The 140,289-nt window shown below is 39.3% G+C and overlaps 14 protein-coding genes across 22 annotated transcripts in view; 7 read left to right on the forward strand and 7 right to left on the reverse strand.

Moving 5' to 3' along the window:
- chrna11 (cholinergic receptor, nicotinic, alpha 11) overlaps window positions 1–680 on the reverse strand; it is a gene marked incomplete at both ends in the record, with an annotated part of 18,410 nt that extends 17,730 nt beyond the window's left edge. Inside the window, one exon of the mRNA XM_079484989.1 lies at window positions 629–680. Coding sequence (XP_079341115.1) covers window positions 629–680 — 52 coding nt within the window. The remainder of the gene's footprint in view (window positions 1–628) is intronic.
- Window positions 681–5,606: 4,926 nt separating this feature from the next.
- Window positions 5,607–7,939, reverse strand: rps27.1 (ribosomal protein S27 isoform 1). The gene is made up of 4 exons (XM_079484119.1): window positions 7,906–7,939; window positions 7,141–7,249; window positions 6,942–7,052; window positions 5,607–5,848 (listed from the first exon to the last, which is right to left on the reverse strand). Exons 1-4 carry the CDS (start codon window positions 7,909–7,911, stop codon window positions 5,820–5,822), a joined length of 255 nt encoding a protein of 84 aa, XP_079340245.1. The 5' UTR covers window positions 7,912–7,939; the 3' UTR covers window positions 5,607–5,819.
- A 4,348-nt stretch (window positions 7,940–12,287) lies between these two features.
- cers2a (ceramide synthase 2a) lies at window positions 12,288–22,111 on the reverse strand. The gene is made up of 11 exons (XM_079484766.1): window positions 21,661–22,111; window positions 19,001–19,174; window positions 18,550–18,667; window positions 17,932–18,050; window positions 17,360–17,417; window positions 17,121–17,171; window positions 16,790–16,882; window positions 16,206–16,334; window positions 15,566–15,672; window positions 15,248–15,401; window positions 12,288–14,820 (listed from the first exon to the last, which is right to left on the reverse strand). The coding sequence occupies exons 2-11, from the start codon at window positions 19,171–19,173 to the stop codon at window positions 14,662–14,664; spliced, it is 1,161 nt and encodes a 386-aa protein (XP_079340892.1). The 5' UTR covers window position 19,174; window positions 21,661–22,111; the 3' UTR covers window positions 12,288–14,661.
- A 1,770-nt stretch (window positions 22,112–23,881) lies between these two features.
- Window positions 23,882–46,825, reverse strand: celf3a (cugbp, Elav-like family member 3a). Of its 3 annotated transcripts, none has more exons than XM_079484209.1 (15): window positions 46,687–46,825; window positions 42,800–42,895; window positions 39,433–39,681; window positions 38,885–38,967; window positions 30,257–30,305; window positions 29,490–29,615; window positions 28,744–28,823; window positions 28,401–28,544; window positions 27,484–27,628; window positions 27,251–27,400; window positions 27,062–27,121; window positions 26,359–26,463; window positions 26,059–26,202; window positions 25,824–25,960; window positions 23,882–24,017 (listed from the first exon to the last, which is right to left on the reverse strand). In XM_079484209.1, exons 1-14 carry the CDS (start codon window positions 46,781–46,783, stop codon window positions 25,833–25,835), a joined length of 1,656 nt encoding a protein of 551 aa, XP_079340335.1. In that variant the 5' UTR covers window positions 46,784–46,825; the 3' UTR covers window positions 23,882–24,017; window positions 25,824–25,832. The 3 variants fall into 3 exon arrangements, with proteins under 3 accessions (XP_079340335.1, XP_079340337.1, XP_079340336.1); XM_079484210.1 differs by lacking the exon at window positions 23,882–24,017 and adding an exon at window positions 25,409–25,516; XM_079484211.1 differs by lacking the exons at window positions 42,800–42,895; window positions 46,687–46,825 and adding an exon at window positions 40,890–41,043.
- Window positions 46,194–61,767, reverse strand: rprd2a (regulation of nuclear pre-mRNA domain containing 2a). Of its 2 annotated transcripts, none has more exons than XM_079484208.1 (10): window positions 61,533–61,767; window positions 54,839–54,968; window positions 51,412–51,545; window positions 51,108–51,166; window positions 50,861–50,987; window positions 50,586–50,761; window positions 49,484–49,838; window positions 49,145–49,372; window positions 48,744–48,932; window positions 46,194–48,672 (listed from the first exon to the last, which is right to left on the reverse strand). In XM_079484208.1, exons 1-10 carry the CDS (start codon window positions 61,723–61,725, stop codon window positions 47,006–47,008), a joined length of 3,258 nt encoding a protein of 1,085 aa, XP_079340334.1. In that variant the 5' UTR covers window positions 61,726–61,767; the 3' UTR covers window positions 46,194–47,005. The 2 variants fall into 2 exon arrangements, with proteins under 2 accessions (XP_079340334.1, XP_079340333.1); XM_079484207.1 differs by having other exon boundaries at window positions 51,352–51,545; window positions 61,533–61,753.
- A 469-nt stretch (window positions 61,768–62,236) lies between these two features.
- On the reverse strand, window positions 62,237–67,092 carry ciarta (circadian associated repressor of transcription a). The gene is made up of 6 exons (XM_079484852.1): window positions 66,779–67,092; window positions 65,428–65,735; window positions 64,818–64,893; window positions 64,660–64,738; window positions 64,395–64,554; window positions 62,237–64,245 (listed from the first exon to the last, which is right to left on the reverse strand). Exons 2-6 carry the CDS (start codon window positions 65,731–65,733, stop codon window positions 63,808–63,810), a joined length of 1,059 nt encoding a protein of 352 aa, XP_079340978.1. The 5' UTR covers window positions 65,734–65,735; window positions 66,779–67,092; the 3' UTR covers window positions 62,237–63,807.
- Window positions 67,093–70,479: 3,387 nt separating this feature from the next.
- Window positions 70,480–71,742, reverse strand: mrps21 (mitochondrial ribosomal protein S21). Its single transcript, XM_079484023.1, has 2 exons — window positions 71,642–71,742; window positions 70,480–70,875 (listed from the first exon to the last, which is right to left on the reverse strand). Exons 1-2 carry the CDS (start codon window positions 71,722–71,724, stop codon window positions 70,695–70,697), a joined length of 264 nt encoding a protein of 87 aa, XP_079340149.1. The 5' UTR covers window positions 71,725–71,742; the 3' UTR covers window positions 70,480–70,694.
- Window positions 71,743–73,802: 2,060 nt separating this feature from the next.
- crabp2b (cellular retinoic acid binding protein 2, b) lies at window positions 73,803–77,071 on the forward strand. The gene is made up of 4 exons (XM_079485452.1): window positions 73,803–74,066; window positions 74,771–74,949; window positions 75,180–75,296; window positions 76,402–77,071. Exons 1-4 carry the CDS (start codon window positions 73,985–73,987, stop codon window positions 76,450–76,452), a joined length of 429 nt encoding a protein of 142 aa, XP_079341578.1. The 5' UTR covers window positions 73,803–73,984; the 3' UTR covers window positions 76,453–77,071.
- A 2,956-nt stretch (window positions 77,072–80,027) lies between these two features.
- On the forward strand, window positions 80,028–85,441 carry scamp3 (secretory carrier membrane protein 3). The gene is made up of 9 exons (XM_079484575.1): window positions 80,028–80,489; window positions 81,744–81,827; window positions 82,064–82,174; window positions 82,296–82,416; window positions 82,743–82,871; window positions 83,324–83,483; window positions 83,607–83,708; window positions 83,833–83,950; window positions 84,121–85,441. The coding sequence occupies exons 1-9, from the start codon at window positions 80,436–80,438 to the stop codon at window positions 84,268–84,270; spliced, it is 1,029 nt and encodes a 342-aa protein (XP_079340701.1). The 5' UTR covers window positions 80,028–80,435; the 3' UTR covers window positions 84,271–85,441.
- Window positions 85,442–85,614: 173 nt separating this feature from the next.
- On the forward strand, window positions 85,615–91,319 carry rnf115b (ring finger protein 115b). Of its 2 annotated transcripts, XM_079484130.1 has the most exons (9): window positions 85,615–85,931; window positions 86,498–86,556; window positions 86,700–86,757; window positions 86,950–87,182; window positions 87,411–87,479; window positions 87,562–87,634; window positions 87,873–87,966; window positions 89,774–89,889; window positions 90,018–91,319. In XM_079484130.1, exons 1-9 carry the CDS (start codon window positions 85,854–85,856, stop codon window positions 90,129–90,131), a joined length of 894 nt encoding a protein of 297 aa, XP_079340256.1. In that variant the 5' UTR covers window positions 85,615–85,853; the 3' UTR covers window positions 90,132–91,319. The 2 variants fall into 2 exon arrangements, with proteins under 2 accessions (XP_079340256.1, XP_079340257.1); XM_079484131.1 differs by lacking the exon at window positions 87,873–87,966 and having other exon boundaries at window positions 85,823–85,931; window positions 90,018–91,027.
- A 677-nt stretch (window positions 91,320–91,996) lies between these two features.
- ash1l (ash1 (absent, small, or homeotic)-like) lies at window positions 91,997–117,873 on the forward strand. Of its 2 annotated transcripts, none has more exons than XM_079484552.1 (27): window positions 91,997–92,151; window positions 93,006–93,102; window positions 97,159–97,941; window positions 98,408–102,731; window positions 104,308–105,046; window positions 105,181–105,354; window positions 106,457–106,551; window positions 106,983–107,056; window positions 107,215–107,260; window positions 107,673–107,781; window positions 107,869–108,075; window positions 108,964–109,110; window positions 110,460–110,568; window positions 110,899–111,060; window positions 111,155–111,225; window positions 111,315–111,481; window positions 111,568–111,720; window positions 112,047–112,101; window positions 112,280–112,412; window positions 112,526–112,792; window positions 112,991–113,077; window positions 113,157–113,247; window positions 113,360–113,498; window positions 113,679–113,851; window positions 113,927–114,093; window positions 114,255–114,729; window positions 115,431–117,873. In XM_079484552.1, exons 3-27 carry the CDS (start codon window positions 97,369–97,371, stop codon window positions 115,520–115,522), a joined length of 8,829 nt encoding a protein of 2,942 aa, XP_079340678.1. In that variant the 5' UTR covers window positions 91,997–92,151; window positions 93,006–93,102; window positions 97,159–97,368; the 3' UTR covers window positions 115,523–117,873. The 2 variants fall into 2 exon arrangements, with proteins under 2 accessions (XP_079340678.1, XP_079340677.1); XM_079484551.1 differs by having other exon boundaries at window positions 92,000–92,151; window positions 93,003–93,102.
- A 433-nt stretch (window positions 117,874–118,306) lies between these two features.
- On the forward strand, window positions 118,307–121,388 carry lrrc71 (leucine rich repeat containing 71; the record flags this gene model as incomplete). The annotated part of the gene is made up of 14 exons (XM_079485036.1): window positions 118,307–118,391; window positions 118,501–118,638; window positions 118,759–118,878; window positions 118,985–119,060; window positions 119,161–119,235; window positions 119,647–119,715; window positions 119,807–119,966; window positions 120,043–120,126; window positions 120,217–120,399; window positions 120,503–120,578; window positions 120,684–120,757; window positions 120,853–120,964; window positions 121,070–121,158; window positions 121,248–121,388. 14 exons carry the CDS (start codon window positions 118,307–118,309, stop codon window positions 121,386–121,388), a joined length of 1,482 nt encoding a protein of 493 aa, XP_079341162.1.
- Window positions 121,389–123,999: 2,611 nt separating this feature from the next.
- On the forward strand, window positions 124,000–133,567 carry setdb1a (SET domain bifurcated histone lysine methyltransferase 1a). 2 transcript variants are annotated; one of them, XM_079484985.1, is made up of 21 exons: window positions 124,000–124,281; window positions 124,713–124,913; window positions 125,612–125,817; window positions 125,900–125,925; window positions 126,004–127,345; window positions 127,458–127,589; window positions 127,798–127,999; window positions 128,116–128,189; window positions 128,353–128,543; window positions 128,723–128,831; window positions 128,910–129,441; window positions 129,543–129,756; window positions 130,217–130,581; window positions 130,980–131,096; window positions 131,323–131,492; window positions 131,574–131,801; window positions 132,136–132,183; window positions 132,593–132,652; window positions 132,737–132,939; window positions 133,034–133,122; window positions 133,220–133,567. In XM_079484985.1, the coding sequence occupies exons 2-21, from the start codon at window positions 124,732–124,734 to the stop codon at window positions 133,335–133,337; spliced, it is 4,608 nt and encodes a 1,535-aa protein (XP_079341111.1). In that variant the 5' UTR covers window positions 124,000–124,281; window positions 124,713–124,731; the 3' UTR covers window positions 133,338–133,567. The 2 variants fall into 2 exon arrangements, with proteins under 2 accessions (XP_079341111.1, XP_079341110.1); XM_079484984.1 differs by having other exon boundaries at window positions 124,031–124,377.
- Window positions 133,568–133,914: 347 nt separating this feature from the next.
- clk2a (CDC-like kinase 2a) overlaps window positions 133,915–140,289 on the forward strand; it is a 7,879-nt gene continuing 1,504 nt past the window's right edge. Inside the window, exons 1-10 of one of the 3 annotated variants that reach the window (XM_079485192.1) lie at window positions 133,918–134,027; window positions 135,156–135,349; window positions 135,528–135,783; window positions 136,619–136,712; window positions 137,485–137,551; window positions 137,759–137,875; window positions 138,509–138,675; window positions 138,766–138,860; window positions 139,002–139,131; window positions 139,889–139,971. In XM_079485192.1, coding sequence (XP_079341318.1) covers window positions 135,156–135,349; window positions 135,528–135,783; window positions 136,619–136,712; window positions 137,485–137,551; window positions 137,759–137,875; window positions 138,509–138,675; window positions 138,766–138,860; window positions 139,002–139,131; window positions 139,889–139,971 — 1,203 coding nt within the window. In that variant the 5' untranslated portion in view covers window positions 133,918–134,027. Of the gene's footprint in view, window positions 134,028–135,155; window positions 135,350–135,527; window positions 135,784–136,618; window positions 136,713–137,484; window positions 137,552–137,758; window positions 137,876–138,508; window positions 138,676–138,765; window positions 138,861–139,001; window positions 139,132–139,888; window positions 139,972–140,289 lie in introns of all 3 variants that reach the window. The other 2 variants (XM_079485193.1, XM_079485194.1) reach the window with 2 other exon arrangements.

Raw genomic sequence — 140,289 nt, forward strand, 5'->3', positions numbered from 1 at the left:
GTGTGAAAATTGGCCATATTTTACTTGAAACTACCAAGCATTATTTAGCAACCAAGCATATTTTACAACTGATCATTTAAAAATGATCAAAAAGGAAACCTGAATTTTTTTGGTTGATTTTAATAATTATAGTTCTAAAACTAAACTCAGACTGCACCGAATGTGATTTGACTTAATGTGATTATTATGTGAATATTAAAATACTCAATATTCCCGAAAGATACTAATCTTGAAAATAGAAAGACAAACAATTTTCCAGGAGATTTTGGGATGTCACAATTGAAAGCATGTTGACGAGATTTAGCAGAGAGAGAGAGAGAGAGAGAGAGAGAGAGAGAGAGATGGGGTGCAATTTATGATTGCAGCTTCTAATTCTTCGTGGCAAAGCAATTTAATCTTATTCTAATTCTTGTTACTTCTGATTTTCCTTTCCTACCTTCCTGACTGCAAACTGTAGTAACACCAAGCTTATGAAACATCTGGAGGCACGAGGTTCCCACAGGCAAAAAGATTTACAGACTAGACAAATATCTCTCAAATGTTCAATTACATGGAATCTCTGTTTCATAAACACACATTCGTATCTACATACTCGCACATACAGATAAACACATGGTGAGAAACCTACCCTGGATCAGAGATGAGATCCAACACAGAGTGAAAACCAAAGAGTGCCACATTCCAGGAGATACGAAGAGAAGCCGGGTCGAAAAAACAGAAATGTCCTCAGAAAGTGGAGAAGGAAATATCCCTGTGGAGAGCAGGAGAGGACAGCAAACCAAGAGCTGTCTTGATGCAAGCAGTGGACGGAATAACTGTGGATGTGAGAGATAGAAAGAGAGAGAGAGAGAGAGAGAGAGGGAGAGGGAGAGAGAGAGAGAGAGAGAGAGAGAGAGAGAGAGAGAGAGAGAGAGAGAGAGAGACTCTCAGCAAGTAAGAGCAGAGAAAACAGGACCTGATTGATCTGAGACCTACAAGTCCGTTCTCTCTCTCTCTCTTCCCCCTGCCCCCCAAATGTCTGAGATTCTCAGAGCAGTACGGAGAATAAATGGACAGGCGTATTGAAAAGACAAAGGGGGCGGATCAAGGGACAAAAGGGTCTTCCTGAATGCCTTAAATAACCTCATTTGTATTAATCTTGTTTTCGTTCTCTGTTAATCTTGGTTTTGTGTTATGCTAGTGTTGTCAAAATGACACTACGATGTTTGATGTGAAATTCAGGGGCGCATGTTTAAAAGAGATTGAAAGGTGCAACATCTTTAGCGAGGCAGTGAAGAAACATCTGTGTGGGCAGCATCCATATGAGCATTTACTATGCATTTTCATTATATGCTGGGGTTGAAATCTAGAAAAAATTGCTCACCTGTAGAACAAAAAAGAGAACATTAGTACATTCCAAGTTTGTTTTTCTATAGGCCTACAATGAAACTAAATGTGGGCCAGAGGCAATTTTGGTTTTATTTGAGGTTGAACTACACCTTTAAATAAATGCATAATGTCCACCTCAGCTTGTATCATTTTTATTAAGGTAAAACAGGGATCTTCTTAACACGCCAATTACAACATTTGAAAATCATAAATGTCCTTAGGAAACCTTTGTATGTTTCGCCATTAAAGAACCCTGTAAAAAAGATGTGCTCAGAAAGAAATGACAACATGTGAAGAGTTTGGTTCCAAAATGAGTTAACTCTGTTTTTATTATTTTATCATGATTTTATTGAGTTAGTTCGCTGTGTTTTTGAGTTATTATGGATTAAATCAAAACAAACCAGCTGCAGTTTGAGTAATATTCATTGGACTGCACAATAAAAAACATGATTTTTGAACCAAACCCTTCATATGTTTTTGCATTAACATTACATAACGTTGTTTTTATGTTTTAGCAACTCATTGCTAGCCAAAATTTATAAAGAAATAACATGTATTTATGTGAAATTGTACAATTTAAGGCAGCAAAAAAATACAGTCTATATACAATACAATCTATTCATGCTCATTGATATAAACTTGTTTGTTCAGCTTTTTCCAAGTATAATTGTCAATTTGTTGGTTTATACTCTTAATAATAAAGGTGCTTCACAATGCCATAGAAGAACCTTTTTTGTCTTAATGGATCTTTAAAGAACCTTTAACATCTGAAGAATTCTTGTGGTGAAAAAAGGTTCTTCAGATTATAAAAAGGTTAGTACTTTAAAGATCCTTTGACTGAATGTTTCTTTGTGGAACCAAAACTGGTTCTTCTATGCATCGCTGTGAAGAACCTTTTAAGCACCTTTATTTTTTAGACTGTAACTTAAAAAGATTATTCACACTTCTGGCACCCTAACCCCAATTTCACACAATATCTCACCAGCACAGTCAGGAATGTTCTGACACGCTTCTGTATGTGTGTGTGTGTGTGTTTTAATGGGATAAAGGATATTGTGGTGGAGGGCTTTAATTGAAGAAGTGCTGCGACATGCATGTGGTCCACTGTAATGTGCTTAGTTAAACTCCTCCTCTCATTTGTCCTGCTGAAGTGCTGACAGAGGACGGGGAATGGGAAAACAGAGCACCACAGAGCCCTGTTATAGATTACCCTATTACATCAGATGCTCTTCGGTAGCCTCTTCACACAGGGATGGAGACGAGGTGTGTGGAGCTCGCAGTCAGGCATCCGGAGAGACTTTCACACCCCACTGCCCTCTGAGAGAAAGTGCAACATTGGTGTATAACATATAGATATGTCACAGAATACGAGCATTACATATTTCACCTGGAGGACAGCGCCATTAAGTATTGAGATGCCCAGATGTTTAGAACCGTACTCTACATCACATAACCATTTTGTAGTATTCCGGGGACTAGATAAGAGTAATTATTTAAACAATTTAGCTTTTTCGGTCCATAGGAGACCATGATATTTCCCCCAAAAAACTCATCGTTTTAAATCCCTTCAAATGTGTGGACAGATCAGTTCATTACACCAGCACCATTTTGTCTTCATGATGTATCTCGATACTGCACATGTCCTGGGTGACAGACACATCATTAAATAGTTTCAGGGCAAAACAATTACAAGCAAGTTACCCCTTTATATAGAACAAGTAAATCTTCTTTGTTTATACTGCACAGCATATTCCTTAATATCCGAATCTGCCACAGATTTGAAGGCCTTGGTTTCCTGACACCATGTGGTCAGTTCTGGTACCGCATTAGTACGAGATGGTAAAAGCTGAGGGGCTGCAAATTTGGTATAGAACATTAAAGAAAGACTCAGAGGTTAATATGCATTCAAAGGATCCATGAGGAAAAGGTAAATAAATTATTACACATATGCTGTATATGTAAAATACCAATTTTGCAGTATATTTGGCAGGTTTTCCCGGACAGGGCTTAAGCCTAGTCCTAGACTAACTCAAATGTTAGAGGTTTCTTGATCATAAAGAACTTACACTGACATATCTTAAAACATAAAAGGTTTTTTTTGTATACGTTTTTAGAAACTAGAAGGCCTAGTCCTGCTTTAAAATAATCCCTGTCTGGGAAACCGCCACATACTCTTGCAGTTCACCTCTTAATATACTGTAATACAGGAAGCCTACATCTAAAAAAAATAGAATATTGTGACAAAAAAATGACCTTTTTCACGATATAATTTTTTTTAGATGTACCTGTATAAATAACACATGTACATCATTCTCACGTACCTTCTCTGGATCTGTTCCATATTGTGGAATGATCTGCCTGCTGCTACAAGATCAGCAGATTCTGTTGCCATCTTCAAGAACCGGCTGAAAACACATCTCTTCCGTCAGCACCTGACCTCTAAGTTCTGACTTCTATCTCTTTTCTTCTCTTTAAAAAAAGACATTAGCTTTGTACACTGTGGTAGGCTATATGAGACCAGTTTTACTGCACTTATGCACTTCCATTGTTAACCTCATTTGTACGTCGCTTTGGATATATCTCTATGATGGCTACAGAATCTGCTGATCTTGCAGCAGTGGGCAGATCATTCCACAAATATGGAACAGATCCAGAGAAGGTACGTGAGAATGATGTACATGTGTTATTTATACAGATACATCTAAAAAAATGAATATCGTGAAAAGGATCAATATTTTTTGTCACTCATTTCAAAAAGTGAAACCCATATATTATATAGATTCGTTACACAAATAATAAATATTGAAATATTTCAAGACTTTATTTCTTAACATTTTGATGATTATGGCTTACAGATAATGACAGCACCACAGTCCACAGTCAACACAGCCATCTACTAGGAAATTGAGCACTTCATGCTTCTTTCTGCTGACAAGCTTTATGGAGATGCTGATTTCATTTTCCAGCAGGACTTGGCACCTGCCAAAGGTACCAAAAGCTGGCTCAATGACCATGGTGTTACTGTGCTTGATTGGCCAGCAAACTCGGCTGAACTAAACCCCACAGAAAATCTATGAGATATTGTCAAGAGGAAGATGAGAGACACCATACCAGACAATGCAGATGACCTGAAGGCCGCTATCAAAGCAACCTGGGCATCTGTTACACCTGAGCAGTGCCACAGACTGATTGCATCCATGCCAAGCCGCATTGATGCAGTAATTCATGCAAAAGGAGGCTTAAATATTGTCTTTAAGAACCGGCTGAAAACACATCTCTTCAGTCAGCACCTGACCTTTTAGTTCTGACTTCTATCTCTTTTCTACTCTTTAAAAGAAAAGACATTATCTTTGTACACTGTGTTAGGCTATGAGACCAGTTTTACTGCACTTATGCACTTACATTGTTTACCTCATTTGTTCGTCACTTTGGATATAGCGTCTGCTAAATGACTAAATTTAAATGTACAATATTAACGGTTTGGACACACTAAGCATGTTTCCTATGAAACTTACGACATTTCTGGTTAAAAGGTTTATTTGACACAAGGTGTATGCAAAACTCAGCTTCTTTAAAGACTCTATAACAGTATAACAGTTTATACTTTATACTAGTCTAGGGTGAGATACTTTTTAAAAAGGTTGATTCACTGAGATTTTGCTTATTTTAATGCATTTACAAGTTCTAATTCAGCTTGAACATCCAAAAGGGCCTATAGTTTCCACTTTTATGCAGAAGATATGATGTTTTAGTGGATTAAGTTTATGGTGCGCTCTTAGGTATAAAACTGAAATGTCACTAATGTAAGTATAACATCTGGCTGTACCATTATAGACACACTACATTGATTTTTTATGAAAATGAATTTACTTATTTCTTAAGATACATCTTGCCCATTTAACAGTTTATATATAGGACTAATAGGAAGCCATTCACTGTCCTCAAGTCCCCCAGACTTGATATAGAATGGTTAAATAGTACAAATTAAAAAGATTACAGAAAAGATTTCTACAGAAATGTGTCTCTTTGGAAAACTATTTTAAGATCCAAGTCTTGTCCTGACCGGTCACAATCAGTTATATAAAATTCAATTTAAATTCAATAGTAGATGTTCATTGTACTTGGATTGGAATTTTGACAGTGACTGATGTCTAACGAGTTAAAAAAACAGCCTCCGAGCCTGTAATAAAAGCCAGTCAGATAATCAAACTATCAGTTGGAAAAACATCATCACAACCTTATTGTAGCCCAAACATTTTATTGAAACAGAGAGTGAAAGAGAGACAGTTTAGTGAATGTTCCTGCATGTCCGTGAGGCATCTAATGAGGGTGTTTGGTAATATTTCTTTATCCCTTCGGTGAAATAACCAGGCTGCAGTCACGGAGGCCAGATCATCATCTTCTCTCCCTCTTTCTCCCTCTCTCTCATGAGCAAGCATCTAGAGAACATATTAATGCTGCTTCCTTCTGAATGAACACCCTGTAGGGATGAGAAGAAAAACCGGTCAATAACAAAAAATCCCTGCTAGTCCGAAAACCAAAAGCAGAAATGACATCACAGAAAAGATCTAAACATAAGAAGCCCTTGCGTTTTTTTATTGTAGTATTTAACAGTGAGTTCTGCAATGCATTTCTTCTCTTTCAGGCATATTATTGCACCGGGATCAAAAGGACACCCAACCAAATAAATAAAAATACTCTGCATGACGATGAGCTCTACCCGAGATTAATTCTGACCCACAATTATATAAAACATACTCGGCAAAAGTCCACAACAAAGTCAGTGAATTACTGTAATAAACAAAAAAATTATGGCTGAAAGGTATAAAACCGCATTAGCTTCAGGACACATCTACAAAGGACTCCAAATGATGTCAGCCTCAAATGAAAAATCACTTCAATTTGTCACTTTTTGATGCCATCAATAGCCATTGCCAAAATAATGTTCAGGGCGGCGTTTCCTGAAACCTTCTTAGCGCTACGTCATTCTTGAGTTATACCTTAAGAGTAGCAGCACTATATTCTTAGGAATGACGTAGCCACACCAAGGTTTCAGGAAACGCAAGCCAGATCAGTCAGAAACAGCTGGGACTGAATTCAGCTGATAATACAAAATGTTTGTTATTCAATAATGTATATACACATTTCATAGGCACTAAGTGCCAATGGTAAACTAGATAGCAACAGCACCACAGTTTCCACAGAGACAAATGTACATCAATGTAAGCAAAGCTAGTTATTTCCATTTAAATGGCTCTGCTAAAATGTGACTTGAATCAGCATTGGCTTCACGAACAAGAATGAATTAGGAGCGACCTAAAAAATCCTTACTCCACATCTGACACCTCACTTTATCACAGTGCACACAGTAAAATGTCTTTTACTGTACTCATTCAACAAATTGACAAAGCCTCAGCATTCTGCACTACAACGAGCAATACTGACTAGTACATTTATTTATTTCCAGAAAAAAAAAACATGTTTTCTCATTTCTGCAGTAACAATACCTTCAAAAACAGACTCAACACATTTCTTCTTTATCCCCGGAACGTTTCAGTAAGACATAAACTAACCTTCTGTGAGTCGAGCTTTGCCTCCGGTGGGCTGACACAGCACTGTCGAGCAGCCCACACAAAGCACTACTGTCTGTGCATGGCTGAACACAGTCGTGATCTTATAACATCCTGAAAAACAAGACAAGAGCTATCACACAAAACACCAACAAGTGTGTCACATGATGAATATTAGTGATGTAATGAAAATGACATATACCTGGACATTTGACATCCATGAAATAAGAATTGGGGCACTGAACGAGACGCTTCTTCTTGTGCCTCCTCCTCTCCTCCTCAGGGGTCGGGTGCAACAAGTCTTTTGCGAGCTGTTAACATAACACATTAGATGTTATACAACAGTGTACATGCCTTATTCCAGTAGGATTTAACGGCGGTCTACTGGTTCCCATCCACCGGATAACATCCCAGCAGCACCGCCCAACATTTTACCAGACCCACATAGATCATTCTAACAACCATTGAAACCAACACAATTCCCGTTATAAACATTCAACCCATGATAACTCAGTAGTGGCTTCTATTGTGTTCCTAAGCAAAGTGGTTTAATTTTCTTGCACCCAGTTCAGTTCTGGGCCATTCCGACTGCTTTGTTGGAATCGTTTCACAGCCATAAATCCATAAGCAAACTCGTTCACGTGTGACAATTCTCAAACACCGCTGTTATTAAGTATTTGTTTAATAATGTCAGATGGCACAAATACGCCGTTTTATCAACCATGCGCCATATCGGTGTTAAACCTCCATGTTTTGTTCTATGCGCGCCGCCATCTTGATCCAGGGCGAACGCACGCTGCCGAGCCATTCAAGACTAAACGTTTATTTTTACGTTTCATCTTCTCATAAATGTCATACCGCGCGTATAAACGTGCTCGCCGTGTATGTTCGTAAACGCGCTTCGATATTTAGGTCTTAATGTATTCTGCGTGCTGCATATAGACGTGTTTTTCGCTCTTGTACTTACTGGCATGTTGGCGAAGATTAAGCCGCTGCCAGAAAGGAAGTTCAAGGCGGAAGCAGCGCGATATCATTAGCGCAGGGCGGACGTGGAGCGGAAGTACGACATTGGCGGTAAAAGGCAGACATGTTGGTAGAGTCAAATGTGGTCGATATGCTTACGTGGTTATACCGTCATTCGTTCATTTCTTCATTCATTAAATATATTAATATTAATTCAAGAAAGAAATTGAGCTTTATATTGATTCAATCCAATTTTCCAAGAAGCAAAAAGCAATTAAAACATTGAAAATGTGTAAATGCTTTAATATTTTCATTTAAATTAACAATAGCCCCCTACTGTGCAAATTTTTGTTATATTTATGTTGTATTTCATTGTATACACGAATGTTTGTAAATAAATTTGTTGTTAATAAAAGAAAATATATATATATATCAATATATAATGTCATCATAGAGAAGCAGTTTATGCATCCACTTGATGAGTCATATTTATTATTTATATAGTGTCCTTATGTAGGCTATGCGGCTGCGTTTTCACATTTTATTTGATTCTTTGATTAAAGATGATCTATAAGCAGTGCTTCTCAAACTGGAGGCCGAAAGATCAATCAGGCGGCCACAGATTTTATGACATTTTATGAAATATAGAAATGTATCACAAATTGTTCAGAGAAATAAGACCTCAAACCAAAATATATGATGTTTTAGCATTGTATAACTGGATATGTTGTTGGTTCCATTCAAATGATAAGTTTAAGATTATAAGTCTTTACTTGGGGGCCTGCAAAGGGATGCACGCTACACAGCCTTACAACAACAAAGTTTGAGATCTGATCTAAAAAGCTTAAAAACTCCAAATACTGACAAAGATGACTGAACAAAATACCCCAAGTCTTAAAACACGTACAATTTTCTGTATTAAGAAACATCCATTCACATGGTTCCAAAAAGTACCTTTAACACACAGAATCTTTAGACTAAAGATTCATTGTCATAGAAAAGGTTATTCAGACTATAAAAAGGCCAGAAAGAAATGGTTCTTCAATGGCATCGCTGTGATTTATTATGTTAATGGTAACCTCTTTTATTATTTTCTGGCACGCCAGTTCTCATTTCATGTTATTAATGTCAATAATGTCTTCTGATGCTTGACACTCAAATACTCATGGGTTACATTCAGAATAGCACACTACGTCCTTTGCTATTTCTGCAGCATATAACATGAATATTCTGCATGGCATTCAAAATGATCTCCAGCACTTTCACAAGAAGTGCAGAATACCACTTCACCTCCCATTTCTAGTTCAGCAAATGAACCAGCTGTAATTTTCCCTCTTGACTCTTTATGTCATCAGACGCCAACATTTTTGCATTGCATTAAAGATGTGAAATTACTTTTTATTTGGAATATTATACATCCAGAATCAAACATGCATGAAAATAGCACTGTTAAGTGACTCATATTGATAGTAATAATTCCAGATTTTCAAAAACATTTTAGGTGTCCATACCAAAGGTATATATCAGTTATTGATCTGTTCCTCCTGATAAGTGGAGGTAGAGATTGCTCCATATGGATCCACAACTGTCTGAGCACAACGCACAATAGTGATGAACAAGAAGAGGCAAAGGAGAAAGAGGAAGAAGAGAGCGAAGCCTAAATCCACATCGATCTCCTGTCGGGAAACCGGTGGCACTGGTTGGTCCATCTGTGAAGAGCTTTATTTTACAGGTGATTGTGTGAGGTTTAAGAACACCAGGGGCTGCGTTCTTTACCACTGTTGTCCTCCCCTAAGAATCTGAAATGTGATCTACCCCATCCGTAGGACAGTGTACAACGGAAATCCCTCTGGTCCAGGGAATATCTACTTTCAGGATTGTGTGAATGTAACTTCAGTGTATTCTTCAATTCTTGAGTGTCGGATTCCAGACCTCAAGAGTTGCTTATGGGGTATAAACCCACATCACCCCTGAATGAAAAGGAATACCATTATCAAAAAGGAGCAGTAACATCATATATGGGTAACTAAATATTTGCCACCCTTATTTAATCGAAATAGTGAAATCATGACTCAACCCTATGAATTATAAATTTAAGAAAGGTTCTTTCCTTACCATGTTTTTCGATCTCTTATGTCATATTTACAGATCAACTCTTGTACCTCTCCCAGACCTCAGGCTCCATATTGTCCCTCATTCCACCCCAACTTCTCCATTTCCATCTCTTCCTTTGAGAAAGTTAACATCTTTCATTTATCCACTCTTCAAGTGAACATGTCCGACTCAACCGCACCGTGGCGGGTTTTGAATATTGCGAGCTCCGCCTGGCACCTTAATCTTTATGAATAGTTTAACAGGAGTTGAGTGACGTTGGGTTTAGCCTGGCCGTGGTTCAAGCTTTGCCCGTCATCGAGGGCTGTGGTCCAGACACCCTCTTAGTTCAAGCGCGTGCGTAACTCAAGCAGGCCCCAGACCATACGGTATGGCTTGGACGCGTCACAGCCGGGGAAAGGAGAAGGCTGGACAAAAGGGTCCGTGACGGAGTAATAGATGAGTACGGAAAGACAATATGCAATGTCAATTAAGTTCACCACCAGGGGCAGCGTGAAGCGAAATCGAGTCTGGCGATGCAGAGATGGGATAACATTTGTTTGGTCGGCTGCCAAGGTTAACCGACGGATGAAGGGAGAACGAAGGGAGAGGATGGTGATGTAGAGATGTTACACTCTCAAATTAGTTGTCATGGATTCTTTGAACACATGAGAATGGGATAGCGGGAAAGGAGGGGCGAAGCAGGATTGGATATTTGGGTAAAGTAAAGAGATGGGCTTCCAAAAACCTCTCAGGAATAATTAATAACTTTAAGATTATTAAACCACTAATGACTAATCTGATGCCATGTGGATTTATACAGCCGCAGAAAAAAAGTATTAGTATTTTGAGTTAACTATTTATGGGTATGTGACACGTTTAGGTAAAATTATCCTTTTTGTTTCATTCTGTGAACTACTAAGAACATTTCTCCCAAATTTGAAATGAAAATATTGTTACTATTTGAAGAAAACAATAACTGGAAAAAGGTCAAAACAACAGAAGACATTCTGTATTTCTTTCACCTCAACTACTGCAACGACAACAAGTTCATATTCACTTTCATGCAATACAACAGTAATATTTGTACATGCATTTAGAAAAAAAAGTTATAATGTGATACCTGGATTTTATCCCAGTTTTACTGCATCTTGTCAAGCTGTCAGTCTTTCACATCGCTGTTGCATGACTTTGTTAAGGTTTGATTATGTTGAAATTCAAGAGACTGGCCACAATACATCTAGAAAAGTTTTTTTCACAGCTGTATTTCGACATAGAAAAGTTTGGTAACCTAAAAAACTATTCCACAGCTGATGGAAATGCATGAATGTGGTTTTAGAAATTAGAAAATGTAAACGAAGATATGTATTAAAACAGATAATCTTTAAATCCATATCCACATCTAAATTAGACAGATTAGATCTAAATCTGGGGAAATGGGTGTTAGTCCATTCACAAAGAGGGACATCAAAGCATCTTTGAAAAAGATTTTCAGTCAAGAAAATTAATTCACATTGCATGCTGTTGAAAAATTTTAGATTCAAATAATATGAAATTCAACAAAATAATATAAAATATCATTGTCAAAGGTGATCTAAGACTTTTGGACCCTATATTGTTAACTTTTCAAAATGCTCCCTCATTTGTAAGTTAAATTTACAATAACCAATCTGTATTCCATACGGACAACATCATTTGGCTCTCACCTGTGTTTGTTGTTGTCCTAGTCAGCTACATAAACCATTTTTAAGAGGAAATTTAAAACTACTACATGATTAAAATGACTCAGAAGATAAGAGATCTAGAGATGCAGACAGTGACGTGAGGCATGGATCACTCTCTTACCTTCTCTCAGCACTGAACTCCAGGCGTCTGGCCAGTTATGTTCGGAGGCAGAAAAGCCACACGGCCCCATTAACATAGAGAAACAGGGCCGTATGTGATCACGCTAATTGCTGATTTCAGATCAGATTTCAGCCCATAAGCTAAGAGTCATAGCGTGGGCCGTAACCGATCTGATATCTTGAAGTAGCAGTTAACCACAATGTGCAGAGAATCAGGTAGCAAACATCAGGGGAATACAAGGTTCAATTGAATTACACCACTGATAATTATTTATTCACCCTCATGTTGTTGAAAACCTGTATGCGAGGTTTCTTCGGTCAAACACAAAAGCTATTTTGAGAAATGTGTCAGTGGTTTTGCGTTCATGCAGTGGATGTGAATGTTGTGCGACTACCCACATTCTTCAAAATATCTTATTTTGCGTTCTGCAGAAATAAATCACACAGGCTTGAAATGACATGATGGTGAAAATAATGAAAAGGGGGTTGTTATCGTTTAATAATAAATGCGAGAAGGTTTTAAACACAGAGGATATGTTCATATATATTTATTTGATTGGCAGATTCTCTTACCAAAGCAAAAATATGTGACAGTTGGTTGCATTTGTGCCACGACTACATCCAAAAAGACTAAACGTTAAGACCTCCGACACAGTCAGAACCAATGTGAACATTTTGCTTATTGTGACAAAACATGAACATATGTAGAATTTACATATCACAAGTTTCAGGCATTCATTTCAAGTAAGTGATTAGTTTTTTTTTGTTTCTACCAAATAAATGTATTGGAACATTTCTGAATAGGAAGTAAACATTTCTCAGTAGTAAGTAATTTGTAAGTCTTTTTTACAATAGTCAAAAGTATTTTAGACTGAACACCAACAATCGGTTTAAATTAAAGCTGTGAAATTAAACGATACAACTGTGGTCTAAATTGCAATATCAGATATTGGGACTGCATCACATCTAAGGCTCGTGATGTTTTTGGGGGGATCCTTTTGGCATTAGTGTCTAAGTGCATTCACATTAGTTGAAAAGCACATAATGCAATACTTAACTTTTTGGAATAATCTAGTATGCGATATTGCATCATCTTAAACTTTAACAGACTTATTTGAGTGTTCTGTTGCTTTTTGAAAGTTACATCCAGGAAAATGTTTACAAAGTGTTTCTCCACACATACAATGCAATGGCAAGGCTTGTCATTCACAAGAATCTTTATCTTACATTGCTGAATAATGACAATACAAAAATAAAACATAAAAAACACTGGCAGTTGGGACACAGATCAATTTGTTGTTGCGTTTGCGTGGTGGACCCTTTAACAGCAAACTTGGGGGGGGTGCACTGGGCCATAAAAGAGAGATAATTATAAATGGATGTAAACAAAAACCAAAAAAGAGAATGGTTTGAAAAAAATAGAAAGGTGGAAAGATGATAGCGTGAAACACATAGAAGCAGCAACACAAAAGTTTTACAAATAAGGCACTTGAGGAAGCATTTGGAAATGTAAAAGATCTTTGCAAGGCTAATTCAGATGTCCCGTTCCACTTGCATATAATGCACTTCTTGCGTGCTGAACACCCGTATCGACATTCTTTGATTTCGGAGCAGAATTTGAAAACCTGTAATAATAAGAGACAGTGGGTGTACAGATTGGGACACCTTTAAAAGGGAACAATTTTACCTATTTCTCGTAAATATTACAACTGCAAGCCAAAATTATAATTACATAAAACATTTGGTCGATCATTACTATAATGCATTTACAGTTTTTACAAATAATGGAGCGTCACAGGGTGCATCCAGCACCTAAGACTGACCCTTAATATATTCATTCTTTTTATAAATGGAAGAGACAAAGAACTGGCTAAAGGTTCTCCTGCAAAGAACTCAGTCTTACTGCATAAATGATCAGCTTGCAGAATACAAAACCTGCTGAAAATCTGGATCTTAAATAAAATTAATTTAAACGAAAATCAACTTAAGACAAAAATCTTAATGAAAAGTTAAAATAATTTGTAAGAATAAATCTTAAACAGAAATGTATTACAAGACCCAACACGGAAATATTAGATTCTCTGACACAACAGCAACGCTGTCATTGAACAAACATTATACACAACAGGCAGCATATCGATTCTGCACCTCGGGATAGATCACGGCAGCACGAAACCAAGCGGGCGAGCTTTACAGAGTTTGAGTCTCTAAATGTGGTAGTGTATTGCAAATTGATAATGTTTAATAGTGCAACTGCATTGGGAAGAGATTGGTGAAGAATGCCCTTGGCAGCGTACACACAACGGAGACAAAAGACGTGTGTGTGTGTGGAAGGCAGGTGCTTAAAGGTCACTTTGTGTTATTGTAAAGGAACAGGCAAACTGAACAACTTGAAAAATTCCAGTTTGAGAATCTGAAGAAAAACGGAGCGAATCTAAATATGGGATCAGAAAAAACTGGCAAAACTATCTGATGACTACAGAGGCAGTATGCGCCGTGTGCGATAATCAAAATTAAAACATAAAAAGTGACTTCAAAACTAGGCACTAAATCAATTATACACGGAGTAGAAATTGAACGTTAGGCAACCAATAACAGACCCTTAATAATTTGGACGATTTTGTTAATAGTGTTTTGAATACTTCACGCTTGGGGTTATTTTAATCTCTTGGTTTTCAAAGTAGGACTGCTTCACAAAACGTAGCCTCCCATAAATCTGTCTAAGTGTGTGTTCCTGGCAATCCAAACAACACTTCTCGCTGCAGTATTTCGGTCTGGTCCGCGTGTACTTGTTGCTGATGGGAAGGTTCTGTACTTCCTCGTGTTCATTGTGTCTTGCGGTGATGGTTGTTGTTAAGGGGGGAGTGGCCGTTCTGCACTGGTCCATTTTTCACTGGTGCCCTCATTTCTTTCTCGTCCTCCTCTTCCTCCTCATCCTCAGAATCGGTTTCCTCTCTGTCACTCCTCTCGTCCTCCACGATATTCTGCAGTGTCACATTTAAACCAATCTTTTAGTTTTAATGCATTATTAAAGTGCTCGAAAGTTGGGTACTCCATTAAACATGCGAAGTAGATGAGTCCAAATCTACAAATCTGGACATTTCATTGACGTTTTTTTCAACATTATTGAAATAAAATTGATATATTGGCACAGTTATATTTGTATTTTTTTATATTTATACACAATTTACTTATTTAAAAGATTTCAACATATCGTCGTTATCCTTCCAGAACCTTGGATGTCCAAATTAGCTGTTTTTCTTTTAAATGATTAAATACTGTGTTGTCAAGCATGTTTTAATACTTTTTATTGGTCGGATATTTGCAAAACCCAGTGACAAACAAGGAGATACAAGGTTCGCCAGGATTTTAACTAAACTAATAAACAGAAGTGTATTGTTTTAAACTCACATTGGCCGGCAGGAATTTGATGGCCATACGGAGAATGAGTACAGCCCAGAAGATGTGCAGACACTGCAGTATAAACAGCAGCCCGTTGAAGAAGTAATACCCAAAGAACGGGCGATATACAGTCACTGGATACACCCAGGTACAATGCAAGATCCTGAGAAAGAGAGGGAAAAAAAGAAAACTTAACTAAAACCTTTAGCTACTAATAAAGAAGAAACGTGTTCAGGTGTGTGAAATATGGAAGATATTTAATTTGATTTCAAGACAATAACAAACAATATTAAGAACAATTTACAGTAATAAACTTATTCAACTCACCAGAATGGAAAGATTACGAGTCTGGTGATCATGAAGATGATGGCAAAGACAATGAAAATGTAGTTGCATGTTTTTCTCCAGCCGGCATAGTTAAACATCTTAGCTGACTGTGATAAGAAACAGAAGTGATGTATTTTGCACTTACACAGAAACACCACCAGGTGGAAATGCACCGACAACACTGAAACAGATTTACAGACACAGAGCTCTTCGCTTTGCAGTTCCCGCAGGAATTTCTAATGGGTTTTCTAGAAAAGCCATTTTCAGTGCAAGGATCAGATAAGGTCTGTGGTTACCATTGCTTGAAATAGATTTAGCTTTTTGGTTCTACAACAATTGACGAAAAATCACAACTTCAATTGAAATCCTGAAAACAAACTGTGCATGTGGTCAGGGGTCGCGTTACATGCATTTACAAGATTAACATCGCGATAACAAAAGACCAAATTGAATTATCTGCCATTCGACTTTGGGATCCACTTAACAAACAAAAGGTTTGCTTTTATATGATGTACATTTAGTCTAATGCGATGTGAATAACATATTGACAGAGTATTGTCCATTTAAAATGAAGTGAAGCTTTACGCTTAAGCTCCAGAGACAAAGTGCCTGCACTAATGTTCTTCAGATATTCTGTTACCTCCAGCAGAGAGTCTGCGGTGTCGTGCACCAGCATAATGAGGGTCCCGGCTCGAATGTAGTTCACACACCATGAGAAACTTATCAGCAGGATGGTGGCGACATGGTGAAGTATTTGCTCATTAAAGTCCTAAAGCGGGGAAGCAGACACAAACATTTGTGTATAACTAATATACAAAGTAACATAAACGTAAACATAACGGAACATAAATATGATTAGCATTCAATATCAATGCTGTAACACACCCGCATAGTACCCAAGATTAGGTAAAGGCACATTTTAAATAACTGCATTCATCACAAACTAATGCATTAAACCCCGGACACAGCGTTTCATTGTTAGATTAATATGATTATTGAGAGATAATATTTTAGCAACATTTCACATGCTCACATTCTAGCACAAGAGTGTGATTTTGATATCTAAGATTTCAAGTCAAAGTTCATGATGAGCACGCTATACTAGGTGACTGATTCAGCGAATTATCACGACAGATAGATGATCTATTAAAAACCGGTTCGAGATGATGTCGCATTCAATTTTGTCTAACCATCTCAACAGGAGAGACTTATTTTTGCACTCACTTTTCGCTTGACATCAAATGCTACGCTGAACAGAAGTGATATGTAAAATCCCAGTTCGATCATGTAGTACCAGTACTGAGACGGCAACAGCGTCTGGTGAAAAAAACAGAAACAGAATAAATTATTACATCTTGTGTTTAATAGAAATAGTGATCAAACTAGCTACAACAATAAATGTTTCTACACATTGTTTATACTCCAGTACATGTGACATGAACATTTTTCTCAAGGCAAATTCAAATAGCATTTTCGAAGTGATTTACATAAGAAATGCCTTAAAAGACCAATTCAGATTATTGAGGGGAAGGAACACACTTGATAGTGAACATACCAGCATTGGAAAGCCGTTCCACATTTCTTTCATTTCGTAGAACCACGGTTTCTATAAAAAAAACAGTGTTTAAACACTACAATTCATTTGTGTGAATCTGAAAGCTTAAGCTGATATCTTTGACTAAATGAAACCGTAATTTCACGCAATTCTTATCTTACAATTCGTAGACAACGCAAAGAAACAATTTTGTTTATATCAGTAACGGAGAGGAAAACGTGATTAGTAGAGATACTCACATCAATGAGTGCAGCCAGGCCAGCAAAGAATGCAAGAAGGTAAAAGGTAAATCTCCAGCTGTAGGAAAAAATACAGCAATCTCAGCCACACATCCACAATAGCAACTTACAAAGCAGGGCTTGTTTCGTACCAACAAATTATGATATACACTTTTAATGCAAAACATTATTTGATCGCCCGTCGCTCAGTTTGAGGGCATATGTTTGCATATGAAGTCATTACACACATAAGCAATGCAATAAACTGACATTGTACACCACGATACAAACTTCACCAAGGACCCACAATGTGAAATGAAAACACTGTTTAAAACAAACAGACACAATATACAGCCACATATCAACACGCTGCTGTGACTGGAGGTTTTCCAACAAATTATTTTAATTACAGGGATGTGTTTCTGATGACAAAGACAAACAGATGTTGGACAAGCTTGGACGAGATATTAAGATCGACCTATAAATAAAAACTTGACTCAAATATAACCGCTTTTCTAAAAGTACACACAGTATTAACATTTACAGTATTTTCAGTCTCCCTTTAAGTCGATTTAAGAAAGATGTGCGTGTACCTGGCCTCTCTGAACTTCTTGAGTTGGTTTGGTCGATCTTGATTCCGTCGCCTTCGGAACCATATGTGGATTTGTCGCTCTGTACACCCCGTCTTTTTAGCTAAACTCTCGATTTGGCTCTGAAGAGACAAAAATGTAAGCATTGTTGTTATGAGGAAAACAGCAGCGTCGATATTTAAGCGGTTTTTAAAAACATACTTTGCCAAAGGAGATAACATTTACGAAACGCGCTCTGTAGAACACTTTGTCCCTTTAGGGCTACTGAAGAACAACATGGTGAATTTCGTGTGCATGTCGATAGAAATGGCTCATTCTAAGGTCATAAAAACATAACGCTTCATTATGTAAGGTCTTTTTACACCTCTGAAGACATTGTTATGCATATTGAATTGCATTTCTGTCAAAAGATTCTCCAGAAAAATTCTATGATTTCATACATTTCCATATATTGGTTGAACAAACACATTTGCATTGATGCATTTGGCATTCCAGTGGTTTTTATTTACGCAGTTTGTGTGAGTTCAAACTGAACACAAACGGTCAATAATAAATACAAACAGCCCTTAAGTAGTTGACTGAGGTTAAACGGGGTTGTGCTGGATAATTAATGAATTGTACCTGTGTGGGACTTTTTGACGTCTTGCTGAAGTACGACTCCAGCGTGGGGTTGTGTGCCACTCGTACCCTCACTTTCTCCGTTACACCCAAAGCTGCAGCCAGTGGAGTGGCTACTGTCCTAATGCCAGAACAAAAACAACTCAGTAGGGTCCGAATAATTGTAAGATATTTAAAGCGTTGATCATATGAAGGCTGTACTTCTCGTTTGGTAAATGCTGAGAGCATTTGTGGCGCAGTGTCATTGCCTGTTTAATGCAATCCAGATGGATTATTGACCAATTCCAAAGCATATGATGAAGTAAAGATATCAAGTACTCGAAGTTTTATTCTTTGAAAATGATATACAAATGTTTACAAAAACAGCCCGTGGATGAGTCACATTTTCCACTGACTTTCATCTAAAAGTGAAATTCATACCAAAACATGTTGTGTATATAAAACATCATCTGACCTCTCAAAGATCTGTCGTATGATGAGAAAGGCGAGGGCGATGGGCAGGGTCACCCAGAGGTCAGCTGGCTTGGCGTATGTGAGACCATCCCGATCCTCCAGATCAGCCCAGCCGAGCCCTTCTGGAAACCAAAGTCTCTCGTTCCAAAAAAAGTCTCTCAACGTGGACAACATCCTAATACAGAAAGAGACGATATATTTTCAATGACCTTCCAATTGAGAATAAAAAACACTGGTTCCAATTCCACTTATTCGTTTAACATGCTTTTAGTGACTTACAAATGAAAAAACAGCACAAGATAAAGAGCCACCGATCCCTTAGTAAACACTTCTTACACCTACTGTCAACATAGCCCGCATTATACAGAAATGTTACATGAGCCTAAGAACAATGATAAGGTATCACATACAGCACATTTGAAAGTACACTTTATAGAAATGTAAACGTGTCCCTCTCGTAGATCGAGGAGTCTTGAAAGAAAGCCCCCCCTTATCCTCAAGTTGTCAGTGACACGGATTGAGCAGATGGGCCGCCGGCCGTACTAAAGGCTGCTCTCTCTCAATGGCAGCATTCTGCGAGGTAAGCATGACATCACGGCCACTGTCATTGGCTGGCACGCTCTGAAAGGCTGTACTGTCACCTGGTAATAAGTACTGCTCGGAGCCAGCCAGCCAGGCCGGAATGAGACAAGATTCTCGTCCTTGATGTCCCATTCCATTCGCTTGGAGAGCTAAAAGCACACAGATTGTACCATCTCAAGAATGTTAACTTCTGCTGGATCGTATCAGCAATGCGAACGTGGAACAAATTCTGATAAAGACCTGACGCATTTGAAGATAGCCAAACTAAGATTAGAGTTTACTCAAATGATATAGGACATTATGAGCAAACGCATGAATCACGTATGAGTAATATACGGTAGTTTCATGAGAGGCCTTTTATAGAAATGCATTAATGTCATACGGCTCGCATTCCATTACTGAACTTTCTTTCAACATTCAAGATCAACTAGGTGCTATCCACAAAGAAGGTTTTATTGAGCGATTCAATGGAGATTTAAATAGTTCTTCAATCGTTTGACACACTGACCATGTCAAGTCAGCTTTATTTATATAGCGCTTTTTACAATTTTCATTGTTACAAAGCAGCTGTACAAGAAAACATTGACTATAAGCAAACATGTAAGGTTATGGAAGTCAAAACACAGGTCAAATATCAGACAGACTATAAATTCCTATATGCAGTGTTAATTAAATAAGGCTATAAATTAATAAAATAAACGAAATTATTTTGTGAATGAAACTGTGCTGTGTGTTCTTTTTCAATTTCAATTCAATTTTATTTATATAGCGCTTTTCACAATGTGCATTGTTCCAGCAGAAAAAACATTTCCTTTATTTTATTAACACGAACACGAAGATTTTTTTAAGAGAATGAGAGATTTCTCAAAATATTGAGTCATATACACTTTTATTACATCCCTTTCACAATGGCTTTATTATAATAAACTTGTAGCGACCTACATTTGGGCAGATTAGTTACTATTTGTTAAACAATAAACATCTTGTTGAAACTATGGTTAGTATAGTAAAACTGGTAAATTTGCGTTTTTTACTACAAACTAAAGTAAAACTTTGGTAAAGCTATAAATCATAAAGATTAAAGGTTGACCGCGGTGTCCCTTCATTGGACACTTTCTAAACACGAGACAATCCTCAAGGACTTTGAACGTTGCAACTAAACTGTCTAGTCGTCAGATCAGTGTCGTGTACACGCTTAACTCGTTAGCAAACGGCCAAACTAGCAAAAGCTGATGATGGCTCAGAAATTGTATACAGCGGTTAAAAACGGGATTTACCAGTTTAAAATTTTGCATAAACCGTGAGAGAATATATAAGAAAGAAGAAAAACACACCCATCGAGGGACAGATATTACACAGCGACACAATAACGTGTTGCAACTTCACTCGCCGGACATTTTCGCAACCGCTTTTGTCGTTTCTGAACTCCCTGCCGCGAGCGCCCGTGTGATAAATAGTGACGTCACAGAGAGGCATACGAGCCGACGACTGCGTGTCGCGACCATCAGAAGTGAATGGGGAAGGCCCATTGCGTTCATTCAAATACATCGACATTCACACCAGCTACGTGTCCGACTTTAAAAGGCAATAAGTGACGTGGGTGCTTTAAACGTAAAGACACCCGGAAAAAAACACTTCCTGACGATGATACACGGGAACGTCGAGTCTACAAAAGATTAAAAGACACGCGTTTCAAACTTGGGAGTACTCCGCACCTAAAAACACCGAAGTGAACACATTAATTGTTTTAATAAAATACCGACAAGAATCCAATTCATTTGAGAGAGAAAAAAAACTAGACCTGGTAAAAGGTCGACGCACACTCACTCACATCCGCAACTTTGCGTACTCAAACAACGCGCTACAAAAATAAAGTATGCACTTCCATCGCGTTTTTAGTGTAGGCCGTGAGCGCGAGCCTGTAAACATCAAAACCCGGACTTTGAGAGGTGCTAACGGCAAAACAACAGTACGGTCGTGATATCCAGTAAAACGAACGAACGTTAAAGAAATGAAAGTACATTTCGTCAGAAAGATGCGTAAACACACACAAATCCGTATAACGGTAACGTTACTTACTTAAAGCAGCGGCGTGAAACGCTAGGGTGTGAGCGCTCGAGCAGATGAGACGAGGTTTAGCAAAGGTGCATGAAAGTGAATATAATCTCGTTGGTTTTCAGGGCAAAGTGCACAGCGTTGAACTCTCTTCGTAATCCATAATCCAGGCACGGTTTTCTTAAATCATGTAGCCCGATGAAGCAAGGATACGGGACGGGTTACGTTACAGTAACTCTTTCGACTTTTTGAGTTTTTCCTCCGCCCGGTTCGTTCCCAGTTTGGCTGCACTCGTCCACTTCCGCGATGCTCCTCGTGTATACTTTGCAACACCTTAAACGTCACATGTCGTAGTTGAAAGAGTTCAGGCGTAGTTCTGCCGGTGTAGTTTGGAGCCGAACCAGGCGAATGAAAGAGAGAAGAGGAGGGTGGAAGAGACATGGAGGGCGGGGCGGGGCGTGGGGCCATTTACAGTGACGTTGCACGGCATGTGAGTTATGACGTTTTGAGTCGATGACGACACACTCGCGAAAGATCCTTTAACTGTAAATGACGGATGTGATCTGAGAAGGCAGTGGATCGAAATGTGTGACTTCATTTGACACCCGCATTCACGATTTCAAGCCGAATATTTGGGGTACATGTTTTAAAGCTTGGCTATTCAGATGGATGTCGTTGACTAGATAGTTGGAAATCATGTTTTTAAGTTGTTTTAGCTTATTTTATTTTAAATAAACGATCAAATCAAGCCCCTGCCTAGTTGAATAGGGATTATCGCTAAATTCCAGTACCTGAAGTAGCATCATTTATAATGAAAGCATTTTATGAAAAATGACATGCATGCATTCAAAATCTATATTTCAGTTATGACGTAGCACATACTTCTATTGCACAAGCCCTTTATCACTGGATATCACTGGAAAGTCCCTGAGGGAAAATATGCACCTCTCTTATGACGCATCTCTCTTCTGACGCATCTCTTCCGTCACTATTCTTAGCTTTGTATACTGTGCTAGGCTTAAATGGACTAGTTTTGATGCACTTATGCATTTTGTTGCCTGTTTTGTTAAAATTGCTTCCAATGTGTCCTCATCTGTAAATCGCTTTGGATAAAAGCGACTGCTAAATGACAAATACTCATTTTATTCCGAACATTGTCAGACAGAATTCAATTAAATCATTATCTAATAATCTCACAAAGACACAAAGTATTGTTTAAAATTTTATTCAAATTTTTTTTGTAATTGACAGGTTGTGAAACAACGATTGAAGAAAATAAATAGAATAATGATTGTTCATTAATGGTAATTCTGTAAATAAAATGTCTAAAAATACATGGATTAGTCGGCACATGAGCCAACGATCCTCTATCTTCATAAATAATTTAAAAAAATGCCCTCCATCAAGAAATTGATAAATAAATAAACAAAAATAGAAATTAATTTCCCTAAATAATAATAATAATAATTAATAATAATATCCCAAATGTTTAAATCTTGACCTTCATTTTAAAAGCATGATATTTACAATGAAATACATTTTTTATGTTTTAACTTTAACTGTATCCACAATTAAAAAAGAAAAGAAAGAAAAACTAAAAAACCTAAAAATAAAAAAGTCTAACTACATCCTTTCTGTGATAAACTATATTCACTTATTTTAGGGAGATTTGCAATATAGGCCCATCATCCTGTATCCTCAATCTTTCATTTCCATACGTATTAAAGATCGACTATGTATAACTGGACTCACATTGGAGACCAAGAGCAGTTCTTCACAATTCCCACAGGACAATTTGTCTCTACCTAACATACCCATGATTCTTTGCTCCGATTACATTGACCCAATCCCACCCACCCAACTGTTTCGATATGTCTACACATGGTCCCCTTGAAATTCTATGTACACATTTTAGATTGCTGCAAAAGAGACTTTAATAGTCTATAGTTAGCGCTCATCGTTTTTTTTTACCCAGAAACAAAAGTTGTGTAGTGCTGACATATTTGTGATGGTTGGTCCCCTTTGTGTGTGCAGGGCGTTGATGTGTGGGCTCCGGGCAGAAAGGTCACGACCCACAAGCACACGGCACAATAGTGTGTGAAGCAGTAGAGCATTGCATCACTAGCGCTTTAACTAGCGTTTACCGGCTGGCTGTGCAGAACATCCAACTTGCGCGAGGAAATTATTGGTCCTATATCGTATACTGTTAAGGTAGTAACTTCATATATTTAACCTGCACCTTGTGCGATAAGTCTGTCTCTGTTAAATGTATATTTTTTATTTAAATATTCTTGGAAGGTTTTTTTATACTGCAGTTTTGCGAAAGTTGTTGGTCCCATAATTTGCAGTGAAGTGACTCAATTTCACATCTCCTTTCATGCCTGTGAGAGAGAAAGAAAATGAAATGACAGTTAAGACAACGTTACATAGATCAAAAGACATTCCTACTTATATCACAAAGTTAACGGTGAACTATTTTGTGCTTAGGATGGTTAACATTGTCATTTTTATAAGGATAGTTTACCCCAAAATGAAAATTCTGTCATCATTTACTACTCACCCTCTTGTCACTTCAAACCTGCATGACCTACTTTCTCCTGCAGAACACGAAAGAAGATATTCGAAAACCGTTGGTCCTCTTTAACTTGCATTGGTTTTGTGTCCATACAATAGAGGTCAACGGGGACCGACGGTTTTCGGTTACCGGCATTCTTCAGAATACCTTCTTTTGTGTTTTGCATAAGAGAGTCATGAAAGAGGTTTCAAAATGTCAAGAGGATGAGTAAATGATGAAGAACTTTTGTTTTTGGGTGAATTACCCCTTTAATGTTTTCCATTCTATACTTCCATGCACCCTATATTGTGAGTCAGTGATAAGGTTTTTATGCAAGTGTGTGTTTGTGTGTTAGTGACTGTATGAAGTAGGGAAACATTTCTGGCAGGCAAACAAATTTCCAACATGCGCTGTAGGAATTCTGGGCTATATTGAAATATTCGTTTTGGAGAAATAACCCGACTGTGTCTTGTTTAAACCATAGATACGTATTAGCGTGAAAAGTCTAACTGTAGGATTTCCTAAAAGCAAAACCCAGAATTCCTACAGAGGAATGCTGTTCATTGATCGGCACAATGCTTCACTTATATCACCATAACAATCACAAACTGTAACCTCAAACCCCGGCAAAGAGGTTTGAGAGATAAAATGAATGAAAATTCCCTACTCGTCTCTCTCTCGCGAGCGCACGTTCTCAGACATTCGGGCCATTCACGCAAGCACGTACACAAGCCCACTCGTATGCACGAAACAGCATACCCACTAAAACAAACTCGCTTGGTATCAAATACATCCACACTGAACCCCCCCACCACCCCACATACACAATATCTAGAACGCCACCAGACTACATATGGGAGTGTTTCGGTAAGAAATAGAGATCATGATCAAACAAAACACACAGGAGACTGATCAAAAACAAAATCCACCCAAAAGTAGCACATTTAACTTGTGAATTGCAGTTCAATAGGTTTGATTTAGTAATAGGTGCATTACAGTGAATTACAGTGAGTTATTGATCAGTATTTATAAATAAGAAAACAAAAAGAGTCACAACGCACCAAACACAGTCCATAGTCACCACGGTAACCCGCCATGCACTCTCAGCATGGAGGATACATGACAAAGGGCCAAAAAACAAAACTGCTAATGGCAACCATCACAGGCAGGAATATCGCCACAGCAACCAACACAGGCCAATCAACTTACAAACCAACGCTGTGGGAGGAATGGGGAGCTTTATTGGTTGCTAGGCCACCGTAGCCATAGCGACGCGGTCTCCACACCAGTTATGATTGGACGGGGCAGCCTTGGGGTGTGGATGAGCTTGTGTTTGTTTGTTTGATTGTTTGGGGTTTCAGGAGAGTGGAACAATGACACAGCACAAAAACAATAAGCGAAAGTAAAAATTAATGAGTGTTGCTTACACTACGTTTATTTTTTAAGATCTCATGCTCACGAGGTTAACATCAATTCTTTCATTATAAGGTCAGCGGTAACATTTTAAATGGACTAGTTAAAACAGGAAACATTAGATCTGACCACAGGTTAGCATTTCAGTATTAAGAGATTGTACAAAGAGGTACTTGTTTTGTTCCCTTTCGTATCACAGACACCCGCTGGTTTCGCTCACCTGTTCTTCTCAATATGGACGGTTGGCGTCTTTAGGCCTCTTCAACTGAACTTTAAGCCTCTTCATGCCGATCTGAAAGCCGTTCATGGCCTGGATGGCCGCCTGGGCGCTCGCCGGGTTGTCAAAGCTCACGAAACCTGCAAAGCAGAGGTGAACCAGAAGATTTGTTTATCACGTATGATGGGCGATAAGCAGTCGACGTCATTTAGAGTCCAATTCTCTTTCCTACACCTACCAAAGCATTTGCTCTGGTTCGTGGCACGGTCGACAAACACCTTTGCTGAGATGACATTACCGAAGGGCAAAAACATCTGGAGCATCTCGGAGTCTGTGAACTCTTGAGGCAGATGATAAATAAAGATATTGCAGCCTTCGGGACCTGGAGGAGAGAAATCACAGGAACACGAGTGAGATATTCAAAGGGCGAGGCGAACGGCGCAGCGTGTGATCTGCAGAACAATGAATATGAAGAAATCCAATAATAGGCGAGGAACCCAAAACGTGTTGACACGGGGACAGGAAATGACCTCATTACCTTCTCGTTGTTGCAACTGCTGCGGCTGCTGGGGTTGCTGGGCAACCAAGGTGGGCTGATGAGGAAACGGCTGACCGATCAATCCGTAAGCAGCGGGATATGTAGCTGTGGGCAGAGTTATGAAGTTGAACATGAGATTATTACATTAACAGTATTACTTTTTTTCAACAAATCTTTATAAATTACAAACTGCGTTGTGGCCTCTGTTAAAAACACAGTTGATTATTTTATCATTTATTCACCCTTATGTCGTTCCATCACATTCCTTATTCAGCATAAAAAACATAAGTAACCAAACAGCACCGACCCCATTGACTTCCATTTACAAAACCATTTCTCAAAATATCTTTGTGTTCCACAGAAAGATGAAGAGTCGTACACACGTTTAAACATGTAGGTGAATTAATGATGAAAGAAGTTTTACTTTTGTGTCAACTATCCCTTTAAATAAGATTTTTCGTAACCAGCATAAACGGCATGAAGTGGATTTCGGGCACATTTGGGGTGATTTTGGCAGGTCAACCTGTGTGGTTACACTGGTCACGCTGATCTCGCTGCAACAACAACTTGCCTGTGCCAATAAAACATCTAATCTAAAACCAATGAAAACCATCTCAGAATTTACATTGTACCAAACTCTTTCAAGGAACAGGGTGTAATGTGCTTTCGGTTCACACATTTCAAATGTTGCAGGAGTTCTCACCCGTGTAGTGTTGCATTCCTGTATACGCCTGCTGAAGAGGATCCAACGCAGGGCTCTGAGCTAAAAAACATACATAACAAATATAATGATGAAAACTGAAAACCCAGAACGGAGATGATACAAGCACTCGTGGCAGACAGTGGAGAATGCGCCGAAACCATTTTGATCGCTAAAAAAAAGGTTTCTCACCCTGATATGAATGGATACCATTGGTGTAGATGGTTTCAGTGGCAGAGTGGCCATTGGGCGGTGCGGGGACCGGGGTGTAACTGTTGATCGTGATTGGTGGAGGAAGACCAGACACAGAGGTGGCAGTGAGAGCTGGCGGAGTGCTTGTACCTACAGCCCAAATAAAAACCGTGAACGAATAGAAAGAAATGAAAAATTCGAAATAGACTCGTATATGGCAGACTTTTGTTCACCTGAGGAGGGTGTGATTGAGGCGATGGGCGTGGCTATGATGCTGCTGGGATTGAGAGCAGCCAATTGTTGCATCTGCACCGCCGCAACCGTCGCCACAGGAGACAGATATGCCGACTGAGCCACCAATGCCTGCTGCTGGACAAGCTAAAAAAAAAAGTAAAATGAGTTCCTTTGAGTTTTGTACAACCATCAGATAAACTGTTAAAGGGATTGAATTCTTTCATCATTTATTCAGCCGTCGTGTCATTCAAACGTGACCACCAAAGAAGATCTTTTGAAAAACGTTGATGACCAAATAACATTGGACCCTATTGAATTCCATTGAGACAATGATATTTTGTTCTTGTTCCACAGGAGGAGTCATATACATGTTTTGAATGACATGAGGGTAAATAAACGAAAACAAAATTTTAGTTTTTGGCTGAACTATCCCTTTAGCACAGCTGAACTACATTTATTCTGTGCTGCTGAGGTTGTACCTATCAGGTCGAAGATATTTCAGTTTGACCTTCCTTTGTGTTGTATCGAGAGTAATTCTGCAATTACATCTGGCACCAGATTTAACACGATCTCCTGTTGTAGTGTCAATCCAAATTCAGACCTTTTAACTCAAGCTATACCCCATGAGTCAAACCCATGACCCCAATCAGGGTTGTACCACCAAATGTTGTGCCCCGGTCACAAAACCAAGGGGTGGGCCCCTTACAACACCACACCTCTGAAGACTGCTTTTGTTTGCTACTGGTACCTTTTTAAATGTTGACTCTTGCCAATTTTTGTAACAGTGTAATGTTGTTATGTTAATGTCATGGATTATCAATATATCATTCTGGGCCCCCCACTTCACCATCTAAGCTACATAAACACTATTACTAAGTTGTGCGTCTGTGTATGTTTTGTGTGGTGTTTTGCTCACTGCCTGTGTGTAAGCGTTGTAGGCACCCAGGTGTAGACTCATGGGACTGATGACACCCAGCTGGGAGGCCACCTGCTGCATACGCCTGATTCCTCTCTCCTTCTCTGTATCGGCAAATTTGACCACCAGACTAGAAGAAGCACCCTGGAGGAATCAAGACCATCCTCAAATTATTATAAAGAAAACATCTGGTTTGAATCACAGGGGCTGTAAAATATGTTGTGGGTAAAACAAAGCACAAAGACGCTGCATTCTTTCAGTAAGTATCAACATAATGAACAATGCTGTATTGTTATGTTATTATACGTGTGTAGGTGGGAGGAATCTTGAAAAAGAAACGAACCGGAAGAGTGCGGCTGCCGTGCAGAGCGCTAATAGCCGCCTGGGCCTCGGAGTTACTCTGATATTTTACAAACGCACAACCTGCAACACACAACTCGGGGTTAGACAAAGCCTGTGCGTCGGATAATTCTTCTTCCTGCCTTAGGATCTTTATATGGATAGGACAGTGGAGAGTGAGACAGGAAATTATGGGATGAGAGAGAGAGGGGAACAGAAGCGGGGAAAGGACCACGATCTGGGACTTGAACTCGGTTGGCCCGAAGCGCTGCTGCGCAACATGTCGCATGCCATAAATGGTACAGTATTTAAACATCCGATCAAATTGGTGTAATTGGGCACCCTAGTTCCCATGACCTACAAGCGTGGGTACATATGGGAGGGTAAAGAGAAGCTGTTAATGATTCACTACAGCAGGTGCATCTGTTCCATTCACGCTCATACATAATTGCCCTGAGCACACACATCCATCACTTCACAAATCACAGCCTGTGCCGAACGGACCATCATTTATTAGCCACATACACATGCATGAATGAACGGCAAGTGTGCCAAAAGACTGAACTGGTATAACGCTTGGCCATTATTTTCGTTAATGTTAGTAAATGTTGTTGCTTTTCTCAGCTCCCAAAACCTTGCAAAATGATTTACTTGTAATGTATTTGTAAGTTATTGCATAATGAACAGTGCACCGCAAATCTCATTCGCACCAAACGTTTGCCAAAACGTATTTCAATGCACCCCGCGCACCTTTGCTTGCTCCGTCAGGGCCTCTGAGCACCGTGCACTCCTCTATACTCCCGAAAGGTTCGAACATCTTTCTGACGTCAGTGTCTGACAGCTGCTTCCCCAGCATTCCCACAAACAGCTTCCTGTCTACATACAAAGAGATGGAACACACAAATAGCAATGTGGGTGTGAGATTATATATCTAAAATGGGATCTTTTCATTCAATGCAGACAATATCTGTCACTTCCTGATTGTATGTTAGAAGGGAGGCATTTTATTGCAATTACATTTCTAGTCACTAGAGGGCCCCAGAGGACTGTCACTAGCTGACCAAAACAATAGGTCTAGTTCTATGTTTGAGTGTGTATTGAAGAAGGATTAAGATCAAATAACTATTTGCCACATATGTAACACCATGCAGGCCTATCTTCTCCTTCTTCATAGTTTTCTGATTATTTGCAGTTCAAATTTGTATCAAAATGAGATATAAACTCAGATCAAATAATAGCGAACATTAAAGTTGCTGGAAAGACAAAAGTCTACGACTATCTGCAGTTATATTAAATTCTTATAGTGTTGTGAGACATCGATCTTGTCATTTCTCAACAAAAGTGAGGAGATCCAGTACATTTTCTTCATAATGTAAATATGTTCACATTTGAAAAACACAATGAAAGAATTATGTTTATAGCATGATCTTACTGTAATTTATAACTAAGTATATATAAAATCAATAGAAGTCTTTGATATGTTTTGGTTTGTGTGTCTAGCGGTTCACGTGTAGTACCTCCTCGGCCCTCACTGTCCGCTGGCTTCACTTGAATGGGGCGGTTCATCTGAAACACAGAGCACATCACATGATCAAACACACTTCATAATCCAGATCTCTCATTTCCTGTGTGTTCGAATGTATGTGCGTGATGTACATCTCATGACCTGCCCATCTGCCTCAATATTTCTAGCATTTTCCATGAATACTTTAAACTTTTGTGCCCCATGTTTTGTGGGCAATTTTTACAGATGGTTGCACTTTTACAAAAAAGGTTATTACTTAAAAAAAAACATTTCGTCCTAAGCTAGTCATAACATAATTCTAAATGTATCATCTTGTTATGGAAAACGCATGTCTTGTAAATCTTCCCTTTAATGTGATTATTGCTAGAAAATTCCACAAAGTTTACTAAACCAAATGAAGGTTGCAGAAATGTAAATACCCTTGAAGAAATTAAATTAAGGAAATATTTTCATATAATATCCGATCTGTCTGTAGTTGAGGTTTCTGCTCAACAAGGTGAAAGACCTCTTTTCATTTGTTGACAAAGGAAGAATCTTTCAGACCTCTATTGTGAAAATTGCCTCGTGTTTTTAATAGAAAAACGTGCACACTGACCCTACTTCTGTTCCATTTACCTCCCTTTATCTGCTCGCTCTGTTCTCTCCATGTAGCCTTTGTACCTCCCTTTCAGGCCTTATCGCCATCTCTCACTTTCCCTCCCTTGCCCACTTTTATCTCTCATCAAGAATCAGTTTTGTGCTTTATCTATCTCTCTCTCTCTCTCTCTCTCTCTCTCTCTCTCTCTCTCGCACTTAATCCCGCCTCGCTCTCTCATTCTCTCGGATTCCAGGAAAAGCACACGCCCACACGGGATTGGTGAAGTGATGGGATTAAACGAGCTCGCCGGCTAATCTGGATTACAGATGCACGGCAGATTAAAACGGTGAGATTCAGTGAAACAGAAAGGAAATAAAAAGGCGCTGGGGGGAAGGCTGATGATACAACAGAGTAAAGAAGACTAAAATAGAAACAAACCAAATAAAGTTCCAAATATAACTGAGGAAAGGAAAAATGTTAATGTTTCGGTAGTTTTTTATATACGCTACAAAAAATCTTTTCTTAGCACAAACATTCTTGAACCGGACATAAATTAACCTTCTTTTTTTAAATAAAACAAAAAAACAGTGTTAGTATTGTAACTCATAAGCAATAGTAAAAGGAGTGGATGAGACGCATGGAGAGAAGCCGTGAGCTAAATTGGCAAAATCAACATAAAGGCGTTAATTATGCAGCAGGTGACATTTCGGCCCAATCCAGATCGCTTGGTTTCAACCAACCAGGCACGATCGCGATGGTCCGTATTGATCCCACACTCACACAGAGCCATATAAACCATACATAATGACTTTTCACTCTTTCATCGCACGCCAAAAATATATGACATGATTGACGGAGGATGAAAACACGAGGGCATTTATCAGGATGACTAATGAAGCAGGTGTCATTGATTGTTTTGGTAATGCAAAGATCTACTACACCCACTATTACGTCTGTTCTGCATCGGTTCCTCTGCTTTCCTGGTTTCAGTCCCTCTGGTCACGACTAATCTCGTCTCAGCTGTGCATGAGCGTGTTTTGCAGCGTTTAAATCAGATTTTCTCAAACTGCTTTGTTTGTCTTGAGGAAAACACTGAGGAGGAGGGTAAACAATCTTTTTTGACACTGTGGTCTAATGGCATTGAGGGCAGGTCCTGCCGATGGAAGTTTAAGGGTCTGAATGACACCAAGATAAGTAAACAACATAATAATTCGATTTTGAAATAATCACAGAACATGGGAAGGTTCTCCTGTTGCAAAACAACATTTGCTTTTAACAACAGTGCCATTACACACTACCCAAAAATACTCACATCTTCATGAAACCTAAAAAACACATTTCGGTTTTATTAAACTGGGCAGCACATGCTACAAATCCACTATACTCTAAGGTGTGACAAACTATGCCTGGGAGCATCTTTATTCACATCTTTCCTGCGCTGTGATGAGTCACGGAGCTTCAAGGATTACAGAAAGGAGGAATAGAGACACCGGCAGAGAACAAAAAAGAGAGGGTAAGGGACGAGAAAGAGTAAGAGAGAGAGCGAGTCGTGGCACTTCCACTTTAGATCGGCACGGCAACCAACCCTCGTCACCATGACAACGGTGAGACGAGCTACCCAGCAGGTAAACAAGGTTGCCCTGGACTACGATGGGAGGGGAAGGTGGTGATGGGAGAAGGAAATGAGAGATGGAGGCAGGGGGAAATCAAAGAAGAAACATATAGAATATGAAAAGTGAGGAGAGAGAGAGAAAGAAAGAAAGAAAGAAAGAGAGCAAGAAAGAGAGCAAGAGCGAGAGAGATGGACAGATACTGTGGTTAGTAAGAGGATGGTGTAGCTGCTATGGTTGCCAAAGCAACAGGCAGCGAAGATTCATCCTCAGTCTAGGCGAAAGAAACCTGTTGGCTTCCACAAATACAGCCCGTCAATGAAAATCGAACGGTCAGACTATCCCAGACTCCTTAGAAACCACATAAAACACACAGATCTTTCTACAGCGGTGCTTTTTTTCTTCTTCTAAAACCTCAACAGCCATTCGTTAAAGCTACTATGAAACATTACATTAAAACATTTATTCATCTAGTTTTTACTTGTTTCAATAGTAGAATGCCTCACACATTCAGAAACACACGGAAACCAGAATGTGTTGGTGGAACAGGTATTGAAAAACCAAATGTATTTATAAAAATAAAATATGAAAAACAAACGTATACACAAAAAACAGATTTAATCAACTTTAATTCGACCTATCTTTCAGCAAGCAAAAACATCAGAAAATCTACCATCAAACACAAGAAAAATGATTTCAGTTAATACTACATCTTTCCACTCTCCATCATATAAACACATCTGACTACCGCCCGCTCGAAATCACAACAGCACATCTACTTCCACGATTAGCACACACACTTAATCTCTCCCTTGATCTGAGGCCAGGGATTTCATTGGGATTATGGGATATTAAATCCATAGATTATTGCATCAGCTGACATTTACTCTGCTTCAACCCCTTCATAAAGTGCCTTGAACATATACAAACAAATCACAATGTTTCCATTGACACCCAGATAACATGTCACATGTCAATAGTTTGCAATCACATCACAGTATTAATAAAGGCTATGACTGATAAAGACTCAAATTTCAGATCACAATTCACGTCGATGTGATGTGCTGTTTTGTTTTTGCTGTGAATGGAAAGAATGACTGTGCGTGTGATTTGTGCTCAAGCAGATCTCTTGTGACTTGTCAACGTGCGTGCGGCGGCAGATGTTAAAGTAGGTGTGTATCCACACAAAGACTATTCTCAATCTTGCCTCTGTACCCATCATGCAACGCCGGCCGTTGCATTGAGCCGGTTTCCTAGCAACCCAGCATCCCTCGTCCCAGCCGTCTCCTGGCAACAGGACCTGCGACCGTAATCAACCTGCGCGCCACCCCACCCCCAATATATTCCACTCTCTTTCTTTCCAATCTCGCTTTTTCCCTTCAGTCTATCATTCTGCCATTTTGTAACAAGCACAGAGTTAAAACTGAACAGCACTCCAAAATCGACATGAAAAAACAATTTCCAGAGGTGCGGCCAAACGCAAACACATTTAGTTGGATAAGAAGGGTAGTTGGCAAACAACATGGGTATTAAAGCGATGGTTCACCCACAAATTGCCATCAAAACCTGTATGACTTTCTGTCTTCTGCAGAGCACAAAACAAGATATTTTGAGAAACGTCTCATTCCATGAAAGTGTGTCCATACAATGAAAGTCAATTGTTGTTTATTATTATTTAAGTCAAACTGGTTTGCAATGACACAAGGGCGAGTAAATGACTAAAGCATTTTAATTTTGGGGTGAACTCTCTCTTTGACTTTAAAATTTTGGCAAAGATTTTTCTCTACATTGATATAGAAGTATGAATATTTTTCAATATTTTGTATATATCACCATCTTCCAGCTTATCTACATACTCCAGTTGCGTAACAAATCTTTTTTCAACTAATAAATGGTCACAGAAACTGCATGCATTATAATGCAATAAGAACCACAAAATGTTCTTTAAATACATAATTGACAGGCTGTCACCCTGAAATATCACATCATCCACCATTAAACAACACAACACCATTCCGACTGAAATCCTCATGAATGAAATAATCAATAAACTTTAATCAATTGGCCTGTTTTAAAGTGCAAGTCACTGGACCATAAACAGTTACAAAGCTCGCAAAGACTTGAAATTGTCAATGCGGAGAGTAAAGACAGAATGAAAGAAACAGCAGGGAGTCTATACAATATTTATGTTAAAAAAAACCTTCAGGACAATGTAAATTGAAAATTCGATAAGTCCTTATTGCTCATCAGGAAATCTGCAAATGCTATATTCATCATTTAGTGTGTTTATGGGTTTTTCCTGCGCAACCGTATCGATCCAGGACACATTCAGAAAGAAGACAGATTACCTCTGGCAAACAAGCTCTTGAGATTTGTGCCGGACAAAACCAACCAATGTAGAGAAAAGCATTTCTGAGTGTAGCAGAAAAGATGTTTTGCTGTTCGTGACTTCATCATTACTAACGTTTCTATTCTATCTGAACACCGGCACAAACGGAGAATGAGTGAAAATCTGAATGGTGATAAGTACACATATCCTCGCGAGCACCAAAAACGTCATTTTATTTCTCAACGGTGTGAAAAAGTCCACCGCGCATGCCGGATAGATGTGTGCCAGATTAAGTTCTGCTCTCACGGAGCCTCATCAAAGGCCACACGCACTCGCAAGCAGATGTCTGTCTTTAAGCTCGTGGACGTCTGCGCGACCACCTCCCCCCGCACCACCACCCGCCGCTCATTATGTCAAATTTTCTTTCATTTCCCCCTTCCCCCAATTTCCCCCCACCACCCCTTTTCACATATCCATACAATTTCTCTTTAATTAGACCTACTTTCACCTCTGTCTCTCTTTTGGGCTCTCGAACCCCGTAACCCTTCAATTCATGCGAACAATGGACTCATCCTGTCTGGATGTGAGTGTAGACACTGACACCAAGTCAAATATACTTCATCCGGCGCTTCTGGAAGGAAAACAGGCGAGCGCACATACTCAATTACACTTATAAAGCATTTGATTGGGTTAGACCGATATGATTGGCTCGTGAATGAGTTTGAGAATCAATGCAGCACTAAGCAAACTTTTTACAGATTTATGCTTCATGCACATGTATGAATGCTCCACCACCCAAAAATGAAAATTCAGTCTTGAAATACGCCCCCCCTGCCAATTTGTATAAATGTCTTTGTTGTGTTGAACACAAAGAGTGATATTTGAAAATATTTTTGAGTTCTGGGACATCATTGATTCACATAAAAGAAGAATTTAAAGGGTAGTCAAAGGTGCCCGGAACTGTAAATTATTCAAAACATCTCATTTTGTTTTCAACAGAACAAAACTATACAATATATTTCCCTACTATGGTGGTAAATGATGTCCCAGAAATGTCAGTCGCTAACATTTTTCCAAATATCTTTCTCTGTGTTCACCAGAACCAAGAAATATATACAGGTTTGGAACAACTTGAGGGTGAGTAAATGATGACCGAATTTTCAGTTTAAGATGGAGTATCCCTTTACGTGTAGTGTGCTAGAAACAACATGCATAAGTTGTCAAAGAAAAATCTGAAAAAAGCATGTACTCAACCAAAAACAAATTGTACCATTAAATCGTATCTAAACCTGGTCATGCTAAATAAATTACTACCAAAAAAAATGAGCACATAACACAAAACCACAAACAAACATCCAGACGTTCACACAATCCACCCCCATCTCGGAGTAACAACACCTGCCCTCCCCTCCCCCACAACAAAGGCACAACAGACGCTCTTTTAACACATGGGTTCAGACGCACAACTTGTCGCAAACACGATAACGCAAAAATGTGTGTATACACACTTCACAGAGAGCTTTTGCAAAGAACTAACTGAATGTACCGCAGTTTCGCTATTATTAACCAATGGGAAAGGTTCAAGAGAATGGGGCTTCATTTAAAGCTTCAAATCAAAATAATGATATTAAAAAGTTTATAATTATTATAAGATAAAAAAGAACATAAAAAATGACACTTAAGAGATGCACTATGCAAAGAACTAAATGTCACAAAGTTTCGCTATTAATAACCAGTGGGAATGGTTCGAGAGAATGGGTGGTGATACATCAAAAGTAAATATAAATTTTGTTTTACATCATGATGTTTTCTTGTCACGACTCCTGCACAGAGGCAAGAGTAAGTCAAGCTATTCCTAAAACGGCAAATAAAAGAACTTCACCCACAAAAAAAACAAAGCTTGATATGAAACACAGCTAATATTCATCTTGTTTGAAGTTGCTTGCCATCCTGCGGAGTTATATTCTTCAAAAAAAAATGAATATATTCGCTGCTGTTTTGTTTTAAACTTGAATGCGACCATAAGGAATAAAATTACTGACCGAGGCAATCTAAGAGGCCGAGAGTGTGTTCGTGAATAACGCCCGGCTTTAAAAGCCCCGACTGAAGTGTCTTGGCCAATGCTTGATGCTTTGTTGCGCCCGTGTGATAAACAGAGCTATGCAAACATGTTGGGATGGCAACGAGAGCGAGAGATAGGAGAGATAAAAAGGGGGAGGAGAAGATGGGATGGTCAAGTAGAAAGAGGACCCCGCGTCTCCGTTCTCACAATCACTGCGCCCCTCTCACCTGAAATTAAACATAAGGCCAGGTGCCACTCTAACCACGCCATCTGTTCAGCCCCTCCTCTCTTCCTTTACCTCTCCCTTCAATTCACCGCTCACAATCTTTTATTCATGGTTGGTTTCAATGTTGACGAAATTAGAAGCACTTTTTCGTCAAGTATAAACTAATGCTAAGGAAGCGAAGGTGCAGACAGCGCGCCTGTGACTTTTATGCCATATCAGACTCAAATCGATTAAGGTGTCTGAATTGCAAAAGAGAAAACTGTCGTTTTTACAAACATGATCGGAAAAATTGCATTTATAGGCATGTATTGAATGAATTACGTTGCCCCTAACTTTATGAAACACAGTTTTCTGCCCTCTTACAAAGCTTGTGTTATTAGAAAATTCTTTCCACATCTCTGATAAAGAGATGCAGTGTGAACAAAAGCAAAAGAAAGCAGGTGAGAATGAAGGTTTTAAAACCAATTTCTCTCTTATCTTATCGGTCTCTCTCCCCCATCCCGGTTACAATTCCTATCTCACCCGCGCACACTCTCTAAACACACATCACGCAGCGTTGCCGGAGCGATTCGCCATGATTGACAGGCTGGGGGTGGGGCCTGCTCTGAATGGCAGGTGCCACGAGCTGGTAATAATGCCATACAGCTGGGGTGTCTGTGTGTAAAGAAAGAGAGAGGCAGAGAAAGAGGAAGAGACGTTTCTCTTTGGAAGAGGGGGGCTGTTGTTCTTAATAATGTGCTCCGTGTTGTACCTCGAGGGGGGGGTCTGAACACCGTCTCACCGGGCTTAGGTGAGGGGGGTGGACGAATAGAAGGATGGTGGGATAGAGAAGGAGGATTTAAAGCTGGGGAGGCCGCTGATCTGCGCCTGGAGAGGTCGCAAAGGTCAGACTACTGTCATGCTAATAACGGGATTTGTTCTGGAGTTACACATATGCGTATAACCTCGGTCACCATAAGGATGATCAGAAAAAACAAAGCAGTCCACGTAACACCGCTTACGTCTGTCACGTTTTTATTTAATTTCACCGGTTATAATACGACTGAATCGGCCATCAACATGTGACACGTGGAGTCATAAAGCCATATATCCCTTCATTACCCCGCGTCTGGCAGAGTCTGTTCAGCTGCGCCAGAAGCCTCTATTCCCCTCCTCTGATTGGCCGCTTGGTCAACATCACGTCTGTGCCTTTACGACATTTCTCTCGCACGCATCATGTTGCTTCCGCTTGTGGAAATTAAACCGGCTTAAATAGAGTTTGAAGGGAAAACATCCCCCTGGGTTTGCTCGATCTCAATCTAATCAAAATCAACCGCTTCTGGTTATATATGGAAGCACGGTGCGTTTAGTTTCCTGGATGTATGTTCTACATGTTTATGTATATTCATCGTTTATGTCCTGTACATCTGGCCAATCTGAATGGTAAAAAACAATCGAGGGGTTTACAGGTTGGCTGTCTCGGTGCTGGCGCGGCTCTGACGCGGCAGATGGCCTAACAGCTAATCAACGACTTGAGAAAGAAAGACATGATGGCGAATGCCTTCAAGGATTGAGCCCTCCTACACTCCTAATTAAAGTCTGTTCAGTCAACACAGATTTCCACGGATCCTGTTTCCTGAACCATATAATGTGTTGTTTCCATTTTTAGAAATGACTTCACGGCTTTTAATCCTGTTATAAACCTTTATGTTAAAAGCTTTAGCCTATATACAGTCAGCCCAGCCCTATATATAGACAACTGCAAATGTATTTAGGGAATCTATTTGTTTTGTAAAACCAGTCTCTTGCGTTCACTTTATTAACAGTGACAACTCACCCCTGGCAATGTCTTCTGCTCGTGCAATGCATTCTGGGCCTTCAAGGCTGACTCTCTCGCGCAGTACGTGAGGAATGCACAACCTAAAGAAGGAAACGCATACAATGAGGATTGTAAGCGTAACAAATGCAAAGTGAATAAAAAACGTGTTAAAACAGGACGACAAGAGGGATGGGAAATAACCGTGATTCAGAAATGGAAAAACATAACACAATTCAAGTCTACACAGTTGCTTTTTGTGTGAACCTATTCGTTGATCTCGGAAGGTGGATTGCGAACGCAATGAAAAACTAAAGCAAAATATCACGAACACACAACACAATGTGCAAGAAAATGCATCCATAGCAATACATAATACATTAAAAACAACCTATTACGTTTGACCTGGTGTCAAAGAAGACGTTATAAACATTATGGCTCTAGATGTCTTAACACAGCCTCACGTTTCTCTTAAGATATGGAGAGGAAAACTCATCTAGCACCATTAGTCTACCATCTCCCCTTGAGACTGCCCGTTCAATAGAGCCACGTCAATCTCGTTTAATTACCTTTGTGCATCCCCGTGTACTTGTCCTTGATCACCGTAAGCTCATAGATCTTCCCGAACTGCTCGAAGATGGGCTTCAGGTCCTTCTCCTCCAGATTCCGCGGGATCTGGCCAATGAAGAGCTTGATGGCGTCGGCCTCCTTCATCAGGACGGGGGACGGAGCGACAGCTGCGCCCGGTGTTTCAGCACTGGAGAGCGGCTCGGCGGATGAGCGAGAGTCCCGGTGGAAAGGCTCGTAACGTGACGGCTCTGAGCACAGAACAGAGAAACGAATGCAATCCGTGACAGTTTAAGAGAAGTTTTGGACACTATAGATTGGAAATAAACAGCGGTTTACCGCTGGTGGGTTAGCGAGGTTTTACGCGTTAGTTCCGGGATTGAACCCGTGACCTTTACCTTCGCAAACTCACTTCTGTGGCGAGTTAGCTACAGTTACTCGCGGTTTTGCGTAAAGGAGACACTTTATATCCTCGAGGAGACACATAGGCTACATTTTGTAACATCGCCGTTAATAGATAAATAAAGGAACGCAACAAAACCGATTCAATGCGCAAAGAAATGCAAGAGGGTGCAAATAGACTACATTTGATCACAAAGTCACATTTTCTTTTAACGTTTATGAAATGCAACAACAACGTTTAATAATAAATAAAGTTTTGCACAAGTCAAAACGAGATATTTCAGTTGCACGCGCTGGAAATCATTAACGAACACGATACAATGGCAAACAGATCAATAGTATCGTATAGGCTACATGGAAATGTTTCATTCGCGTTTTAAACTGAACACACTAACATTCAGCGTTATTTATATGAGAAATGTTTGCTTATTTGACCAAAGTTAACTTGCAATAGCTTCTTGCAATCATTTGGTCTCTATAAAGGAATTGTAAGATTACACAATTTATAGAAGAACAAAGAAACGTGTATTACAAGCCCTTGCGTTTCAGCACATTAGAAGCGAATGTGTATAAATATTGATGGATATGCCCATTGCTTCTTTGTTTAATCCAGACTGGTGGCTCAGGCGTATTGTGGCTCTTTGTCACGACACCAACTGCACATGCATACGCACATACATGATCAAGAATGAACGCACGCAACTATCCAAGCAACTTCTCGCCTTTAAATCGATAAAACCCCAAACGTTTGGTAAAATCTTACAAGCTTTCCGGTGCGCGTAAAGCCCAACGTATAGCGCTCTCTCCTTTGTTAATCCCAAGGGGATGTTTGTTTATTTGTCGTCTTTCTGTCTGGTTGTAGAATACGGTCGGGCAGAGATAAAGAGAGCTCTCGTAAAACAGATTTCATTAAAACATGCAACTAAATCCGTGCATCTGTCACCCTTGAACCGTCATGCTTTTTGTCTCTCTTGCCCTCTCAGATATCTCCTGTTGACTGGAATGAATGCGTGAATCAACACAACTACAAATGGAAATAAAACAGATTTCCACTTACGGATAAATGCACAGGCAGTGAAGGCGAACACGTTAATGCTGTAGCCTGTATTCACGGTGTTGACACTCCGTATAACCCGTAGCTTTTGACGTCGAAAGCCGGTGTCCCCCTCCTGTCCATCTCCTGTCCTCCCTCGGGGTGTGGAAAGCGTGATGCTTACTCGATTTAAGGGAGAGTCTGCATTTTCCTCCGACAAAGCATCGACGCAAAATCACGGGGTGCTGTCAGCGAACAGCTGTCTCTTTCATTGCCACTACAATTGACGGAATTAACTGTCACGCGTGGAGTCATTTGCACGTGTGTGGTCCGTTTTAACACCAAATAAACGCTGATAAAATACCTTTAATTTGCTAAAACATGTAACGTCTTAAAATACAGTTCAGAGGTTGAACACTTTCATTTTAAAATTTGACAAAATTGATTGGGACAAATACAAACAAGACTATGCTTTCCAAACGGAATGTACACTGAAACACAAATAGCGTTAAGAGGTCGCGTCTGCTATATCTGGTTGTTCGTTTTACTCGTCGGAGTGTAAATGATTGACGGTCCCTGATATCAAGGACGCTAATCCGCCTTTTGTTCTCATCGAGCTCTGACCACGGTCCTGAAACTACATCCAGCCAAATCATGTTTTCTCGCAAATTAACACCCACTTCAACTACGTGATTTTCTCGCTACGGGTTCGCGCATTTTCCCCCTGCTTTCCACCATCCGACATTAAACGCACAACATTTATTTTGATCTTATTCTTGACACTACGAAAAACGCCTTTGGGAGATTATACACACACATCATAACTCGTGCGGTCCATTTACATCCCCAAGTGCATCTGTCGTCATTTCATGATTTGTAGACCAGCCTGTCTTGTACTGTGTGTGAAATAAGTTTAAGATTCTTCTACATGTTTGGGATTGGCAACCATCTGCAAACCCCTTAAATCACAGTGAACCCAAATCCACACAATATAAACGCTTGCCTTTCTGTCAACACTCATATACAGTCTCTCCTGTGCCCTAAAGCAGAGGCATTTCATGCACGTACACAAGAGTAGCTCACAAGACCCACCGATGACTCAACTGGTTAGAAACACAGTTGAATAAACGACGACACCTGCTGGTTATGTAGGCGGTGGCTTTCTCAGTAAGCACTGAAAACTCGAGTTGTGAAAAACATATCAATAATTGTGCCAGTTATTTTAGGCCATAGATTATGTTACATTTGAGGGCATACCTTTAAGTCAGGAAAGTGTAAGATGACATTTTAGACTATAACATCAGCTGCATCCTGGCATTAAGTAGCCTACAGAGGCAAAAAGGTCACCTATCAATGTACCGTGACCTTTAGCTTGTGCATTTTTTCAAGCAATAACCTTAAATCCAACGGTTATATATTATAATTTGTGCCCCGTGTAACTTAACTTTAAAGAGCATACTAACCTTTGTGCTTTGACTTGACTGTCTGCTCACCTTTGAACCATCTCCAGTAAATATTTGAAATTCTGCCCCAAGCCTAAGCTCACCCTGGAGACCTATGATCACCCTGCCTTCAGCTATAAAGCACACAGCTCATTTGCACCAGTAGTACGCCGGTAGAGGGCGTTACAGATCTAACTTATTACAATTCTGGAGAAGGCCTGCAGTGGAAAACAGCATTTATAGAACAGGGGGTTTATCCTGTGCCCGTTCTTAAGAAAGGAGGTGTGCATACATTCAAATCCATTCAAATGTAGCTCAAATAGATTTTAAAATAACTTTAAAGAGAGTGAATATAGCACCATGCTCTGAAACGCATCATTGACATTACAGGTTCTGCTTTTGTGGGGACTTACAGTCTTGAAGTTCTTTTAAATTTGGACAGATAAACAAAAATGTCTTTCGTTTGCTTTGGGCGACAGCATTATGGTTTACCTTCATTTGCAAGCGGATGGAACACAAGGGCAATGGATGTCCCCTTATGCACATTGTTGCTGGGCAGACACGGTCCTTCAAGTCCTTCAACATACACTGGGGATACACAAGATAGTAGACATGAGGATTCTTTAAAAATTCAAAGGGAAATATGAGAGAAAATAAGAAATGCTTTTTTTTTTAAACATTGAAAAAAAGTTGTTTAACAAATTTTTAAAAAAATATTTCTAGAATCATTGATGTGAATATATATATATATGTGTGTGTGTGTGTGTGTGTGTGTGTGTGTGTGAATAGTTTATTTCCAAAAAGAGATAAGTCGGCATTATATGTCAAACATTGTTTTGTTATTGTGCATTCCAAATAATATCAATCAAACTGCAGTTGTTTTTTATTTAAGCCATAATAACAAATAGACACACACCTAACTAACAAAATAAATCTCTTTTTGGAAATAAACTCTTCAAATGCACTTTTATAGGACACCATAGCCCTATATATTTAAAATAACTCAATGTAAAGATAGAAATATGGTACTGGCAGATATAAGGTTACTGCAATGGAGTTTATTATATCTTGCATAACATAACATGTAGGCCTATTATTTATTATTTAAAGATTCGTCACGCATACGTGGACATGCAGTTAATTTTGCGTATTGCGATCAGATCTTATGTGAATATATGAAACGTGGTACATTACTGCTGAAAGCCTACCTTATGTAAACTGTACACGTGCGGTAAGCGTAAGTGGGCGTGGCCCGTGCGCCTCTTAAATAAGTTCTGACGTAAACAAAAAAGGAAATCACACCTCCTCCAAAAACAAACGAATATTTCAGCCTTAAATAGTAAATGTGGGAATATTATTTTAATTATTTCTATTATATAAACTTCTTTGATTCACTTCTGTAATGTAGGCTACTTTATGTATTTTTAATATGTAGCCTATTGCCTAATACACGACGGAAAAATATCAAACTATTAATAAAAAGGAGTTTTTTACGACCTGGCAACTTTTCAAACATCTATCTTTTAAATATGAGAAAGGCAACAATTGGGGTTTCTAAACTGTAAATATAGTAGCCTACTTTTATAGAGTAATCTATCCCTTGACAGTTCCCATTTGTAAACACGTTATTAAAGACTGTAACATGGAATCTATCAGTTGGTGAAATGTTTTTTGTTTAGTTTCAGCAAATATCTCATTTGATTTAAACCTCAACATAGTAAAATACAACGTACAAAAGTGTGATTTAGATGCGTAATATTTATATTATTTATGTTTTGTTTCCCATTACAATCTCACCACCTGTATTAATACTCATTAAAGAATTCTCTTTCTGCACCTCTTGCTCATAACAGACAGTGAGGAGGTCACCCGTAATACATCCCTGAGGAGCAAGGTGAACCCTCAGGTAACAAAAGAAATGACCAGAATGAAAGCTAAAGGTCTTCACAGATCCAGACTTGCCCAACACTAGATTATTTCCTTTAAATAAAAAATGTAATATTGTGCAGAAGAAATGCTATCTGAAAGGCATAGTTCACCCACAAATGAAAATTCTGTCATGAATAACTTGTTCCAACTTGATGTCTTAGTTCTGTAGGAGACAAAGAAAGATATTTGGAAGAATGATAGCGGCTGAGATTTCTGGGACACGATTGACAAGCATTAAAACGGTTGTCAAATGTGGCACAGAACTGTTTGTATTCCTAAATTCTTTAAAATATTTTATTTTGTGTTCAACAAACACTACACTACTACAACACTTCTTTCAACTATAGTAGTCAATGATGAACGAGAGTAAATCGCAATAGATTTTTCATTTGTCCCCAAGAATGCTTCTATAGATTTAATGAGGATTTGGTAATGTCTGACTATATTAAGACTATATTAATCACATTTGTCTTGTAGTTTTTAACCTTTTTGTGTCAAGACGGCCCGGCCGTTACTACTATACTTCATTGATCTTTAAGTACAAAAACCACATGTACATAACATGCTACACGTACACAAAAGGCCTAATCTTATACGGGTGGGCCCTCCACCTCTCAGGCCAATGAGAATACTACACCAGAGGCCTTTAGTGAGGCCCCTCAACATAAGACCACTGACTTGTTCAGGAAAATTAGTAAACAGGGCAAAGGTCTTGTGAAAACACTTTCATTTTAAACAGTTAAACGATAAATCTACAAAACGTTGCGATATGAAGGTAAAGGGGCGTGTCCTTTTGTTGTTATTAGTCCATTTAAGTTTTTATAATAAGAAATATGTATTTAAGATTTCTGGTAAGGACTGTAGAAATTTAATCCCCATGTTACGAGTTTATAGAAATACAACGATATGTACTTCAAGATCTTTAAAAAGTGAAATTTTGAGCGTTTTATTCAGCTGTGAGCTGCTTCATTTTTTGTTTTAAATACATAAACTGTCTATTTGGTGAATTTTGAACTTCGACAATAAAGACACTCAGTTACAGTTTGAAAAATGTGATCAACTTCGGTGAATGCCAAAACACTTTCAGAAATATTTAGAAAAAGCCCTGGAATGTTTGGTTTTCATGCTCCACGACTTTTTAAACATTTTTGAAATAAAAACTGATCCGTTATGTTAAATGTAACATCAGAATCTACAGATTTTGATTTGATGTATTATACAATTATAATTTAAAATACTTTTTGTTGCTCTGTATCATGCATAAACAGATTGACAGACATTTGAAATGCCAGTAATCATAACCTTAGAACGAGTTGCTCTGTTTGTTAAGTTAATGTACTGCAATAAAAATCCCCATGAAGTTATTAGTGCCAATAAAAGTGGAATACGCTTGGCCTTATTTGACATGTTTCTTGTCTTTTACAGGTACATTTTATCTCAGAGAAAGATGGTCACAGCTTGATGCAACACCTGTGACTGTCACAACTGAAGTGTGACCGCAGCGATCTCTTAGTCTGACAGATAAAGGTGCATTTAAATTGAACTATGTATGCATATTTGACATGACAAAAACGCAAGTAAAACAAAAAAAGCAAATAAACCTGCATGTTCTAGTTTTTCGACCACTTAATAAAAAAACGTCAATATATTATTTAATGTTTTATATTTTTCTCAATTAATCAAAACTACTATTGAACTGAGTCTCCAATGACTATATGTAAATGTCTTATACTGGTTTCGAAATTGAAACAACTTTGCTCGCTGTGAGAGACACGTCATAAAGAGTGAACCTGAATTTGAGCCATTAAACACGGCAATAAAACCTCTGCGTATACTAAAATGCGTTTGTATTTTATTCATGTAGATATGAAGTGTATTCGCGAGACTGTGAAAAGCAAAAGAAATCAGATGAGATGAAAAGACTGGTTGAGACCGTACTCCCCCACTGTGTTTTTTTCCAAACAATTTTATTTAAGTCAGTACAGTAAAACTGAGAGGCTGTGATGTTCTCTTCCTTCTCGTCTTCTGGATCTTCTGCCAATATAGGCAAAAAATGGTCTCTTCACACCTGAGTGTCTTACCTCAAATGTTAATATTACACTGCTGTTCGCCATTAATGATGAGAATGATTCTTAACTACCTGCTAGGGATAAATTTTGTTATATCTACAAAACAATAAGTGGTGAATCAAATTCATCAGCTTCTCATCACATTATAGCTTCATCATCAGTAGAACTTAATTTCAAAGGTAAAAAATATTACATTAACCTCAACTTAACGGTGGTCCAATAAATTGTGTTCTTTCTGAAAGATGTGTGTGAGATCTGAACACACACGTTCTCACAAAAGGAAAGGACATTTTGTAGTAGCATTTACATTCAGCTTTTTAAAGAATTAGACACAAAAACGACTAAAGTGAAGGATTGAATTAAATGAAATAAAATAACCACCTCTTGTTTTGCCTTTGTCTTCAGGTGCCCTCTCGGATGACTCGGAGCTCCAGCATGACTTTATCTTGCCATATGACTCCTTGATATAACAGTTCATTCCTTTTCACCATGACCGGATAACATGGCTTCATGTTGTAGAAGACAGATTTTGGTGATTTGGATGTTAGATGAGGAGATCTATTGAGGGTGCTCGACATCATCCCTTTGACATCAACATCCACAGCAACCTTCTTCCACATGGACTTCTTTATGTTCAGCTCATTTGCGGCATGCACTAAACAACAACAGCTGAGCTTAGGAATTGCGATAAGAGGATACTTCAGTAACGTGGAGGCAGGTAAGGTCTTTTAGGAGGATAGAAAGAGCCACCAGCTCTTGGAGGTCCTCCAAAATGCGGGCCAGGTCGCTTGCCTCTATGGAACGGTGGCTCATGGACGTATGGGACTGGTGGTGGCCGACACATGGGCCTTGGAGGTGGATAGTGCCCTGGGTGTTGTAAATGGACAGGGTGTGGCGGTCGAGGCCTGTGCTCTAGGTGAGGAGGAACCCTCCGCTCTGTGTAGTGAGGTGGTATGTCTTCAGGGTAGTACTCATGCGCACGAGGAGAAACCGGGTACGCGTCGTAATGTGTAGGAGATGGACTGCGGGGAGGATGGTCGTAGTACGGGTCGAAGTACGGATTGTCAGGTACAGGTCGAGGAGTGCTTAAATCTTCATGGTAAGCCCTTAGTGGAGGTGGGGAGCCAAGGCGGTGATGGGGTTGGTGCTGCAGAGAAGCTCTTGGTGGATGTTGGTGGTTGTAATCAATTTGAGCATTCTGTGGGATTTTAGGAACGTGGTGTGGAGCAAAGCGTGATGGTCCATCCCCATGTAGATGGAAAGGATCCTCTTGAGCCAAATGTTCACCATATTCAGAGTTTTCTTGATTGTAGGATTCATCACTGCCACTAACTTCTGTTTGACTATAAGGTTCTTCAAATGAAATGCGAGGACCGCCTGCCCTCGAAGAAGAAACAGCAGCTATGAAGTCTTGAGGGGGAGGGGGGAGCTTTGGAATAGGTGGGAGGGGTGTGGTGAAGAAGCTAGGCGCATTGAGATCCTGCCTTGGTTCTTTAACACGGTACGAGTCAACTCCGAACCCACCAGAGCTTGCCAACGCTTGCTGCTCTTGACCATCTCTATATGGGTCCGCGTACAAGTTCCTCGTCAGCAGTTCTGAATTTGGTCCCGTGTTTATAGGGTTTTGCCTTAGCTCTTGATGTATTTGAACAGGTCTTGTTGGGGCTTCCCCATTGTTGCTTGAAGATTGTTGGTTGCTGGGCTTGGAAGTGGAAAGCATAGCTTTGATGAGTTGATGATGTGTAGCCTCTGCCTCTGCAAGAGAGGGTACAGAGCCCTTCTGTGGTTGCCTGACATTCTGGTGAATCTCTGCACCACTTTGTAGTCTTGGATCGGTATGAGAATTTGGGTCGTGCCAGGATGTAAGGGGAAGTGTTGATTTAGCATCTGCAGACAAAGATGGACCCTGCTGATACATCAACTGCTCTGGTCTCGGAACGTCCATAATTTCATCCTGGGTAGGCGTAGAGCCAGCCTCATCCCTTACTGGGGTCCCAACAAGGTTGTCTGAACTTGCTAAGGGGCTGTCAATAGTCCCCTTATTCCATGACAGGACAGATGGGAAGCCCAAATTAATGCCTTTCAGTACTGGGTTTCCTTGGAGGAAGTTATCGATTTTGGAGTCCAGGGTAGAGTTGAGAGAAGAGCTAGGATTTACTTCCTCATTCACCATATCGGACTGTGAAGATTTGAGAGTTACGCATGCCTGAGAGGCAGGATCTGTAGTCGACTGCATAGCAGGAGTAGGTGTGACTTTAGGAGATTCATGGGCGTGTGATGCAAGAGTGTGAAGGGGTGACTTATCCAAATCTGACGTTGAGGGTGTGGGGGTCTTTGCACCCTGGTTGCTTAGTAGAGAGGACAGACCTGGGGGAAAAAAAAACAACGTCATATTTAGATTTTAAACACAATAATTTTCTTGCTATCCCATTTCTCACCCTGAAGACCACCATGGGGTTGTGTTTTGGACAGGGCACTTAGCAGGGTGTTGGTGCTGATGTCGACCCTGGAAAGGATGTTGGCCAGAGGGTTGGCTGGTGGGGCGGCCGCCACAGGACTTTTTAAAGTTGAGCTTGGAGTGGACGGCACACTTGGTGAAGACCGAGAAACAGGACTGACTCCAACAGCTGCAAATGAAAAAATTTATGTTTGAACTCAACATTATGCAGAATGTTTCTAGTCTCCTTTGTACTTAAAGTTATTTGGACACAAAGGACAGAGAAAACTTAGTTGTAAGACACAAAGCGCAATCCAGTTTAAAACCTGCAGATCCCACATGACATGCAATTTCACCCCATGTACAATGTGATGTAGATCAATACTATTTACAGAAGCTCACCTGAATTCTTCATAACATTTGTGAGTGTGCTGAGGATGGAGCTGATCTTGCCTAGATCAACCCCAGCAAGGTTCACAGGAAGTGTCGGTGTTGCTGAGGAAACAGGTGGCGGAGGGGTTGTGACCTGCTTGGTTTGCGCAGCCTCTTTAGTATATGGTGAAGGTTCTGTAACGTTCTTATGGGCAGATGGCTGTTTGGACACAACAGACGTGTCTGCAAGTTCCTCTACTGTAGGATACAAACACACATGCTTAACTTCCAACTTTCCAAAATCATTAAAAACCCACTTTACTTCTATAATGTATTCAGAATAAAACAGGGAAAACAGGCCTTTTGTACCTATGATGGCCGGTGTTTCTGTCTCTTCCACATCTGAGAGATCCATATCTTCTACATCTCGGTTGTCCGTTTCTCCCACAGAAATGTTTGGTTTTGGGGAACCCCCAACAGATGAGAGGGGGCTGGGAGCATCAACCAAAGCGATCATGTCTTCCTCTAATTCCTGCCCATCCAGGTCTGGGTCCGGGTGCCCAGTGGTACCCAGGGTATGGAAGGGTGACTCTGAACCGGTGGGGGAAGGGGCATCTTCAATGGGGGAGGGGACAGGCGAGTCATTCGGATCGGGCTGCATAGCTTTCAGTGTATCGAGTTTGCGCTTGAGGTGCGACACTCGGTTTGCAAACGTCTCATAGGCCTGGAAAGTAAAGATTTGAAGAGCTGTTACACAATTATAACTACATTTAATCAAAAAAAGTTGCATTTGAAAAATCACTTTAGTAAGGAATGAACAATATGCTAAATATTTACAATATATTTGATTCCATTTTGATGGCAATACAGAATTAGCCAACATTTTGAGTTTCACAATGATTCGTTTTTATAATAAGGCCATTATGTCTCCAAAGGACAGTAGGCATGAGCTTCACTCGTCTGGTGTTGTTTTTTACAAATCCAATTGCAGAACAGGCCAGCTGAAACCACTAAAGGCATTAAAGGAGCATCGATTCTGAAAGAGGCTATACGACGCTGGTTTAAAAAATAAAGACAAGTTTCATCATGCTCATAATGACGGGTCTGCTTGAAGACCTCATGCTGCTGCGAGCGAGGAGCTCTTGTTGAAGCCAATGGAAATAATTCAATTTCATAAAGTGCTTTTTGCAAATATACCATTTGACTTATATCCTCAGACACCATTTTATCTGAAATGACCCTCAACATTCATTTCAATCTTACAGTGTGAGAATTTCCGCTTCCTACAGCGATTTAGTTGTAAAGGTCTTGTGATGGTCTCTGATCTTTGTAATGTTTTATCCTCTTTTTAAAAAGTGCATCAGGTTATTACACAAGTCATTATACAGATGTTCTATTTTGCGGATGAAGAAATGTTGCAACCAAGCTTCTACCGCAAGCTTAGTTGATCACCAATTACTTAAACACTTACTTTAGCAACAATCTTGACCTCTTTATACTGCATCTCGTAGAATATGTCGGCATTCTCCAGAGCTTCCATCAGGGGTGAGCCTTTTTTGACCTCGCCGTCCAAGAAGGAAACAAAGTCCTGAAGCTTTGTGCTCCCGTCTTCAAAATCTTTGGAGAACCTTTTACCTCCAGCCTTGTCTGAGGTCCGAGATGCATAATAAATGAAAAAAAAACTAAATTAAGCACATGTCCATCTAATACACATTCAGAATATTAAAAGCTTCTTTGTTTAGTGACCTTTCAGTTTCTTTAGGGCTTCTGTACTGCATACATCCACTCTCATGGCAGCCAGCTGCTTCTCTTTCAGATCAATCTCATCCATTGACTTCCTATACTTGGAAAGATGCTCGATAAACGCTGATGGCTTCATGGGGAAAAACAAAACACATAAAAAGTAGGTTTAAAGAAATATCATTTCAGATTGGCCCAACTTAATGGGTCCAAATAACAATTCCACTGTGAATGCGAAATATGGAATATTTACCACAAACTCAGCCACAATCTTGGATTTCAGGGCAGCTTTGGAATTGACAGGAGCTGAAACTAAAAGAAGATATTGGTGAAAATCACCTTAAAAGTTTTAATCGTCATAATGATTAACCATTTACTGTACTCAACCCAACCAAATATTCATTTTTGTGTTTCAAAGGTGGCAAAAAGGACCATGGGTTTGTAATGATGCAAGTGTGATAAGTAAAGGCAAGATTTTTATTCTTGGGTAACTGTACCTTTAAATTCTCCCATGTTCCGTTTACCACTACTGTGCAACTCCTTAATGCAGTTCTGACCTTTTGCTGGTTCTTCTGCCCGAATAAGGCCGCTTTTCAGCTTACGGATGAACTCTTCTGAATACATACTTCGGTCTTCCCAAATGGTCAGGATCCGTTCCACAGATTTGGTCACCTTACTGTCCTTTAGAGCACTGTGAGGAGAAACAAGAACTTAATACCCGCCCATGTTTAATAATAGCACGTGGGGTGCGAAAGTGTTTAATTTGTATTAAAAGCAATCATACAGAGTCTACTGTAAAATCACTTTTGGGGTTAGGGGTGGGCAGAATGACCAAAAGTGTTTTATTTCACGGAAACGATATATTTCACGGTAACAATATACCTATTTTTATTATATATCTTATATATATATATATCATACCCAAAATGGTATCGCTAAAATGCAGAGATTTTAACTTATTGTTGACTTAACTGTAATGTGCTTGAAAACTACAATGAGTCCAATAGTCAAATTTAGTCCTCTCCATCTCGAAAACATATTGACTTGTCGCATCTCAATTTTCCACCTAGTGTAATACGTTTATTTATTAAAATTATTAGTAACCAGTTATTGGAAGATACATACTGTAAATTTAAACTGACCTTTGGTCAATAGACAAAAGGAAACAAACAAACACAGCAGTTAGGGATGGTTGCTATTATATCATTGGCGATATACAGGTAGAGCTTATCCCCACGAAAGGAATTAGTCTTTCCACGATATAAACGATAATTCCTAGTTGATGACGCATGTCTCTGTAAGATCATTCACAGCTCATATGCAGACTTGAAGCTGAGAAAGACTAAAAGAGGTGCTCGAACTAATTTTCGCATTTGGCAAACGCTTTTATCCAAAGCAACTTACATTGAATCGTACTATACATTTGTTTCTGACTATGTGCAATCCCCTGGGATCAAACCCATGACCTCGCCGTTTCTAGCACCATGCTCTAACCACTGAGATACAGGAAAGCTCTAACTCTCAATGAGGATGGCACTGTAGATGCATCAAAGTTAATGTTTAGTTTCCCTTTCGTTTTTTTTATTAGTTTGTCAAGTAATCATTTGTTGATAGTCATAATACATTAAAACAGTACAACGTTTAATTTGGCTAAAAGTCTATATTTAAACATTTGTTAGATGTTATGCGGGCGTGCGCATTGCACAAATTGTTTAAAGATCGTGCAGTCTCTGCAAATTTCATATTAATCTTGAGTGCCTATACAGTAGTATTGCATACGTCGTATCTTCAAAGAGAATTTAGTATGATCAAATTTATAAAAGAGAGATACGGCTGTGAGATTATTTCTGGAAAAGCTAGAGGTGGGACTAGTGGGGAGAGTGGGATGGAACTACACCACGAGCAAACAACACATCATCACATACATCCCTTCGTGATTTGTACATTATGCACGTACACGCCAATTGCCAACAAAACATAGACGTATGACTTAGTGCTAGAAGATGCCAGACATGAACTGCTCGCAGTAAAACAAACTGAGACAATGCCATCTATCAGTTTCACATGATCTCCAAATCCACGTTATATCCACTGTTTATATAACATCCATCACTGAAATGGCGTGAACAAACAGACACACCTAAACTTCACTATCGCAAGAGTAACGAGCTGCAGTGCAGCCCATCTTGACGCAGCGCAGATAATCTTGATGGTAAGTGGGTCTCACACGTTGGTTGGCTCGTGGCAAGGTTCTTTCTTTTGCTTTGCTTTGCTTTGCTTTTCCGGGGGAGTATGCCATTAAAAGGAATAGGATCCCTTTGACACAACAGGATCAAGAATTATAAAAAAACGTACACTCCCCCAGCACCCCAACTTGTTTCTGTATCAAGAAATATTACTTCATACGTACCACTTGTTTTTAACAAGTTGACCATGTTAAGCATGAGAAGCTAGCACTTTCAACAGTGTAAAGAAGACGTGACATGGCATGATACCCCATCTTTAATATGATTTCTTGCCTGTTATATATAGAATGCATGAACGGAAGTCGAATGTCACCATAATACTGTAGGTATATTTTAGTACCCTGTTTGATTTGTGGTACGTTTTACCTTTTGGTTAATGTTTGTGTTTCTGAGGCTCTAGACTTGGGCTGTACGATGAATCGAAATCGAATCGCAATGGCAATGTCTCACATTGCGATTTGATAATCGCAAGAAGCTGCCATGTGGACGTGATGTAAAAAAACAATTAATTAAACGCAGTGGAAACTGTCTGTTTCAAGCCCGCTTTGATTGGCATTCTTGCTAACCAATTGAGTGAGCGCGCCTCTGTTAAGCCCAATTAGCACTACCCTTGTGAACAGCGTAAACACTAGTCATAAAAAAACAACGAGGGAAAGAGAGAGAGTGGAATTGCTCGCACGTCTCTGCCCTACGTTGCGCATTACCCCACATCTCGCAGAGGAACCATATAAACTTGACACGTGGACACACAGGCTGTCATTCTTGCGCGTCTCGCCGGCGTTTCAATTTGACGCGCTTGAGTTCTTAAGTCCGGCTCCACACCACGTCTCCACAAGTGCATCTGGCAATATGTGGATGAAGATTGACACATGCAAACTCGAGCCTGGCTCTGCATTTCAAACAAATGTAAATTCTATCTAACTGCTTTACTAATTTCACTTCGATGATATGTCTATTTAAAAATGAATAAATCAAACTGTGTAACCTATATACCATTATAAACATTCACTAATACAATAGAACATTTTATGGATTTAAGGGTTATAATGGGCATGGTAGGGTTAAAATGTGTGTTGTATTTGTTTTAATGAAAACTATATAGTGTACACTGGTATTTGGAACAACAGTAATTGCTTTATCAATAATACCTATATTTTCTATATAGCCTATTATAATTACAGATGAAGTGAAGAAGTGTTAAATAAGACGTGACAACTCTATGGTCTTCTGTAGTGGTAACTTAACCTTGTGGTGACGCAGTTTTATGCTAATGAATGTTAATATTCAAATAGCATTTTTATTATTCAAATAGTTATTGTGGATCCTTCGCGCACATCCCTACCACAAACTGTTATGAGTCATGCTACTACCTGCCATGTAACGAGTCATGCTTTCTTCATTATCAACGTCTGTATGTTAATGGGGAATAAATACAATAAATCATGTCCTGCATCCACGCATAAGACGTTTCCAGCATGACTTCACTTAACTAAGACTTAAAAAAGTATACACTCTGATGCTTAATATATCTCTGATATGATATCATACAGAGTTTAAAAAGACATTACAACAACAAAACTCAGAACAATTTCCTCACAGGTAGCTTTCAACATAATTAACATAAGAGACGGCAAAACAGACTGAAAAACAGCAGACCACATTTTCACAGACACTGTTAGAAAGCGGATGCTGATCTGAGAACAGTCAGCTGAGACGGATGAAAACGGTCTGGTCTTACCTGATGAGTTTGATAGATTCCGGCAGAACATCAGTAAAGGTGGTGCGGTACACAATGGCATTTTTCCTTTTACAGTTCTGAATGACATCATTAGCCAGATAGAAGAGATTGAGCCTGTGGGATTCATCCGCTAGAAAAGGAACAAAAGGTTTTATTAAAAAAAAACAATTACTCATTTCATTACAATTCATCGATTTTAATAATAGTCTATTTGCTATTGTGTGCCACTTTATCCAATTCAATTCAATTTTATTTATATAGCGCTCTTCACAATTTCCATTGTTCCAAAGCAGCTTTACAGGGGAAAAACGAAAAACCCAAGAAAGGGTAAAACACACTACATGGTGTTTTATATAATAAATCCAATTATTCTAGTAAATAATATCTAATGTCAGCATCTCCTGGTGGTTTATTTAGCATATTTTGCATTAAGTGAATGCTTGGCTGGAATTATTGATTATATTGCAGTATAATTTTTAATCTTCCATACTGTGCCTAAATGAAAATCTGTATAGATTCTATATAGTGCATTTATATAGGGCTGCAACTAACGATTATTTTGATAATCAATTAGTTGGACGATTATTTAATCGATTAAACAGATAACACTTATAACTAAATCAGAGATGGGAAAGTAAACACAACTGAACTCATAAGCCTTCGCCCAAATTGTTGTGTATGTCTCTCTAATGAACACACCAAGGCTTATGAGTTGTTTCAGGTGTGTCATATAAGAAGAAGCTGACAGTAATCTCTCCCAGAACAGTGATAGAAAGAGGCCACATGCAGATTATGGAGACATGCAGATTATACGTGTGGTACTTCTTCTATGGAGCATTGGAGTTACTGTGCGAGAGCACCCTCTGGCTTTCTGATGCAGCTGCATTTAACAGTATTTCGCTGACAAACTGCGCATAAAACATTGCAGCCAACCGCCAAATTGCGTGTATCTCCCTGTAACACGCAGATTTTTTACAAAGCTCATCGCTCTGAAAAGCGAGTTGTAATATGATTGGCCAGTTAACCAGTGAAATACTGCAAGCTTGTGATGGAAAACAGGTATATTTGGAACATCAGGTTCCACAGAAATTGTACTGAAAGGTAAGCACACATTACTTGTGTATACATTTGGTCGAATCATACCACAATCTTCAGGATACACATCCACTGTTCATTGTGAAATTCTTCTTAAACTAAAATCACAGACAGCTGGATAATAAGTGGGAGTTGGTAAGGCTCTACTCTTTAAACGAAAAAATTATGTAAAAAACTTATACATAGATCATGTTTAATCTGCATGCACTTGTACAAATAGTAAATGATTACAAAAAAGGTAAAAAATCAACTTCCTCAACTCCGGGAGACTTATTCCCCCAAGTCAGGGGTTGGCAACCTTTGTGACCAAGAGACATTTTGGTCCTCTTCCACCAAATATAATATGTCTGGAGCCGCAAAATATATGTTACCTTTAAATTACTATAACACAGTTAATGCGTGTAAGGTAGTAGTTACCCAGTTGCAATATAGTGTGATTTTTTTGTATTTAGATGTTAGCAATTTATAAATTTTTGTCCCTGGCAATAAGTGGGAGTACTGCAAACGGATAGTAGCACCGCGGTGTTGCATGCGCTCCTTTAGTTAGACATCATCTTTTTTCAGTGAACTTTGTTTTGCGTCATTTGATGAACAGCCACAAGAGACTGTCTACTTTCCACATACGGACATCATTAATATTATGAGAAGCTCGCTAGCCAGACAGGATTTAAACTATGCCGGCTAAAGACCTAAAAGTTTGGTTTAAAGACGAAAAACGTACCAAGCAGAAAGTGTTCTCACCCTTTCATTTCACAGAAGAGCCACGGGTTGCCGACCCCTGCCCTATATAAATCCAAAAAGTTTCTTGTTTTAGTCCTCTCTTATTGAACATGGTATTGATTCTATTCAAACCCCTTTAAGAGAGATCTCACAAGCATAACTAACTTCATTATAATGATAACATCTTTCTTGTAGTCTAATACGAATAGCATATGTTCAGACACTCTTTAACGTAATTTCCTGTTGGTTTGACCACTCACATTCTAACCTATACATTACATTCGAGGAATTACAATTAATAAAGGACTCAATTGGATAAACTTCCCCAGAATCTCACATCAGTAAATGTATTCTTCCTTACCATGTTGTCACAACGATTACAAACTCCATATCTAAAATTACCCGTTGAATAACCAAGCCATGTTTTCATCTCAGGTGCCGAAAGAAAACATATTTCTTATAGTTGCCGAATGTCTATAACTAACCATTGGTTTCTCTGGAAAATTGCCGTAGAGTACCATCACTTATTTATGATGCCCCAATTAGAGTTTACAATACGTTTTATTTGTGTAGCCTCACTGCTATAAGTTGAAAAAAAAAACCTGATTAGAGTTAGTATTAGAACGTTGTTGCACTTTATTCTTTTGACTAGGGATCTACCGATATGTACATTTTGGCTGGTAACCATAACCGATAATTATTCACCATTGGAAGCCGATAACCAATATATATCTAAATAAGAATATAAAATTCTCTTAGACTGAAACAAAAAACTAAAAGTGGACAACTGCATTGATCTGATAACAAGGTAACAAATAGTTCTATTTTCCTCCCTGAAAATCATGTACCAACTACCAAGCCTACTTACACTAGTTATCGATTCTTCAACCTTCAAATTTTTCTGGTATATTCTTTATTGGTAACACTTTACAATAAGGTGCTATTTGTTAGCTATTCGTTTCTGCATTGGCTAACATAAACTAACAAGGAACAATACTTCTAAGGATTAATTCATATTAATTTCAGCATTAACTAATACATTATTAAAATCAAACATTGTGACTGTTGACATGAATTAATGCATCATGCACTTACATGAATAACTGTACTGACATGAACTTACATTGACAAGGATTAATAAATGCTGACAAACTAAATTGATTATTGTTAGCAAAGCTTGGCTAAGGCATTTTCTAATGTTAACTAATAGCACCTTATTGTAAAGTGTGGGCTTTTTATTTAATAACCAAATTATTGATGTTCTTCCAGAACAACCCAGAAAAGATGTTCTTAATAGCCACATGTCTAACAGGTCTCAAGACAGAAAGAATGCAGCGAGCCATCTGATTCAAAGAATATGCTTTTGTTCCTATAATTTACACATAAATACTATATCAACAATGTTTTGCTTATATCAGTAAGTGAATGATCACGATAAAGACAGTACCATACTGTATTTTTTTAACTGTGAGCAGCGTGCAGCTGAAGTAGTTTAACCAGAGAAAATCATTTATCGGCTGTACTATATTTATGATACCGATATGGCCGCTTATTTATCGTGCATCACTATATTTGACTCAATAAGTAGTAGTTTCCTATCCATAGATTAAACTGGAATTAATTTTTTATGAACAAAAATGTTAAATATGGTATTACACAAAAATGCTAAGAAAACTTGAGACATTTTAAGGATTAAACCTTTATATTTCATGGTAAGGTTTAATGATATATAGTGCACTATAAAAGTGCAATATAGAAGAGTCCTGCACGGGAGTGCGGGAAATGTCTGATAGTAGTCGGGGAAACGCTAATATTTGATGTAACGGGTGGAATAATTATTCATGTGTCATTTGCGGTGCGGGTCGGGAAATATGCGCGGGTGGACCGCGGATCCGGTACTCAAAACCATTTCGACTAGGGCTGGGTATCGATGCTGATGTTCTGATTCGGATTCACAAGCTCTCGATTCAATTCGAGTCAATGATTAAAGATTTAATACAAATCCAATAGATATTTCTAAAAAAAGATCAGTAAATATCAGATTACAATAGTGAATTTGAAGAGCGAAGAGCCACAAATCTGAATATTAAACTTTAAACAGACTTAAGTATATTGAAACAGGACAGTTGCATACCTTTTGATCAAACAGGATCAGGTTATTTAACATTAAAGATTAAGTATAACAAACAAAATTTCACAACATTAGCTGTGAAGAGAGAGCTTAGCCTTTAGCGGCATTGGTATATTTTTTTAATTTACAGGAAAAGGTAAGAGGAATTATTATTAATATCACATGAAAAATATAGGCCATTTTTAACAAAACTTTGTAAAAATAAAAACAAATTTCATAAATCACTTAGCAAATATAGAATCAATCGCTGAATAACATCTAAAGAACCATTAAATAATCACTGAAGCACCAAGATATGGTTCTATATAGCACTTAAAGTGGTTCCCCCCTATGACTACGAACCAAGAACCACTTTTAGTGCTATATAGCAATATTGTATTAAGAGTGTGGGGACACATAACAAATATAATTTTTCAGTGTTCAGTTTTTATGAATGTTTAAAATTTTAAGTTTGCAGCTTAATGTGCATTTATGCATTTTTACACATATAATGGCCTGGGGACAGAAATGGCCCCATTTAGTACAATGACCCACGAGTAGTTTGTCCAAGTTGCATAACCAAACCTGGATGCACGTGTGCCTCAATCTACAACCATAAGCATGCAATAAAAAATGTGATAGCGACACATGCAGCAATCTCTGCACCTCACTTATCTTGTGGCCGTACCTTAAATAAGCAACAATAAAGAACAGGCAATTCTGACCAGAATAAACTTTAGTGACTTCAAGCAACTTATCATAAAAACTTCCTTTAAAAGTACAGTCTTAAATACAAATAACGTTCATAATGTCTGGTCTGGATGTGTATTTTAAGGCCTTTATCACAGAATTCAAACAAGCCAGCTAAAGTGAAAAAGCATTGTGCCAAACCCAAACAACACTTGTCCAAAAACACGGCCCGTTTCAGTTTTTAACACTACACAAACATTGGAACTAAATAAAAAGAGACGGAACATTAATAACTAAATCAGAATGTTAAACACACATAAATAATCTTTAAGACTACATTATATATGGGAAATAAGACAAATAAAGTGTTTTTACACAACATTACATGAATATTTAGCATTTTATTTATTTTAATTAGCAATTTGTCAGAAACAACAAAATAATAATCCTGGTTATGTTCCAGCAAACGTTTCAAATACATCACATTGTAACTCAGAACATGTATACCAGCAGATGTCTTGAAGACAGGCTTAATTGTAGATTAATGTTGCTTTATCTGCATTTATTTGTTAAAATGCACGCCATCAATCACACAGAAGCTTAAGAATAGCCACATTAAGTTTAAATATGTGGATACAATACATCATTTGATTGTTTAGTTTTGTCTTATTTGGTCTATTCATCAGCGGTCAAAAGATCCGCCCACAAAAAGTTATAATAAGCCAAATACAATGAATCTGTAGAAATAGAGTTTGGCTTACTAAAACACAGTCAAACAACGCATTTAACAATGCTGGGTACCGCTCTTGATCGATTACATTGTATATGATCAATGCAACAGCAGTATGTCACAATTTTACTATAAATCTAAAATATCTGGATCAGATATCCCTCATATAATACACCCATGTACAAACTGTTACCAAAAATACGCCCGTACTAAATTGTGGAAGAAAAAAACTACCGAACTTAAAGATAAGAACAGCTACAAAAACTGTACCATCAATTAATTGTCTCTCCTGACAAAATTATATAAGCTAAAATACAATTAACCTACATCTTTTGGGACATTTTTGACATGGACTTCATCTTTTCAGAAGATGATACACTGCAGACACACGCATGACAAAACTTTAACCCGAATGTTTTTAAAAACTGATCCAAATCTTATACATCGTTTCATGCAAGTAAAAGTGAATTTAATCTTAAATTGTTCTGATGCTGATGTATATTTAAAAAGGACAGTCAAGGACAGCAAGTCATAAAACAGCATGTTCTATGTTCACCTGTGCAGATTCTGCTGTTATGCACAAATAGTTTTTTTCCAAGAATCGTTGAATCCAACAATTATATTCTTCACTTAAGGCACGGGGCTGTTGAATTCTTCAATCTGGTTGGTTGACAAACGTTCTATGGGTGTGCATTAACTTTTCCTTACATATTAACACATACATCCACAAGATATAGGTGACAGTGTATAGGTAAATGCAAAACTGTCCCCTGTAAAGGGTGAGGTGCAACTATGCCACCAAAATCCATAAAAATAGAAAAAAGCTTTTCACCATTATTTAATTAACTGAACAAACAGCCAACAGGCATCCATAGACATTTATGTTCTCAGAAACTGCACATCCAGAAAGCCAGATGTCCAACCAGATACACACATGTCCAAATAACATCAATAAACTCATGAAACTCACGTCAGACAGTAAATCCACAGCTCAAGTAACGTTATAAGAAATCGCAGCTTCATTTACAACACGCAAGCAATGATCTTGACATGCATTTCCATCTAAAAGCATCAACAAATGCAAAGACAAGCTGGATAAAGCCAGGTCAATAACCTCGAACGCAGGAATACCCTTCTCGAGGGTACAGATTAGCAGTTTGCTAACAAAACATAACGTTAACTGTCGAGTTCAGTGAAGAAGAGAGACTAAAGTTACCCATTTATGAGAATGTTTAAAATATTAAAATCACACAAAAACCACACGGCCACTTTGTAGACCCAAGTGACGCAGATTTTTTTATAACAGGTGTCTGAGGACATATTAGCATGCTAACGTGCTAAACACTCACATTTGCGCATCCACTTTAGCCAGAACCGTACGATCGCGCTGTGGTATTTCTTGTTCTCGATGCACCAGGCGGATAGTCCTTGGATAGACTCCATGGTGTTGTTAACAGTCTGGAAACGACGGTCTAAAGTTGACTCCAAAGCCGGCGGTGAGCCGCTATTGCGGCCGCTAGCGCCTGCACTTCCAGCCGCCATTTTTCCAACGATGCAGACTGGTGCTGCGCCCTCTACAGGTTCACGTGTGGAAACATATCCCGCAGATTTTTGTTTACGTTTTTTTCTTTTATATATCTTGGCAATTCATACCTTTCCAGTGTCGATTGAATCTTAACCAAAACAAACCTCGGATATAAAAACACCCAACGGCAGCAATGTGAAAGACTGACAGAATCCAAAGATGAGATTGACTTATTCCTTCACATATTTTTGTATTGATCTTAAAATACACGCTAAATCTATTTTATAGTTTAAACATGAATTTGAACTTTCATGTATGAACATTTGCATTGTTCAAGATGTGCCAATGTAGAAAGTGAATAAAAATAATAGCTTTATATTCATTCAGTCTAAGAGAAATGTTGTCACAAAGTTAATTCAGAAATCTGAAATAATTGTGAAGTCTCTTAATTTGTTATCATGGCTGAAGTAAAAACGTTTTATATTTATTTTATTCTAATAAGTAGAAAAATATCCAAAGAAAGATTTTAAGCGAGTAAATATTTTTATTTTTCTTCCTTGGGATTTTGGATTCGCTTAAAAACGTGAGATGACATCCAGCAGGGGTCTGAGCTGGACTTCCCGGGCAGGTGAAACCCTTATGAATGCAGACATGATTCAGGCATCAACAGGCAGATAAAATCATGTTAAGAGCAAAAACTTGCTCTCTATAGATTCATAACCAAATAGACAAACACAGACACACTTTGCAGAACGTGGCAGTGGAGGCCTTAAGAAACCTTTAATGATACCGAAAAGTTTGATACGATAACAGAAATAATTTTCAAGAACATTTTTGGATAAAGAACAAACAAGTATAAAAGTAATGCTAAACTGTCTGACCCGTCTAAAATGTGACTGTATTCTGCCAAAAATATTACCGTTCTTAAACAGAATTCAACATTTATCACAATACATTTTCAAAAGCACTTTTCCCTTTTAGAACAAACCTCTATTATGAGATTCCAACAATATATACCTTTATATTTAAATATTCTCATTCAGCTGCACAATGACTTTACTACATAAGTCTTAGTCGATATTCCCAAAGTCATTTTCTCGATCTTCACGACACCTCTACTAAATACTGTCCTTTAATGTTAAAATAATTTCAACATGTCAAATGGAAATTCTCCAAATAGCTATGCAGCGTGCTCTTTACAGTGCGTGACGTCCAACATACTCATAATTAACTTAAACAGATACGCTTTAAAGAGTGGTAAATAATCACAATGCTCAAATCCACAAAAAAATCAAGGCAAGCAAGACAGTACCAATGTCTTGCAATAAAAACCTATAGATTTTGTAACAAACCTACGCATTATTAAAGTTTAACATGGAAGCAATACAAATGTGCAAATTGTTTTTGGCAAGAATGTTTTCAATAAACGACCATTTGCCCTCTATGAACGATATGTTACACAACAAAGTATCACAATGTTTGATGTTCCCGAGACTTCAGTCTTAATAAATATGTAATATTAAGTTTAGATAACGGTCTACAGTACACAATCCTGACTCTTAGGTCGTTTTAAGGCCGTTTAAGTGAATTCATTGTCTTCAAGTAATGACCAAATAAATACAACTGCCTTGAGAATATCCAACATAATGCATTTTCCAATCATCCCGTGTTGAGGTGCATTTTTCATTCAGCTCAAAGAACATTCAGGTTCATCACAAGACAGATCAAGCTTCAGGACATTTTACAAGCAAATTAATTTGCACATGTCTGGCTTTTTTTGTTGGACGTTCTTTATGTGAGATTTACGATATTGTATTAACATAGAAGGCAGTGCAGAAGACTTAAGAGTTTCATAACTGAGCATGTCAACACACATCTGTAAGACACTGTTCTGGTCTTGTAGGATGTGTATAATTTATCACTAGAAAATCAGACTGCTATAAAAAAAACTTTTTCACTTTGTGAACAAGTTCCTGACCATCAACAGGCTTTAGAAAAGGCTAATTCAATTTATTAACTCCCCTAAGGTAAGGAAATTCCTTAATGCTATGTGCTCGACATTTTTGTACGATAAACTCCTTTTTTTGGCCCCTCCCCTTTCACCGTGTTACTACGGCCATGTGTTGTGATAGCGGATCTGTTTCATCAACCCCTGAGTCTGCTGGTGAGTCGGAAGTAGGAGTCGTGGAGGACACTGAACAGTCTTGAGTACCCACATTGATGCCATCTTTAGCTGATGGTGGGATTACAAGTGGAGGTGGTTTTTCTGTCGCTCTGGTTGCAGGGGTCACGTTTAAGGAGTCTGTCTTCTGCCCTAATGGGTGGATGCTGTCGTTTTCTACGAGTTCAAGTTTAGATGATCTTTCCTTTTGATTTGCACAGATGCCGTTGTCATCTTCTAGGTCACTGGATGTGGTTTCAGACCTGCTGAGCCACGAGCTGGTGTCACTGAGGCTCTGCCCTCGTTCCTCCTCGTGAAAGCGTTTGCAGTTTAACAAACTTTGGGAGTCGGAATCTGTCCTGCTCAATCTGCGTTTCTGTAAAGATATATACGGTACAATTTAGAAGAACTGTGGATGCTCAAAAAAGAGAAATGATAAGCCTAACCACCTCAAAATAATGTGAAGCATCAGTCGATTAATGTAAACAAAGACAAACGTAGAAGTAGAAGTAAATCAGTCGTTACCTTTACAGGAATATGCAACTGGTCCTGATTCCAGCGTGATTGAATGCTAGTAATAGGATTGTGGAGTGACGATGTTCCATCATGATGTTGTGGCATCACCTGAGGGAACCAAACCTTCAACAACACCTCCAACTGTAGAATAGTCCCCATAAATCTATCCCTATGGAAATACCCAAGTACAAGACATTTCAATACAAATATAATTACTGAGGGACACAATCGGGAATTTTTTTTTAAATATTTCAAGTTCAATTAAAAGAAATACCCAAGGTCAGGTTTCTGCAGAACCCCCAGAATCTTTCGTAGTCTCTCAACGGCCATGCTCTGCTGAAATGTGCTCAACCCTGCCAACATGGTGATTTTAAAATTAGAGATATATTCAAGAGATCCATTAAGAAATATTCAACTATACCCATAACTTACCTTTTTCAAATCGACCTGTTTTCAATCCATTTAACAACTCCAAAAGAGGCCTGACATACCCATGCAGTTCTGAACACTATAAAAGATAGCACATGTTTATTAATACAATATAGTCAAAGCAACATGCAAACATAAAGACACAACAGACTGATTGAGGAACAAAACCTGCAAAGTGTATTTTAGGAAAGCCCAGAGGTACCCACGTTTCCTTGAGAATTAAGTTTATGGCTATCTTCTCTGATTATTGCCATAATGTTTTAAACAACAAAGTATGATGAAATGTTGTTTAAGTTGCCATCTGATAAAAAAAAAAAATTCCATTTAAATACCCATATGCAGCTTTGGACTATTATATAATAAGCAGAAATATTTTCTCCTGATCTTTCAAAATAAAAGCCACATCAAGTTCTATGAAAACACTTTGCTCTCAAGTCCAAAATCAGCCTTTATTCCAACCAAGCTTATATTTAAATGCCTATTGGCTGATCAGATACTTGGCCCACATAGTTACTGTGATGTAAGCCATTTTTAACCCATTAGCGTTCCACCGTACCACAAATACAATTGAAAAGGGGATCTACTAAAAATAATATAATAAAATAAGACTCACTTTGCACGCAAACCTCAAATCTCCTTCCGTAGGAATCTTTGTTGTTAATGCCGAGCTCGGATCTGCTGATGAGCATCCCATACGATCGTTTTCAACACAAACGTCTCGCTGATCCACAGACTTCAGGGGTGATTTTGAAGTTTGGATGCTCCTTTTGCCCAAACAACATATTTTTGGAACAGGCACGCTGCAGGTGGACTTGCCCTCAGATTCATCTTCCTGGTCACTCTCACTGTACACGAGGCTGGCGGTGCACGAGAAAGAGTCTTGCACTTGCCATTTGGAAGGGCTTCCGGGCGACAGCATTACTGAGATAAACCAAAGAAAAGAGAGAAAGCTGATGGGTTTGTTTGACAAATAGAAATCGGAGAAAACACTGATCATAGAGTAACCAAAACTTGCTTTTTCTATAAAGAAAGAAAACACGAGAGCGGAAAATAGGAATAAACAACTGGTAATGGAAAGCGCATATGAAACAAATGAAGATTGATGGAGGAACATTCCATCACCGAATTGCCAGCCAGAAGGATTAATAACATTTCGCAATAACTATCCTGTTTAACAAGAAAATCACACTATCCATTAAGATCAGCACGATGTGTTCCATACACTGGGTGAAAGTTTAAATAATCAATGTGCGTCTAAAAAAACAGCAAGCTGCTTACCAAGACAGTATTTTTGACCATTTGTATTCACATTGTAAACATCACCAGAAATGCTGTTTTTGGTAGGCAGCTGGGTTTTTGAAACGAAGTCAGTGCGGTATTTCAAAATGTGGACATTGACAGAGATTTAGAAAACACTGCTCTCTCACGTGGCTCGTAAAAAACAACACGCGGTCTTATTAATACAAATTGCTTTTACAAGATGGAGTGCGGGGTAAGAAAGCGGGCTGCCGTACAGACGAGGCATAACATACAACATAACATACTGTTTATGTCACGACTCGTGCACACGGACCATATGCACGTGTGACGCATCGCATAATTCACTGTCATATTCCTCAAACCGTATAACGTTTGCTCAATACAGCATTGCGTTAGCCACGCAAATCTCGTGAGGTCGGTCCCCGGGAAACACAGATACAAACAAATTATAGATTAAAAACGCTCAACTAAACGCTTAAAAATAAATAAGCACGTGAACAACAACAGTGCAAGTTGAACCAAAACACGTTTGTTATGAAAAGTGAATCTCGTTTATAATTATTTACTTTTTGGATGTCATGGCGTTTTGATCGTCAATCGCGGTTTGATGACAAAAAATGTGGAAAACACACGCGACACGTAACAGTTACGGCGACGAATAAATTACGCATATTTTACTATAATGTAAAAAAGCATTTCCTTACCTTGTTGCTGTATCGTTTTTTGGGGTCGGTTACGTTTCCACAACAATGTTATTCCGCGACACTGTTAAGACCGGATGTCGTTTTTGCACAATTCAAACTAACTGTTAGTTTTCTCTATGTTATATCTTTATAAAGCCTGTGTGCCGATGCAGTGCTCGTGTAAACTGGAGCCTTGGGAAATGTTTGGGTTTATATTCCCTTCCTTTCTTCAATCGCGTCACTTTACAGCGAGGGACAACATGTGAATCGCAACACGTGCTGGACAAAGGCCAAACGAGGCTGAGCTCCTATTGGACGACGGTAAAGGCGGCGTCGCCGATTGGTCGGAAAGTAGGACTAATCCCAAGCGTACCGGGCCGTGATTGGTTGGTAACGTATGTTTGCTTGCCCCTCTCATTGCACGTGGCACTCGTGTGGAACGACTGCTACTACAGTCACATCAGAGCCATTGAGAGAGAAAGAGAGTTGCGTCAACTCCATTGAATCCGATGGAACGGTTCTTCGCGGCTCGTGGAGCCTCTCAATGGTTCCCGGAAGTTTTTTGTCGCGCGTGGAGCTGCGGTTTAATTGACCCATTGAGGTCATCTCTTAACCCGGGTAAAGACGCGAGTAATGTATTGAATAAAAAACGAAATAAAGCACGCATAGAGAACGCATAACTTCCTGGAACTATCTGAAGGATCCGTGAATCACGTGACACGATGAGATTTTGAGCTCCGTTGTCGCGACTCTCTCTCTCCGTGAGTCATGTGAACTAGAAGACTAAAGCACATTTTGCGTATGGTGCATATTGTTCCACCCAAGGAGGACATGTAACAGTTTGTGGAACACACTAAAAGTATCATTTTATTTTACGTGCCTGCGATTCTTAGAACAGACAGATGAGACCAAAGTTGGATTGAACAGTTTTTTAAAACATTAAAAGCATGCATGTATAGGCTGACATAACATTTATCTTCTTTAAGTTTAGAAAAATGTGTTTATTTTGTAGAAATAAAGAAAAACACAACCGGAAATAATTAATTATATAGAATACACGATAATATTGCAGCTTTTTGTTCAATTGGTTGTGATGTGTTGTAATTGTGGCCTATTAAGTTAAGTGACTGATAAAAGAAAGAGGTCAAGTGAGAACATTCTGGGGTGGATTCCAGACAGGACTAGTCCCAGACTAATTTGAAAAGTTAAACAATTTAAACTGACATATCTCATATGAATAAATAAGTGCGATTATTTAGTCTTGTAATGAACACCCGTAATTTTCTTTGTAAGGTGTGTTTTTTAAATCGACAGAAATATCCTGATTAAACTCAACCCTGGTCCTAGCTGCTTTGAATGAATCCCAGTCCGCCGCCCCATAGGAGACATAAACTCGCTTTCACTCAAAACAAATGAGTTTATGACTCTGCCCCCTGTTGTCAGTCCACGTTTTGTGGACTGTGATGCAAGTTAAATGGTGATCGGAAGCACACTCCAATTAACTATGAGAAGCTTTCCTAGGTCGGATTAATAAATAATGAGTCAAGCAACAGATTTCAAGTAAGTGCTGCCACTGCTGAAGATCTACTGTGTAAAATATTGAAAGATACGTTTTGGTTATGTAACTATCATGGTAGACTAAGCTACATCCTAAACCATACCTGAATTACATTTGTGCATAATGTACTGGCATTTATTCTCTCAGTTTTAAATGCCTGTGCTTATATTAACACTTTTAAATCTTTATTCTGTTTACTAACGTTTTTGTGTCACAGAGATATCCTCTTTGGTGCATTTGTAAAATAACATGTTAGAATATACAGACTTATGTTTAAGTTTATACTCACACTTTGTCAATCTTTAAACAGGTTTAGGCGTTCAAGGTCATTGACTCCAGATTCTTCCAGTGCTGCCCATCTTTGTGTAAACATTCAGTCAAAATATGGGTCTCGTGCTGAAACAGTCATGGGTGATTTATGTCCGTCATTGATCTAATTGTAGGTATGCTACTTCTCCCGGTCTCCTTGGTTGATGCGTGGGTGTGCTAAGTGCTTTTCCGGGAGAATTGTCCGATAAGGGACTAAGAAATGTTGTTACGTAACGATTACAAAACCTACACGAATGCTGGGGGAGTGTATCGAGCACAGAAATACTACATAAAACCTCCAACTTGTTTTTTGACAAGTTGACCATGTTAAGGATGAGAAGACATGTTTAACATTGCAAACAAGTCACTGTTACAGTGCGGCTTTAAAATAACACGACTGAAACAAAAGGCAAAAAGTGGACAACTGCTTTTATTTGAAAACATTCACTGCAGAAAACGAGGTAACCGTTAGTTCTCTCTTTTCCCCTGAAAATCATCTTCCAAGCCTACTTTACACTAGTTAAAGATTATTTAACCTTCAAACTTTTACGAAGGTTAATAAAAGCGTATATTTTTCATTCAACAAATTATAGATGTTCTTCCCGAGAAACCCAGAAAAGTGTTCATAATATCCACGCATCTAACAGGTCTCAAGACACAAAGCATTTAGATCGCATTCTGACTTAAACAATATGCTTTTGTTCCTATAATTTACACATTCATTAATGCTGTTTCAACTTAATTTCAATTAATACTGTTTACCTACATCAACAGTGTTTTGCTAATACCATTAAGTGAATGATCATGACAGAAAGACAGTACTATACTGGATTTTAACTGTGAGCAGCGTGAACCTGAAGTTTAACCAGAGGAAATGAATTATGATTTATCGGCTATAATATATCGGCCTAAATTTTATCATCAGTCGATAACAGTGAAATATGACCATTTATCGGCCGATAATGTATCGTGCATCCATACTTCCACTCCAAATTATCATTTTATATTATTGTGACATTGTTTAAAGACTCAGAATTATTCTGAGTTATTATTATTATTCTGTTATTATTAACAGGAGTACCAAGTCTTTCATTTTCAGCAGACATGAACATGACATCATGGAACGTTCCACACTTTATCTGCTTAGGGCGAAGGCACCGTCTGTAGCTATTCAACAGCCCATCCCTTATGTAACATATATTACACAGAGAAAAATAAATGCAGGCGCCTACTTCAAGTTCCTTCAAGTTTTGTAGTTCAAACTTCTGCCAGGTTGGTGACAAAAATGTCTAAATGTCCTTCCAGACGCATAATTACAAAACAGAAAGAGAAAGATTAGCTTAAAATACTTGTTATTCTTCTTCTTTAGTTTGGTTATATGAACTTCTATCCAAAAGGCCTTCAAGGTAATCATTTTCAGTATGTGATCATCAAGCAAAGGGAATATACCAGTAAATAAATAAATAAAAACATTGCTGAACAAGCCACAGGTTAAGGCATTTGTCAAAAGAGATGGTTGTTTTTTTACTATTGTTTAAAAGTATTTGTTTTGAAAGACTCCACAATTGCTTTTTATAATCTTTGAACACAAACACTGATACTCTCTTCCTTTGTGTGCATAGCCAGTAACATCATGTCTACATGTACACTCCCTTTGCCATACTGTTGTTTGCTTAAGGGTTTTCCACTTACATGGAAAAATATCTGGCGTCTCAAAATTTTTTAAAAATCTCTGCCGGGAAACAACCAGTGTAGTTTATTAGTTAACACTATTTTCCACATACTGATAAGGCAGTCTTAGATTATTTGCCTTCATCTCCAGTTTTTGAAAAAACAACACTGAAGCATCTCTTTTATAAATGCACAGCTTTTAATTGTTGATAACATACACTGGTTTAGTTAACAGCTTTAAATGACCCTAAATGTACATAAGGTAGTGACAAAACACACAACATTACATTGTAATTTCAAATGTGTAAATATTTGCTGAATGACCTCATGGTTAAGAATCTTTATCTTTGTAAATTAAATGATGGTCAAGTTCATGACTCAATGTTTCATGAAGTCATTTTAACATCCGAGCCATGGATCTTGTCTTTGTGTCCTTGATACGAAAGATATCTTTCGGGCCATCTCAGCATGGTAGATTCTCTTACAGTTCTCATAATTCTCGCGCTGCCTCTTACGGCAGGGTTTTTCAAAGTATCTTCTACGTTTCACTGATTCGATGATCCCATCCGAGGACAGCATTCTGCAGAGAATGAGAAATGGAAACTAAATATCTCATAATATTAAATTAGAATATACAACAGTTAATCCTTAAAATGTGTTATTTTTGGAAATAAAAATAGTGTCAACAAGGTGCCCTTTAGCTCAGAGTAAAATAAATTCAGAATGCAAGGTCGCACAACCACAGGTGCGACAGCGCCCTCTAAAGGATTTTTAAATTAAGAGACCTAAACCGTTTCTCTGTTTTTAAAGCAAATAAATATGTTATGAAAAATAAATTACAACATTTCAAGAGTCTTTATAAACTAAATTACAAAAGCGTACTTTAGAATAGTTTAAAACAGCTTATATTGGGTTCTTGTTGCTTGCTTTACGAGACGTATTGTTCATTTTGTAAATGTATGTAGGCAACAATAGGACAACATGTGTCTCTATTCAAATAAATTAAAATAAATTATATATTATAATGTTGTAATAATAGTAAACTGTTAGCGGTCCTATTAGCCACAGATTACAATAAAACGTCTATCTAATCGAAATTCAAGTTGTGACGTTATATAATTCAATCAAAACTAATTTATGTGTTGTTATTGACTAGAAACTCCATTTATTGATTTTAATGCTTACTTTTATTAAAAAAGCTACATCACATTACGTTACCGAAGACTTTTATCATGTTGCGCACGGTCTCGTGCCATCGGCTAACGTTACCATACACGAACAAACTGATAGAAAACGATCATTCATTACAGGTAAGCATTAATATCAATCAAACAAATGATCCATACCTGCTAAGAGCGCCATATGCCGCATCCACATTGCCATTTTGTACCATGACAGTCCGAGCGACGAAACGAAGGTGATTCGCCATGTTCGGCCCGTGTGACTGTCAAGTGTCCTCGGCCAGAAACATCTTCTGTTGAACGGATGGTTCCTGATCACACGCGCTGCAACTCTAGGTGGCGCCAAAATGATTGAAATAAAAATAACCACATCATCGGTCATTCGGTTCAAGGGTGTCTTTTTTTGCTGAATTCACACAAACAATATTTTCAGATCTTATTTGTATTGTTGATAAGAGTTTAACTTGATATGCGTCAATGAAAATGAGCCTATAAAGGTGAATAGTTGAATGATAAATCTAGCAGTATTTTTTCAGTATAGGCCTGTTAAGATCCTTGTTATGTTTGTGATGTTTTGTTTTGTGCCGTATGCACTTAAGTCATCAATGGCTGTTATCACAGTATGGTCACCCACGATTGACTATTTTATGTAGAAAAAGTTCCCCCTCCTTTCTCTGTCTTTCTCTTACATGAGTTCCTGCTCATCTCCTGGATAATGGGGTCAGGATCGGGTGAGTGTGGGAGCAGGATCATTTTCTCATTCAAATTCAAGTAGCTTTATTGACTGGACCACTTCAAAGACAGATGTGCTACTAAGGAAAGCGTTTAAAGAGAGGCAAAGAAAACAACTTGAACTTTTGCCACGCTCTCCATTTTGGGTTCTGATTAAAAAATGCAGTATCCCACTTCTCTCTTTCTTTGTCCCCGTTGACTTTTCCTCTGTTCCATTTCCAGGGATATCATTTCTAGGCAGACTCGTTGAAATGTTTGTGCTGGGGAGGGGGGGGGGGAACGGGGGCAAAATGGGAGAGAAAGAGACGGGCGGGGAGCCGGTCAGGAATCGGTTGGTAATTACCTCCGAGCATTTGGAAGAGAGGATGTGGTTTCAGTTTACACTGCCTCATTCTTTCTCTTCTCCCTTTGGTAACTTTTGGCCACTCAAACACTCCATTTGCTTTTCGTCTCTTCATCGTCTACTTCGTGCCATTTGTATGAGGAATGTTAACAAAGGGAACAAAACCAAGTGAAGCAGATTACAAACACGAACATTTACAAAGTGAGCGGACACTTCTTCCAAAGCAGTTTATGGGCCATTCAAGTTATACATTTTGTCTCTGCACTGCTAACCAAAGCTGGGCCAGTTGAGTTGTAAAAATGATGTGCACAATATGTCATGTTTTTGCAATACTACTCATCAAAATAATTTAACCAAATATAAAAAGGGCAATGTCATAAAATGCATCGGAAAAACACTACCCTCCCATCCTAAGCTGTGCTTGTGGCACCGCTGGCTAATGTGTTCTGGCTACAGTAATGACACCATTTGCCCAAGTCGTTCACACTGGAATGTGGACTAAAACTAACCTTACTGACTTTTATTTTACGTCAGCCAAACACGGTTTTACCAAGGTAAATGTAAACGACAGCCAGTTGTAGTATTTTCTGTTATATTGTTCACAGTATGAGCATTAAACTCATGTATTATGTCATCTTTGATTGAAGTTTGTCTAATTGTGTAAATACAAAGTCAAATTCTGGGTCTTGTTAGGACACAGAATGTTCTAGTGCAAGAGAGATAAGAGATTTGCAGCTGATATGATTGACTGACAATAGCTGGCTTGTTCTGGCTTGAATACTAACAAAGCTCAACTTCAGATGCTTTTGTCTGTGTGTGAGAAAGGGGTCCGGAAAACATGGGTTTTCCTTGTTTTTGTCATCATTTCATTTTTCTCAACAAAAGTTATTTTGACAAAAAATTCATTTCATCCAAAGACACCCATAGTGCATTCACATCTTACATTATGTTCCATGGGAATCAACTAACCATCAATGATGAGGGAGGGCTATGTAAAAATGTTTATTTAAATGTAAAGAAAAGGCTGTGCTTTTGGAGTATGGAGCCTGGTACCTGTTACTGCTCTAAAAAAGTTGGACTGTGAGTTTGCTTAATAATACGGATTGAAACAAAACCGATGGGAATGACCAGTATGACCCCCATAGATCTACGCAAATTCTAGAGTCTCCGTTATGCGGTCTTGTCCTACATAATTGTTAAATCTTTACTGTTACCACATGGTGCGCCAGGGGGCCCGCCCATTAAAACCGCAGGGACGCAAACGCACAGGATTGGAGGACACGAGCGCGCATTTCCACGCAGAGCAAAGAGAGAAAGAGACCACCGAAAACCGGCAGATGAGAGGAGGTCAGTCGAAGACGGGCTGTTGAATGAAAACAATACCTACATTGAACCCAATAGAAGAAAAACGTCCGTAAGCTGCGAAGTCAAACATGGAGCAAACGTTCGCCGACTTTTCTGGCTCTTGGAAAATGAAAAGTTCAGAAAACTTCGAGGAGCTGCTGAAAGCGCTCGGTAAGTCTGAATCATTTATTTTTTGCAGATGTGTGTATTTATTTATTTATTGTGATCTAATGGCCAGCATGATGCATTGTTACAAAAAGTCTCTTCAAATGTAAATTTAAGTAGGCCTAGCCTTCTCCTGTGTGCATACTTTTAACAATTAAACAATTACATCTTTATCTATATGCATAACGTTGCATAATCTTCTCTGTAAACATGTTTCAACCTAATTCGACTAAAACTGTTTGATCAAGATAGTGAAAACAGCAAACAAAGGTTAATTGCTTTTACTTTTATCATTTGAACCGTCACACACTCGGTATGACTATTATCCGGCTGTATGGAAAGATGCATGAAGAGATGTTCTGCTTCACTTCCTCATAGGATTGTGATTAGTCTCACAAGCCCTGATACAGGGCCCCTTGGTCAGCCGTTTAATTCTGTAGACACACCGTTCCACGACCCCCAATTACATGCTCCAGGGGAGTTCATTCAGACCCCCTAAATGGGATACTGACTTCACTGTGTAAACGATTAAGATATATATATTTCATTGGCCAGAATTAAGATTGGGCTATCTGATTTCACTTACACAAACTCTGTGTGAATGGCAACGCATTCCAGATTGGACAAGCTCATTAAACACAGAAAATTGGCCATTGGCTAAATGGCTTTGATCATTGTGCTGATAAACAACCTTTTCATTTCTTCTATAGGAGTAAATGTCTTTCTGAGGAAAATTGCAGTTGCAGCCGCCTCCAAACCAGCTGTAGAAATTACACAGCAGGGAGAAAGCCTTTCCGTTCAGACGTCTACTAGCGTGCGGACCACTCACGTGTCCTTCACAGTGGGCCAATCCTTCAACGAGACCACAGTAGATGGACGTCCATGCACAGTAATGTCATATAGATTTACATGTATTCATTTCATTCCAGCACATCATATATTTCTCTTTGTTTAAATATACATACTACATTATAAGTATGACCTTTTCTAATATACACATTTACATATTTCATACATAACATGTACATAATATTTATACATCATTTTTCTTTTACTGTATGGTCGGAAAGTAATATCCTTGCTCTTGGCCTTTGTATGACCCTTTCAATTTCCCCTCAGAGTTTTCCGAAATGGGAGACAGACAGTAAAATAACATGTGAGCAGACCCTGCAGAAGGGGGAGGGCCCTGAGACGTCATGGATGCGTGAGCTGACCAATGACGGACGGATGATACTGGTAAGGGCAATGTGTATGTGATGCATTGGGTTTTAGGGTTTTGCTCTGAGCCCCGTGAATTTTAAAAACAGCACTACAGTGTAACCCATGATCAGTCTAATGAGCATCTTAAATGGCTCAACACTTATCAGGTTTTGCCTTATTAAGTTAAGGTTTTATTTAAAGGTCCAGTGTGTATGTTTTTAGAGGATCCATTGACAGAAATCCAACAAAATATACACAACTACTGTGTGAGTGTGCAGAGGTGTATTAAGACCCTACATATTGAAGCGCTAGGTTTTTATTACTTTAGAATCGTCTGTTTCTATCTACACACAGCGCGGGTCCCTTTACATGGAATTCACCATGTTGTTTCTACAGTAGCCCTAAATGGACAAACTGCTCTACAGTGCGTGTTTCATAAATACGTTATCTCTGCAAAGAAACAAAAACGTGACAACATCTTAGCCCTGTGTCAGCCACCGTAGTGCTTCGAAAGGGAAGGGTGAGCCGTTGCTTGCAATTCGCAAAGTCACCTCTAGATGCCGTAAAAAAATAGCATATACTGGACTTTTAAAATATACAAATAAATAGTAATAACTAAGTTTCTAAGGTTGTGTTGAAAGGGCATACAAATGACTGTCTTATGATCCTAATATCTTGATAATCTCCAAATAAGATCTGCGACTTTTGCTATTAGACTAGCTCAATTCTTTATGAATGGCGTAACTATTATAGTACATGTACATTCAAACATCTCATTCTTTGAGTAGTTGGATAGGTGGCATGATTTGATCTTTACCCGGAGTACGAAAAGTTCTCACAATGGCCTCTTTAACATTATTGCTAGAGTCACACCAATTGCATTTATGCCATTTACAGTAACCATGTTCCTGAGGTCTTTGATTTTGTTCCTAATTGTTATTTTGTAACTTAGTTCAGAAACCTGTAGTGCGTTGTAGGAAATTAAGAAGACACAGCTTTGCATTTGTAATACTATTTTAAATATGTGAATATTTAGAATGCTTAGATGTTTATGCATACAAACATTTTAAAAGTAATTGAATATACATGTTAAATTGTTTAATGTTATTTTTTTTAAATATCTCAATGTTTTGTTTTGCAGACTATGAGAGCTGGTGATGTTGTCTGCACCCGTGTGTATGAACGAGACTAAAGTTTATTCCACAGCTATTTTCACAGTGTTATAATCTGCTATAGTTTATCATCGTACAAAAGCCTGTTCATTCCACTTTTGAGAGCTGCTTTTTTTGCATGTTTAACTGGGACTGTGTGTGACAGAGATGTAAAGAAAGAGTTTAAAGGATAAGTGTGTAAGAATGCTGTGTGTCTGTATCGAGTTCCAGTCTGTTTTTATTTAGCGACTAGCGAATATATTAGAAAACTGTATTTATTGTTGCATTTTCTTGCAGTTTCATGTATATGCCACAATGTGGCTTTTCAATCAAAAAAATATTGGCGTAAATAAACCTTTAAACATAGACACAAATAGTATTTTCTGTGAAATGCTTAACATTGTGTTTTCTAAAATGAAAAAAAGACATTCCAAAAGGATTATCTCTTAAAAAATGTGACACTCATGAAGCATAAATGTTTTTCTTCTATTAACTTGTACCCTTTGTGCACCAGTTTGTAAATGTGTAAACTTTAAAGCTAATAAGACATGGACCAAAAGTCTTGAAACTCTTATCAAGAAAAATAAAAAACTCATGTGCATACCTCTTTCCTTATAAAACCTTCTTCTATCTTTATAAATCACCTTGATACTGAACTCCCTTGCACGTTTCCACCGGTTTTATGCTTCATTCCCCCTATTCAAAGTTCTCTTTGTCTGTTCTCACTTCTCTCCCCATCCAAACACGCTCAGTTCTGAACGGCCCTGTACGAGTTTGTCATGAGTGCAACTCAGTTCCGAAAAAAATCCTGGCAAGCGTTAAAGGGGAAGAGGGAGAGGTATGGAAAGAGTGAGCAAATGCTAGAAAGAAAAATAATTTCATATTTCGAAGGAGTTATATTCCCTCTGCTTCCTATCCCATCTGAAACTACTTAACGCATGCGGTAAGAGAGAAAGTCTTGTGTCTCTATGTCCTAGGACACATTCATCTGCAAGTTACAAATACATTTAAGACGTAAAGATGTGAAGTTACTTTCTAGTACAAACTATTTCTACAACTTTTTATGTCTTATCTTGTTCCATTCAGAGAAACGCATGCTGTGTTTTTTAAGCCCATGATGTCCAGGTTTGCGAAGAGCAGAAACACAGAAAACAGTTTCTAGATTACACATAATTTCCTGTTAAAAGTTGACAAATGACCCATTCTAACCGGTCCTAAAGGGGCATTAAAGGGCATTGTGGCGGATAGTTTTGCACATTTATGTAAAAGTCGATTCACTTTTTCATTTTAATCACATGTGCTTCCAGAAAACAAGACATTCTTTGAACCATTTGGACACCATCAGCTTTTATTTCTTCCATCTGTATGTCTAGGCTCATTTTCACGAATCAATTACCAATTCCGAGAACATGCCAAAGTTTTCTTTGACACGAGTTCACTTCTGCTCTGATCCCTGGTGTGTTCAATGCTCACTTTGTTAACAACTTCAAAATTACACTGTGGAGCCGCTAGAAAAGGGTCATCGGATCTTCACAGTGTGTTTAACTTTGGCCTCTATTGGTTTAAGCCTATTATGGTGGTACATGCTAAATGAGGCCCAGATCCTGATTTTTACTCTTCTTTAATTGAGACCATACCACTGGGAAATGAAGGCAAACCCACAAACCCACCCAGTCTATTGAAGCTCCCTCCATCCCTGCTGGTTGTCTTGGCAACTCTCTAGTGCAGACTTCATTCAGCGTCAGCTCATTCCACAGGCAGTGATGTCATGGGGCCAAGCATTGCTTGATTGGCTGTGGAATGTTGAGGTTCCAAAGCAAAGCAAAAGGACTTGGGACACATCCATTCACAGAATAGAGGCTGTAAAGGAAGAACAAGAGAAATATAATTACTACTTTAACTAGAACTCAAAGTTCAGTGTCAGATTAGTACAACCTCCCTCTGACCTCAAATGATGAACTCAAAGATAAAAACATTTGTTTCTGCATGAATGCTTCAAATAACGTTATATTTCTGGTTAGCACTGTTTTGTCACACTTAGTGATTCCATTCCATTTTAATTTAGCTGGAGACGTAAACATCAGTATTAGTGCATGTAAGATCAACGGTGTGTGCATGTTTGCGTGTTTTGAGCTATCATATGACTGACCACCCTCATGTCATCCATGTCCCCACATGACTCTAGAATTTAAAGCCCCAAGTAAAGGAAGAGATATACAATATATTATGAAACTGCAGATGACTTGGAGATCATGGATTGGCTGAGGAGAAAAAAATAGTAATAATTTGCCATGAATTTAGAATTCAAGAAAATTGAAATAAATTAAATAAGTGAATATTGCAAGGCATGATATATTGTTAAATATAAGTTATCGTGTATGTAAAAATAAACATCTTATTATAGTCTTGGCTACAAAAGAAATATTGATTATTTTGCTTTGGATAAAAACAACTTTTGTTACTCCTCGTATCCTTATAATAAACAGTCTATTTGAGACATTTTAGCATATTTAAAAACGTGAAACAATATCAAAAAGATGCCAAGATATCAACGCATTATCTATTGTAAGGCATGATATATTGTAACATATAAGTTATCGTCTATGTAAAAATAAACATCTTATTATACTTTTGGCTACACAATAAATATTGATTATTTAAGTGTTTTTGGATAAAAACAACTATTGTTACTCCTCGTATCCTTATAATAAACAGTCTATTTGAGACATTTTAGCATATTTAAAAACATGAAACAATATCAAAAAGATGCCAAGATATCAACGCATTATCTATTGTAAGGCATAATATATTGTAACATATAAGTTATCGTCTATGTAAAAATAAACATCTTATTATACTTCTGGCTACAAAATAAATATTGATTATTTAAGTGTTTTTGGATAAAAACAACTTTTGTTACTCCTCGTATCCTTATAATAAACAGTCTATTTGAGACATTTTAGCATATTTAAAAACGTAAAACAATATTAAAAAGATGCCAAGATATCAACGCATTATCTATTGTAAGGCATGATATATTGTAACATATTAGTTATCGTCTATGTAAAAATAAACATCTTATTATACTTTTGGCCACAAAAGAAATATTGATTATTTAAGTGTTTTTGGATAAAAACAACTTTTGTTACTCCTCGTATCCTTATAATAAACAGTCTATTTGAGACATTTCAGCATATTTAAAAACATGAAACAATATTAAAAAGATGCCAAGATATCAACGCATTATCTATTGTAAGGCATGATATATTGTAACATATATGTTAACATACCATGATAATATTAATATTATATTAACAAGATTATGACTTTGTGTCAGTTCTCGAAGCAACGGTGCCACCGTGTGAATATAGATGTGAACCGCACATTCCATTAAAGACGTTTCTCTTCTTAACTCGTTTATAAGCTGTATTCAGAAATAACACAAATATAACACGAAAGATTACGTTGTTTTGAAAAACGTGAAGAATTCATTGAGTTATAATGTCATATATTCAATTGAAACTTTATTTGCCTCTGGCAGGTGTTTTTCTTCACTGCCAGTCACGTGATACAATAGCGCTCACTCAACGGTTTATCCCCGTCACGTGCCACAACCACTTCCTCGATCATGTGACGTGATCGCTCTCCTGAACGCCAGCGCTAAGATACGATAGCGCTGCTAGCAGAGTGAAATTGAAAGTAAACCGCTTATCTCGTCAACCCAACCAAAGAAAGACATAAACAAGAGCAAACAACAAGACCATACAATCGCAACAAAATAAAGACGGGGAATATAACCGGGTTACAGAGAAGGTCTGACGTCTCGTTGTTGTTTTGTTTGGTTAGCTAGCTAACGCGGTAGTGTTAACCGGACGTAATCTGTTCGTTTTGGTTAAATATTTATTTAGTAAATTCAGAGGCTTGGCTGGGATTAACTCCCAGCTACACGAACGTCCCTGCTCGGCTCAGTCTTTGGCTTGACCTGTTTTTATAAATTGGCAAGATTTAACTGGCCAGTACCAGGATGTCAAAATATAGCGCTTTTCCCGAAGCAGCCGATGATCACAATCCATTTCAGGTAATTCTCTGCTTTTACATTTAAACATGAGTGCATTGGTGCCATATTTGTGATGGCGTCATGAGGCCTGACAGTCAACAGATGTCGTACCCACCGTGTTATGTTTTATGACATTGATCTTGTGTGTTTGATCGCAGGGTTAGGCAATGATTTGTGTGTTGCTGGTCTAAATTTAGGCTGGCCAGGTGTTGGGGACTTGTTGTTGTGACTTAAAAACAACACTGCTAGTGTAATATGTGGACGCACCCACACCTCATTTTTATTATTACTACTTTGACAGAAATATTAAAGTTAACTAAATACGCATTTTTGTTGTGCTAAACCTATTTATGCCATGTTTTATTTCACCGTAAACTTTCAGATTGAACATTCAGATATTCAGTCTGATGGGTCCAGAACTTTTATTGGTATTGTATGATGTTACTACAGTCCAGCAACTTAGAGAGGAAGTTCACCCAAAGATCCCACCCACATGATGTTAAACGTGTTTAGAGAACTTGCGGCATCTTCAGAGCACAAATGAAGATGTTTAGGTGACATCCGAGAGATTTCCAGGCCTCCGCAAAGACATCATGGACCATGGTGTCAGTTTTTTGCCATGGTCCAGAAAAGTACTTAAGACAGTTAAATTGGTCCATCCGCGCATAGTGGCTTAGTAGACATTTTGTATGCTTTATGTTTGAAAAACAAACCAAAATACAGACTTTAATCAATATATTCTCCTCGGTCTTGTCAGTGTATGGCGCACATTCAAGAGAGCACTTCTTCATCTTCATAGGGCTGGCCCCTATTGGACGCCGGCGCTCTGACTAACATGCGTCAAAATGCTCTTGTCCAAGAAGAAGATAAAGTGCCTTTGTGAACACGTGCCATACACTGACCAGACAGAGGAGAATATATCGATTTTACTCCGTATTTTGTTTTGTGAGCCACTATGCAAGGATGGACCAATTTAATGATGTCTTCTTTAGTACTTTTCTGGACCTTGACTGAGACCATGATGTCTATGAGGCGGCCTGGAAATCACCTCAATATCTTAATTTGTGCTCCGAAGACACCGGAAGTTCTCTAAACATGTTTAACGTCATGTGAGTGGTTAAAAAAAGTTGAATTTGGGTGAAGTTCCACTTTAACATTAAGTTTGGGGCTCAAATAAAGAGAAAACTTGATCACCTTTACTTGATTTAGATCATACACGATCTTTGTTTTCAGACCAGGTAAATGAACTGACAGGTTTGCTTTCGGTATTCACAGGATCCATCAGTGATTCAGCATGGCAGTAACACTGGCTACGCCACTCTAGACCTTTATAACCCGTTTGACAACAGCACAGCTGGGGTAAATATATCGAAGCGGGAAAATCTCATTGTGGAGTTTGCCATCTTTGCAAGTCTTACAATTGTTAAAGTGGGAAGTATATATGTTATTTTAGTATTTGACATTTTAATGCAGGAAACATCTTACACAATGTGTTTTGTCCTGCATCATTAAAATGGTTAAAAGGGGTTTAATGGCATGATTGTTTACTGTTGTTAATACTTTTGCCTTTTCTCCATTTGTTTTGGATTGTAAAGCCTCCGCCCCCTTATGAGGCCACATCTCCTTCTGCCCTTCCTCCTGCTCAAACACCAACAACTATGACCACACCCACTGAACCCAAGAATTATGGATCCTATGGAACACAGGTGCCAATTTTTGCTGGTGTTTTGTAATTTAATTTGTATTAATTGTTCACACTGAAACGGTTCTTTTGTAGGATACTAGGGTAATAACTTTTTGAGTGTTCTCTCTCTCTCTTTGTTGTAGTCTGAAGTTAATGCCACCACTGCAGATCTGTTACGGAAGCAGGAGGAACTAGAAAGGAAAGCAAAAGAGCTAGAGAGAAGAGAGCGAGAGCTGGACGCTCATGCGCTCGGATCTGGAGCATGTGAGTGAAGGATGAAATGGGAAAACACTTTAATTCAGACCAGACTTTTATTAAAGAGTCATGAAATGTTTTGTTGTTTTCACTACAGGTTTTTTCAAATAGTCTAACATTATCTGTACAAAATAGAATCAGAGGAGATTTTTAGTAGGGTGTTGTTGGTAAGTGTTTAAGTGAAAGGGTTGAGATAAAGAGGAGAGCGTTGATGGATGACAGTGATGGATGTATGGTATTTTTACAGAATTAAGATCTCGACCCTGGCGGTAATGAGCGAGACATTAATGGAGTGATGCTAGTGCATGTTTCATATGAATCTCTGTCTCTCAAAGCTCGTCAGAATAATTGGCCCCCACTGCCCTCCTTCTGTCCGGTGGGACCCTGTTTTTACCAGGACATTAATGTGGAGATCGCCCAAAGCTTCCAGCGCACTGTCACCACTATGTACTACTACTGGATGTGTAAGTCTGTTTGTTTGTGTGTCGTTTTTAGGTGTGTGCCTGTGTGAATAAGTCATTCTGTGTTGTAATCTGCAAAATCCCCCAAATGCTATCGATTGTTGAAAAAGATTTAGAAATAGTATTTAAGAGGATGACGATTGGCATTATTCAGTGCTAACTTGATTATCACACCAGCCGAAAACGATTCACACTTCTAAAAATCAGTGTGACGCAATCTGTACAGATTTTCTTGCACTGCAATATTTTTTCTCAAATATATATTTCTTCATATATTTTTTATTTCATTGAATCAGTTTTCTGTCCAAAACTTATTTTCTGTCATTAAATTGTAATATAGTGTCTATAGGCGATTAGAAAATGATGATTCCATTGTTTCTTTGCCTTCTAGTTCGTAGTTTATCTTTGAAGAATCTTGTATTTCCTAATGTCCTTTTCTATTTTCTCTACCGTAGTCACAGCATGCACTTTAGTCTTTAACCTCATCTCCTGCTTGGCTATGTTCTGTGGGGATCCTGTTAACGGAGTGGGCTTCGGTCTTGCCATCCTGTGGGCTCTCCTCTTCACCCCCTGCTCTTTCGTCTGTTGGTACAGGCCTGTGTATAAAGCATTTAGGTATGTACCATTACGAATAAGCACCTGGGTTGGAAGAAACTCGTTCTATCAGGTGTTTCTGGAAACAGATATGAATCCATGACAAAACTAATCTTATCTGTCTTCTTTATGTTTTATCAACAGGAGTGACAGTTCCTTCAACTTCTTTGCATTCTTTTTTGTCTTCTTCGCCCAGCTGGTGCTTTACGTTATTATGACTATTGGAATCCCTGGCTGGGGCTTCAGGTGAAGAGATGATTTTGCTAAATTTGTAACTCGTGATATTTTTGTCCGAATTGTCAAGTATAATCATCTGGCAAATCGCTAGCTGCTCTTAATATTCTGTTTTTCTTTCCTGTTTGTGTTTCAGTGGATGGATCGTGAGTCTTGCTGCTCTTCGGACCAGCACGGCGGTGGGTGTGATCATGTTGTTGTGCTCTGTGCTCTTCACCGCTCAGGCAGCGATGGGAGTCGTGCTGCTCAAGAGGGTAATAAAAAACATCAAAACTAGTTTTAATGAAAAAAAAACAAGTCTGCATGTTCGGACTGTTGTATTTGTAATGCTTGATGACATTATGCAGTGTGGCTTTAAAATTGATATTATTTGATATAATTGATTGTGCTAAATGACAAACTTGTTTGTTTTACCTGCCACCAGGTTCATTCTATGTACAGGCAGACCGAGGCAAGTTTCGAGAAGGCCCAGTCAGAGTTTGCCACCGGTGTGCTTTCCAATCAGGCAGTGCGTCAGGCAGCTGCCAATGCAACTGTCTCAGCGGCACAGGGTGCCTTCACAGCACCCCGGTAGAAATGAGGCTGAAGAATCCGATTAGTTACGCAGCCTCGAGACGAAGTGACTTAGCACTCCTGAACATGACCTATTTGCAAGCCAACATACACACCCTTGCTCTAGACCCCTCTTGCATGCATGATTGGATCTTTTTTGTCTTTATTTGTTGGTCTTGCTGAAAAATAGGCCATAAGCTTAGACATGCAAGAAGAATCTTGTTGTTGGATTTTGAGAATAGGTTTATATGAATGCCGTCGATGAGGACCTAAGATCAACTTCCACAGATCTTATTTTCATTTATGAGAATAAAAAAGTAAAGTGCTCAAAAACAACTAAATATCACTGTAATGTTTTGAAAACCTAAGGCATGTAATTTTTTAACATTGCTAAAGCTTGCAGAGTTCTTAAGATTTGCCACATCTGCCTTTAGCGTTTCCCCCAACTTTGTTGTTTATGTGTAAGTATATGTATATGGCCAGGACTTATTTCATTATTCTGAAATTGAGGTTACTTACAACCTGAGCAGTTAAACTTGCCAATAGCTTTTCTTAAATGTCAAAGACGAATCTCTCATCACATTATAGAGATTCATGATTCCTTTTATCAGTCTGAAAATATGTTGATTTCTTTCTTTGGATGCCAGATATTAATTTATGAAATAGCATGTTTTGATGCAATTAAACTACTGTACTCTATACAGTGACACACGGCTATGTTTCCTGAATTAACACAGCTGACAACATTGTGCTTTGGGATAGAAAATGGAACTTGATGCCTAAATATAAAGTTTCTTATCAAAACATGGTAGCACGCAGTTATTGCGGCCAACGTGTGTTGCTTTTGTGATTTTTACGTTGTGTTTGTTCGTCATCTCTATCTAACATTTTGTCTAACGCTATGGTATAAACCTGAACAAAAGTATTACTCAGTTGTTTTTATTGTTGTGTTTTTTGCTGCTGTGTTTATGTCGTAAGTGCCACTGTGTTCTTATTTTTTATTAAAGTTATGCATCTTTGAATATGCATCTTTGTGTTTGATATAAGAATAACATGAGATTTAAAAGATGTGTTTGTTGTAGTAGCACCATATTAGGGAAATTCCAAACAGGTTTTGCAGACGGTTCGTCATTTGTTGTTTGGTAAATAAATACTTCTAACTCAAACACATGCTACTTACAGAAAGCATCCACGTAGTTTCAAAACAAACAATAGAAAATATCACAGAAATTCTATTGGAATTAATGTTTATAAATGGAATTTTATTGGTTTTAATAGTAACAACAGTATAACGGTCTGGTGTGGTGGGATGTTATCTGGACACCATCAGAACACCCTTAAAATCTACTGAAATAAGACCCAGAACACACTACATAATAGACTTGTGGGTTTTAGTGGAATTTGTCATAGAAACCATTAGTTTATATCGCAGTCACATCAACCAAATAGCCCTAATATATCGGATAGATGACGTTTAGTCATTTAGATACAACGAAAGTATCCACTTTATTTAAACCATATGGAGTGACTGACGCGTCTCCTTGACAACCCAAGCTGCCACTCAGCGTAACGACGTCACGGACTTCAACAAGCTCTTCGGTGAAGATGGCGGAGGCTGCCGAGGCTCCACGACACCGGTATTTCTGTCATTGCTGTAAGTGTGAAATCGACCCCAAACTCCCGGTAAGTACAATACAACACTTGGCTGACATGCTTTCGGACTATTCACATTATTATTGTCTCAAACGAAACTGCAGTCTTCCCCAATTTTACTTTGATACGCAGGCGCTAACCTTTTATTATTCGTTTGTAACGCGTCTTTTTGTGTTGCTTTACGTGCATGTTAAACCGCGTGAGTGACATTTACGTGTGTAAACTACGTACTAAATGTTACATGGAGTTTGTGTCATGGTTTGAGTGGAATTCCGTATCCAAGTTTGGGAGTTACGCCGATGCCAAATATAGCACAGACGCAGCCGACAGCGATCTCGTTAAAGTACAAACACACGAGTAAAGAAAAGGAATTACTTTAGAGTATAAATAGCAGCATCATTTTTTTAAATCCAAGTAGTTCACTATTTTTGAAAACCCATACATTGACTTTGCATGGTTACATCCTGGTTTAAATAAGCCAGCTCAGGCATTTCCGGTGAACTGACAGCGTTCCACGCTCGCTGCCTTAAAAGTCTTAAAATTGATAAACATCTTATGATCTAATGTACTGGTGTGTATATTCATACTTCAAACAGGAATATGTGTGTCCCAGATGTGAATCTGGTTTCATTGAAGAGCTGTCAGAGAATAACAGGTGGGTTTGCAATTATCCCAATAACTGTAATGATGATTAAGTTTCAAATGTGTGAACTTTGTCTTTGGGCATAATTAGTTTTGTTCTGTATTTATTTATAATGTTATTCAGTCGTTTTTAAATGAGTAAAACATGTTTTTCAGTCTTCAGAGTGCTGATGGTACTGGTGCAGGTGATGAAATGACCTCACAGTTTGCAGAGGTAGAATATTTTCGCTTTGTAGATTAATTTTTTTATCCAAGTCATTGCACGTCTTTCCTCAAGTCACACGAGGCATCATTACAATTATATTAATTGTAAATATTAGTGAAATGGAAAGTGGACACCATTGATGCGGAATTGCAGTCTTGTGTTTCGTCACTAAGAGCCTTTTGTTTCTTTCTTCACTATTAGCTGTGGCAGCTGCTCTTCATGGAACGTTCAGCCCTCCTGTCTGACCCCGAAGTCACAGATGTCCTCCGGAGCCGCTCTGGGGTCGAGGCTGCAGTTGGTGATACCGCCTCTGGGACACTGGGACCTGTAGCTTCCACAGAGACTTCTACAGACTGCACTGAGCCGTCACACCTCCCTCATCAAAGCAGTCACCAGCGAAACCCAAGACTGGATCAGGAACAGGCTATGGAGGGGTGTGTTATGCCACTTGTAACAGTTGATGTCATCTGGGACTTGCTTAAGGAGGAATCGATGATGTCCTGCATTAGGTTTATGACTGAGGACTAGATAAAAACTTTAAACTAAGCTAATTTTATGGAAATCTATATTCATATCCCACCAAAAAATATTATTTTAACTTCCGCAAAACTGCGTTCCTGTTTAATATTGTATGACACTGTATCTTTATTTGTTTAATTAAGGATTGTCCAGCAGTTCCTGGCCGGTCTGTTTACCAATTCTGACATTACGGGTTCCCAAACATCTTCGTGGTATGTGTATATTCTTCTTGCTGTGACCTCCACATTCAGTGTACATGACATGCATTGATTTCTCATTCTCTCTACCTCTCAGGTCCAGCATGTTACACTCCAACCCTGAAGATTATGCTTGGGGACAAGGAGGCCTAGATGCGGTCATTACACAGGTGAGTAACATTGTCATTGATGTCATCATCCAATGCAGCATCTTGTGAAATGACTCATGAACTGGACCACTTTCGCTTCGCCTCATTAGTCATCAACATATTTTTTTTCGCTGGCGCTTCAATTTGTCACCGTTCATGAGCCTGACCTTTCAAGTCAACCACGTTATAGTTCTTTCCCACTGAAATTAAAAAAGCATTAAACGTATCCTGATACTCAACCTTTGCTGTCTTTTTCCAGTTGCTCGGTCAGACTGAATGTAGCGGTCCCCCTCCTGCTGAGAAAGAGATGATATCATCTCTTCCCACCATTTGCATCTCCTCAGAGCAGGCTGGTAAGTTCCCATAATCCTCTGAGTCACCACTCACACCACGGCTCTTTTAAGTGCCAGAAAGCAAAACAGAGCTGTTTGCATACTTCTGGACACCTCCACTGATGTTTTTGTTGCTGTTGTGGCTGAATGAGCCATAATTCAGCCTAAACATGATCTCAACATCTGATCTTTTTTTATAGAACAGCCTATGTTTGGCCAAGGGCTGGTCAATGATCTGTAATTGCCCCTCTGTTTGAGTTATGGCTCAATCAGGATACATTTTTTCGTTTTTCATTAATAGGAGAGCGTTCAGTTAGAGTGCCTTAGAGTCACAAGTTTCTGTAATATTCTGGTCCTTAGAAATGTTTTATTGTCTACTAAGCAGTAGTATTATTGTTGCTTTTGTAAAAACATTAAAAAAGAGATCAATTCCTAAAGGATTATTCCTTAAAGGAACAGTTCCCCCAAAATTTAAATTCTGTCTTTTTACTTAATATTACTTTCCTATGAAACACAAAATATCACACATACTTTTTATACAGCACTTTTTAAAAGTCTATTCCTCAAAGTCAACATTTCGGAGCTTAATAGCTCTAGTCTCCATTCACTTATATGGGGGAACACATTTAAAAATGGTTTACTTAAGAAGTAGTCATTAAATGAGTGGTTCAGTAAAATTCTGTCATTTTAAACCTGTATGACTTGCTTCAGCAAAACACAAAAGATATTTTGACGAAAAACCATCGTTCCGCATTGACTTGCATTGGTTTTGTGTCCATTCAATGGGGACCAATTGTATTTGAACATTCTTCAAAATATCTTCTTTTGTGTTTTGCGAAAGAAAGAGGTTAGAAGAAGACCGGTTTGAAATAACAAAAGGTAGGTTCACCCAGAAATGTTTCATGGTGACTTTAAAAGGGATTCACCAAAAAACAATTTGTCATAATTTACTCACCCTCAGATTGTTCCAAACCTGTTCAGCAGAACAAAGAAATGTATACAGGTTTGGAACAACCTGGGCGTGAGTAAACGATGACAAAATAAAAAAAAAATTGGTGAACTATCCCTTTAAAGTCACTATGAAATGGAAGTTGTGATTGACTTCTTTTACATATCGTGATGTGTATCCAACTGAAACGGCTTCTGAAATTTGAAAAAAAATGTAGGGCGGGGCTTTATTTTGCCCTTTCCTTTTTTAATGGTTTGTTGTAAGTTGGGCCAGAAGGGGAGGGTTAAAAATGCCTGGCCATTGGATAGTCAGTATAGTCCTGACGTCATGCGTTGAAGAGTTGTTGTTGGGAGGCGGAGGAGCTTAACGTTTTTGATTAAAGATTAAAAGTGCAATTAAAAGAAATAATGGTGTGCACGGGTAAATATTTTATAATAATCCCTGCAACACTGTGTAAGACACTTTCAATCTTCCTTTTTGATTGCATGGTGAACTTTTCCTCGTTGCCGTTGTTTCAGAGCTTATTGACAGAAGTTTTCTTTTTATTAGAACTATTACATTTTGACAATTCAATTCATTTTCAAAATATTACATTGTATCTAAGCAGTAAATGAAGATGGTAAATGGAATGTTATACAGTATATTTTATATACTGTATAGTTTATATATTTCCTATAGTGCTTATAGGAAATTATGCATATTAAATACTCATGTCAAAAGTTAATAAAGTTCCTACATTATTGATCCCTGAGCTAGAAATCTATTTGGTTAATGAGATTTCCATTTCATACAGCGTATGTAGGCGGTACATGACAAATGTCCTCTCAACTTTCCTTGTTTGTTCATCCGTGCATATTTTCCCCCTTCTCTGTCTCTCAGCATGCCAACTGGAATGCCCTGTGTGTAGAGAAGAGTATTCTGCAGGAGAATCTGTCCGGCAGCTGCCCTGTCTGCACTGCTTTCACAGCAACTGTATCGTGCCTTGGCTACAACTGGTACATTATGAGTTCTATAAAACTACATTCGTACTGCAGTTAACTCTGGGTTATTTTCTTTAAACACTTATTTTATGAAAATGTATAAATACTATAATGTAATATTTGTAATTTTTATGTGTTAATAGCATGACACCTGTCCCGTCTGCCGGAAAAGTCTGGATGGTGAGGACCGTGGTTTCCAGCCACCTCCGAGGCCAAACCCCTCAACACCGACCGTAGAGGAACGTAGCACTCTTTAGTGGCGTTTATTCTGATCAATCCAGCAACACGCAGTCAAGATCACCATATTTTAAAAGACATTTGAATGGAGACAGACATCGATATCTGAATCAATAGCTGTTTGACCAGCATTAGTGTATGTTGATCGCATTTGTGAAGTAAAACATCTCAAATTTTTATGGTCCGACTTGAACAAATATGTGATTATTTAATAATTTTGGGTTGGCACAAACATAGACTCTTAGGTCGACCCCCAGGACTGGAGCTGACATTCACCGAGTTAGATGATACAGAGTTATCTCAGAGGGTACAGTTCAGGTTGCATATGCATATTTTATGACATGTTTACCCTAAAGCTTTTTCAGAGCTTTTAATGCCTCTTGAAAATGTGAGTCCACAGTTCACTTTTCTTCTTCACCTGCCTCGCACATGTCTTTACTCTATGGAAGGTATCATAGAAAAGTTTGAACCTATACACCTGCTCCTTTTCAAACACTGTGGATGGTGCCTATTTAATATAAGACTGTGTAATGTCTTCACTATGTTGTTGAATAGAAAGGAAATAGCTATTTATGATATTTATGAAGGGAAACGTATGATCTGTAGAAAAGAATGTATTACCATGTTATGAAGCTGACACTGTTTTTAAATGTTTTAGAACTATATTTTGATGTTGATGTGGGTGCTTTTGTCTTCCTGCTCAGGGTTTTGAGTCTCAGAACTAATGAAATGCCTTTTGTATAATTTGTGAAGTATTAATTGTTATAGAATGTAAAAGTAAAATGTTTACATAAATAAAATAAAATGGGATGCACAGAAACTGACAACTTTAACCGACTGTCACTCATATTTGCACTTTTGTCATTAAAACTGATCACTGTTTAAAAAACACAAAATAAATTAAAGTATACAAGCTAGTTTATTGCTGCATCATTTAAGAGTTTTCATTCGACAGGACTACATTATAATAGAGGCCAATAATAGAGGCCCAATTTTATTGTGTTTTGCATTATCGCAGTTAATAACTGATCTATTGATATGTTATGTCAGTACTTTTACAAAAACAAATAACAAATACAATATGTGTTTTGCTCTTTGTAAAATCAAAAATGCATCAGTAAAACCCGTTTTAAGGCAAGTCTGGACAAACTGTAGTTTTTGAACATTTAATGTAATTTTGTTTGCAGCTATAAAAACTACATGGTTTCAAAAAATGAACAAGATTGGCCTCCAAAAACGTGCATTTTGGCATTGTTATGAGGATATCTATGATAGTCACATAGTTATTTTTCGTAAAGTCAATAATAATAGTCCTTTGACATTAAATGGAGCCATTGACACCAGCAGCAGATGCAGAAATAACCGTACGTATTGTGCAACTATGTATCACACCGTCCCGCCCCCTTAACGCGTGAGCCAATGGTTGAATGGGAGTAAGTGCGAACGGAGAAAGAGGTCAAATAAAAGCAGCGTCGGCCCGGGTGTCGTCGCTTCTCTCGTAACGATTGGACTCTGCCCACTTGTACAGTTACACAACCCGCCTCACGGCTACGATTCCCACGGGAGTGCCGATATTTCATTGTGGGTAAACACTGCCACGAGCGTACGACAACACGACCCCCTCCTCCCCGAAAGAGTGAGAAATGTGCGTTTCAAAAAACAAACGTTCTTACGCGATACAACACCACATGCGCTACAAATGCGATGTATGTGACAAAACCCATTTTATATTTTATTTAAATGCGTGTCGTTTATTTGTATGGCCCGTAATACGAGGCAAGGAGAAAGTGTTGGAACAACTGCCCTCTCTCCCCCTCCCTTCTCCCCCTGTCCCCCCTCCTTCCCTCCGCTCTCCGCGGCGCTCGCTCGCTCCCTCCCCTCCCGCTCTGACTGTGAGAATGCCCGTGTTGTACTGACAGAAACGATACGGGCTTAGCAGACATGGAGGCCCGATTAACCAGAGAGGCCCATTCCGACCCATCTGAGCTCAACTAACGCGGACTCGGAGAGGGATTCGGGCGACAAAGCGGAATATCACGGGTAACGAGTGCCGTAGGGAGGACGAGGAAGAGGGCGAATACATTTTGAGATCCATTTCGGGTCCTCTGTTGATTCAACGCAGCGGCCGCCATTTTGTTGACAGTTCGTGTTTTTAATAACCCGTGCAGGGCTTATCCCGGAGATCGTTAGATTTTTAATTGCGCTGCTTTTGGTCGTTCTGATGATGTTTTTACGTTGTTGTTATATTTATATTGACGGTCCGTATGTGAGGGCACCACTTTGCTTAGCGGATCCACACGGGCAGCGGCTGCTTCGTTACGTTTAACGTTGCTAGTCGTGTGGACGGATCGCGGGGGTTAGCTGGCCGTACCAGCAAACGTGCCTGTCAGGACACATCGGACGTTTCGTTCGTTTTGGTGGTACGAATTATTATTATGAATTGGGTTCTTTGGGGGTGGTAAACACGGAGACGTGAATTGAATGGCCGTTGACGTTGTATACGTGTGGTTCTAGCCAACTTACCTTGGTCACAGACATGTGTCTTTCAAAATCGCAAAGTCGTTTTGACATCCCTTGGACAGCCATAGTCCAACAACTTGCTAGTTTTGTGTTATTTCGACGAGCCTTTCGCACGTATGGTTGCACGATGTTATGATTTAGGTTGAGGTTGTGATTTGCTCTTTGCTAACGAGCTATGGTAACTAGATTACGATCACAAACCGTGACTAGTGCGCCCCGTGCAGATAAATAACATTACGGCATATTTCTGAAGGGTGGCTCGAGCTACTGACTCGATGGATATTTGTCAGGCTTTGTCATGCATTATACACCGCGGACTGTTCCGCGATCAATCTGACCAGATTTTTCCTTTTTGCTTGTTTTTGGCACAGAAGCAATTTCAAGATAAATATCCAGGAGACCATGCTGTTACGCACGAGGGGAGGATTTTGATCCCAAAGGATGTGAGCGCAGTTCTGGATCGTTATCAAGGTGAGCAACTTGATTGTATTCTATATTTAGACCGCAAATGACAGCGACTGGTTTGTTTGCAACTGTTTGGAGAACGGCTTTGTTATTACGACATCGTCAGCCAAAATAGATGAAGCAAATGCGTTTTTAAAAGATCAACGCACCTGCAATCGCATAGTACGTGCACTTTGTTTGTGGGCTGAAGCTGTGATGTTAGATGATTTTAAGAATAATGTTATTGCTTTTTTAGAGAGGTCATGTCATACCCACGTCACTCTAAAATCGCTTACATTTGACTCCGGCGGCCGATCCATCCTCACTTAACCTCACTCGCTTGAAAGGGTTCATTGCACGTGTAAATTGCGCGGGCCTTTGCTTGCAAATATTTCCCTGTTGGAGTCGATGCGTGGCATCGGTTGTTTAACGTGTGAACTCCGCAGACAGTAGCGAACTACGAGGAAGAGCTGTCTGAAGCCTTTGAGTCACCTTTGACCTCTGACTCGGCTGTCATTGAAGAACAGACGCTTCCCGCTGACCGAGCGCGGTCGACTGGATTGTCTTGTCTTGATTTCAGGCGGCATTTAGTTTGTGGTTTTCAAAGAATGAGCTAAGACGCTTTTAACTTGAAATCTGAGTGTAGATTAATAGAGGATCTCTCAATCGTTTTAGTTCCGATCTGTGGTCCTTGTGTCGGATGCGAAGTTGCGAGCAGTGTGTTGTAGTAGATAAACGAATCAATGGAGGATGAATGGATACATGGCAAGCATACAGTTAACAACACTTCGTGTGTTCGTCAATTTTTAACGAATTATTCAATATCAAAAGTGGAATTCATTTGAAATCTATTGAATCGCTTTCTTGCAGTGGTTGTCTATATTATTTGAAAATAGTTGGGATAAAGTGCACCCGCGCTTCCTCTTCTTGGGCACGTGTGAGGTTTAGTGGAACTGACTTAATATACCCCACTAAAAATCACATTGGGACCAGTTTGTCAAAAGCGCTTCCAAAAATAGCTTTGAGTCTAACATAATGTAAAGCCAGCTGGTTTGATACTTTGTTTCCAACGCAGTGACCTTCATACATTTTTAAGTGTCAGTAATGGACCATTTATTTTCGTTAGGGTACGAAGAAATTAATCTTGTATTTCAAATGCTGAGTTTACATAAGTGTCACACTTTACTTTTACTTTAACATTGCTTAATGCATAAGCTAACATGAACTAACAATGTGTGTAGTTTTTCCGCGTTTATTAAGGTTTGTTTATGGCAAAACAGTTGTTCGTGTTTGTTCGTAATGCATTAACTAATAACCGTTAACTTGATTGTAAAATGTTTTGGAACATGCTGGAATGGACATAGACAGAGTTGATTGAAGAGTTGTGAGGTTGTGCTATGGATTAATGATAACAAATACAACACTGTTGTAAAGTGATACCAATAATAGTTAAGTGATCCTCAACCTAAAGTGGAAGAGCAGGAATTTGTCTTTTTGTCTTTTCAATTAAATGTAATTATTTGTCTAATAAATCCAATTCGGTAAATCTCTCAATGTGTCCTGCTGTGAGTTTTGGTTCGCTGGAGGTTGTGGCTTTGAGTGCACGTTGTAAAGGGTTCCTAATTTTATTGCAGCAGAAAGGCTGTGTAAATACACCGGTTTAGTATATTATATTTTTTGGCTGCCAGAGCAAACAGCGATTAGACGGTTGGGAGTGACAGGTGCTGAAAGAGCGTGGAAGTAGAAGAAAGAGATGCCTAAACTGCAGGGTATCTTTGGATTGTTGACAGTGTAACATTGATTCACTTTAATGTTACAAGGAGCAGGAATAACTTTGACATTCAGCCACTCTTTGCTCATGCACTTAGAAAAGTGATGTAACTTAAAGAAGAATTACATATGCAAAGTTTTGAATAAATAGTTTAACTTTATTTTGTTCCACTAGCTTAACTGAAATAGACGTGTTATGGATTTCACTTCACAGGAAGAACCTGTACTGATAAAATGTAAATCTGCCAAATGCATACATGTGGATATGTTAGTGTATTTGCACATGAACGCCCATTTGTATTGATTCGTGTCCCACTTCCCCCAAGACTTTTCCCGCAGCCATTTTACAATACAAGGTACCATTTATTTTTGGCATCTTCTCCTCAAAGAGAGGAGGGATGGGCGAGCGAATAACAGAGTAACAAGAAGCGGAGTACGACCTACAACGCTGAGGAAATAGGGTAATGATTGTCACGAAGGGAGTGACGGATGAGGAAAACGTAGGAGGGAGGGAGAGCCGGGGAAAATGTGTTTTCGATTAGCAGGAACACAACGACTCTAGTTTGACCGCTGTACGGCTAGATTTCCAAGTGAGTGTTACGGAGAAAGTGGATGAGTGTGAGGAAGAAGAGAGCGATAGAACGGGGTGAAAGGGTATGTCGGGCAGAACGAGAGAGGTGTGATTTTTGGATTGCGCCGTGCGAAAATGTATTCAGTAGATGGGAGAGTGAGGGCGTGTTTAAAAGAAATGGGGTGAGTAATTGTAGTAAACACGGAGAAGTGAGACTAGGGGGGGGGGAAGAAAGGCAGGACTCCAAGTTCTGGAGCGCAGTTTATAGTTGTGGTGATTTCACACAAAACGACATGCGATATAAAAGACCACCGCTAATGAAACAACACTCTGTAAAATGGCACTCAGAGCTTTGTCCTCGTGCCGAGACTTAAACAGCCGTAACCGTTCCGTGTAGCATTCTGATGACCTAGGCGTTCCTAATAGACTTGTATAATCTTTAAACTTCTGCTCTTGGTGGGGCATGGAGAAACTGCCCCTCCTCTTTTTTCAGTCACTCATTCACTGGCTGGCGGTCTGCGTTTGTCTGACTGGCAGTTATAAAGGGCTTGAAAAGGTGACTGGATCCTCTGTCTCCCAGAGGGCCCTTTATGGCGAGGTCACTGCTCTAACTTGCTTCTCAATGACCTGACCCTCAGAAAGCACCTGTGGTTTGCGTGGTACTAAATTACTCCCACGGCCTTTTGTTTTGGAGGTGTGTAGGGGCATAAGGTTACTCGTCTCAACCCCAGTAGGTTTTGTAGGAATACCAGAGAAGTTTATATTCTCTTGTCTTTTATTATTCAAGTCAGTTTAGTAAGAAAGCCACCTTATTAATTACAAGCGTTGTAAAAAGGATTGTTATTTTGCTTGTTTGATGCTTAGAGTTTCCAATAACCAAAACTGTTCTCCACACAGTTTGGCTGCAAGAAGCTTTTCGTGAAAGTCTAGCCTGGATTTTGATGGCTGTCTGAATATTTAGGAGTTCACACCAAAATAAATCTTCTATTTTCTTTTTATAATCCAAGTCATTCCAAAATCACAAAATAAAACGTTGATTTTGTGCGTCTCGTTGATGTCTTGATCTTTCGTGAACTGAATGACATTTAAGGTCAACAGTGAACGACTAAAATAATAATGATACATTTTGTGTATTCCATGTTTAAAGATTGTTTAAATTATTACAAAGAATGTTATTCTTTTGTTTTAATCTTATTTGTAAAATTGACAAAAACATCAAAATAGCAGTTGTGTTTTATCTGGACACATATTACATAAGCTTATAGCATTATATTGATTTAAAATGCAGCTGTTATCACTTTTAAACAGGTTTCAACATTAAGTTAATGTGTATAATGTTTTCTGAAGCTAGCAACACATTTGTGAAAACAAAACATTAACATTTTTAGCATATTTAGTGCTTTTTCATTGTCTATTCAATGCTTGTTCATCGTAACTTACAGATCAGCACAGTCTGTAATTCAAATATGGTGGCACTTCGAATCTTCTTCTTGTTTCTTGTGACTAGTTAATACCTGACAGATTCATTCATATTTAATAGTTTAAATGTTCTGTTATATTTTACGGATTCTACGATACATGGAAGGGTCTAACCTTCTTGCATCAGATGTATTTGTTGTGGTGTCCATGTTTGCAAAGCCATTCTGTGTTAATAATTAAATTAAAGGTTAAGGCTGTCCCAGACGTGTAGCTCATTTGTCTGTTGGTCTTAACACCCCCCTTCCCTGTCTTCATCTCCACAGTTTGAAGGTGAGAGGGCTGGGCACTTGGGAAGCGACGCTGTTTCAACATAGGGATTCAAGGATTTCTTTCCAACCTCTGCTAGATCCCCCTCCCCCTCCCCTTCCCCTTTTATTGCAATTTCAACCTGACATCTACACCACAATCCTATATTCAACTATACCTGAGAACATCCTGTCCCTCTCAAGCCCCCCTTGTTCCCAACATCACCAATGGATCAGAGGACGCAGGGGGGGTCCTCCACGCCTCCCCCCCTCCCTGCAAATGCCCCACCAGCAGAACGTGACAAAGAGGGAGTAGGAGGAAAGAGAGACGATGAAGAGGAGAAAAAGAAACGGGAGAAACCAAGAGATGGGGTGCAGACTGAACCTTGTGGTCCGGAGAGTGGGACCACTGACCCGCAGCAGCAGTCCTCACACTTCTCAGTCAAAGAAACCAGTTTTTCTGAGGGCAACGTCAAACTCAAGATAGGCCTTCAGGCCAAACGCATGAAGAAGCCTCCTAAGATCCTGGAGAACTATGTTTGTCGGCCTGCTTTCCGAGCTACAGTAAGGCATAGTGGAGGCAGAGGTGGAGGGCGTGTTAATCGAGCGGCTGGAGCCATTGACGGAAGTGGACACACTTCTAGCCCATCTCGTGGAAAAGAAGTAGAGAAAAGCCCCACTGTGAACCGAGGAGCACCTCCACCATCTGGCGCAGCCGCTATATCCCCCTTACCTTCTCTTCCACCTCCCGTTTCCTCCAGCCCGGTCACTCCTGTAAATGGAAGTGCTCCATCAAAAAAGGTATGCGTATGTGCATAATGTCGGGCATGTGCATAATTTTCTAAATATTTAAGATCAACAAATATGTCAAATATTAGAAACTTTAAATAACAGGCATTCTGTTCTAGTATCAGTTTAAAAGCACCAAACCAATTTTAACATGACTAAAAGGGATAGACAGTTTCTCAAACGTCCCTATCCACTTTCTTTTTTCCGAAGGCTTATTGTGTATTCATCCGATAAAAAAACGTAGTCACGACCCTCCTACATTTTCTTTCTCACTCTCTGCATTTGCCTGCTCTCTCATACACTTGAAATTAATTGCTAATTTATTAGAAATTTGTTATAAGTAGTTTCAAGTTATTAATTTCATTATATTTATTGTTTACGAATGGTCACGATTTAAGCTTTTTTTTATTTTGTGACACAGAGTGTGCAGTTATTCGTTATATTTTGTCTCATGTGCATGTTTTCTCCCGTTTTTTAGGGTCCTCCAAAACTTGCCTGTAAGTCTGAGGGAAAGGCTGATGTAAAATCTGTCGCCTCTTCAGAGAGACCCCTTAACCTTCATCGCCCCATAACAGAAAGCAAATCGCACTCCTCTGGAAAGAAAAGCCACCTTCCACAAACCAACCCTGCCACTGTCACATCACCAACAACAATGTCCCCAGCCACACAGTCCCAGCAGGACACCAAAATAGATGGGATCTTAAAAACGCAATACATTTATGCGGATGGACAAAAGGAGCAAGAAAAAGGAGTGCCAGTCTGGGGTGCCCCTACCGTCACAGAGAAACTTGCTCAGCTCATTGCTACATGTCCGCCTTCAAAGTGCCCTAAACCGAAAGTCCGGAAGGTGTCACCAGCTCCACCACCCAGTAGTTCGCCACCCTTGATTTCTAATCTTCAGCGCCCTGAACGGGCTATGGCCAATAGGAACACCTATTCCAGGGCAGGGCATCTTTCTCCACCGCTGCCTGTTTCACGGCCCCCAGGTCGCCCATATGGGTCCAAAAACAAAGACAGTATCCTGGAGAAATTATCTGGGACCTCTAGAAAAGAGGAATCAGATGGACTTGCAAAAGGAATCACAAATAGCAACAGCAGCACAACAACCACCACTAGTACTGCACTGTCTCACAGTAACCGCTTAACAACAACAAATGATAGCACTGACAACAGTACCATCAACGGTATGAAATCACAGTCTCGTCTTGGGCATTGCCCACCTCATTCTTCCTCCACTGCTTCTCTCTCTTCACCTTCCGCTTCATCCTCTTTCTTAGAGAGGATAGGAAACACAAGCTCTCACATTAACTCAGCCAGCTCCCTTACGCCACGGTCAAAACAAAGCCCCTCTCAGACTGAGGAGTTTACAGAGAAAGACAAAGAGCGTGACAAAGATAAAGACACAGACAGTCTCAGAGATTTAAGTAGGGGCTCCACTCCAGCCATGCCAGGGAAACAGGAAGCTAAAGAAAGGTGTTCCCTCTCTGCTCCTCGAGGTGAGAGGGGGAAGAGCTCAAGTCCCGTCAAACGTAGTCCCAATCAGGAAAGTCGCGTTAGTGGGGTACAAAGTCCTGCTGAGTCCACCAAATGCACTATTTCACCTTCTTACACTTCTGGTGCCAGCAGGAGCCCACCACCACTAGGTGATGACACAGATGACGTATCTCCTGAATCACCAGCGGAGCAGGATTCTAAACCCCTTAAGAAGCGGCGGGGGAGACGACCACGGTGGACTAAAGTGGTCAATCGCGCACAGAGACCGTTACAAGAAGATGCTCTTATTCACCAGAACCCCAACACACCAATGCCCTCAGGCTTTGTCCCCTCATCCCCTATTCGACGGCCCGTGGGGCGGCCTCCCAATTCCAATCGTATTCCCCCTGTAGTTTCGCAACTTTTTGAACACCCACCCAAGAAAAGGGGACGTCCCAAGTCCAAAATGCCTCGGTTGGATGCCCCTGCTCGTGGCCGCCCCCCAAACAAACTGCCACCCTCAAAAGTGTACTCAATACTTAAGTCTAAAGAAGAGCAGGACCCCCCTGTTTTGCACCCTGAAGTGGATTTAAATCCACCTAAACCCATGCCTAGAAAACGAGGTAGACCCAAACGCTTGCCTCCAACCCTTCCCCAAGAAACCCAGCCACCAACACTCGCTCCTGAGTCAGGGGACGCTTCAGCGGGTGATAAAGCTTTTCGTAACAAAGGCAATGGGCAGCTCATAATGAAGACCATCATAGGCAAAATCAATAAAATGAAGACAGTGAAACGTAAGAGGCTCCTCAACCAAATATTACTCGGCTCAGGACCTACTGAGCAGGATAGCCCCAAAAGCAGTGGAGGGCCAGGGCCTGTGGCTAATACAACACAGTCTCTTTCATCACTTGCTGCTACGTTTGGGGGCAAATTGGGGCCTCAGATCAATGTTAGCAAAAAGGGAACGATATATATGGGTAAAAGGAGGGGTCGTAAACCAAAACCATCAGCTAATTGCTCCATAGGTGCCCCTACACCTCCGCCAGAACCTTTCTTGTCCCCAAACACATCCTCCCCGCACCATCTTCACCAGTCACAGGCCTTACAAAACCAGCAACACCCATTTCCCCAATCTGAGGTGTTCCCCTCTTCATCGCTCTCACAGTCAAGTGGGGGGCAAAGTCCCATTAGTGATGCTAGCTTTGTTGAGCCTGGTTCGGTGCACTTTTCCTCCCACCCACACTGCAGCCATTCCCATCAGGGCCACCACACATTCTCATTTCCCCCACCAACGTTTTCAGCCCCCTCTGCTCGTACTATGGCAAGCCCCACATCATCCACAGCACATCCATCTCAAAAGAAGTCATCGTGCCGTGGCTACCACCATCACCACCACCACTACCGACAGCACTACCATTATCGCAAGTTTTCTCCCCCAAGGCCACTATTGCCCACCTCTCCTGCTCCTCTTAGTGAGCTCAAGGAAGCTACACCTTCCCCAGTCAGTGAATCACACAGTGAAGAGACGGTACCCAGTGACAGTGGGATTGGAACTGACAACAACAGCACCTCTGACCGTGGAGAAAAGGCAGGTAGTGCCAGTGGTTTAGCCGGTGTTGGAGTCCCACAGGGTATGGCAAGCGGGCTCCTAATGCCCGGTGTTATGGGTTCAGCCTTGGGAGTAGGAATGGGACTCTCCTCCAGAGGTAGAAAGAGGCACTCATCTTCAGTTCTTTTAGATCGTCCTTCACCCACACCCTCCCCACTTGGAGCAAGAGCATCACCCGACACAAGAAGACCCCACCCAGCCACTCCATCTTCTTCATTGGTTGGACATAAAGAGAAGCACAAACATAAGTGCAAACGTCGTGCACACAGCTGCCCTAGCTATGACAAACTTAAAAGGCAAAAACGCAAGCGTAAGAAGAAATACCTGCAGCTGCGTTCGCGGCGGCAGGACCCAGACTTCTTGGCTGATTTGGATGAGATCTGCGTGCGCCTCAGTGATGTTCGAATCGCTCACCGCACACCTGCACTTCGTTTAGGTAGCAGCTTGGGTCTGGGTGCAGGCCCTGGTCGTGGGTCTGGGTTGGGTGGTGCCAGAGCCAGTAGCACACTTGGGGGTGGAACCAATCCCCCACCCCATCACTATTTACATAGAGACCTCTTGCCCACCATCTTCAGAATCAATTTTAGCGGGTATTACTCCCCTCATCCAGCCTACCCATGCGATTCCCTTCATTATGTCCGTAAGCCTGACCTTAAAAAGAAAAGAGGGCGGCCACCCAAGCTCAGAGAATCCATGTCAGAGGTACCTTTTGTACCTGGGTTAGGCTTTCCGCTCTCAAGTGGAGGTTTCTATCACCCCTCCTATGGTGTCCCATACTCGTCTGCCCCCCTGGGACTTGGCTACTATCGTGGTTATACTCCAGCAAGTGCCCTTTACCCCCACCATCAGGCTTCCCACTCAGGTCCGTCACACCATGTGCACCCCCCTTCCTTTGCTCCACCTCCGCCCCCTACTTATGTCCATCATCACCCATCTCACCTTCTCCTTAACCCTTCCAAATTTCACAAGAAGAAACATAAGCTACTCAGGCAGGAGTACTTGGGTGGAGGTCGCTCTTCAGTTCTCTATCCCGCCATGTCGTCTGAGCTCTCATTTGGCTGGCACCACAAACATAAGCATAGGCATAAGCACCGTGATCGCTGTGGAGAAGAGGAGGGTGATGATGGTGGTGTTGTTGGTAGAAGTGGAGGAGGTGAAGGCTTAGGTGCAGGTCGGGGTGAACGAGGGAGTGTAGAGTCTCTTCAACGATGCCGGTTTGGTAGAGATGGCTCAGCCGATTCCAGTGCTAACAAACAAACAGCATCTGCCAACTCCCCTTCCTCCTCCTCCTCATCTTCTGCAGAAAGGTATAAGCGGAAAGAGGCCTCAATGTCATGTCTAGGGCCTTCACGGCTTTCTTTGGCCAGTGGGAATCGGGGACATCACCCGGTAGACTCCTGGTTCAGGATGGGAAGTACCGAAAGTACCGATTACTCCAAACTCTCCAGAAACCAGTCCGTTTCCGGATCTGGTCCGTTCTCTGAAGGACATGCACAAAACAACGCGGAGTGCTCAGAGAGTGATGAGGAAGATCCTACTAGTCCTATCAAGGAGGTGGAGAGCAGCCACCACACCAACCTGTTCGCATCTGCACTATCTCGGAACGCCCTCAGAGGGAGTCACAGCAAAAAAGGGGGAGCTTCAGAGAGCTCCAGCCTTTCGCGGTTGGACCGGACCATGAGCAGGGATCGTTCCACATCTGCAGAGAGGAGAGAGCTGGGTAAGTGAGATCTTATGAACCAATAAACCTCATTGTATTGTATTGTAATGAAGTCGTTGTTAGTCATAAGCATGCTCTGTTCCCAAAAAGGTTCTAAAGAGGGTAAATGCAAATCTGTGCTTGAACATCCTGAGGTGACCCAGATTTAATTTGACATTGTGTAGGTTGCAGAGTTAATGCAGTGAGGTGAAGTCATTCTCCAAATATAGCTCTACCTTAGCGTCCTTCATAATTCTGTACTGAAACTTTATTGGCCGTTACTTGCTTCGGTGCATTACACAAATTTATGATTAGCGTCCAGAGCTTCTTGTCTGTGCTTCTTTGCACAGCTGGTTTAAGAAGTGGTTGATACAAGATTTGTTGAAGATGGGACTTTAATATGTAATATCTGCTGTGTTTTTCATTAAATGATTACTACTGCTTCCCAAGGTAAATAGCATTATTTTTTTTTTAAATGTTTCTGCTTTATTTACATTTGCTTTAAATTTCTAAGTCATTGTATTTGTGCATAGAGGGTCCCTAGTGATATGGCAAAGTGTAGTATGTAATCTAGGATTAGAGCTCAGGACATGGGGTCATCCAGCGGTCACTGACTGCAACATTAATTCACTGTAGCGGCAAAAGCGATAGAGAGAAACTGATGAGAAAGAGTGAAAGGAGGATTAAGGGATGGAAGTAAAAGACGATGTTAAAAACAAGAATCGCACTCGCAGGCAGTGAAAAAGATTGAGAGATCGTAGATAAATTGGACTGAACATGTAGTTGGTAGTTTGCTTGACTTGAAATGTAGGCAGGGAAAGACATAACGCAAAATGTTAAATCTGAAATCTGACTACTAGACTGAGTTGAAAATGAGAGAAAGTTAATTAAGGGGATAACGCGTGATAGTGAGTTAATGGGCTTCTGCGCACACAAACACTGGTTTTCTGCAGAGCACAAAAGAAGATATTTTGAAAAATGTTGGTAACAGAGCAGCACAGCCTCCCATTCACATCTATTTTAACCAATCCAAGTGAATGGGGGGCGGTTAACAACATTCTACAAAATATTTTATTTTGTGTTCTGCAGAAGAAAGAAGTCATACAGGTTTGAAATTACATAAGGGTGAACTATCCCGTTAAAGACTCAAAGAAAGAGTTTCTTGTTTTCTGTCATGTTGGGTCAGTTGTATCCAAGATCCTGTAATTTATTCTAATAGGTTTCTTTTTAAGACAATCTTGTTATTGTAATTTATTCTAATTGGAAGTTTTCAGACAGTGTTGTATTGTTACGGAACCTCACAAGCGACCATTATGCAATGCTACTCGGGTAGCAAATAAATACACCACAAAAAATAGCTCTCCACACAGAACACTTGACCTAGAGTTGATCTCAATAGATTTAAAAAAGATTGACTTTAGTATGTTACTTTATTTTGGATTCGTAGAATTAACATAAAACAACATAAATGTAATAATATAATAATACTAAACAACTTTAAATATTATATAAAAACTTTGCTTATTGGGCATTATGAAGCAAAAGTATATATAAAGTATAAAAAGTTTATAAGCTTCTTTGCGCTTTTCTCTTGTAGGAAATGCATCTGGCTCACAAAACCGAAGCGGCCAATCCAGTGTCCCTGAAGGTCCCGAGGGTCCCCACCACAGGCACCACCATCACCACCACCCTCCTCTATCTCTCTCTCACTCTTCTTCTTGCCTTTCTCACGGCACTCTTGAACAGTCTGGTAGCGGGGCTGCTCACCGCCCCTCTAGCCGCCAGGCTAGTCCCTCCACGTGTTCCTCCCAGCCTTCGTGTTGTCTGGACTCCTCCCCTTCCCACCATTCCCACCGATTAGCCCAACCCCCTCCCAAAAACAACCTTCACCATGTCAACAAGATCCTTCGTGCTAAAAAGCTTCAGAGGCAGGCGCGCACAGGAAACAACGTGGTGAAAAAACGGGGCCCGGGACGTCCGCGAAAGTACCCGCTGCCCTCGCCTCCACCATCGCCGCCAACCCAGGCGTCCGAACCAGAGAACAACCCGGCACCTGATCGAAGACCCGACAGAGGAGGCATGATCTGGGAGGGAGACCCCGTGCTCGACGTTATCGAGTCAGTCGTGCAGAGTCAGCACAGAAAGGGACGGAAGCGGAAGTACTGGGAGCGGGAGCCTGACGGAGGTGACGAGGAAGAAGAGGAGGCAGAGGAGGAAAGAGAGGAAGAGGAGGAAGAACGGCCCAGGGAGGCTAGAGAGGAAGAAACGGTACCCAAACCTAGGACAGAAGGACAGAGGGGATGGTTGACACAGGAGGAAGTGCATTGTTTTCGCAGGTAATTAATAAAAATTCTGTCGTTGTTTAATCACCCGTACTTCATTCAAAACCTGTATATGATAAAATAATGACAATATAATTTAAGAATTTTCAATAGAGCAAACTTTTGATTTTTTGTCTCACATTTTGCAGTGCACTAGAGGGAAAACCTGATGACCAACCCACCCCAGAACAACCTGGTCCCACTATAGTGGAACAAGCCCGCAACACACCAGTGACCAGCCAACGGGAGAAGAGACCTGCTAGGCCACCCAAAAAGAAGTTCCAGAAGGCAGGACTGTACTCTGATGTGTACAAGACAGATGAGTAAGCAGATCCGAAAAAAATACTATTCAACTAAAACCATAAACCATGTGCAATGTGTGTGTTTATGTGATTTGTCTTCATTTCTGATTATTTCAGTAATGTTGAATTTATGTTGTTATTTGTATGAACTGTATTATATTGTTGTCTTGTATTGTTATGACTTATTAAAGGGATAGTTCACCTAAAAATGTAAAATTCTGTTTTTCTTTATTCACCCTCATTTCATTCAAAACCTGTTCATGACTCTTTCATCTGTGGAACCCAAAGAAGATATTTTGAGAAATGCAATTTTGTATACAATGGAAGTCAATGGTGTCCAGCCTTGTTTGTCTGAAAGCGTTCTTCAAAATATCTTCTTTTGTGTTCTGCAGATTAAAGAAAGTCATACAGGTTTGAAATAACGTGAGGGTATGTAAATGATGTGTAAAAGTGGCTATAAATATAATGCATTATTATTATTTTAGCACATATAAGTTGCCATGATATATATAGCTTTATTATAATGCACAGGCTCGAGTGCTTATTGTTTTTTTAAATAGCAACAGAATACGGATACCAAGGTTCAATAAACCAAATTTAAAGGGAAAGTTCACCCAAAAAAATGAGAATTTTGTCATGAATTACTCAACCTCAGGCTGTTCCAAATCTTTATAAATGTCTTTGTTCTGTTGAACACAAAGACAGATATTTGGAAGAATGATGGCATTAGACATTTCTAGTGTGCCATTGACTACCGTTAAAATGGTTGTTAAAGGTGTCCCAGAACTGTTTTGTGTTTAACAGAAAAATATAATAATTTTTTTACCATGTTAGTCAATGGTGCCCCAGAAATCTCAGTTGTTAACATTCTTCCAAATGTCTTCCTTTGGGTTCAACCAAGCAAAGAAATGTACACAGATTTGAAACAACTTACGTGATTCGTGACAGAATTTTAATTTGTGGGTGAACTATCCATTTAATTTACCTTTATTAACAAAAATCAGAATTAACAGGTATTCCCATGAGCTAGTAAAGCTCATTGGCTTAACTAAATACTGTATACTGATACTATACATCGTAATATAATGCATTTAAGAACATTAATATCAAATTCACTTATCAGTCCTCGCAGTCAGCTGCTACAGCTGAAGAAAGAGAAGTTGGAGTATACTCCAGGTGAACATGAGTACGGTCTTCTTCCAGCTCCCATTCATGTTGGTGAGTCTGTCTCTTATTCTTGACCTCAGCATTACAGAATCATGCAACACTTGGTTAACAGTTGGATTTAACTCTCAGTGTTCTGACTTTTTTTAAGAATTGAATTTATGTTTTTGTAGCTCAATTGCTAGAGCATTGTATCATGGGTTTGATTTCCAGGAAGGACATACTGATCAAATGTAAAATGCACTGTAAGTTATTTTGGATAAAATCGTCTGCCAAATTCCTAAAATATAAATGGATTTGTGTCTGTGTACGACTTGTCATCTTAACCAGTTGATTATCTATGGCCTCATGGGCTATCATGCTGATCAGTTATGGTTTATGAGTTATGATGTGATTACTCGATTCAAGCTGGAACTGTGCTGCCTGGAGTTTAAGGACAAAGAGATTGTATTAATAACTGCGATTTGTCTTGCGTGTTTGTTCAGGGAAATACTTGAGACAGAAACGCATCGATTTCCAGCTGCCTTATGACATCCTGTGGCTTTGGAAACATGATCAGGTAGCTCCTTAGAACCACATCTCACCGTTACTTAACAGCTGCATTTCTTATTATACTGTGGTAACCTGGCGACAGTTCTTTTCTATGGTTCTGACACCACGAACAGTGTGGAAAATGCATTATCTTCCTGCTCAAAAACATTTTCTTGTTCTTTTTAGCTCCACAAGCGGCCTGATGTTCCTCTGTACAAGAAGATCAGATCCAGTAAGGATATCTTTAATATTCTTCATCATTACCCTATATGAGTCTTTCATCGTTTACTCACCTTCTTGTCACTTCAAAGCTGTATGACTTCTTCAGAACGCAAAATATATTTTGAAGCAGATTGTTGGTAACCGAACAACGGTGGTACCCATTGACTCGCATTGGTTTTGTGTCCATACAATAAAAGGTAAAGGAAACCGCTGTTGTTCGGATCGGTAACATTCGGCAAAATCTCCTTTTTGTGTTCTGCAGAAGAAAGTCATACAGGTTTAAAATGACAAGAGGCCATGTAAACAATGACAGAATTAACATTTGTGGGTGAATTATGCCTTTAAGTTATATTTTAGCATTTTAATAGCTTGTCAGAAAGGATTTCTTTGAGAAGTAACCCATTCATATGTTTTCCCTTTAGATGTCTATGTAGACGTTAAGCCTCTCTCTGGCTACGAAGCCACCACCTGTAACTGCAGACGACCTGAAGATCACTGTGAGAAGGGATGTCAGGAAGATTGTCTAAACAGGTAACAGTGTGATTTAAAACATTAACATGGCCCAAATACTGTAGACTTGAAGATCCTTTGAGTTTCTCGTGTGCTTCTTTCCATCAGGATGATCTTTGCCGAGTGTTCTCAGAGCACGTGTCCTTGTAATGAACAGTGTGATAACCAGCACATCCAGAAGCACGAGTGGGTGCAGTGTCTCGAGCGCTTCCGGGCCGAGGGGAAGGGTTGGGGCATCCGCACCAAGGAAACGCTCCGTGCCGGCCAGTTCATTATCGAGTACCTGGGAGAGGTGGTCAGTGAACATGAGTTCAGGTTAGCATCAATATAGTCTGATAGTCTTTACCAGTGTCTTTAAAGGGAAACTTCAGCCTAAAATGAAATTTCTGTCATCATTTACTCACCTCCAAGTTGTTCCAAATCTGTATACATTTATTTTTGTTAAGATGAATGTGGAGACAGATTTTTGTAAGAATGCTTATAACCAAACAGATTTTACCCCCATTGACTCCCGTAGTAGGAAAAAGGTATTTATTTTTGTTCTGTTGAACACAAAAGAAGACATTACAAAGAATGTAGGAGAGCAAACAGGTGTGGGACACTTTTGACTACCATTGTATTTTTCCTACTATGGTAGTCCATGAGGGGCAAAATCTGTCTTGTTATAAGCCTTCTTCCAAATGTCTTTCTCTGTGTTCATCAGAACAAATACATTTAATAAAGATGTGGAACAACTCGAAGGTGTGTAAATGATGAGAGAATTTTTGGGTGAACTATCCCTTTAAATAGTTTTGACATTAAAGAGATAGTTCACCCCAAAATACTGTCATCATTAACTACCCTCTTTTCATTTTAAACCTGTATGACTTTGTTTCTTCCATAGAGCACAAAAGAAGATATTTTGAAGAATGTTGGTAACTGGCCATCATTCACTTGCATTGGTTTTGGGTCCACACAATAGAAGTAAATGGGGCCCAGTCCTGTTCGATACCAACTTTCTTCAAAATATATTTTTTGTGGAAGAAAGTCATACAGGTTTGGGTTAGTAAATGATGACAGGATTTTCATTTTTGGGTGATCTATCACTTTCACAAGTTTCAAAGTAAGAGTCTGTGAAGCTAAAATAATTAAAGCATTTCAGAGCCTTTTCCAAACAAACCTATTTGTATTAAATGTTCGATTGTTCTTTGAATTGGTGTTTAGGAGCCGTATGATGGAGCAGTACTTCTCCCACAGTGGTCACTACTGTCTGAATCTGGACAGCGGTATGGTGATCGACAGCTACCGCATGGGCAACGAGGCCCGTTTCGTCAACCACAGCTGCGAGCCCAACTGTGAGATGCAGAAATGGTGAGTGAAATCCGACCAACGATGAGTCATTTACCATGCGAGCCAATAAAACCCCATCAGTTAGCGATGAGATCATCTACAGAATGGTCATTTTTAACGGTGAGTCAGCAGGGATGTGGAAAACCACAAACACGGAGTAAGCAATGACTTTGTTTTATGAACATCAGACCGTGCTTCAAAACCATACTGAAAAGACCAACACACATTTTGTTTTAGATGTTAGGGGATGTTGTTTTTTTTTAGTTGACTGGCCAGCTTGCTCCACCAAAACACCTATTCTCACTGACTAGCAATTAGTTTGTACTAAACAGTCTTACTTTTCATATTTTAATAAGCCCAATCTACCTTTTCATGTAACTGATTTAAAGAATCTTGAAGGAAGAAAATGAGATGACTAAGACTAGTTTTAGCAGTTTATGCAACCGGGTCCCTGGTCTAAGCCACAAGCCGCTTTGAATTATTAGATGAACAGTTCACCCAACAATGAAAGTCATTTACTCACCCTCGAGTTGTTACAAAACTAAGTAATTGTCTTTGTTCTAAGTCACACAGAGAAAATATTAGGAAGAATGCTTGTAACCAAACAGTTCTTGGCAACCATTGACTACCATAGTAGGAAGAATTGCTTTATAAATTGACCAATTTTGAGGAATGTATGAAAGCCAACAGAGACTAGTTTTCCTACTATGGTGGTCGACTATTTGATTCCAAGCATTCTTCCAAATATCTTTCTCTGTGTTCATCAGAACAAAGACGTTTAAACAGACTTGGAACAACCCGAGGGTGAATAAGTGATGACAGAATTTTCATTCTTTCGTTCTACAAACAACATTGAAACAAAAGCTCCGTACTGAATTGGTTTAATTAGCAGGAATGTAAACGTTCACGTGTTCAGAGAGAGGTTGTGATCTCGAGATGTAGGTCAGTGACCAACATCTGTTTGATAATTCACAATTACCTAGAAATATTGTCATCTCTTCCATCTCTGACGACTTTTTTCTTCTACACACACACACGCGCGACATTTTGGCTGCCCGGTGCTAGATTATCCATCTTACCACATAATGCCTATTATGCGTGTGTTTGAGGGTGGAGGACACAGCTGTGCCGCCCGGTGGTTAGCTTTTAGAGCGCACACATATGCACCCACATCTGTGCCAAAATATGTGCCTCAAACTGCATAAGTGTAGGACTCACTGTGGCTGTTTCATATTCAGTCCGCTTCGGTCTAGACTTTTAACTCAATGACACAGTTTATTAAAGCAAAGACAGAGAGGATTCGTGTTACAGCGATTTTATATGTTTGCCAATAGGTCAACGTTGAAGCAATCTCTATGTCTCTCTCTAAGGTCTGTTAATGGAGTGTATCGTGTCGGTCTGTTTGCTCTGAAAGACATCACTAGTGGAACAGAGCTGACATATGACTACAACTTCCACTCTTTCAACACTGAAGAACAGGTATGTTGGCAGCGTTACATCAGCCACTTGTGTCCGGCGCGTCAGGAACATGCCCGTCTGAAGCTTGCACGTGTGCACACAGCTGTGTTTTAGAGCGTCCGGTGTTTGTTGAGTCAGATGAGGCACGTCACTAATCTGTTTACACTATGAGATTATTGGATAGCAGTTTAAGCATGAATTCATGACATTGTGTTCGCCAACCCCTATTTATAAAATCCCTGTTCTGCATCTTTAACACAAACATCTGTTTGTTTATCTGAGTGTGTTTGCTTGACCATTTTTCTGTTTCTTGCCAAATGATAATTCTTCTCTGCTCTTGTTGCTATGCAGCAAGCCTGCATGTGCGGCTCAGAGGGTTGCAGAGGCATCATTGGCGGCAAGAGCCAACGAATCAATGGGCTGCCCGGGAAAGGAGGTGGTGCAGCGGGTGGAGCCAAGAGGTTGGGGAGACTGAAAGAGAAACGCAAATCCAAACACTCACTGAAAAAACGGGTATGATAGAAACAGCGCATGTGCGGTTTGTGCCATTATAGTTTAATAGTCCCCCTGACAAGAACAAATATTGCATTTTGTTTGACCCTCTTAGGAGGAAGAGTCCAGTGACAGCAGCAAGTTTTATCAGCACCTTTTAATGAAGCCTATGTCAAACAGAGAGAGGTGGGATGCATGTTTTTATTCCCCAGAAATATTCCTCATTTACTCATAACTTACCAGTCATCCACTCGTCTTTTTTCGGCTTAATACAGGAACTTCGTCCTAAAACATCGAGTGTTCCTACTGCGAAACTGGGAGAAGATGCGCGAGAAGCAGGAGCTTCTGAAAAGAGAGGGAGAGCGAGAAAGGGATAACAACGGTCTGTCTCTCTACACACGCTGGGGAGGAGTCATCCGGGATGACGGCAACATCAAATCAGGTGTGTGGCCATGTGTTTCTCTTCAGTCGAGATGTCATTTCTTCAGTTTGATGGTATGATTAACATCGCACGTCTTGTTTTTCCAGATGTATTTTTGACACAGTTCTCGGCGCTGCAGACCTCGCGCTCCGTGCGCACACGCAGGCTCGCGGCTGCCGAGGAGAACACAGAAGTCACGCGCACGGCACGTCTGGCGCACATATTTAAAGAAATCTGTGACATGATCATGAGCTACAAGGGTGAGCACAGACCCTGTATTTAAGCAATATATAAGGTGTTAAGAAAAGAAATAGCGCCTTTGTCATTCTGAACCCTCGTATCTCCGTGAATCATTACTATTGGTCAGTATTTTCTGAGATACAGCGAATTGGTCATCCGAGGTTTAGGAACGACAGCGGCAATATATCATACATGTAGTGAGATGTTAACTTTATTTATCTTTTGGATAAATAAACAAAAACCTTTTAATATTTAAAATAATTAAGATAAATTTGTTCAAATCTGCAAAAAGGATTTCAACTTAGTTGAACATTTGATAACGCTGAGTTGACTTTGATTTTTCAAGATTCATCCGGTCAGACTCTCGCTGCTCCGCTGCTTAACCTGCCTTCTCGAAAGAGGTGAGTGCAAAGTTCTGTATTTATTTCAGACGATTTGCTAAATAAGTAAACCGTAAACAACATCTGCCCTTTAAGATTTGCAAATGCTTAGATAATCAAGGGTCTTACAACTCTTAATCCATCATGACAACGCATTCATTTTACAATAACCTATTGTTGTGTTCTTGTGTATCTCCAGAAACACGCAGTATTACGAGAAGGTCACAGATCCATTAGATCTCAGTACCATAGAGAAGCAGATTCTCACCGGACACTACAAAACCGTCGAGGCCTTTGACACAGATATGCTCAAAGTGTTTCGCAATGCTGAGGTTAGTCCTGTTATGCCATTTTTAAGTCTGAAATTGAAGTTATTAGCTAGTGTTTTGGATAGAAGTATTAAGCATCTCTGACAAAATTGTTAAACTCATTTCTGTCTGTACAGAAATATTACGGCCGGAAGTCGGCAACCGGTCGCGATGTATGCCGGTTACGGAAAGCGTATTATGGTGCGCGTCACGAGGCCGCCGTACAGATCGACGAGATTGTAGGTGAGACCGCCAGCGAGGCCGACAGCTCTGATTCGCTGGAGAGAGACCACGCCCAGCACCATGACGGAGGGGGCAGCCACGACAAAGACGACGACGTTATCCGTTGTATCTGTGGCATGTACAAAGATGAGGGGCTCATGATCCAGTGTGAGAAATGCATGGTGAGTGGACTGTTAATATAAATTACGATTGGGCGCTTTTGCAGAAGGCTGCATAGCGACCTTCTTGTTTCAATAGGATGTGTCAACAAACTCATTTAAATGTTACACATGGACTTAAAATAGAATGCTGTTTTAAAGGCTGTTTTTGTAACCTTTGTAAATGTGACTTTGTTTTTGTTTGCTGTGTCTTTGTTTAAGGTGTGGCAACATTGTGATTGTATGCGTGTGGAGGCCGAGGTGGAGCATTATCTCTGTGAGCAGTGTGACCCTCGCCCGGCGGACAGGGTATGATACCTTTAAGTCTGTGTAATCCCTTCACCCTCTTTACTTTTGTTCCAATGCGTTTCCTGTCATGATTCAACAGGAGGTCCCGATGGTCCCCCAGCCCAGCTACGCCCAATCAGGATCCATCTACTATATATGTCTCCTCCGGGATGAGTTGCTTTTACATCAGGGTGTGTTTGCGTTTCTAGTGAATACAAAATGTGATAAATGATGTTGTTTTTAGACGTCAAGATGTCTGTGTTATCTGTACGTTTATTTTTGTTTGTTTATCGTCTGTTGCAGGTGACTGTGTGTACCTCATGAGGGACAGCAGAAGAACACCAGAAGGCCAGCCGGTGAGGCAGTCGTATCGTCTCCTGTCTCACATAAACAGAGACAAACTCGACATCTTCCGTATTGAGAAACTCTGGAAAAATGAAAAGTAGGATCTATTTCTTATAAACAATCAACATCCTCACTTACATACAAAATGCTGACCTCAATGCTTAGTGAGCTGTCAGTATAACTTCAGTATAAATGTGTCCTGTGTATCAGCTCTTTGGTATCGGGTGAAATCCTGCAGCGCTCTGACACACTCTTTTTTTAATATATTTTATTATAGAGGTGAACGGTTTGCCTTTGGTCATCACTACTTCCGTCCCCATGAGACGCATCACTCCCCTTCTCGCCATTTCTATCACAACGAATTGTTCCGTGTGCCGCTTTATGAGATCATACCGCTGGAGGCTGTGGTGGGAACGTGCTGTGTATTGGACTTGTATACCTACTGCAAGGGTGATCAAATCTCTAACTTTATATAAATGTGTCTGGCAAATACGTGCTTACTAACACATTCTCTGTTTAATTTAGGTCGGCCGAAAGGTGTAAAGGAACAAGATGTTTACATCTGCGACTACCGACTGGATAAATCAGCACATCTGTTTTACAAGATCCACCGCAACCGTTACCCAGTGTGCACCAAGACCTACGCCTTCAACCACTTTTCCAAGAGACTCGCACCCAAGAGAGACTTCTCAGTGAGTGCTGGAGGATTATACTTTTGAAACCCAGTGTATTTTAATCCAGGCCTTTCCAGTGCTTCACTATAAATGAGCTAAAAGCGAAGTGGTTAAAGATTCTGAGCCACAGTATGTCACCAACTAACAGTGTATAATGTGTTTCAATTCTCACTTTTTAGCCTCATTATGTGCCAGACAACTACAAACGGAACGGCGGGCGCTCTGCCTGGAAGAGTGAGCGACCCAAAGGTGCATCCGCCTGTGATGAAGACCCCTCACCCGGCGCGTCATCTGACCGCCTCTCTGTTGCCTGCTCGAGGGACGGTGACGAGGACAGAGAAAGAGTAGAGGAAGACATGGACACCAACCAGGAGGACACCAGCACGGCCATCACACAGGTGTCCACCTCGCAGGAAAGGAGGACGGGCGGGGAAACCGAAGATGCAGAGGTAGAGGAGGAGGGTGAGGAGAGGAGAGAGATGGACGAGGGCTCCCGGGAGAGAGGAGGAGGGCAAGACATGTTGGACGGCCCGTCTTGTTCCTCGCTCTCCTCTTCACCTCTTCATCCATCTGTTTTGGGAAGAAGGGAAGCGCAGAGAGTGCGACTGAACAAGATTCTGCTCGACCTGCTGCACCGAGCGCCCAGCAAGAATGGTAAGAGCCAAAGAATGAAAGTGGTGTTGAAAGTAATGAGTCCACAGTGTTTATTTAACATCTAATGTAAAACAGATATAGTTTTGTAAGAAGTGGATATCTGTAAACATCAGGTTATCATAGTTCAGTAGTTTGCAAGAATAGATTTGTAAAAAGTTTGTGTTTGTCATTCAGCAATATGTGAAAGTTAGTAACTTTATGAAATATGTAAAAATATAAAATGTATTATTTATTTTATTTATTTATTAAGGGCTATTTTTTGTTAAATCAAAAATGTTTGACAAAATGATGTATTTATTAACTTATTATATAAAACATAAAAAAATACTTATAATTAAATGTATTATTTCTTTAATTTATTAACTTATTATTCGTAGACTATTTTTGAAATTATTAAAAATTATTTAACAAAATAATTTGTTGATCAAATAAATTATTCTTCAATTTGTTTATTCTTTCATTGTTTATTGGCTATTTTTTAAGTAAATGGAAATATTTTATTAATAATATATACGTTTATATCTTATTTATGAACTTAATGTTCGTAGGCTGTTATTATAATACAAAATTATTTGTAATTTCTTTTATACTTATTATTAATTGGCAATTGCCTTCTCCCATCTACAGCCATTGGGAATGCCACCCGCTCTCACCCATGGCATAGAAATGAATTAATTTCTTTATTTCCATCTCTCCTGCAGCCATAGATGTGACGTATCTTCTCGAGGAAGGCTCTGGTCGTCGCCTCCGCAGACGGACGCTTGGTTTGAGCGAGTTTTTTTGCAGGAAGTAATGCAGACAGCATTTTCTGCTTTGCACATGTGCAGAAAAGATAAAGAAGAGGATGAAGGTGCAAAGATGCAAAACACCCCAAAGAGGGGGATACGGTTGAGGGTTGCGACATCAAGGGCACAAATTCTCCCATATCTATTTAAGTCCTTCAGACCAGCCCTAGGCTCATGCACTGCGGACACGCATGAGAGATATCACCTTGATGTGCAACAGAAGTACACTGCAAGTGTCAGACATAGGAAGTATAAAAATATTGAATTGTCGCAGATGAACTTTCAACATAAGTTCTAAGACTAAGAATCCCCGAAAGTCTATTTTTTAAAGAAGCGTGTGGTACTATATTTGGCCTTTAAGGGTCAAATTTGGCTGAGGGTGGAAAATGGGAGTCCGTCGCCCCCTTGTGGCCCATAGCGGGAAAGACTGAAGTTCAACCTAGAAAAAGCGAGGAAATAAACTGAAATAGGAGCAACATAGGAGGTGCAGTGTAGCGCACACACACACTGCCTGGAGACTGAGACTGAGAGGAGAGAGGGAACGTTGGCTAACTGCACTTTTAACAACACGGACATCATTCGCTCCTGGAGATGTACGGATTAGACAAACACTAACAACATTTACGCAGTATTGATCAATGCTGTACGATAAAGCAAAACCAGTATATTACCTTCTGTTTTTGTTTTACTGTAAGTACGTTAGGAACGGAGCACGACGGGGGATCCATGTTCGTGAGCTCGAGGATGGAATGTTTCGCTTCTGTTATTGTGGGCATTGTGATTGGTTAGAGTGGCTGCCAGCCTCGCCCCTTTTTAAAAAGTATTTAATACACCAGCTCAAATAAAAGAATTTAGCAGTGGAGGCACGCTGGCTTTATATAACGCCTTATAGAATGCCATGGTCTTGAGCGCTTGTTTATGGTGGCGTGTGAGATTATGTGTGGTGTTTGTGAGCGTGCATGTGTGTGCGTGTGAGCCCATTCTGGTTAAATAAATATGAAAGAGGAAACAACTTAAGGGCTTGACAGCAGTTAATAAACCGGTAGATTCACGATCACAAGATTTTGTTGTATCATGTGATGTCATATTTTTGTGGCTTGTACGGGGTAGGAACAGGTCGGGGGGCTCGAGGTTTTGATGTTGTTTTCGTTTTTCTTTTTTTAAAGGCTTTTCAGGTTGCCATGGAGAATGTTTATAAAATTGTAATGAGAGTTTTGCCCTTTATGCATCCGATATGAGAGATGAGTATTTCCACACCCTTAACGCACCCCTTCAAAAAAGAAAACAAAACAAACTGACATTGAAAGATAAGAAATTTGTATAGTGCCAAGCTATGTATATATACAGATGGGAAAATGTGAGAGATGTCTCCAAAAGCAATATCTTGATAATGGATTTTGTGTATTGTATTGTACAGGATTCGACCCTATATGTATTATTATTGTTATTATTATTATTAACATTCTTACGATTATTACATGATTTGTATTGACAGAACTGTCACAAGTAACTTCAGAAGCGGGCGAGAATGTGGCAGATATATTGATTAATAATCAAAACAAATTTCTGACACAAAAGGAAATCATGAATTTTGTGCATTTCAAGAGAGAGGAATGTCGTCTGATGGACTTTGTTGAAGGGGACATCCCAGTGACCCCCTTACCTGGCACCTGTCACTGTAAGAATAATATTAACATTATTATAATTATTATTACTTTTGAGGAGACAAAGATATACTGTTCCTCGTTTTTTGCTGCAAAGTGTTGAACACTAAAAAAACAAACCAACATAAAAATGTAAACTGATATTTTGGAAGGTGACAGAAAAAAAGAAGCTGTCCACCCGATATCATGTTCTTAATCTCCTTTTTAATTTTTTTCCTTTGAATGAGAAAGGATTGTTCTGTTTTTGTGATAGCGGTCATAAATATAATGCTTGTATTTCTTGTATTTGTGTGTTTTTGTGTGATTTGTTTAGTTATTTTTAGACAATCACAAAATAAGATGCAAGCATTGTATATGGACAGACTGGCAGGCATTTTGTGATGTTGTGTACAGTTTGTCGAAACTTCTTCCACTCTGGTTCAAAAGTTTGTAATTATAAAGTCATGAAAATGCTGTTGGTTTTTACTTTTTTTGTTTTGTTTTATATTCTATTTGTTTTGTTTGTTTGTTTTTTAATAAAAAGCACTACATTATTGTGAATATACTTGCCTGTTGCTCATACATTTAGCAGAGATTCTGTGATGCAGTTCATTGACCATAACCATTATTACTCCAGCTATACAGACAAATCGTATTTTAATTGTATGGGCAGTCGAAACATCTTCAAATAAAGTGAATTTTAACTATTGCGTAGCATATTGACATTGTGTACCATTATTTGATTTACGAAACAACATATAGAACACACGGCAGTATAAATAAAAACAAATTGTAGGCTAACGACTCAATAAGACGCGTGAAATCTGTCATGTTAATATTTATAGTGACTTATAGTAATGATAACTAATACACTGTGATGGGAAGTTTGTTTACAGTGATTTTTATTTTATTTTTAAAGGTCCTGTCGATTTTTATGAATGAATGGATTTAGGCATGCGTCTTACTATCAATAAACCTGCTAATATTTAAAGTAAATGACACTTGACCTCTGTGTGGCGCCCAAGGGCTTCCTTGGTTAACGTGTGACGCTATACAGCGCGTCATGTTGCCATAACAACACAATACACCGCACAGGCCATCGTGAATGAGAACATTTTATACTTTAGTCCTCTTTTTCGATATAAAAAAATGAAAAAGCGAGTAGATAAATCTGCCAAGGAGAAAGTCGACAAGGTGGATTCTGGGATTGAGGAAGACCCGCCAAAGACTGCAGGTGAGATAACAGACAGATTCCACATATTTATGATGTTCTTTAGTGGCTAAAAAAACAGAACACGTATCTTAAAAAAATCTGCTTAGATATTCAGTTTGTCTTGTGTTAGATGAATACCAGTGTTCAGGAAATCTTGAGCTGGATCTTCAGGAGTTGTGTAAACTCATGGGTATGAGAGAGATCCCCGCTGTGAAGATAAGGCAGACACTCCTAGAGAAAGAGCCACCGTCAGACGGAGGAGTTATGGGTACATTCAGACATTTTGGTCATTTATTCATTGTAAAGAGAAATCATTTCTCCATGTGACCGTTCGAATCTGTTCATTTGTTTGTTTATTTATATATTTTATAATCACTTGCTCCTAAAGAAGAAAGCCAAACACAGACTATCTCAGAAAGTCAAAAGTCAAGGTGGTCCCCTAAGCCCTGTCTCCAGGTCGAGGTGGAGGATGAGGACCACCATAGCACAAAAGAGGTCAAGATATCTGGTGAGGCTTTAATTGAACTAGATTTGCGAAGATATGAACTATATAGTTTTAACAGTGTAGGTTTGACACACAAACATTGACCCTTTTGTTTATCGTTGTTTGATAGGATGGATGGTGGACGAGCGGATGCTTCAGGTGCTGAATAAAACATTGCCGTCGGTTAACAGCTTACAGTGCCTACAGTGAGCCCTTGTGTGCTTGTATGAGTCGCAAGAAACAAGTTTGTATGTTGTATTATATCACCGATATACTGTATGTCTCACTTACACTGATGTTTTGCAGTATGTGGCGAACCAGCTTGACGGATTACACGTTCAGTTTACTGTGTAACACCATCTCTATGTGCTCAAATCTCAGGTGATTGCAGTTCAACTACAATATCAAACCCTTTAGTCTTAAAAGGGACTGTTCACTCAAAAATGAAAAGTCTGTTATCATTTACTCACCCTCGGGTTGTTTCAAAACTATATAAATGTCTTTGTTCTGTTAAACACAAAGAAAGGATTGTTGTGGCTTTATTCCGTTGTGTTGTGGCTTTATTCCGTTGTGTTGTGGCTTTATTCCGTTGTGTTGGCTTGATTGCGTTGTGTTGTGAACTTATATTTGCTTTTTAAATTTCGTTTTATAATTTATAAATACATTTCATAAGTCATCTTACAAATGATGATTATTTAAATTGGCGGGTTATGTTCTGTGCTTTAATTAATTAGTAATGTGATTATCAATATTGTGATGTAAGGACATCATCTATCCTCTTATGTCTTCTAGAAAAGTAATTCTGGACGGTAATTCACTTCCTGAGCAGACTTACCACTTAATGATTGGGGAGGGCAGCATGTAAGTCATTTAAAACACACATTTAAAGTTTGTGTTGCATTATTATTTCATTTTTATACTTAACCGGAAAAGCTTTTCTTTGTGACCCTAGGTTGACTCATTTATCACTGCGGAACAATTGTATAGGAGAGGAGGGAGCTCGTCTGATCGGTTCTGCTCTTTCAACTGTACATTCTGCCAACAAGAACCTCCTGTCACTCAACTTGGCCTTTAATAGTATTGGGGATTCAGGTGCCATGTATATTGCTCAGGTTTGTAAGACAGAGAATGTGGAGTTTCATTTTTGATGTTTTTTCGTTGATTTTCTTTGATTTTTGTTTTTTAAAGGGTCTGCGTTTTAATCGTTCCTTAAGGTGTTTGTCATTATCCTACAATCATATAGGGGATAAGGGAGCAGCTCATTTAGCTGAGGTACACCTGTACACTTCTACCTGCGTCTTTTCATTTATAGTATATTATTTATTAATATAATTTATTATACGCATCTGTTTGTTTCTACAGGTGCTCTGTCCATTTGCTCTGACACATGTGGAGATCGTGGAGAGGAGGAAACTGTTAATGAAGGGGGAGCAGTCAACCCTCGTCCAGCCGTCTCAGGTTAGTCTGACGGACAGCACGTCTCTTTCCGTCCACAGCAGCTCATCACTGGATCGAACCATCAACAACAAGAGTGTCAAAAAGAAGGTAAAGCAGCATGTCCCTTAGGATGTGTCATGAATCGTGACATAAAAATGTGAATCTTTTTCATAAAATAGATATACATTTTGCATTGCATGATTGCATGTAGGACAACGTTAAGAAAGAGGAGAAACCCACACCAGGTCAAGCAGCAAAGAAAGAAGAGCCAAAACTGGCCAAGAAAGGTAATCCATCTGAACCTGTTCACGTCTGTTTTGTATGCGATTGTAAGATTGACTTTATGATTGGTTGTTAAAATAAAAAAGGTAAAATTGTGGCTTTTGATTTAGATAGCAAAGTGGCTCGTGGTCAGACTGGAAAGTCGAGCAGCAAAGACAAGAATCTGATAGTGTCTGAATCAGAGGTAAAAATCAGACAAAGCAAGACAGGAAAAGAAAATAGTTTAGCTAATAGTTATATCATAATAATAAGTTATTTCGCTAGGAGTTTGTGTATGAGACAGAGGAGGTGACCGAGATGGTGATCCCTCTGCTAAATTCTGAAATTCATCACACCGGAGGCAAAGTCATTTATCCAGGAAACAGCTGCCTTGTTTCGCTTAATCTCTCAGGTGAACCGATATAACCGACTTAATCTCATTCTTTCAAATTATTGTTAATTGTTAAAGCTTGAGAATCTTAATTGTTCAACGGTCTCTGTATTTGCTTTTCTGCAGGAAATGCATTAACCGAGCAATCCTTAAAGCTGTTCCTCTCTTCTTTGACAAGCCAGGGGGACGGAGGCCTCCAACGTCTTTCTCTCAGAGTGAGCATCACCACTGTATTTCTCTGCCTTTCCCTTTTCTCTGGTGTTATCTGAACCGATCTTATTTGATGGATATTCATATCTTTCAGAGGAATCGCTTCTCCCCAGAGTGTGACGCCTTCTTGAAGATACAGGAATTATTGTCTCCTAAGGGCTCTTCTAACAAAAATAGCTCTGATCAGGTGGAGGATGTAGAGCAGGTTCAAGCACAGACCACTGGTGCCGCATAATTGACAGGATTAAGCGATTGACAAAGATTAAGAAATAACTTTCCTTACCAATTTACATTGGTGGCTCAAGATTAAATCATTTAATAAACTTGCCAGTTTTTTATTTATTTTATTTTATAGCCATATTGCTATATTGCTATATTGAATTTTTAAATTGTACACTACCAGTCAAACCTTGAAACACATCTCACTGCAAACTGATTATTAAATAGTCATTTGTTTGTTATAAATTCTCTTCATAAGTTTTGTAAGACAAATATAAGTTGTGTATCAAGTCAGACTGGTTAATGGATGAAAAGGACGTGCTGTAAATCTTATTGTATATGTGCTTGTTAAAATTTTCATTTCAATTAAGTATTGGCAAAATTGTGGCTTTTATGCAAAAGCATGTTATGTACTGTATTTGGTACAAGCTAATAAAAATAGATATGTCAGTTTCACCAAAGTTTGTTTCTAAACTTATTTTATTATTTTCTTTATTACCAAAATGCGAAATCAAATTAAGCCATAAAGCAAAGAAAATACAGCTAACTAACACAATAAAACACAAGAAAAACATAAAAAAAACATTCTTTTTTAAAAGTTATTTTAAACTGTAATTAAAAATGCATTATGGATCCTGTTATTTAATTTAGTAATGTTATCTGTATATAACGTTATAGTGTTAATAAACTAATGGTGGAGACATTCAAAATAGCTTTTTTATCATTTTAACCATCTTTTAAATGTATTTAGTTATGTAGTGGCAAGTCAATCGCCTCAATGTACGATAGAAGAAATCACAGAGACCAAGGAGTCAGGTTTCCAGAAGTTCAATCTTTTATTTGTTCGAACAAATAGAAGTGAGACACTCAGAGTTCATGTGAAGATGCCCAATGAATTCTAACTCCAGCTTTTATACAATATTCTCAAGTCGTTATCACAGTGTTTACCAATCATGTTTGACCTGACATCATCTTCTACCAATCACGGTTCACGTGATATTATTGAGTATTTCCTTTTTATTCCTTTTATCTACATTTGTGCATGCATTTCACGTTTCACATTGTATTTTAATTATCACACTTTTTATCAGTCATAAAGCATTAAGAAGTATTCATAGGAATAATAGAAGTATTAGTTATTAGTGATATAATCAGAAACCACATTTAACCACATTTAATTCAAGATGATTGTGAGCAAATGACTAAGATGATTTCATAACTTAATGTTACAATCAGTATCAGTATACCTATGTAATGATTATTTACATAAAAATACTTATATAGCATGTTTAAGAATACTTTTCAACATTTTACAGCAATATAAAATCCAGGGATGTCTGTGAGGCCTAGAGGCCTGAGGCCTAAAGTTCAAATAAAGTTCAGAGGATGAGATACAGAAAACTTAGGTGCTTTCCTCTAACCAATGCATTGAATACTTTTACATAGAACACCTGCACGTACCCCACACACGTTTTGGTAGACAAATCCAATTAAATTAATTAATTGCATATGGCCAAGGACGCCTTATGAGTTCACTAAGTTGCTTCACCGGAAGAGAACCGGAAAAGTGTCCAAATATGGGCACATTAATTATTTATTTATGCGCCAACCACGATTAAAAACGCATCCTGTTGCCTGGGATCTATTGGTGGCAGAAGCAGGGTTATTGGTTATTAAAAATAAGAGATAACGAGAATTTACCTGATTGGTGTAACAGACGAACCCCCTGCACCAGTTTTACTATAACTATGGGCTGAAGAACACTGTATTTTCAGATGCTTTGGGAAGATCTCACTTTGTTTGATTCGAACAAATAAAGTTTACTCTTTGACACCTGGACCTTCTTTGTTTGAGCAATTTTTTGAAACTACAAGATCAATTTTCCACAACAATATCAACTTTTTTCTTTGCCACTATTATATTTCTCAAAAACTCATATATCATGTCCCCTTTATCTGGACACCTTTCCGGGGCTTCTCGGACAAAACATGATTTATCGATGTCTTTATTAAAAATGATCTCATGTTTTAGCGTAATGTGGCTGCATGCAAAATTAACCCTGTCTACAAAAGTGTGTGTAGTGCAGTTCCTGTCTTAGTGTGATAAGATACGTGGAGTGTTCAAACTCATACACGAGGCCCATAGCACATATTACATCAGAAAAATACATGAAATATATCAGTAGAGTCGAGTAAGCTTTATATATATATATATATATATAGCGCTTTTGACAATATTCATTGTTACAAAGCATCTGCACAAGATTAACTGTAAGCAAAACATATAAAGTTATGCAAGTCAAAACACGGGTCAGATATCAGACTATAAATTCCTATATGCGGTGATAATGAAATAAAACTATCAAATTCTATAACCAACTCAATGTATCATTTTATATGATAAAACCCAATACTATAATGGAAAAATGTATACTGTAATAGAAAAACCACCACATTAGTTGAAAAAGTAAAATGTTTAATTTGATTGTTGTGTTTAGGGGCAGGCGACAGAATATACTGTTTGTACAGTTTAAAATAATGATGTCTTTATTATATTTTCCTTATTATATATATTATATAAGTCCCCATAAACATGCAGAGCAAAACTGTTTGGAGGGAAAGAAAGAGGAATGCGATTGTGGGTGGCGCTTATGGTCCCGCGTCAACGTGCACTGGACCAATCAGAATGTCTTTTGTTGGTTCTGCGGCAGCCCTACACGAACGATCTTAGTGTTGTGGCGCGCGTGTGTTTTTAGCGCAAGTTTATGTTCATTTTAGATGATACTTCAGAAACTGCCCGCTACACCTTTATCTTCTCAGGGGGACTTTTACTTTGTCGAGATACAAACAAGCGGAAAGGGAAGTCTGCGCCAGCTAACGTTTGCATCTCTGCTAAGCGTCTCCGAGCCTGTGAGTGTTTCTAACGCGTCATAAATACCGTAGCAACACGTTGAGAAAGATCAGATTGTAGTTCACTGGATGCAGTTGTCTTGGTTTTATGTTAAGGTAACGTGAGCGTATCAAGCTGTTCTTTTATTGTGCTTTGTCAGAAGTTGTTATTTATAAGCATTTGTTCCGTCACTTTATCCTCGTCTTTGTCTGATCTGTCAGTCATGTGTGTTGTGTTGTGTTGTGTTGTGTTGTGTTGTGCTTTGCACACTGACATCACACCCTGTATCTGTGCTTGGAGTCCTCAAATGTACTTGATCATTAGATTCACAGTAATGATGTGTAAGATCCACTGATACATTCACAGATCCAGAAACTAGAAAGGGATATCAACTGTATGACCCACATGGCATCTTTAAGGGTTAACCCTTTTCGTGATGTCGCTTCAACAGGAACTCAACGAGCGGGGAAATGGATGAAGAGAACATCATGAGGATGACGAAGGAAGAGCTGCAGCGCTGGATCCAAGCAGAGGTGGAGAAAAACCCTCAGCTGATGCAGAGATACAAACAGCTGGCACAGGTGGAGGAATGGGTCAAACAGAAGGAGGGAGAGGCCGCCTTCACCCGAATGATGTGCAGTAATGCCTGCGAGTGAGTCGGTCAAAGTGACGCTTTATATTTTTGTGAATTTGTTATTTATTATTTACATGTTATGCATTAGGCAGACGCTTTTATCCGAAGTGATTTACATTGCGTTATTTAGTACATTAGTTTCGAAGTATGTGCAATCTGCCATGCTCTAAACCAGTGGTCTCCAACGTGGTTGAACTCGCTAAACACAGCGTATAATGCTCCAATAATGTTGCAGTTGACAAATCTGTGACTATACCGATCAGCCAAGTGCTACATCTTCATGAAAGTTTATTATTAGGAAGTGTTATAAACTTGAATATATTCAAGTGCAAAAATATCTGAAAGAAAACCGAATTTGGTTCTATGAGCGTAAAAATAAGGCATCACGTGTTTAAAGTTTGAAAGTAGGTTATCCTCTAGAGGATTTTGGATATTTTGGTAGCCCTCGCTTACAAAAGGCTGGAGACCCCTGCTCTAAACATTGAGCCACAGGAAAGCCCGTTTTGTATTTTTGGATAGTTAATGGGTTTTTCCAGGACAAAATCTAGACAATTTGTTGCAGATATTTATGATTTAATATCAGGGTCACGTTACATTTACATTACAGTTGCACGAAAAGATCAGTATGCAGATATGCTGATGTTGAATATTTCTTTGTATATTTTAATACTTTTATATTACATTCGTACAACTGTTTTTCGTCCTGTTTATGTCAGATCTGTCCTTGAGTGTGAGTCGGTGATAAAAGGTCTTTATGGGATGCTGGGACTGGAGTACCGAGATGAGGACTCGGAGGAGGAAGAAGGAAGAGTCAGAGAACGACGGGATGTCATCCAGATCATAGACGACGAGGAAGCTGGAGAGAAAAAGAGTGCTTGTGATAATGATAATGATAATGACTTTGTTGTTGTTGATCTTGGTGGTAAGAACAAAGAAAAACGTGCTAGGAACATCTTTTTATAAATTACAATTTAGGCCCTAATGTTTCTCTCTCACACTTGCAGCTACCAAAGCATCATTGGAGCCGATGGTAAGGATAACACCTTGAAAAATATAAAACACATTGTGACATCTATCGCTTTTTGCTTACGTTCACTTTCCCTTTCAGCTTGAAAAGGTGACTGTAGCCATAGAGAGATCCTCCAGACTAGTGCAGGATTTAGTGGAGATGGTGACCAAAACATCTTCCGGAAGAACCGAGTCATCAGACAGCTTCATTAGACCTTCATCGACCTTGACTCCCGAGACCAGCTATTCTGAATCTCCAACACCAGCTCAATGTTCTTCACCAATGAACCAACAACCAAGAAAGGACAGCTCTTTTGCAATAGTTAAAACTGAATCTTTATGGATGGCAACGACTCCTTCCTTGCTGTCCAACAGTCCAGAACAGCCTAAAACTATTGACACTAATACAGAGTTCCCAGCGACGATCAAGACTGAACCTCCATGTGAAATATCTTTACTTCAGAACAACTGTAACGATCATAAAACTGTCTATCCAACCATAGCATCACTTAAAACTGAACCTGAACTGATGGAAGTGACTTCAGACATTTTCTCTCCATTGAGCAATTCCATGAAAGCAATTAAACCTGAACATGATTTCATGCCGGTGATTTCAAAAATTTCTTCAATCTCTAGTGACTTTGAAGCAAACAGAGCAACAGTTAAGACTGAACCTCAATCTGCACCGGTGTCTTTTAAAATGTCCCCTCTTGAAACAATTGCAAAGCATAATTCAGATTACATATCAACACTTAAGATTGAACCATTATTTACAAAATTAAAAAGCGAACAACCCGAAACGATTCCCAGTTATGGTCCAGTTCGCATTAAATACAAACCTCAATTGACAGTAATATCTTCTGAAAAGTCTGCGCTAGCAAGCAATTCAGAACAACCCAAAACTATTTCAGATTTTAATTCTGCATCAGATAAAACTTCTGAAATGTCATCGCCGAGCTATTCCGAGCAAGTCAACTCAATTTCCCGAGTCGACAAGTCGACAACTGTGGACAAGGTGGCAGCTGAAGAGAGGCAGTCTTCTAAAACCCCCGAGCCCACAGGAAAAGCCAAAACCAGGCTGAGATCTTCATCAACTGCTTCTTCCGACACTTCCAGCTCACGGAAAGAAACGACTCTGCCATCTTCACAACTTGAGGAATCCGATGACGCAGAGGAGCCGTACAGCCCTGCAAGCAGTGATGACTCATATAAACCTCCCTCAAAATCATCCAAAAATGATGAATCGGATGAGACGGAAGATTCTGACAGCTCTGCACACAGTGATGACTCGTATCAACCTCCCTCATCTAAAAATAAAGCTAAGAAAAAAGCAAAAAAGGGGAACAGCCCATGTTCAAAAATCGCAATACCTGCTGCCGCTCCCCCTACTCCCACAGCCGCTCCGCCTCCTCCCACTGCCAAACCCTCAGATGCAAAACAAAGTAAGCTTGACTTTCTTTCATTCAAAAGTTTTGTCTTTGATGTCATTCGTTTTCATGGCTGTCTATGTCAAACTCAATACTTGATTGATTGTGATTTGACCTCTCTTCCTAGTTTCCACGGTCTCTTCCAGCATCTTTCCAGATTTACCTAAAGAGGTGGAACTACAAGTCGACACGGTTGTGTTGGCGAAGGTGAAGAGCAAGACGTGGTATCGAGGAAAAGTGGTGGAAACCCAAACAGAAGGTTAGACTGATGTAAAACAAATCTGAAAGCTGTTATGACTTATTAACTGTTTTATTAGTGGGTGTTTGTTTCAAAGCAGTTTTGTGATACATTAAGAATTTGCCCAAAGGAGTTCGGGTGAACTATCCCTTTAAATGGATTATAATTATATATGCTTCATGCAGCATCAGTAATTTAACCCGCTTCATCTTTTTGTTTTTCTTTCAAGAAAATGGCCACAGGTATAAGATCGAGTTTAAGAATGATATGAGTTGTCTGATTCCGGCTCATCACGTGGCCTGTCTAAAGTCTCCACTGCTGAAGGATCTATTTATTGGCTGTCGGGTTGTGGTCAGCTTCAAAGATGAACAAGAAAAGCATTATGATGCTGCAGTGTTGGTTGAACTTCCAGATCGCAGAAATCGTATGAGGTGGGTTCATGTTGATGGAATTAGTCTCCCAAAAAAGTTTGTGTTGTGAAATCTTATTTTATTTTGTAGGTGTCTACTAGTTTTTTTTCTAATGTTTTCCTGAATATTTTTATTAGGTTTTTGGTGTTTTTTGACGATGGCCATGCAACGTATGTGGCTCTACCAGACTTGCATCTTGTCTGTAAACAGAGTAAGAAATGAGCTGATTTAAGCTAACGTATTTCATATATATTTACTTTTTATATTTATAGTTATTTTACATCATGTTAAAATAGTTAGCAGTACCTTTTGTTTACTAGATAAATAACAACAAAGGCCAAATTGAAAATTTTAAGAAGTTATTTTTTTTGCAGTCAAACATGTTTGGAAGGACATTGAGGATGAGACATGCCGGTTGCAGGTGAAGGAATATCTCAGGGTCTATCCCAACCCTATTGCTGTCGTGCTTCGGATTGGTCAAGACACAAAGGCGAAACGTAATGGCAAGTTTGAGTCTTGCTCGGTTCACCAGTTGGATGGAAGCCTGGTCCAGATTTGCTTTAAGGTGATACTGGCTCTTGCATCGTGTGTACCTTATATAATTTTTTTACCAGAACATAACACAATGGAAAGAGACCTAAATAATGATAATATCCCTTATATAACAAGTCATTATTATAATCCTGATTTTCAGTTGGATTTTGCAGCCGTCATTTTGTTTTAACAAATGTTTATCTTTCTCAGAGTGATGACCACAAAGAGTGGGTGTATAAAGGCTCGGACAATTTGGAACACATTGTTAATATCAAGAAGCGTCTGGTTCAACAGAAAGTGCAAGAGTCCACTAACACAGGTAGTCCACTTCTATATGTTTGTGGTTTTGTGAATTTGGTGGCGTTTTTAATCATATTCTCTGTTTCTCACACAACAGGAAACAACACCCTAGCGTGTTCTGCTTCATCACGTGTACCCCGACAATCTGTTTGCAGGGCCACCACCCCGAAACCATCTCCGAGCCCCCAAACCACCAAAACGTCACCTGAGTCTTCCACATGTGTAAAACAACAAACTGGTGACACCCCTGTCTCCAAATCCCCATCTCCGAGCCCTCAGAATAACACGGCTGCTGTGTCTCCCACACCGGCGATACAACAAACTGATAACGCAGTCGCTAAAACACCATCTCCGAGCCCTCAGAATAACACGGCTGCGGTGTCTCCCACACCGGCGACACAACAAACTGATAACGCAGTCGCTAAAACACCATCTCCGAGCCCTCAAAACACAACGTCGGGTGTGTCTCCCTCATGTGTGACACAACAAACTGCTACCACCATCACCAGAGCATCATCTGTTAGCCTTAAAAAAGCCAAGTCAGCTGCATTCCAGCCTATGGTGGTGCTGGAAAAGCTGGCCGTGGAGACAGTCAAATCTGCTGTAGCAGTCAGCTACCCAGAGTTGAGGCGAGTTACGAATATAAATCTGATTTTGTGACATTGTTTTACGTTTGCTTGTATTTAACGGAATATTTGGCTGCATGGATCATTTACGTTTTATATTCCAGAACTGCTAAGCGACCTGCAGATGATGAGGTAGAAGAGCATGTGTCGGAGAAAAACCAGGGGAAGTTTACAAACATGTTTCATCGCTGTTGTCCAGCGTGCCTGAAAGGGATGAGACCGAAACAAGTTGACATGCACCATGGTGAAAATCCACTTCAGATTCCATTGCTTTTTAACTTCCGGCGTATGACTGCTCGCCGGCGTCTTGACGGAAAGGTGGGTGGAGTTTGAAGTTTGAGCCGCCTTGACGGCATTCGTGTAAGAGAGCCACACGTTATCTGAGTTATTATAGTTTTGTTGTTGTTTTATTAAGATCTTGCATTACCTTTTTTTATATTTTAGCTACAGTAAGTTTAAATTATGTGTATTTCAGCTTTAGTTTAGTTTATATTTGTTTTCAGTTTAAAAATGTAGTGCCCTGACTTAAACTTATTCAAATAATATTTATGCCAATATTTACACTTGTTTAAAAAATATGTAGGCCAATATTTTATTCTATTTCTATTTAACAGAAATGAATTTTTTAGTAAACGTTAATAACCTTGGTAGAGCATGACACACCAGTACAAACAAAAGTTTAATTCCCCTTAAAAACAAACAAATAAAATGCACCTCTCATATACACTGTAGCTGCTGTAAATTGTCTCAAAGTTGGTCTTTTCTTTGCTCTCATCAGATGTTGTTTCACATTTTCTATCGGTCGCCGTGTGGGCGGAGCCTGTGCGACATGGAGGAAGTGCAAAATTACTTGTTTGAAACGCGTTGTGATTTTCTCTTCCTGGAAATGTTCTGTATGGACCCATTCGTTCTTGTGAATCGCGCCCGACCCCCTTCCACATCAACCAACCAACCCTTCCTGTACCTGCCGGACATATCGGAGGGTAGGGAGGTTCTCCCGGTGCCCTGCATTAATGAAGTGGACCAAACGCCTGCTCCCAGAGTCAAATACACCAGAGACAGAATTCTGGCTCCGGGTGTCTCCGTCAATACAAGCTTAGATTTCATGACTGGATGTGACTGTACAGATGGCTGCCGGGACAGGTGCTCTCATTAGTCTTTTTGTACAATATGAACATTTACATGTGAAATGAAAGGACTTAAAGTTACATTAAAGTCATTACACTTAAAGTGAAATGAAAGGAATCTGGCTTTAAAACAGATTAAAGGGATAGTTCACCCCAAAATAAAAGTTGTTTACTTGCCCTATAATTTCAAACTTGTAGGATTTGTTTAATCTGAAAAACACAAATAACCAAACAACATCGGCCCCATTGATCTCAATTGTATGGACAGAAATACACTCAGACGTTTCTCAAAATATCTCCTGTTGTGTTCCACAGAGGAAAGAGTTATATACAGGTTTTGAGCGACTTCTGTTGTTACCTGAATGTTCCTTCACAGCCATCATCATTTAAAGTCTGTCTTTCTGTTTGTGACAGGACAAAGTGTTCATGTCATCGGCTGACCATTGAGGCCACGTCCTTATGCAGCGACGGTCCTGTAGATGTTACAGCTGGATACACGTATAAGAGATTGCAAACCTCCTTGCCAACAGGGTTAGAAACTCTCTCTCTCTCGCTCGCATGTATATTGGGAAGCGTATGCATATATGTATGCAACTGCAATGTGCAGACCGTCCTCACAGTTTTCCACACACTTACACTTGTGTGCATGATAAAGTGAGATTAGTTGATCTATAATCATGATTCACTTTTTATTGTTACCAAGTTTATTGCACCTCCACTAAATATAATAATGTAAATGGTCTCTCCATCTCTATAGGGTGTATGAATGTAACCCTCTCTGCCGCTGCGACCCCAGAATCTGCAGCAACAGGCTGGTTCAGCACGGCCTTCAGCTGCGGCTGGAGCTCTTCATGACTCAACACAAAGGATGGGGCATTCGCTGCAAAGACGACGTGGCCAAAGGAACCTTTGTGTGCGTTTTTACCGGTGAGCATACTTGAGTTAGGAATGCCGCTGTGTGTGGACGAAGGAAATACATTTTTTGATGATCTTTCAATCATCTCACAGGTAAAATCGTGACGGAAGATAAAGTGAATGAAGATGACATGGTGTCTGGTAATGAGTACCTGGCCAATCTTGATTTCATTGAGGGGGTGGAGAAACTGAAGGAGGGTTACGAAAGTGAGGCTTACTGCTCGGACACAGAGAACGAAAGCAGCAAGAAGACCATAACCATGAAAACGGGGCCATTGTGGAAGAGTACCCTCTTTCAAGATGACTCTAGCAGTGGGGAAGGTTTGTTGGGTCCATACAAAATGACAAAAAGGAAGATGTTTTCTAAGGCGCGATTCACATTTCGTGTCTTTTGCGTGGGCAAGTTTGTTATTTTAAATGTAGACACGCGGCAGGTGTGCGCAAATAGCGCATGGTGTGCAATACTCCCGTTTTTCTAGAAGAGCCAGCACCGCATCGAGATGAATATCTTTAAACTTTTCAGAATTCCCAATGCACACCGAATGAGAAAGCAGTGCGGCCCACGTTTTCTGTGCGGTTTTAGACGCGAAATGTGAATCGCCGCTAACGTGTTTAAAACCTGTTGAATAACCTGTCAATTAAACACTTTTTTTAGATAAAGATGAACCTATGGAGCTGGGCAATGAACAAGAAAAGATGGATGGTAATAATGAATAATTCATTTAAATTTTCGGGTGAACTATCCCTTTAAATACCAGCCCTGTTTTAACATACCATGATTTGAACTGCACATTTGTGTTCCCACAATTAATGGACTAGGCTTTGGTCCACATCCTTCAATTCAATTTTATTTATATAACATCCTAGCTCTTAAAGGTATACTCTCCCCAAAAATGAAAATTCTGTCATCATTTACTCACCCACAGATTGTTCCAAACCTGTATGCGTTTCTTTATTATGCCAAACACTGAATGTCATATCTTATTCTCCATTGACTCCCATAGTATTTATTTTCTTACAATAGTTGTTCTTGGCTGTTTGTTTTTTGGTGTATTATGTACCATAACTGTGTATCTGTTGTGTTTACTGGCGTCCCCTCTTTTCATATTCAGTCCACGACAAGGCTTTTCATGAGAGAAAGCTAGCGCATAAACCACAGGAAAAGTCGGAAGGTACACCGCACTGACCAACCAAAAAGAGAATTTTCACTTCATTTCGTAAAGTCTTCATCAGATCTTTCATTTGTTCTTCCTCAGGACAAAAAGTGTCAGGCCCGAAACGTTGCTTCGCCATCAAGTCGTTCGAGAGAAGAGTGAAAGCACTAGAAAGAGCCGATCCACGGAATGAGGAAACCAAGAAAGGACAACCTGGCAACAAAACCCGCAGACTGTTCGACGGGGAGGAGATGTGCTACATCATCGACGCCAGACAGGAGGGCAACCTCGGGCGTTTTATCAATGTTAGCCAAACTCTAAAGAAAGTGATTATAGACATCCCAACAGTGTTGTTTGAATTGAAATAACCAATGATGTCATGTTTTCCTCTCTCAACAGCATAGCTGCAGTCCCAATTTGTTTGTCCAGAATGTTTTTGTGGACACAAATGACCTCCGGTTCCCCTGGATTGCGTTCTTTGCAAGCAAGTCAGTCCGTACATTCATACCCACTTATTCTATTGAAAATACCTAAAATCAGAGATGTTAAACCAAGTTTTCTCTACATGTCATCCCCATACACCAGGCGCATCAAGGCTGGCACAGAGTTGACGTGGGATTATAACTATGAGGTGGGCAGCGTGGAGGGCAAGGTTCTGCTCTGCTGCTGCGGTTCATCACGCTGCACAGGACGGCTGCTCTGATCTTAACATCAAACACTACACGTCTTATTGAGATGTTATTGTCGTCAGACACCTACTGTCTGAAACGGACACCGGAGGCTAAAAGAGCTTCCCAATAATAAGACAATATGAGTTAGTTGGTTGTTCTGTTTGTTTTTAGTATTCTAAATGTTATGTTTATTTGTTTTTATTATTCTTAATGTTCTGTTTATATATGTGTAAATAAAATGTTTGAATATCAAAATGAACACAAATTTGCATCATTCGTTCAGGGGGTGTGAACATTACATTCGATAACTATGAAAAGATTTACAATGAAAAATTATGAAGTATAATAAATATAACAATTATTTTTAAAAAAGGTTAGAATGAGTTCTAAAAATATGCGTCAGCATCATCATCTAGTTATGGGATATGGGTGACAATATACTTTTATTGATAATCCCCTTTTTTACCTCATTCGTATTATGACTTAATTTAACACAAAATAATGAACATGTTTATATAATTAATGATCCGATAACTGCAACATTTGGCGAAAACGTCAGTTTTCGTGATGATGTTGGTTAGTGAAAGGCACGCGCACATATAAAGAAGCGCGGGAGGAGGGACCGGAAGCGGGTTTTTTCAGCGTTTGAGTAGAGATTTGGAAGCCGAAGCGTCAACACGGATTTTCTTTGGGATAAACGGACAGGGCTGGCTGCTAAAACGGTGATTACACGATATTATTCTTTCTGTTTTATATTCTGTCCCAATCTCGACCGAATTACCTCCCAAAAACCAATGTTTCCGAAACGGCCCGTTGAAGGTTTGAAAATCTCAAAATGGCCGTCGAGCAGCTAAATTAAGCAGCTAGCAAAACATAAGACGATTTTCTTTAAACTTTTGTATTACAAACGTACGATTACGTGTAATGTGTCGACGTTACCCACACTTTAAACTACCCAGTAACCTCCATGTGACCGTTACATTGTTCAGAGGGTTGATCGTTAAAAAAAAACAATAACAACTCGACGGTCGTGGAGAAGTATGTCGTTTATTTTTGTTTGGCTTAATACACGCGTATACATTTGTTGATTGTAATCGCTGTTGGTTAATTCGAGGTAATGGAGATATTTTTACTTCGTTTGCATCCGCAGTTTGGCAACTAAATATAGAAGAAGTCTCGAATGACATAAAACTTGATATGATAGTAAAGAAGGCGTCAAAGGTTGTCGTTAAAGTGGTTGTAATGCATTCGGATCGATGTTTATCCCTTCTTAGCGAGGAGCATTATATAGGGCACTTATTTATACGTAAATATCCACAATACAGCTTTAAAATAAAAAACTTTACGAAACCCTGTAATTGAGTGTATTCTTATAATATGCTATGGATACCACAGAATACAAAATTGACAATAGAAATATGTGTACCTAATAATTATTTTATATTCTTTCATTTATGGCCTTTCCTAAGTTACTTGGGTGTCCCATCATTAATAATACACATTTATAAGAAGCACATATGTCCACATACCAAACTGATAGTCCATATAAGGGCATACGACATCTTTATATTGTTCTGCTAAATTTGTTTATAAATTATATCAAACTCTTGTGCTTTGTGAAAGCATCTTGACATTTTTATCAAAGTGGGTTTGGTGGGCATGGTGTGTTCTCAAATGGTTAAAGTTAAATGTCTTCAATTGCAGCGGCTCATGAAAATGTGGTCATGTCTGCTTTAATAATTTAAATATCTTCATTTTTAGAAGAACTGTTTGACGGGCTTATAGAAAAGGGTACAATGCGAATAGCGTAAGGATTTTTAATACCTATGTGATGTCTTATTCACGACCAGATGCCACACTCCCGGCGGTTCCCATCCTCTGAGGGGGCCAGCCACAGCAGCTACCAGGATCGATATCGGGAGCGAGACAGAGAGCGAGGGAGAAAACCTCGACACCGGCGCTCACCCTCGTTCTCTTCCAGCAGTGAACATGAGAGGAGAGGGAGGGTACACAGGCCCGAGGCTGGCTATGCACGATCCAGGAGGTATGTTTTGTTTTTGGAGAACCTCAACAATTCAAAATCTGAAACTGACAACTTGTAACGCATATCAATGCTTTTGCTTGTGATTTGCAATTACTGTTAAATGAACAAAGTAATCATCTCAATCTCTGACACCAGGGACTCAAACATGTTGTATAAATAGCATTCCTCCTCTTCGTAGCTACGACAATCGCTCTTCAGACCGCAGGCCATACGACAGACACTACGGCGATTGTTACCGTCGACAGGACCACAGCCGGGAACGGGAGAGGGAACACGGAACGCCACGCAACTACTACTCCCGCGACGCCTCGCCCAGCTACGACTACCGCCGTGGACGCGATCGGGACCACGAGGACACCTACAGGAGGAAAGGCAGCAGGCGTAAGCACAAACGAAGGCGGCGTAGAACCAGGTCCTATAGCCCATCCTCCTCGGTGAGTACTTCAACACCCGAGCCTGCTCTTTCCCTTCCCCAATTCTTTCTTTCTCCACCTCTGTGCTCCTCTGCTTCTCTTTCTCCGTAACACTTTTCATTTCCACAGCCCCAGGAGTTGGTAAGTATGAACCTTCTTTGTTTTACGTTTTCTTTTAGTTGACGTTTTTACAGTTTTAATAGTGCTAACCGTAAAAGTGTTTATGGTAATCCTGATGTAGGAATTCTAGGCATAAATAATAATAATTATTAAAGGCAATTCATTAGTATGGATAGCTATTACATGAAGCCTCAGTGTTTGTAATATTTATCACTTAACTCGCAATCTTTTTACACACCTTTATACATCTTTCACACAGTCTGGAGATTGTAAAGAAGAAATGATAAATAGTAGTTTCTAAATTTGAGCTGTTTTTATTTGCTTGCACACATTAGAGCAACCTGTTTGTTTTGAGATGTTATGGATTGATGGTTGTGTGATTTGTCAATGCCTTTACTCGTGCTCTTATGAGTAAATGTTGATGCAGGTTGCTTTTTGTGACTCTCTGTCAGTGTTGCTAGGCAGAGGAATGAGGGGAAGTTTGAATGAAAGCAAGAAGGGAGGGGTAAAATGATTTTTCTTTGACTTGATCCCTTGCACTATATCCCTATCGTTATATATATCTCCTCACGTGGTGTCATACGATTCGCCCAATGACCACCAAATCTACCTACAACTACTACTACACTGCTCGTCTTCATCGCTGTGGCCACGGCTCCCCCCTCCACTCTCCCCGCTCCGCCCACCTCCCCTCCTCCCTCTGCGGTCGTGATGTGACCCTGGATGGGCCCGAAAGCAGCGGAGTGACAGCGGGACGCGGGCACTGTGTGTGAGGGACGACGAGGAAGGTCACCTGATCTGTCGGAGTGGCGACGTCCTACAAGAGAGATGTACACACTGCCACTACTACTCCTCTACTCCTATATCGTAACCTTTCTCCCTATCAGTACCAGCACACAGCAGACACACACAGGGGAGGGCAGGAGGTCATGATCTTGACCTTGGTGATGATGCCGTATGTTCTCCCCTTTTGCCAGAATAGGCAAGGGGGAAAGCATGTTGAATATGTCGTAGATTTCTCTTATTTATTTTTTTCAATGGGGATGGGGGGTGTTTGATGTGTAGATGATTTGCAGGAATGCTTAGACACATCCTCAAGGACTTACATTTTTTTTCTTTAATTTGTTACGTAGGTTCCCAACATTTTTTTCTTTATTAGGTTGTAAAATCGGAGTCAAGCTCTTATTGAAGCATTTATTTGACTGCAACAAGACTTGTATTGATCTTACGTCAATTTGATTAAACGCATTTAATTTGCTGAAAAAATTCTATCCAGTTTAAAGTTTTTTAACGTTATTAGTTAACGTTATGTTTTGTAAATCGATTCGTTTTTGAAGCACAGTACATCGGTTTAACATTAAGGCAGAGTCTGTGTTTCTTTTTTTATGAAGCGCAGACTGTTTCAGTGTTTACATAGCGAGCATTAATGTGCGTTTTATTGTTTTTCTCTTTTAGTTAACCTAAATGAATAGCTGTAGTTAGAAATGAAAGATTTTAGGAAAGCTTTTCGTTGAATTTGAATATTGATAACATCCACTTTCTAAATACTGTCTTTGCATTTCCTCTCCCCCTTTCTATTTTTCCTCTCTGTGTGTCTCTTAGATGAGATCGTCAGCACTCTGGGTGAGGGCACCTTCGGGAGGGTGATGCAATGTATTGATCATCGCAGGTGAGTGTCGTTACCTAGTAACCAATCAGCAGCATTATTACATAACTGCTGTAGTACAAACTTCACACCAAAAAATTTTAATAAGCCGTTAAAATACACTTTATTTTATACATGTATCGTATGGACCTTACTAGACTAATCCGACTACAGACAAAGACCTCAGAAGTACAAACACTCATTCTGTGAAATGTTTTTGCTTGGTTACAGAGGTGGAGCTCATGTCGCTCTAAAGATCATCAAAAACGTGGAGAAGTACAAGGAAGCAGCACGGCTGGAAATTAACGTACTGGAAAGAATCAATGAAAAGGATCCTGAAAATAACAAGTGAGTTGGTACCTGGCTCTTTTAGGACTGGCCAAAATTTATATTGAAATGTATATCTTCATATCGGTCATTCTGATAACGTTGCGAACAATATTACAGAAAGCAAAATGTAAGATATAAGTTGAGAGAGCCCTCCGATATGGACAATGAAATGCTGATCAAAATCATTCTAGATGCCAGCAGTGTGCAAAGCTACATACAGTATGATAAGAATAAAATCTGTGCTTGAAAAATGTGCTTCAAAGCATAATTCCATACATATGGTTCGGCAGGGTTGCTTTTACAAGCATTAGTATGTTGCAGATCCGTTTTGTAAATGAATATACGGACACAAAGGATCAATGTTAAACTATAGATTTATACTGGTGCACGATGGCGCGCCGCTTCATAAAACAGTAGCCACGGAGCAGAGCGAGGGCTCAGATGTGTATTGAAAAATATGTTTACAAAAAACTTAGATATTGTTATTGAATTAGTCTTTTGCAAAGAGCCTAGGGCTGGACACTGTCTCAATCTTGTCAAATTCATATTTAATTTAATTTTCAATATTTAAATCTCGCAATTGACCAAAGTCCACTAAACAAAAGTTAAAAAATACTTTTTTCCTCTTTCTCCTCCCCTGTCCTTTCTCAGCTTGTGTGTGCAGATGTTTGACTGGTTCGACTATCACGGCCACATGTGCATCAGTTTTGAGCTACTGGCTCTGAGCACTTTCGACTTTCTCAAAGAAAACAATTACCTGCCCTACCCCATCAGCCAAGTGAGACACATGGCCTACCAGGTCTGCCTGGCTGTCAAATGTAAGTCTACACACAAATACTCTTTATTGTAGACCGGCATTCTGGCTTGACAAATTTGAATATGCTGATTTTGATGTTTCTCTCTTGCAGTTTTACATGAGAACAAGCTGACGCACACAGATCTGAAACCAGAAAATATCCTGTTTGTCAACTCTGATTTCACAATCACGTACAATATGGAGAAGGTGACGATGAGTTCGCTTTGAAATAAACCAATCAGTTAATAGGCTAATATTTGGCTTTTTGAAATGAACATAGTCAGTATACTTTTCATCAGTAAATTAAAACAATCAAATATGATGTATGACCTCTATCTTTCTCTCTAGAAGCGGGATGAGCGTACTATAAAGAACACCGCAGTGAGGGTAGTGGATTTCGGCAGCGCTACATTCGATCACGAGCACCACAGCACCATTGTCTCTACCCGACACTACAGAGCCCCAGAAGTTATTCTGGGTAAGAATGTTTGTGCTTCCTTGACCAATCATCATCTCTTTTTCATTTTAACATGAAAGCAGCTTATGTTACAGGTGAAGAATGAGTTAATGACTGTAGTAGCTAAAAGGACTACTTTCGTCCTTTCCACCACAAGATGTTTAATTAGAATCCGCTAGAGAAAGCAGTGACTTCATTCAGCAGACTGCTGGGAATCAAACGTACGACTGGTTACCATGCAGGCAGATGCTCAGCCTTAAAGGGATACTTTACTACCAAATCAAAATTTCCCCATGTTTACTCACTCTCAAGGCATCCTAACTGAATATGGTTTTCTTCTTGAAGAATAATGCAGTCGTAGTTATATTGCCATGTATCATTTTACTTCAAAGAGGTAGAATTGGACTGAATGGGTGTTGACTTTGATCGATGGATGCACTTTTTGGAGCTTCTCAAAGATCTGCTTCTGAAGCGAATCGATGTGTTTGGTTAAGAGAAATATCCATACTGATTTGGTAGATAAGTATTCTTTAATGTGTCACGACGTGTTCTGTTTGTGTGAATTTGAATCAGATGTTCACCTTTATATTTTTGAATGTATGTTGAGGGTTTGTAAAATGCAAGATGCCTTTTTTTTTAAATCAATGTGTTTTTGCTAAATTTGCTACAGAGACTGAGGTGCTTTTATATCATGTAGTCACAGTATTATAATGCATTGCCACTAGATGATTTCCTAGTTCAAAGCCGTTCTCCGAACCGCTCGCTCTCTCTCTTTCAGAGCTGGGTTGGAGTCAGCCGTGTGACGTGTGGAGTATTGGCTGCATTCTCTTTGAATACTACCTCGGCTTCACTCTTTTTCAGGTACAAAGTCTGCATCTAGAAGTGCTTTCCGTTTATTCACACCACTTATCGGAATCTTGGCAGCAGCTCTACATGGTCATTCTTATGTTTAAGTAGCTTAACATCACGTAGAATTCAACCACAAGGTTACAGGTGTTCACACAGCAAAGCACCTGCCATTCCACCTTTGTATGTACCTTTGTAACTATTAGAGAGTTAACTGTCATTAGAGTTTTAACTCTTCTACTTATTTTTGCCTCAATATTGCAATGCATTTTCAAATCGAAATGTTATATAGCCTCTTTGTAATTTATCCACTTTTTAAACTTTATTTTGATA

The sequence above is a fragment of the Barbatula barbatula genome (assembly GCF_947034865.1).
Source record: "Barbatula barbatula genome assembly, chromosome: 21".
In the NCBI taxonomy this organism is placed as follows: domain Eukaryota; kingdom Metazoa; phylum Chordata; class Actinopteri; order Cypriniformes; family Nemacheilidae; genus Barbatula; species Barbatula barbatula.

Excerpts from the sequence above, each read along its gene's own strand:
- crabp2b (XM_079485452.1), top strand. The coding sequence starts at position 73,985 with ATGGAGCAAACGTTCGCCGACTTTTCTGGCTCTTGGAAAATGAAAAGT. Across the intron at positions 74,067-74,770 it reads GGAGCTGCTGAAAGCGCTCG|GAGTAAATGTCTTTCTGAGG; the intron begins GTAAGTCTGAAT and ends TTTCTTCTATAG. Across the intron at positions 74,950-75,179 it reads TAGATGGACGTCCATGCACA|AGTTTTCCGAAATGGGAGAC; the intron begins GTAATGTCATAT and ends ATTTCCCCTCAG.
- rnf115b (XM_079484130.1), top strand. The coding sequence starts at position 85,854 with ATGGCGGAGGCTGCCGAGGCTCCACGACACCGGTATTTCTGTCATTGC. Across the intron at positions 86,557-86,699 it reads GAGCTGTCAGAGAATAACAG|TCTTCAGAGTGCTGATGGTA; the intron begins GTGGGTTTGCAA and ends CATGTTTTTCAG. Across the intron at positions 86,758-86,949 it reads TGACCTCACAGTTTGCAGAG|CTGTGGCAGCTGCTCTTCAT; the intron begins GTAGAATATTTT and ends CTTCACTATTAG.
- scamp3 (XM_079484575.1), top strand. The coding sequence starts at position 80,436 with ATGTCAAAATATAGCGCTTTTCCCGAAGCAGCCGATGATCACAATCCA. Across the intron at positions 80,490-81,743 it reads ATGATCACAATCCATTTCAG|GATCCATCAGTGATTCAGCA; the intron begins GTAATTCTCTGC and ends CGGTATTCACAG. Across the intron at positions 82,417-82,742 it reads TGCGCTCGGATCTGGAGCAT|CTCGTCAGAATAATTGGCCC; the intron begins GTGAGTGAAGGA and ends TGTCTCTCAAAG.
- cers2a (XM_079484766.1), bottom strand. The coding sequence starts at position 19,173 with ATGTTGTCCACGTTGAGAGACTTTTTTTGGAACGAGAGACTTTGGTTT. Across the intron at positions 18,051-18,549 it reads CGTCAAAAAGTCCCACACAG|AGCCAAATCGAGAGTTTAGC; the intron begins GTACAATTCATT and ends TTGTCTCTTCAG. Across the intron at positions 17,418-17,931 it reads AAGAAGTTCAGAGAGGCCAG|CTGGAGATTTACCTTTTACC; the intron begins GTACACGCACAT and ends TTTTTCCTACAG.
- rps27.1 (XM_079484119.1), bottom strand. Across the intron at positions 7,053-7,140 it reads CATGGATGTCAAATGTCCAG|GATGTTATAAGATCACGACT; the intron begins GTATATGTCATT and ends CTTGTTTTTCAG. Across the intron at positions 5,849-6,941 it reads CAAAGCTCGACTCACAGAAG|GGTGTTCATTCAGAAGGAAG; the intron begins GTTAGTTTATGT and ends TCATCCCTACAG.
- ciarta (XM_079484852.1), bottom strand. The coding sequence starts at position 65,733 with ATGCTGTCGCCCGGAAGCCCTTCCAAATGGCAAGTGCAAGACTCTTTC. Across the intron at positions 64,739-64,817 it reads AACAGGTCGATTTGAAAAAG|GGTTGAGCACATTTCAGCAG; the intron begins GTAAGTTATGGG and ends CCATGTTGGCAG. Across the intron at positions 64,246-64,394 it reads AGTTGCATATTCCTGTAAAG|AAACGCAGATTGAGCAGGAC; the intron begins GTAACGACTGAT and ends ATATCTTTACAG.
- mrps21 (XM_079484023.1), bottom strand. The coding sequence starts at position 71,724 with ATGGCGAATCACCTTCGTTTCGTCGCTCGGACTGTCATGGTACAAAAT. Across the intron at positions 70,876-71,641 it reads GCATATGGCGCTCTTAGCAG|AATGCTGTCCTCGGATGGGA; the intron begins GTATGGATCATT and ends CATTCTCTGCAG.
- setdb1a (XM_079484984.1), top strand. Across the intron at positions 128,544-128,722 it reads TGGTCCAGATTTGCTTTAAG|AGTGATGACCACAAAGAGTG; the intron begins GTGATACTGGCT and ends TATCTTTCTCAG. Across the intron at positions 133,123-133,219 it reads ATTGCGTTCTTTGCAAGCAA|GCGCATCAAGGCTGGCACAG; the intron begins GTCAGTCCGTAC and ends CCCATACACCAG.
- ash1l (XM_079484552.1), top strand. The coding sequence starts at position 97,369 with ATGGATCAGAGGACGCAGGGGGGGTCCTCCACGCCTCCCCCCCTCCCT. Across the intron at positions 105,047-105,180 it reads GAAGTGCATTGTTTTCGCAG|TGCACTAGAGGGAAAACCTG; the intron begins GTAATTAATAAA and ends CACATTTTGCAG. Across the intron at positions 105,355-106,456 it reads GATGTGTACAAGACAGATGA|TCCTCGCAGTCAGCTGCTAC; the intron begins GTAAGCAGATCC and ends TTCACTTATCAG.
- celf3a (XM_079484209.1), bottom strand. The coding sequence starts at position 46,783 with ATGAACTGTTATATCAAGGAGTCATATGGCAAGATAAAGTCATGCTGG. Across the intron at positions 28,545-28,743 it reads ACGGCAGCCGCACTCTTCCG|GGTGCTTCTTCTAGTCTGGT; the intron begins GTTCGTTTCTTT and ends TGATTCCTCCAG. Across the intron at positions 27,401-27,483 it reads CTCAATCACACCCTCCTCAG|GTACAAGCACTCCGCCAGCT; the intron begins GTGAACAAAAGT and ends TTTGGGCTGTAG.
- rprd2a (XM_079484207.1), bottom strand. The coding sequence starts at position 61,725 with ATGGCGGCTGGAAGTGCAGGCGCTAGCGGCCGCAATAGCGGCTCACCG. Across the intron at positions 49,839-50,585 it reads AGGTCAAGATTGTTGCTAAA|GCCTATGAGACGTTTGCAAA; the intron begins GTAAGTGTTTAA and ends TTTACTTTCCAG. Across the intron at positions 48,673-48,743 it reads ACCCCATGGTGGTCTTCAGG|GTCTGTCCTCTCTACTAAGC; the intron begins GTGAGAAATGGG and ends TTTTTCCCCCAG.